The 135,589-nt window shown below is 26.0% G+C and overlaps 19 protein-coding genes and 1 long non-coding RNA gene across 22 annotated transcripts; 11 read left to right on the top strand and 9 right to left on the bottom strand.

Annotated features, from left to right (window-relative positions):
* The first annotated feature begins 39,154 nt into the window (after positions 1 to 39,154).
* LOC128952610 (uncharacterized) lies at positions 39,155 to 40,348 on the top strand. The gene is made up of 3 exons (XR_008484445.1): positions 39,155 to 39,249; positions 39,836 to 39,968; positions 40,276 to 40,348. It is a non-coding gene; the product is annotated as an uncharacterized LOC128952610 (long non-coding RNA).
* Positions 40,349 to 53,778: 13,430 nt separating this feature from the next.
* On the top strand, positions 53,779 to 55,060 carry LOC128966491 (NADPH dehydrogenase-like). The gene is made up of 2 exons (XM_054313340.1): positions 53,779 to 54,372; positions 54,443 to 55,060. Exons 1-2 carry the CDS (start codon positions 53,842 to 53,844, stop codon positions 55,058 to 55,060), a joined length of 1,149 nt encoding a protein of 382 aa, XP_054169315.1. The 5' UTR covers positions 53,779 to 53,841.
* A 7,315-nt stretch (positions 55,061 to 62,375) lies between these two features.
* LOC128966490 (uncharacterized) lies at positions 62,376 to 69,997 on the bottom strand. Its single transcript, XM_054313339.1, has 5 exons — positions 69,937 to 69,997; positions 64,600 to 64,826; positions 63,244 to 63,376; positions 62,985 to 63,060; positions 62,376 to 62,391 (listed from the first exon to the last, which is right to left on the bottom strand). The coding sequence occupies exons 1-5, from the start codon at positions 69,995 to 69,997 to the stop codon at positions 62,376 to 62,378; spliced, it is 513 nt and encodes a 170-aa protein (XP_054169314.1).
* A 4,016-nt stretch (positions 69,998 to 74,013) lies between these two features.
* On the top strand, positions 74,014 to 76,764 carry LOC128952605 (membralin-like). Its single transcript, XM_054298021.1, has 3 exons — positions 74,014 to 75,203; positions 75,276 to 75,761; positions 76,057 to 76,764. Exons 1-3 carry the CDS (start codon positions 74,369 to 74,371, stop codon positions 76,725 to 76,727), a joined length of 1,992 nt encoding a protein of 663 aa, XP_054153996.1. The 5' UTR covers positions 74,014 to 74,368; the 3' UTR covers positions 76,728 to 76,764.
* Positions 76,765 to 77,494: 730 nt separating this feature from the next.
* On the bottom strand, positions 77,495 to 79,450 carry LOC128952606 (mannosyl-oligosaccharide 1,2-alpha-mannosidase IA-like). Its single transcript, XM_054298022.1, has one exon. The coding sequence runs from the start codon at positions 79,408 to 79,410 to the stop codon at positions 77,560 to 77,562; it is 1,851 nt and encodes a 616-aa protein (XP_054153997.1). The 5' UTR covers positions 79,411 to 79,450; the 3' UTR covers positions 77,495 to 77,559.
* A 2,526-nt stretch (positions 79,451 to 81,976) lies between these two features.
* LOC128952607 (mannosyl-oligosaccharide 1,2-alpha-mannosidase IA-like) lies at positions 81,977 to 83,708 on the top strand. Its single transcript, XM_054298023.1, has one exon. The coding sequence runs from the start codon at positions 82,022 to 82,024 to the stop codon at positions 83,678 to 83,680; it is 1,659 nt and encodes a 552-aa protein (XP_054153998.1). The 5' UTR covers positions 81,977 to 82,021; the 3' UTR covers positions 83,681 to 83,708.
* Positions 83,709 to 83,838: 130 nt separating this feature from the next.
* Positions 83,839 to 85,574, bottom strand: LOC128952608 (bystin-like). Its single transcript, XM_054298025.1, has 3 exons — positions 85,258 to 85,574; positions 84,683 to 85,195; positions 83,839 to 84,616 (listed from the first exon to the last, which is right to left on the bottom strand). The coding sequence occupies exons 1-3, from the start codon at positions 85,405 to 85,407 to the stop codon at positions 83,909 to 83,911; spliced, it is 1,371 nt and encodes a 456-aa protein (XP_054154000.1). The 5' UTR covers positions 85,408 to 85,574; the 3' UTR covers positions 83,839 to 83,908.
* Positions 85,575 to 85,737: 163 nt separating this feature from the next.
* On the top strand, positions 85,738 to 86,939 carry LOC128952609 (myb-like protein Q). Its single transcript, XM_054298026.1, has 4 exons — positions 85,738 to 86,042; positions 86,115 to 86,220; positions 86,279 to 86,653; positions 86,721 to 86,939. The coding sequence occupies exons 1-4, from the start codon at positions 86,031 to 86,033 to the stop codon at positions 86,894 to 86,896; spliced, it is 669 nt and encodes a 222-aa protein (XP_054154001.1). The 5' UTR covers positions 85,738 to 86,030; the 3' UTR covers positions 86,897 to 86,939.
* Positions 86,940 to 88,153: 1,214 nt separating this feature from the next.
* On the top strand, positions 88,154 to 90,490 carry LOC128951853 (saccharopine dehydrogenase-like oxidoreductase). Of its 2 annotated transcripts, none has more exons than XM_054297138.1 (5): positions 88,154 to 88,181; positions 88,845 to 89,395; positions 89,458 to 89,600; positions 89,669 to 90,169; positions 90,237 to 90,490. In XM_054297138.1, the coding sequence occupies exons 2-5, from the start codon at positions 88,847 to 88,849 to the stop codon at positions 90,328 to 90,330; spliced, it is 1,287 nt and encodes a 428-aa protein (XP_054153113.1). In that variant the 5' UTR covers positions 88,154 to 88,181; positions 88,845 to 88,846; the 3' UTR covers positions 90,331 to 90,490. The 2 variants fall into 2 exon arrangements, with proteins under 2 accessions (XP_054153113.1, XP_054153112.1); XM_054297137.1 differs by lacking the exon at positions 88,154 to 88,181 and adding an exon at positions 88,576 to 88,650.
* Positions 90,491 to 90,834: 344 nt separating this feature from the next.
* LOC128952152 (saccharopine dehydrogenase-like oxidoreductase) lies at positions 90,835 to 92,576 on the bottom strand. The gene is made up of 4 exons (XM_054297494.1): positions 91,830 to 92,576; positions 91,617 to 91,738; positions 91,055 to 91,555; positions 90,835 to 90,981 (listed from the first exon to the last, which is right to left on the bottom strand). The coding sequence occupies exons 1-4, from the start codon at positions 92,376 to 92,378 to the stop codon at positions 90,888 to 90,890; spliced, it is 1,266 nt and encodes a 421-aa protein (XP_054153469.1). The 5' UTR covers positions 92,379 to 92,576; the 3' UTR covers positions 90,835 to 90,887.
* A 271-nt stretch (positions 92,577 to 92,847) lies between these two features.
* LOC128952341 (uncharacterized) lies at positions 92,848 to 93,946 on the top strand. Of its 2 annotated transcripts, none has more exons than XM_054297724.1 (2): positions 92,848 to 92,938; positions 93,286 to 93,946. In XM_054297724.1, exons 1-2 carry the CDS (start codon positions 92,868 to 92,870, stop codon positions 93,908 to 93,910), a joined length of 696 nt encoding a protein of 231 aa, XP_054153699.1. In that variant the 5' UTR covers positions 92,848 to 92,867; the 3' UTR covers positions 93,911 to 93,946. The 2 variants fall into 2 exon arrangements, with proteins under 2 accessions (XP_054153699.1, XP_054153700.1); XM_054297725.1 differs by lacking the exon at positions 92,848 to 92,938 and adding an exon at positions 92,942 to 92,945.
* An 804-nt stretch (positions 93,947 to 94,750) lies between these two features.
* On the top strand, positions 94,751 to 98,674 carry LOC128966489 (sucrase-isomaltase, intestinal-like). The gene is made up of 9 exons (XM_054313338.1): positions 94,751 to 94,944; positions 95,050 to 95,405; positions 95,474 to 95,772; positions 95,834 to 96,034; positions 96,115 to 96,598; positions 96,677 to 97,086; positions 97,173 to 97,383; positions 97,577 to 97,973; positions 98,068 to 98,674. Exons 1-9 carry the CDS (start codon positions 94,751 to 94,753, stop codon positions 98,672 to 98,674), a joined length of 3,159 nt encoding a protein of 1,052 aa, XP_054169313.1.
* A 369-nt stretch (positions 98,675 to 99,043) lies between these two features.
* LOC128966488 (3'-5' RNA helicase YTHDC2-like) lies at positions 99,044 to 103,326 on the bottom strand. The gene is made up of 9 exons (XM_054313337.1): positions 103,052 to 103,326; positions 102,883 to 102,973; positions 102,241 to 102,789; positions 100,993 to 102,173; positions 100,524 to 100,813; positions 100,280 to 100,445; positions 99,766 to 100,189; positions 99,214 to 99,706; positions 99,044 to 99,127 (listed from the first exon to the last, which is right to left on the bottom strand). Exons 1-9 carry the CDS (start codon positions 103,164 to 103,166, stop codon positions 99,044 to 99,046), a joined length of 3,393 nt encoding a protein of 1,130 aa, XP_054169312.1. The 5' UTR covers positions 103,167 to 103,326.
* A 377-nt stretch (positions 103,327 to 103,703) lies between these two features.
* On the bottom strand, positions 103,704 to 105,670 carry LOC128966487 (uncharacterized; the record flags this gene model as incomplete). The annotated part of the gene is made up of 6 exons (XM_054313336.1): positions 105,479 to 105,670; positions 105,285 to 105,396; positions 104,890 to 105,187; positions 104,502 to 104,818; positions 104,221 to 104,412; positions 103,704 to 104,155 (listed from the first exon to the last, which is right to left on the bottom strand). Coding segments are annotated over exons 1-6 (1,557 nt in total), but the record flags the coding sequence as incomplete, so codon positions are not given.
* A 1,464-nt stretch (positions 105,671 to 107,134) lies between these two features.
* LOC128966486 (D-beta-hydroxybutyrate dehydrogenase, mitochondrial-like) lies at positions 107,135 to 108,480 on the top strand. The gene is made up of 3 exons (XM_054313335.1): positions 107,135 to 107,351; positions 107,423 to 107,800; positions 107,855 to 108,480. The coding sequence occupies exons 1-3, from the start codon at positions 107,135 to 107,137 to the stop codon at positions 108,478 to 108,480; spliced, it is 1,221 nt and encodes a 406-aa protein (XP_054169310.1).
* A 917-nt stretch (positions 108,481 to 109,397) lies between these two features.
* Positions 109,398 to 116,410, top strand: LOC128951975 (adhesion G protein-coupled receptor E3-like). Its single transcript, XM_054297290.1, has 9 exons — positions 109,398 to 109,449; positions 113,076 to 113,318; positions 113,493 to 113,679; positions 113,732 to 113,800; positions 113,878 to 114,735; positions 114,793 to 115,177; positions 115,249 to 115,481; positions 115,563 to 115,908; positions 115,973 to 116,410. The coding sequence occupies exons 2-9, from the start codon at positions 113,105 to 113,107 to the stop codon at positions 116,303 to 116,305; spliced, it is 2,625 nt and encodes an 874-aa protein (XP_054153265.1). The 5' UTR covers positions 109,398 to 109,449; positions 113,076 to 113,104; the 3' UTR covers positions 116,306 to 116,410.
* A 1,398-nt stretch (positions 116,411 to 117,808) lies between these two features.
* On the top strand, positions 117,809 to 119,540 carry LOC128966485 (SPARC-related modular calcium-binding protein 1-like). The gene is made up of 5 exons (XM_054313333.1): positions 117,809 to 117,927; positions 117,993 to 118,082; positions 118,139 to 118,216; positions 118,277 to 118,310; positions 118,375 to 119,540. Exons 1-5 carry the CDS (start codon positions 117,844 to 117,846, stop codon positions 119,538 to 119,540), a joined length of 1,452 nt encoding a protein of 483 aa, XP_054169308.1. The 5' UTR covers positions 117,809 to 117,843.
* Positions 119,541 to 120,019: 479 nt separating this feature from the next.
* LOC128951766 (nuclear exosome regulator NRDE2-like) lies at positions 120,020 to 124,469 on the bottom strand. Its single transcript, XM_054297036.1, has 9 exons — positions 124,126 to 124,469; positions 123,790 to 124,062; positions 123,404 to 123,718; positions 122,669 to 123,330; positions 121,536 to 122,595; positions 121,115 to 121,477; positions 120,407 to 120,534; positions 120,252 to 120,323; positions 120,020 to 120,169 (listed from the first exon to the last, which is right to left on the bottom strand). Exons 1-9 carry the CDS (start codon positions 124,385 to 124,387, stop codon positions 120,038 to 120,040), a joined length of 3,267 nt encoding a protein of 1,088 aa, XP_054153011.1. The 5' UTR covers positions 124,388 to 124,469; the 3' UTR covers positions 120,020 to 120,037.
* Positions 124,470 to 124,763: 294 nt separating this feature from the next.
* Positions 124,764 to 130,858, bottom strand: LOC128966484 (luciferin 4-monooxygenase-like). Its single transcript, XM_054313332.1, has 9 exons — positions 130,706 to 130,858; positions 129,759 to 130,626; positions 129,188 to 129,694; positions 128,998 to 129,129; positions 126,450 to 126,559; positions 126,147 to 126,384; positions 125,520 to 126,044; positions 124,952 to 125,452; positions 124,764 to 124,891 (listed from the first exon to the last, which is right to left on the bottom strand). The coding sequence occupies exons 1-9, from the start codon at positions 130,823 to 130,825 to the stop codon at positions 124,764 to 124,766; spliced, it is 3,129 nt and encodes a 1,042-aa protein (XP_054169307.1). The 5' UTR covers positions 130,826 to 130,858.
* A 1,124-nt stretch (positions 130,859 to 131,982) lies between these two features.
* On the bottom strand, positions 131,983 to 133,835 carry LOC128966483 (uncharacterized). Its single transcript, XM_054313331.1, has 4 exons — positions 133,677 to 133,835; positions 132,748 to 133,612; positions 132,180 to 132,680; positions 131,983 to 132,116 (listed from the first exon to the last, which is right to left on the bottom strand). The coding sequence occupies exons 1-4, from the start codon at positions 133,791 to 133,793 to the stop codon at positions 131,983 to 131,985; spliced, it is 1,617 nt and encodes a 538-aa protein (XP_054169306.1). The 5' UTR covers positions 133,794 to 133,835.
* Positions 133,836 to 135,589: the final 1,754 nt, after the last annotated feature.

Raw genomic sequence — 135,589 nt, 5'->3', positions numbered from 1 at the left:
CAAATAAGATAATAAAATAAAAATGATAATAAAACTGGATATTCATCGCTCAATTCATTTATTATTTAAATTTTTAATTTTGTTGAAATGTACTCTTTTATTATGGTTTACAATTATATATATTATAATACATTATATGTTCAGTCATCTCTCTCTCTCTTTCTCTCTCTCTAACACTCATCCATTCACTCATTCATTCATTCATTTATTTACTTTCTTTTTATCTCTTGGTTTGTAAAACTGATGAGAAATGAGTCCTAAATTTGCCAAATGATATCAAATTAACTTTTATCTAATACTCGACTACGGAATAGTAATATCATATTATTTTTTATTATTTATAAATATACTTTAATATTATTGGTTAATTAATGTATTTCTAAGTAATTTATAAATTTAATATAATAAATAAAAATTTTGATAATTATAACGAATTTACTAAAATTTACTAACTATAAATCTATTTAAAATATTCAATTTAAGTAATTTTATAAAATTATTAAGTACAGTGCATTGCTAATTGATTAATTATATTAAATCATAATTTAATTAATAAATAATAAAAATTATTTTAAATCAATAAATACAGTATGATGTATATATTAATTATGTATAAATTTCTATTGATAATTTAATCTTTAATTCAGTATATAAAACAATTTTTATAAACATTTTTAAGTATACTGTATAGTTTTGAAAACAATATAAAATAATAAATAAATTTCTAGAAACTTTCTAAAAAAAATTCTGTCTATGGGATGACCATGTTAATTCTGTTCTATTAATATTTATCTAGTAACTAAATATTATTATTAGTATTTTAATTAATATTCAAAGTAAAAAAACACTTACCTTAATGTCTCTTAAGTACATTAAACTAAAAATATAATGAAAAGATAAATAAAATTTTACAAAAACTATAATTATAATCATATATTAATTTTATATCTCATTTGTATAGTAGAGTAGTGTACAGTATATCATGTCTTATTACATGTGCTATAAAGTATTACAATAGTTATAGTATAATACTAAAATTTTTATAAATATTTTTTTAAATATTTATTTCTGATAAATATCCTAGAAATATATTTCTAATAAATTCACTAGAAATTTTCTCATGGAAATTTATTAGAAATTTCTCATCTCTATCCCCATCCAATTCATCTCTAATAGTATATCTAAAAAGTCTTATATGACTATTATTTTATTTGTATTGATAAAAATCTGGAAAATTATTTATTATATTTTGTATTTGTAAAACTAAACAAAATTTATACCGGTATATATATATATATATATATATAAATTATTACATACAAGTGATACACAAGTGTTGTTTTTCAAATTCAAATTATAATTTGATTGTTTTGATACCATTTGTTAAAAAAAACAGTAGCGAAGGGAATAATGGATTTGTATTTCTACTTATTATAAGACTAAAGAAATTGTAGTTTTACTAAACAAAAGAGCATTTGTTGTGTCGAATCAAATCAATTCTCTATTATATATATATATATATATATATTGATATTGATATATAAATCATTGCATAGAATTATAACAACAGAATATTCTGTGTTTTATACAAAAACCAGGAAATCAGTTAAAATCTTTACAATTCTTGTATTTTCTATAATCTTATATCTTATTTCATACTATATATATAAATACTCGCTCTCTCTCTTTCTTTCTCTTTATATATTATATAAGTATAATAACATATGCTGTATCTCATAAATATTTCAATTTTATATTGTATTTATACCTGGTCTGTGTGTCTATACAAAGCCAACTTTTATTAAATATTATATAAAGTATTCAATAAATATATAAATTTTTGTGGTAAACAGTCATTTTCCATAGAAAATGTGTATATTTGCAAATGAAAATAATTTATAAAATACTATACTAATAGTTTATTACAGTAAATATACTGTACTGTGTTAGTAGACATACAATATATCTTTGATATATAGAAAATTATTTGACCGATAGATGTTATATTGACTTTAATAGAGACGACACGCTATGAAACCATTAAATGGATAGGAATTTACTAAAATGTCTACACAGAGTATATAAATACATATATAAAGTACTGTATACCTGTATTATAGATATTGTAATGAGTAGATTTTATCATTACTGTTATAACTATAATATATCCTAATTCTATACCGTTTCAATATTATTTTAATAGCATTGCCATTTATATCTGGAAAGTGTTGATTATTTAGATGTTTCATGAGAATTTTTTGGGGTGAGTTACTCGCTTCACTTTCCATGCAATGATTTCACGTAAACCACTGGAATGGCCGCCACTATTGGCACAGTACTCCTGTAGTGGTTTAGGTTGTCTTAATTGTACATTGGGCACAATATTAGCTTTTACTACACAATTATTAATACAATCTATGTCTGATTGATCGTAAATTAAGACATTACTACTTTGCGGACCAATTATATAAAAGGTATTATCTCTGGTCCTGAGATTATTCAATTCAATTTGACCTTTACTATCAAACGAAACACTATTCAATGTTAAGACAGACTCATTGTTTTGAGAGTTAAGACTCGAAGTCTGTACCACTCGGGTCTGGTCAGAAGCTCTGAGACCAGTAAAAACTATTTTACTAGTTTGGTCACTCACTACACGTGACACAACTATAGTATACTGAAGACAGGACGATACAGTGTTATCAGCATCCATACAATGGCTGGCTAGCCGCAACACTTGCGCTAAAAACAAACAAAAACCGACATTACTCAATGACAACAAATGTCTTGTCGCAATTATAAACTGGTAACTAAAACATAACGATTGACTAACTGGTCGGGCCCTACCAATAATTGCCAACGAGAGAAGCCTCAAAGCCTCCCTCTAACCAAAACATGCAACTCAATACCCAATCTACTAGTAAGACTGAGTCTAATGGTCAGTACCATCACTCGGTACTACCGTCGGTAAAACCGGCGTAGTCTATTCAAATACCCACTATAGGATAAGTAATGCTATACCCGTTGACCAACCCTGTGGCCAAACTATAAATCAGAGTCCTCTGACTCTGATGACATAACCATGGGATCGTCACAAGCAATCTCTGGGGGAATCTAACCCATCTATGTCTCTCCAGCCGTGCCTACCCGGCACTAAATAAAGGCGTTTAAACACTAGTTAAACCCTACCCGACACTCGTCGGTGAAATGTGATAACACCCGAAACCTTTGTTACGGTGACTATCACTGGACTACTAATCTGTACTGTATAACATTACAACAGACAACAAAATTACATTCAACTAACATACATAGACAAGGACTATATTAGACAAAATTGTATGTGTGGTGGCGTCAATGATAAGGCGCTCATTAACTACAGCAAGCGGTGTCGCGTACACAACCGCCGCCGCGACCGTCAACGAATGTATTGTCGGAGAGTCACCGATCACATAAATTAACATAAATCTATACAAACACATCATACACTCAAGTACGAAAAAGACAATACATGACCGAAAGATTGCCGACAGTATTACATACTTATCATAACATTTCTATTATTTCACATACTGTATTCAGTTTATTTGGTCAGACATGACTATGTCGTCTCCGGGGACAATTGACATCACCTTTAGGTTTTTGGCCGTGATATTGTAAGAACAGTGCATATGTAACAACAATAAACTATTAGGTGTCCAAATATTTATTTATACTGGGTCAGTCAATCCCGAAGGTGACTATAGACTCATAAAGTTAAGGCAAACCTTAACTATACTCTCGGATCACTATTGAGGAGCGTATGTGTACGGTCTTAAACTCAGTGTCCGTTATCGGCTATTAACACACAATCACGCGATCGGGAGACCGGAACCCTCTTGGGACCACTGGCCTGCCTAGTCAGTCGGTATCGAATAGTAACTATGCATTTCCCAACTAGGTTAGCGAAAGCACATATGTACTCGAGAAATCCACTGCTATGCATTCACACACAACATTCACTCAAACAGCCGATAATTACAACAATCAACCAAACTAGTGCTATTGTCACGAAGACAGCAACTATTGGATCACCTAGTAAATTGTATTTTAAGGTCAGACTATTAGTGTTAAATAACACTGAGAACCGACAAAACTACAACTGTTTCACTAAAACGTAGGACTATTGCCGAAAAATCGGGCAGAGCCTTCGGCGGCCTGGTACAATCTCGGGGATGTCGGAGACTTCCATATGACACATATAGTAGTCTATACCAACAATAACTAAGTATAGGTCAAAGGAGGTAAGGGATGAGGACAGCATAGCCGTACAGATCTCTCGACACGACAGATCCGTTAGCATACTATCAAAGGTAAAGGAATGACGGCAGGACCGTACGAATCCCCCGACACGGCGGATCCGATGGCCAACCATCATAGGGTATGGTTAGGTAAGGTTACATAACTGGACCGGAACCCCCGACACGGCGGTTCCGTCCATTAGCTATATACGCGGGAAGGCTCGACAACATAACCGACCAGATCCCCCGACACGGCGGACCCGATGGCCAGTCATCTTACCTTAAGACTGTAGACAAGAAGGGACCTTTACGATACTGGAGCTCCCGACGCGGGAACCCACGGATTTAGGTCGCTTAGAAAAAAGTAGGAGACAATAAATGGTAAAAACTTACATTAAATCCAAAAGGTTTTTATTTAAAAAGACATCAAAGTGGTATACATCCAAGTATACGGACCATCAATGAGAAGGGGGTCGAACCAGAAGGGGAGAGAACTGATCTGCTAACGGCTCTTAGCAGTACTAGTCTATGCCAATGACTACCAGTATCTCAATGATAAAATCATTGAGAATACACGGGGTTTTATAGTCTCGGTCGCATCAATATAAATTTTGAAGGGTGTATGGGAATATTTTAGTGATGCGTTGGTGCCAGAAATCACTACAATATTATACTATTTATACTATGTTATGTAATGATTGATGTCTAAAATTGGTAATTCTGGCACTGAATAGGGAAAATTTTATATAGATTTATTCTACAGTTAGGGAGAGGAGTTTGGATTTTTGGCACCGAACATTTGTGTATTGTAGTATATTTATGTATTAATTTAATGTTACTAAAAAAAATTCTTTTGTGAGTATTATATATATATATATATATATATATAAGGATATTATTATATAATAGATTTTATATTGACATCACTCCCTTCTCCCTGTAGATTCGACTCGAATCTCATGATATCTGTCCGCTTATAAAGATTAAAATTACAATTAAACATTAAAAACATCAATTATTAAATAGGATATAAAGTAAAATTGTTATAAATGTAATATAAATGTTATAATAAATATGTTTAAATATTCATTATATAATATTGATTAGAGTATAATATTAAGTTACACTAATAGGTGTTTATATTGGGAAATATTTATACAAATATATGAATTGGTTATTTTAGTTTTGCATGTAATGTAATGTAAGTCACAAAATATATTAATAGATTATATAATAATAGATTCATAGTTACGGTTATATAATAATATAAATTATATCAGAATAGTCTCATTAATTGTGATATTTATATATAGTAAATAGTATACTAGGACTAAAATTATTGGATAATAAGTGTATATTATATAATTATAAAAGGGTTAAATTGTGTATACAATATTCAGATTATGTAAGTATATTGATTATTATAGTATTTGGTTGCAATAATTGGTTGACTATAAAGTTTGTTTTATATAATAAAAACATTGTTTATAAGGTTAAATAAGAAAGTTTAAATTATTAATTAAGTTTATTAAATAAGTCATTGATTATATCATCGGCTGCTATGTTATCAGCTTCAGTAGGTATGGTATAAAACGAATTAAATTCACCCAGTGTTCCCATATCCGAAATCGCCTTTGTTAGTGATGAATAGACAACTGAATCCGGTGATGCTTTCTTGATGTTGCTTTTGATGATTTCTTCAATTTTCGTTACTCCAACATCATAGAAGTACCGTCTTATCCATGTCAAAGCATCGTCTGTGATGTCTTCACCATAATTAAATGTAGAGACTTCCAGATGTAGAGGTTCTTGGATATCGGTCACATGGTGTGATATCAAATGATCAATAATGATACTTAGATCATTTGCAATATAATGGTCAATAGAATGTCCATTTTTGTATTGACTAAAATGTTTCGCACGACACAACAAACACAACACTGATTTCATATTAATATGGTTATAGAAAGTGTTTAAGACATTTGATATGTCTTCACTTTTTAATATATTTAATAATTCATTACTGTCGGTTAATTTGAGACAATAAATACATAATTTATTAACACAATGATTACGTGTGAATTGTGGAAGCCATGTAGTTTCCAAAGTTTTTGCGAAACTATTTTTAAGACAAAATAGTTTGCATTCTGCGTTGCAAATTTGGTTGTTATTATGCCAGTGATCATGTGTTTCACACATTAAAATACACTTGTTGTTGCACAAATGTGTGATCTCATTCTTATTAATTTCGTCGACAATATGGTTAGTGAAGTAATATCCATTTTCATTTAATAAATTGCAGTATATACAAATATAACGTTTTGTTACACTACGTTTAAACCATTTTTTACTATTAATGGTTTCGGTTAATTTAATTGAATATTTAGGTTTTATATAATTAAAAGGTAACATATTAGTTTTATAATAATTAAGTATACATAATAGTGTATATTCAGATCTTATTTTATAAATAAGAGATCTTTTTGGGCTATGAGATGAACTAATTAAAAATATCATAGGCTCTCTGTTTTCAATAGAGGATTTTCGAGGACCAAAAATAAATTGTTGATAATAAACAACATTATTTTTGCTCACAACGACTTTAATTGTTCCAAAGTCTATGTCTCGTCTTAATATATAATTTTTGTTATATTTTCGATTATATTTCCTTATTAAATTATCATAAGGTTTGCGATTTTTGGGTAAATATCTAGGAGGATTGGGTGTTTCTGGTCTATGATCCTCATATAATGGACAGTCCTCGTCACAATTGTGACTGGTACTGGGTTGAGACATTTTTAAATAATTCTATAATTATTTAATTCTAAACAATAAAGTTTAGTTTTCTTATGTTTGACTAATCGGAGAATTTGTTTTTTAGTAAAACTATTTAAATTAAAATTGCCTACTAAGGTAATTGATGCAATTTTAGTTTTACTTATTAACTCAACCAGTCCTCTTATACCGGTATTATAATTCTTTAAAAAGGTTTCAAAAGTTCTTTTTCTTTTATTGAAATAAAACTTTTTATGATTTTTGAATAAATCACTATTAAATGAAAAACGACGGTCTTTAGTGTCAGCAAATATAAAATCTATATCTAAATATTCAATTTTAGGGCAATATTTAGTAATATAATTTAGTATAGAATAATTGAAAAACCCTGTAGAAAATTTGTTTTGATAACCGTTAAACGTAAAGTATTTAAGGTTTTTAAAGGGTTTAACAATAATTGATGGCACACAGGTTGTTTCTTCAAACCAGCCATTCAATGTAAAGTCAATTAGATTAGTTAATTTGTTTAAAGGTCTTTATAATAATACTGAGTACGTAATATTTTCTTAAAGATATCACGTATTTCGGGATTAAAAAATATAAACTCGTCAACTAAGCTGTTAACTTTGTGTGTATATTTAATAATGTCTTCGTTTGCATAAAAGATATAGGTCTGTGTGTCACCACAATATTGTTCACTATCTTTCAATAAAAATCTTATATAAATCTCTTCAAGTTTTGAGGATATTTTTAATAATTGCTTAAATTTTCTCTCAAGTTTGTCTAATAATGGTATATTATTAATCTCTGGTAATGTTTTAATTATATGAATTGTTGAAATTTGTGTACTGTAAAAACGTTGTCTACACTCGCTATGTCCTCTTTTAAGTTTTAATTCAGTTCTACTTAAAATCATTTTGGGACAAAAGTTACACAAAAAGGTCACAATTAAGTTTTATTAGCAAATTATTAAGCACTAAATCACTATTGTTTACAAGTACTTAATTAATATTCCACTAATATTTTAGTTATTAAATGGGGCAAATATTATCACTTTTTCAATATGCATTGAAGTATTACGTTGAAACACCAGTTGTTGTAAATGTAATTGGTGTTTCCAAATTTGATTTAAATCTGAAATAGTTTTACATAATAAAGTTCTTGACCAACATTTAGGTTTATGGAAATATTTTATAGTTTGTAAGATATTAATTACTAAATCTTCGAACTTTAAAATTAGCTCATTGGTCTTAATTAATGCATTTACAAGTGCTTTTATATTGTTAGTGAAACAGTTTTTGTATGCCAGTAATCTCATGTTATACAACACTAAGTGATGTCTTAGTTGCAAATGAAAGTCGAGATTTTGTAAGAATGCTTGCATATTAATCGATTTCCGGTTTACATTGAGTTAATAGAAACATTAGGAGGTCTCGATCCCAATGAAATTTTTGTTTTAATTGGCTTGTAAAATTTACATTATATGTTATTAAATAATTTTTAGTATTTTCAAATTTTAATGTAATTAACTTTAAGAAAAAGTTAATATGATCTAACATTACAACTAATACAGATTTGTTTGTGTATTTCAGAGTGAATTTATAAAGTATTTCAATTCGCTCATCTAATAAATTTTTAATTTGTTCACATAATATAATTATATTATCAATAATACTTAATTCTACTAATATGTTTTGTTCTTTCATGTGTTTGTATTCAATAATTTTGTTTCGGATATACAAAGTATAGCCGACATGTTCAATAATTTGTTTCTTAAGATTATTCATTTTTTAAATGGTTATTATAATCTTGAATAAAATAATTTTTGTAATGACATAATCTATCTAATTGCTGATTACTAAAATAAAAAGTATCAATATTATCTTCAGTAAGAAAACTAAATGATTGAAGTATTTTTGCTTTTAGATTTTTATAGTAATCAATACATTGTAAAAATCTACTTATAAATCTAATAAAATCATTTTTGATATATTGATATTCTATAAGAATAATATATCTAAGAAATAATCCTTTTAAAATAAATTTCTGTAGTCGTATTAATTCATTAAATAGATCTCTTAATGCTGTACTGAAAGCCATTAGCTTATAATTATTAGGGTCAATGTTTCTTAATTTAAACCGTTTACGATCAAGCTCATGCATAATTTTGATTTCATGTTCTAGCATGGGCCAATAGATGTGAGACTGGTCAAGTTCAGACATTTTTACTAATTAGTTTTATGAACTGTTTTTTAGGATTAATATACACTTTGCACTGTTCACAGTTAGGCCAATGTTCAGAAACATCATCACATTTGTAGATTTGTAATGGAGGTTCTAAACGGGAACATAGTTCAATAAAGTTTTCAAGTCTTTGTGAAAATCTTTTGTATTTTACAACAGGTGTGAGAAATTCTGTAGTAAATGTTAACGATTTTGCATAAAAATATGCCTGAAAAGCTTCACAACATTTTCCAATTTCACTCTTATAAAAGTTTAAATCAAGTCTTTTCAAATGTGTTAGTCTGTCTAAAATTTTGTCTCTTAACAAATCTATTGAAACAATAATTTCATGGTTTGACTGATGTATAGTTACTTTTATAAATGAATATTTATCAAAAACTTTACACATTTTTATAAAGTACTTTTTGAATTTCGTCTAATTCATTTAAAAGTTTAATTTCTTTGGCTTTCAGTGTCACAAAGCCAAGTGATGATTTGTCAATGTCATTATAATTGTTTACAACACGATTAATAGCACTTAGATTTTCTTTAAGTGATGATGAACAAGAAAACAAAGTTAGATAATCGGTTTTAGTGATATGTGATTGCAATAAATTTATTTCAACATTAAGCTGTCTGTGGGTTGCACTAATTGTTGAAATTAGATCTTTAACTTTGTTTAAATTCATAGTTTTTTATTAACAGTTAATTATCTTGATTTATTAAATCACTCTATTAAAATAAATTTGATTATTAAAATATAAATCTATTCATAAACTGATAAGGTATATTGTTTTCAGTTAGATTTATAGTTATATTCTCAAATCCAGTTTCAGTCAATGGGTTTGAAAAATTGGTTTCAATTTCTGGTATTTTATCATTATCTATTAAAAAGTCATATTTTGGACTTTGAATATTAAAATTAAGGTTATGTGCATTGGAGACATGTTCTCTAACCACTTCAAGTCTCGATGAGCGGTTTGGGTATATAAATGAGTTTAAATTACCATTGAATTTACATATTGTACAAGAAAAAGGTTTATATCCCAAATGTTCAAATAAATGATATTTACTACCCATTAAAACACTTATATCTGTTATACTAATATTGTTTACAGATTTTTCTATATGATCTTGATACAATGTCATTATTATCTCACAAACACGACAACCCATATAAAGTGTACGATTAACAAAATAACCTCTGGGTAAGATCACATTGTCTCTATTCATACATTCTGCTAGAGTTAATTGGTAGTTACATAGACTAGTTATAAGAGCATTAACATAAGGTAATTTTACAAATAACGAGTACTGGAAATGACATTCTTCTATATGCTTACGTAAATCATCAATATTATCGAAAATTTTAAAAACATCTGCACGTGTGTTAGTCATTCTAATAATATCGTTAGCTTGGTAATTATGTTCATCATCAAAAGGACAAAAATATGGCTTAAAAGGTCTCTCAATATTAAATAAGTCACTTATTTCTAAGGTAATTAATTGTGAACTCATTTTATGGTAGTTCTAATGTAATGCATGTAATTGAGAAAAGACTTTAGTTTCTCTATGGACTAAATCATGTCCATGTAAATAATTCACTGCTTTACTAGGTATAGATGTTTCTTGTTTGAGAATTAAATCCCTTAATCTTTTAATGTCCCATATCTGATTACGCAATTCACGTTGACAATTAAAAATTCTAGTTAAATATACTTTCTTTTTAATTATTTTCATGCTATATTGTCTGATATAAAATATCCATTGTTCACAACAATGTATTGATTGAGTATAGGCTGATTGCAAGAGTTCGATACGATTTTCGAAATTTAAATTAGGAAACTCTTGTAAAACTCTATCTAAGTTCATTTGATATCTTTTAATTTGTTCAATATTTAGATAAAGTTCCTGAAAAGTATATTCTTCTACTTCATCGGTAGACTCAGGTACGGCAGTGTTTTCAAAATTATCAAAGTTCATCATTTTTGCTGAATTGGATTTCTCTATTAAGAGGTAAATCTCTATACAGGTTTGATATGTTATTTCTAGGTAAAGGAGTATATAAAATACCACCCTCTAGAGTTAATTTTAATTCAACAGGTAAAGTATGTTGATTAACGTAAATTATTTGGAGTAAATCTTTGGCTGCAATATCTATATTTCTATTTACTACATACACATCTAAGTCTATATGTACAACGTAAAAGTATTTGTTTTTGTTGTTATAATAGATTTGGGGTTTATTTAATTCTAATTGAAATAAAGTCCATTTTAATCTTTCCCAAATTTTACTGATCGGTCGCCAATTAATACGACACAAGGATTTAAATTTCATAATCGAAATTTGAAAACCATTTTGCATATGTTTTAATGCAATTCTTTGGGCCTCAGATTTATTATCACCAGTACCATAAAACACTACTGTCTCGTTTTCAGTGGATAAAGTACATCGACATTGATAGAAATTATGAAATTTTCGGTAATAATAATCTGGTGTTGGCAGATGAGATCTCGATGAAATTGTGTTAATTACATCTCTGATATCGTGTTTATTAGTGTTCATGAGTTATTACACTTTCCTATAAATTATATATATACATATATACAGTTAAAAGTTAAACTAATGTTTTAAATTCTAGGTTTACTGTGACGACCAAATCTAGTCACATAAGGTACGATCACTTTTTGTTTTTTAAGGCTATTCTTTGGTCTGCCTCTTTTTGGTTTACTTAATTTAATGTTAATTTGGGATTCAATTATGGGTTCATTTGAAGGGTCAGTTGGTTCTGTATTTACATTGATTTGATCATCATTGCTAAGAAGGTTGAATTGTGGTTCTTCATCTAAAACACGCAATTCGTTTTGCAATTCTGTAATATCTAAACTGTCTAATACAGTGGGGTCTACTATAGTACCTCTATATGGTTTTAATCTTTGAATATTTACAGAAAATTCTTTTATTAATCCGCTATGAACTACGCCTTGAACTTTGTATGTAGCGTCACTATATACATGAGTAATGACCATTGGGCCATACCATTTATTTAAAAATTTAGTTGTTTTCCCAACATATCTTGTGGGAAAATATACGTAAACTAAATCGCCTTTTTGAAATTTAATTACGTTTGTTTTACGGTTATATATAATTGCCTGATTTTCTTGAGCTCTTTCTAAGCAAGCTTTTGCTATATCACGAGCTTCAGAAATAAATATAGGAATTCTTTTACCATATTTTATATTTGTATCAATATTTAGTGGAATGTCTAAACCTAATACTGGATCTCTACCATAAATTAAATAAAAAGGCGAAAAGCCAATAGAAGACTGTACAGACGAATTATATGCAAATGTAATATAAGGTAAAAAATTGTCCCATAGTGTTTGATCGGTTTGTAGGTAATGTTTTATCATTCCTACTATAGTACCAATAGTTCTCTCTGCTAAACCGTTTGCTTGTGGATGATAAGCAGTAGTAAATGACTGTTTAACTTTTAAGGTTTTTAATACTTTTTGACACAACTCAGAAATAAAAGCTTTACCTCTATCACTTGATATTGTTTTTACATAACCATGTCTTAGAATTATATTTTCTAACATAAATTTTAAGACAGATTCTGTTGTTGCACCTTTTACAGCTCTAGTTTCAAGATATCTACTAGCTATATCAACACCTACAATAATATTATCATAACCGTTTTCAGTCACAGGTAAGGGACCTAAAAAGTCAAATACTACGTGTTCAAATATTTTGCCAATTGGTAATGGCTTAAGGTCAGCTCTCAAAGGTTTAACTGGTCTTTTGGATGCATTACATTCAGGACAAGCATTAATATACTTTCTTACTATGTCAAGTAATTTTGGATAATAAAATCTATCTCTAATTTTCACATAAGTTTTATATATACCACAGTGGCCACCGGTTGGGTGATCATGGGTTTGGTACAGTATTTCGTTTTTTAGATCTTTAGGTAAAACAATTAAATTACTTTTTGAACCTTTTTTATACAACACCCCATTTATAATTATATATTTATTAGTTTTATTGGACTAAATTAATGAGTTTTTTACAGTATGAATCTTCAACCTGTAATTCGGATAAATTTTTCTCTTCAATGTTAAAAATTCTAATCTCATCATCTTTATCTAAGGGTTCCCGTGTAGCATACCGTGACAATAGGTCAGCATCGGAATGCACTCTACCTTTACGATATTCGATTTTAAAAGGTCTATACTCTTCTAATGACATATACCAACGCGCTATACGGCCATTATTACATTTACTATTCATTAACCAAACTAATGCATTATGGTCAGTAATAACTGTAAAATTTAAACCTAATAAAAATGGTCTAAATTTCTCAATTGACTTAACCATAGCTAAAGCTTCTAATTCTGTAATACTATAATTTTTCTCAGCAGGTGCTAATAATCTACTAAAATAAGCTATTGGGTGAGGTTTGTCATCAATGATTTGTACTAAGACTGATCCGATGCCATCATAGCTAGCATCGCAATGAACTCTAGTATCTCTTTTAGGGTCATAGTGTGCTAATACTGGAGCGGATGTTAAACAATCTTTTAGCTTAATAAAAGCATCATTGCATTCATTAGTCCACTCGAATCTAACATTTTTCTTAGTTAAGTTAGTCATTGGTTTTGCTAATAATGAATAATCTTTAATATGACGTCTATAAAAATTGCATATCCCTAAGAAACTCTGAACAGCTCTTAAACAGGTAGGTGGTGGTATCTTAAGTATATCAGAGATTTTATCTGGATTAACCCTCACACCTTCTGCTGATACTATATGACCTAAAAATTTTAATTCACTGTAACAAAAAGAACTTTTTTCTGGGTGTAATTTAATATTAGCTTGTTTGAATCTATCAAAAACTATTGTTAATCTCTCCATGTGTTGTTCAAAATTTGAACTATAAATAATAATATCGTCAAGGTAACATAAAGTCATTAAATAATTAAGTCCGGCTAGTAAACAATCTGCAATACGCTGAAAAGTATGTGGAGCGCCTGATAAACCAAAAGGCATTCGAGACCATTGGTATTGACCACAATGTGATATAAATGCAGTTTTTGGTTGGTCTTGCTCTTTGACCTTGACTGCATGATAACCTGATCGAGCATCAAGAGTAGTAAACATAGACATGCCCTCTAAGCTTTGTAAGATAGATTCTAATGTAGGTAGTGGCCAGTGAGGTATTTGAGTTATTTTATTTAATTTTCTATAGTCTATACACATTCGCCATTTATTTCCTTTTTTGGGTACTACAACAATAGGAAAGGCCCATGGAGACTGGCTTGGCCTTACATGTCCAGCGTCTAAATATTCTTTAATTTGGCTTTCTATAATATCTCTTTCTTTAGGGCTTGCTCTAAAAGGTTTTAAGTAAATAGGTGGGTGATCCCCTGTTTCAATGCTATGTTCAAATATCTCAGTTTCAGTGACTTCATTTTCACTAAATGCAAACTGTTTAACTCTCTCATTTAAAAACTTTTTAATAATATGTTTATGTATATCTGATAATTTAGGATTTATGTCAAAACAAACATCTGATTGCAAATTTTCTGAGTCTTGTATACTAATATTATTTAGTTCTACTTCTTCGTAATATGGTTCAAGAATAGCTATATTTGTTTTTTCATAAAGTACATGTTCATTAGCAGTGACATTAATAATAGGGATTGCCGTCTCATAATTTTCTATCGTAACTACACATTTAGGTATAAGAATTTTAGGATATTTGTCTTTATAAGTAGATGGTTCCGTTACAAAATCACCCTCTTGTAAGTCACTGATACATTTGACATATGAACAATGCATTGGTCTTAAGACAGTATTTTCTAAAACCCTTAATTTTGAAAATTTATAATTAATTGTATTTACTGATACTCTCGCACCCATTTCAGTAAATTTTATTATAGCTCCGCTTTTCCTTAGCCAATCACATCCTAACAACAAAGTGTTAGTCATGTTATCAACAACAAAAAGCTCAAGTGTTATATTTGATTGTTTGTATTTTATATTTACATTAACTATTTTGTTTAGCAATATTCTGTTCATGTTAGGTAATAAACCATATTTCGGATTATTACTATATATAATTTTTTGATTTAACTTTTCAGTAAAATCAAATCTAATCAAACTTATACCGGCTCCGCTGTCTATACAAGCTAGAGTTTCGACATTATTTACATATACATTTATGTTCACATTATTTTTTGGTAACAAATTAATGTTTACCATTTTAATTACATTAGAGTTTTTCGCCCCCAATTTTAGTTTGGAGGCCTCAGCCCGTTTGGGTGGTCTGTTAGAGGACAAGGTTCTTTCGGCATTGTGATTGGTGTTGATTTAACAACACTAGCAATTGGTACAGGACATTGTCTAATCATGTGATTTCTATCACCACAATTATAGCAACTTCTCTCTACGTTATTTGTTCTGGGATTAAATCTAGTACTTTGCTGACGATTATTATAATTTGAGACTTGGCTTGGTCTCTGATACTGATTTTGTCGAAATTTCATTACGTCTACTATTGTTTCTAATCTCATTAATGTTTTATCCAATCTATTTAAAACCTCATTATTTTGTTTTTCTATTTTATCGAATTTTTCTGGTTTAATTTGATTAATTTGAACTTCAGTACCCGTTAATGGGTTATTATATTGTAACTGATATTTTAACCCAAACTCTAGTTTGTTTAATTTTTCTTCCAATTCTAATGTATTTTTGGGATCTAACATAGTAATAGACTGTACATAATAATAGGGTAATCCTAACATTATATAAGTTATTTTACTTTCTTCCGACATATCACTATCATATTGAGAACACAATTGCAATATATCCTGTAAATAGATATTTACATTTTCATTTACACCTAATTTTCTTTCCCTTAACTTTTGTTGTATTGCCAATTTATTAGCATAATTTGGATCAAAAGTATTGATGAAACTAGTTTTAATATCATTCCAACTTTTCTCACCATTTGAGTATTTATGTGTATCCCACCAATTTAGTGCATATTTATCTAAAAATCCTAAGATCTTTGTTATCTTTATCTCATCTGTACCCCACTCATTGTGAACTGATAAAGCTTCAAATCTCTTGAGCCAACCCAATGCATTTTGTTTACCGTCACCCAAAAACACTTCAGGTTGAACCTCATGTCTTACTCTATTATGAGTAGCCATGTTATTTCTAGTATCTCTATTAAGAAATCTAGAAGAGCTTGCTATCAATCTAGATTGAGCTAAGGGAGTCGATTGATTTATATGGTTGTTAAAGAAATGATTATTAGGTAATGAGGTTTCTCTTATATTAATATTTTGGGCAGTAGAGGTATTGTTTACAAGGGGATTATCGTCCTGTAACCAAAAATTTCTTAACTCATCAATATAATCAAAAGTATCCTGATCGTATCGGGTCAGAACAGGTGGTTCCGGAGACGCATCAACAAAATTATCGTCTTCGTTTTCATTGAGGGATTCACAAATGTTCAATAAGTTTAGTGAATTGTCATCACTATTTTCATCAGTATTTTGAGAGTCTGTAATCATATGATTATTACTCTCATTATCGAAGTCATTTAGACTAGCCGTTGTGAAGAATTTTGTCTAAATAATTATTTACAAAATTTACAATTTGTTAATAATTTTAAACTGCTGTCTGATCTAACATTTCAAGACTAATTTGTCTTAAATTATTAGATCGACTTCTTTTACGTATATACATAAGTCGTACACATAAGATAAAATTAAACATTAATATTGTAATGACAATTGGTAGTATTACATATATATTTTGATCAGTAAATATTTCGTTATATTCAATTTCTAATCTTATTGACCTACACTGACTATCATATAGACATGAAATTGGTTTCATTCTATTAATATCATTTTGGTCAAGTCTTAGGTTTAGCTTTGGATGATTGATGAGCTTAGGGCTTATAATACCTTTAGCCCACAGCGCACCGATATCGCTAATAATAGAGTCAAATTCAACAAGTTTATTAGCTATAATACTCATTTCAAAATTTAGTTCAAAATCAGTTAAATTTAAGTGTTGGTCAATAAAATTTGATTTAATTTCTCTCTTGTTTATTTTAAGGTTATTCATTAGCTCTCTATGAAATATTAAAGTTTTATCGCTATCTTTACAAAACTTTTCAATGTTTTGTTTAAAGAGTTCTCTAAATTTTTTCTCACACATTTGAACTGTTTCTGGATGTGTATGAGATTTTCTTAATAGCAGACTTTCACATGGGTTTTTATATACAAAATTTATTACAATTAACTGCTTACATTCGAACTCTGGTAAAATTATAAGCAGTAAAAGCTGTGTTGTTATCAAACTACGGGTCAATTTAGGAGTAGTAGGTCTACTATGTTTTTGTTCAATTGAACAACAACTATCTGTATCTAAAGTTATTTTAGTATCAATATTAGAAACAATTGGGTTATCATTATTATCAATGTTTTTTACATCTACATCTATTCTATCTGAGCGTTTCTTAATTAAATGTACTTGCAATGACAACCAAGACAAATAAATTGTTAATACTAAAATTATGGCTACTAATCCAGATATTATAAAAACAATTAGTATATTATCAAAGTTTAGGCTATATCTGTCGGTAAGAAAACTGTTATCTATTTGTGTTATTGTTTCATTAAATTCTTTAACCAATGTATTAAAATCAAATTTGTAAAGTTCAGGCATTAAATTAAAATTTATTCGATTAGATACTGGTAAATCTACAGAAGGTCTTAAATTAAAGCGATAAAAATTAGAAGTATAATTTATAGTACCTATACTAAAGTTTGAATATAGAGGTAAAGCGATAACAAAGTCGGGACAACTTAATTGTTCATTAAATAAATTGATATTTTGTGTATAACAGAAAATTAAGATTAAGTCTTTAGTATATTTAATTTGTATAATTTCTTTAGACTGTATTTTAATTTTGGGATAACACTCATAGTTATTCCATAATTTTCTATAATCTAATTCTATAGACTGTAGTCTTTGTGTACAATTCTTTTGTAACACATTGATTAACCCGTGTTTTCTAACAAATGCAGATACTTGTATCTCTTGTATACAGTTAGTATCAGAGTCATAGATTATTTGACTTGGACCTGAATATTTTACTTTGCAGATTTCGTTCTCATTAATACCTTTGACAAATATATCAAATGGATCTGCGGTCATAATATATGAGTTTAATACCTGTTCTTTAATTGTAAATTTTAATAATATCATTCGCTTATCTTGATCTATAAGACAGGTCTCTGGATTAGCATATCTCATTTGACATCTCGGATAACACGGCAAAGAAAAATTAGCAAAGTATAATAAATTTCTAGAAACCTTATTGTCATGCCATTCATTAGATATACTTCTGATTTGGTCTCGAGTGGACAATAAATTTGCTGCTAAATTTGATACAATCATTGTAAGGTTTGGTAGATTTTCAGCTAAGTATTTAACATTTGTTATAACTTTATCTATTTTGTCGTTAAGCAATAAAGTCTGTTTCTGAAGTATTTCTATAGATTTAATAATATTAGGTTGATTTTTAATTAATTTATCCATATTAGATCTCATTATGTCAAAGCGATTTTCAAGTTTATCTATTCGACCTGATAGTTCTCTAACTTCAACTAATGCTGTTGTGCCGATACCGACTGCGGTAACAACTGCACCTAATATACCGAAACCTACTAAAAGTAATGAAGATAACCGTTTTTTCCTATAATGTTCAGTTTCATAATCTAATGATTGACTCTTACAGAAATCAGTTAAAGGTATCAAATATGATTCTCTATATAAATGTCTACACCATTCTGTTAATTTGTTAGCAGTATGCTCATCGGTAATATCATGAAATATAAAACAAGGTGATTTATATTTGATAAATAATACTACTTGATGAGTGCCATTAATAAGTGGCTCAGGCTCTTTATGCCAAATAATTGGAGAGCCTCTTTCTAATTGACAATTACAATATGTCATAATATAAAATACAATTATAATATACATTCTTACAGCTATATTATATATTGAGATCTATCAATTTGTAATTGAGTGATATAATTATTATTCCATGCAAAAATATTTGCAACTATTGGGGAAATAGTATTATTATTTAAAACAAATCTGATATACCATGTTTGATATTTTATAAGTCTATCTCTAATTTCATATGTTATCATAGAGATTAAGTGTTTTATATAATTATTGTTAGTATGCAAAAGTAAAATTTGACTATACAACTCCATTCTAACATTTATCAACTTTACTATTTCTGTACATACTAAAATACAATAATTAAATACAGATTTTTCTAAAATGTTGTATTCACGTAATTCGAAATATTGTCTCAATTTATTTTTAACATAAGATCTATTAAGTAGATCAAGAAAAGAAAAGTCTTTAAGTTTAGGTAAATATACCCAATTAGGATTCATACTACAATTATAACTTGCAATTGAAATACAGGAAATCGCTTAATTAGTTAAGACCGCTTAACTACTAAGGTTAGAATGAGCTCAAGATTTGAAAAAATAGTAATAATAATTTCAATCTACACTCTATACCGGAGCACCTCCACCATGATGTAATGAGTAGATTTTATCATTACTGTTATAACTATAATATATCCTAATTCTATACCGTTTCAATATTATTTTAATAGCATTGCCATTTATATCTGGAAAGTGTTGATTATTTAGATGTTTCATGAGAATTTTTTGGGGTGAGTTACTCGCTTCACTTTCCATGCAATGATTTCACGTAAACCACTGGAATGGCCGCCACTATTGGCACAGTACTCCTGTAGTGGTTTAGGTTGTCTTAATTGTACATTGGGCACAATATTAGCTTTTACTACACAATTATTAATACAATCTATGTCTGATTGATCGTAAATTAAGACATTACTACTTTGCGGACCAATTATATAAAAGGTATTATCTCTGGTCCTGAGATTATTCAATTCAATTTGACCTTTACTATCAAACGAAACACTATTCAATGTTAAGACAGACTCATTGTTTTGAGAGTTAAGACTCGAAGTCTGTACCACTCGGGTCTGGTCAGAAGCTCTGAGACCAGTAAAAACTATTTTACTAGTTTGGTCACTCACTACACGTGACACAACTATAGTATACTGAAGACAGGACGATACAGTGTTATCAGCATCCATACAATGGCTGGCTAGCCGCAACACTTGCGCTAAAAACAAACAAAAACCGACATTACTCAATGACAACAAATGTCTTGTCGCAATTATAAACTGGTAACTAAAACATAACGATTGACTAACTGGTCGGGCCCTACCAATAATTGCCAACGAGAGAAGCCTCAAAGCCTCCCTCTAACCAAAACATGCAACTCAATACCCAATCTACTAGTAAGACTGAGTCTAATGGTCAGTACCATCACTCGGTACTACCGTCGGTAAAACCGGCGTAGTCTATTCAAATACCCACTATAGGATAAGTAATGCTATACCCGTTGACCAACCCTGTGGCCAAACTATAAATCAGAGTCCTCTGACTCTGATGACATAACCATGGGATCGTCACAAGCAATCTCTGGGGGAATCTAACCCATCTATGTCTCTCCAGCCGTGCCTACCCGGCACTAAATAAAGGCGTTTAAACACTAGTTAAACCCTACCCGACACTCGTCGGTGAAATGTGATAACACCCGAAACCTTTGTTACGGTGACTATCACTGGACTACTAATCTGTACTGTATAACATTACAACAGACAACAAAATTACATTCAACTAACATACATAGACAAGGACTATATTAGACAAAATTGTATGTGTGGTGGCGTCAATGATAAGGCGCTCATTAACTACAGCAAGCGGTGTCGCGTACACAACCGCCGCCGCGACCGTCAACGAATGTATTGTCGGAGAGTCACCGATCACATAAATTAACATAAATCTATACAAACACATCATACACTCAAGTACGAAAAAGACAATACATGACCGAAAGATTGCCGACAGTATTACATACTTATCATAACATTTCTATTATTTCACATACTGTATTCAGTTTATTTGGTCAGACATGACTATGTCGTCTCCGGGGACAATTGACATCACCTTTAGGTTTTTGGCCGTGATATTGTAAGAACAGTGCATATGTAACAACAATAAACTATTAGGTGTCCAAATATTTATTTATACTGGGTCAGTCAATCCCGAAGGTGACTATAGACTCATAAAGTTAAGGCAAACCTTAACTATACTCTCGGATCACTATTGAGGAGCGTATGTGTACGGTCTTAAACTCAGTGTCCGTTATCGGCTATTAACACACAATCACGCGATCGGGAGACCGGAACCCTCTTGGGACCACTGGCCTGCCTAGTCAGTCGGTATCGAATAGTAACTATGCATTTCCCAACTAGGTTAGCGAAAGCACATATGTACTCGAGAAATCCACTGCTATGCATTCACACACACATTCACTCAAACAGCCGATAATTACAACAATCAACCAAACTAGTGCTATTGTCACGAAGACAGCAACTATTGGATCACCTAGTAAATTGTATTTTAAGGTCAGACTATTAGTGTTAAATAACACTGAGAACCGACAAAACTACAACTGTTTCACTAAAACGTAGGACTATTGCCGAAAAATCGGGCAGAGCCTTCGGCGGCCTGGTACAATCTCGGGGATGTCGGAGACTTCCATATGACACATATAGTAGTCTATACCAACAATAACTAAGTATAGGTCAAAGGAGGTAAGGGATGAGGACAGCATAGCCGTACAGATCTCTCGACACGACAGATCCGTTAGCATACTATCAAAGGTAAAGGAATGACGGCAGGACCGTACGAATCCCCCGACACGGCGGATCCGATGGCCAACCATCATAGGGTATGGTTAGGTAAGGTTACATAACTGGACCGGAACCCCCGACACGGCGGTTCCGTCCATTAGCTATATACGCGGGAAGGCTCGACAACATAACCGACCAGATCCCCCGACACGGCGGACCCGATGGCCAGTCATCTTACCTTAAGACTGTAGACAAGAAGGGACCTTTACGATACTGGAGCTCCCGACGCGGGAACCCACGGATTTAGGTCGCTTAGAAAAAAGTAGGAGACAATAAATGGTAAAAACTTACATTAAATCCAAAAGGTTTTTATTTAAAAAGACATCAAAGTGGTATACATCCAAGTATACGGACCATCAATGAGAAGGGGGTCGAACCAGAAGGGGAGAGAACTGATCTGCTAACGGCTCTTAGCAGTACTAGTCTATGCCAATGACTACCAGTATCTCAATGATAAAATCATTGAGAATACACGGGGTTTTATAGTCTCGGTCGCATCAATATAAATTTTGAAGGGTGTATGGGAATATTTTAGTGATGCGTTGGTGCCAGAAATCACTACAATATTATACTATTTATACTATGTTATGTAATGATTGATGTCTAAAATTGGTAATTCTGGCACTGAATAGGGAAAATTTTATATAGATTTATTCTACAGTTAGGGAGAGGAGTTTGGATTTTTGGCACCGAACATTTGTGTATTGTAGTATATTTATGTATTAATTTAATGTTACTAAAAAAAATTCTTTTGTGAGTATTATATATATATATATATATATATAAGGATATTATTATATAATAGATTTTATATTGACAATATATATGACATAATCATATTTTGTTATATCAAAAATAAAACTATTATTTTTCAGTTAATTTTCTTCATACGCTTTTATCACTTTTTTACGTATTTATTATTACAACAAAATTATTGTTATTATTATTATATCACAATATTTTATTTATGATTAAATGCATTTATATGACATTTTATATATAGGATGTAATGTATAGAATATTATTACTATTAGTTTTGTAAATTAGTTTAATATTTAATGTTTTTATATGTGTTTTAATGATTTTTCCATTTATATAAACACTGATGTGATATAATAATTTTATATAGTATATACAATATATGATAATAATATATATAAATATAATTTTCAACAACAGTCATATTGTAAATGTGTATTTTAATAAACTGGAATCAAATAATTATATGATATTTATTATAATAATAATGAAGCAACTTATTTTTTGCATAAAAATAATTTTAAAAACAAACATTAAGTACAATAACACTGTAATTACTAAATATTAAATAAATTTGAATATTAAATATGAATTTTATTTAAATTATTAGTGAAATAATGTTTTAATATAATAGCACATATAATATAAAGAGCTCTATATTAAAGATATGGTGTATAAACCATATGTTTCCAACAATGCATAACTCAAAGTCAACTTATCAATGAGTCTCTCTCTCTCTCTCTCTCTCTCTCTCTCTCTCTCTCTCTCTCTCTCAATCAGTCAACTAATTTTAAATTAATCTAAAAAAAGTTAATTTATTTTTAATATTAAAAACACTATATTTTGACATTAGAGACAACTACTGACCTTTTACTCTGTCATTCAACTTTTTTTATATAAATATTAAATAAATGTATACTTCAAAAATTATTTTCAATCTCAAGTAAAATATCATATAATTGATATATGATATATGCAATATTGTATAACAAATTGTAAATATTCTTATAAATATTAATAATAAAGTGTAGGTATTTTAAATTATAAAATATTAACTAAATGAAATACTATAAATTGATTTTATACTTTAAAAATATGTTATTTTTTAAAATGTTAAAAATCGATTCCAAAACAAAAAATATTTATTTTCTAATAAAAATACAGTACAAACAAAAAATGCTGTATTTTTTAATGTAAACCAAAACTTTTTATTTTGCCGTCGATTTAGTGAATGAAAACTGCAAACTAAACCACAAATATATAGTTTTATTTTATATTAAATATTTTTCTTTATTCTACATCTATATAAAAAATAAAATAATATATAAATAAAATAATATCAATATATAAATTTTTAAAATATAGCAAAAAAATATAAATATATAAAATAAAAGCTCAGTATATAAAAATCTCAACTATAGATTAATTTGAGTGAATGATTGCATCAAAACATATGGGAAAACGAGTTGATCCCCAAAAAAATATTATATTAATATAAGAAACGAGTATTTATAAAAATTTCATAATATTGAAATTGTAAATCCTTGTAAAATAAATATACATAAAAAACTCTTAATATAAAAATAATAAGAATATACAGTATGTGTTTTGGGTTAGTTTTGTTTTCATATTATACTTGTAAATATCACAATAATAATATATGTAATATTGAATTTTTGAACAATTCTATAAAAATTCAATTAGTTTGCATTAATAAAATTATTATATTATATATATATTGTTGGATTAATATTTTATAAATATTTGCTATTGATTGTATTATTTTTGGTAAAATAAAATATAATTCATTTTTAAATAGTTATATGAAATATATGTAATATCAATGAGTTTTTACTGTAAAAATGAATTTTTAAAACATAAATCAAAAGGTATAACAAATAGTATTATCTATTAAATACTCATTACAAATATCAAATCATAGGCTACATGTATTTAAAATGAAAGTTATAAAATTGGATCACAAAAAATAGTTAGTTTATCTATACATACTGTAAATATGTTATCATTAGATTTATAGGTCAAATGCAGATATAATGGCATTATATTAGACCTCAAATTTTCTATACAATGGGAATACAAATGGATTTTAAGTGAATGAATGGTTTCTAATCTAAAGCATCACAAGTCATACACACAAATCAAACGCAAAATATTAGTATAACAGACATATTGAAAGATTATAAGTAAGAATAGAGAGAAAAAATTTAATACATTATACAATACAGTTATATAACGTTATAAATAAATATATATATATATTATTCTTATATATAAAACTAAGCCAAAAGACAGAATGAAAAATATATATTAGTTTTGGATCGAAATCCAAATCTACTCGAAAACATTGTATGCAATATATTATATTAAGTTTAAGAGAAAAAAGCGAATCAAATATAAAACGATTGAAAAAATGAGGTTTTTTTATGTGAAACAAAAATGAATTTTTTCTTACGTTTTGCAATTGTATGATATTTATGTGTTATATATATCTATATATTTTTGTTGTTGTGTCTCATTCTTGTTGCTATTGATTTCTTAGGTTTGATATTTTAGGGACTCTTTTTATAAATCAATTGATTAAATCAAAACAGAGAGAGAGAGAGAGAGAGAGAGAGAGAGAGAGAGAGAGARAGAGAGAGAATAAATAAAGTATATTTATATACTATTATATTTCAGTGGTATATTAGTATTATTAATAATATATAATTAGATATTACTGTAAATTTTATATACAGCTATAGAAAAATAATGTACAATTAACAAAAATTGTTTAGCAATAAACAAAGCACTTATTTTTATTACAATTATTATATGTTTTGTTTTAAAATATACATGATCTGAATGAAAAACATTTGCAATACAAAAACTAAACTATATTAAAAAAAGTATTTTATTAACTATTTTTAGTTTAAATAATATTTAGTTTAAATTAGATTTTTTATGTATATAATATATATAATAACATTTATTACTGTATATTTTATTATTATTACACTATAATTAAGTTTATGTTTGAATTACATTATATTATTGTAGATTTTGTGTGAAAATGAAAGCTGTATTTGTTCTTTACTTTTAAAGAATATTCTGTGTGTTTGTATATAAAGTATATATTGTATGCAATGAATTGGAGACAATTGCTTTATTCAGTTTTTATTATTATTGTTGTTATTATAGTATAACATAATTTATTAATATCATTGTTGTCATTTAAAAAGCATCTCATTTAATGAAATTTTATTTGCTAAATGTATATCGGGTAATACAATATTGCTAAATAACAATTTTAATTTTGTTAATGTTTTTAACAAAATTGGAATAAGGCTTAATTTTAACTTTAATTAACGTAATATATATATATATATTGGCTAAATTATGTATAAATAGTATAAAAAATATTTTAAATATATTAAAATGTGCTTTTATATACTTGTAATAAAATAAAACTCAAAGTTATCAAATGTTTAATAATACAGTATATTTTTATAATAATATATACAACATATTGATTACAAATTTAAATTTTTTATAAATTTAATCTTAAGTTTAAAAAACACTAATTCTATTTATGTACAGAATTGATATTCTTACTATAAAAAAATTGTAAGAATTTTTGATTTTATAAAATTATAGTAAGAATTTTCTTTTTATTTATATTACACAATATGATATTTTTTTATTTAATATTTTATAAAAATTAATATTTAATCAATAAAATATTTTTATTAAATTATACCTATAAAGTACAATAGTTAACTTTAATAAAATACTTTTTAAGCAGTAGTTTTTCAAATAGGGAGTATGTGTTATTAATATGATATTATGAATTTTATGTATTTTAATGTATAAAAATAAGTCTAAAAACCAAAAATAAATCAACATTTTATCTGACCAAGTAATTAATATATTTATATATTAAATATTTACTACAAACTATCTATTGCTATAAAAGCAAAATTTTTTTACTTATAAACTCATTTAAAGCTTTTTATTTTCATGTCTTTGAAATACAGTATACACTGTGTATTCACTATTATTTTTTTGTTACTAACAGTTGATACGAATATTTTTCTTTAACACCGTTATAGATAGGCTACTCCTTTGAAAAAATTGTTTAAAAAATACATAAACATTTATTTTTTATAATATATATTATATTTAATATCTTAAACCTTAAAAATTGTGTAATATATACACTAAAAATTATTCAAAAGATAAGCAATAATATAAATAAATGTGAATATACAATATATAAATTTATATTTTATATATATTTTCATATCACTGCCATAAAAATGATGTGAATTGAATTAAAATTGCCCGGAGCTAACCAGCACTTAATGTTTATATAGTATATATATTTTTGAAGAGAAAATATATCTAAACTATACTAAAATGTATTTTCCACTTCATCTCAAAGTCATCTCTCTCTCTCTCTCTCTCTCTCTCTTTCTGTGCAAATCTCTTATCAAAAACATAACTACTTTTTTCTCAAATATATCTCAACAACAATTTCAAGTGTAGAATAAATGTCTTTTTTTGGTTCATTACATAAAAATTACATTTTTATTACTCTTTTTTCTTGTTTCCATATCTTTTTGTTATTTATCGTTAGCTACTTTATTGAGTATAAAAATGTATATTTATATTACTGTATAGTATACTAGCATTTTATTTAGTAATAGCGCGTAATAATAGAGTAAATTAGATTTATATATGAGTTTATGTAAAGTTTTTAAATATTTTTTTGTAGTATTTAAAGAATTATTAGTGACATTAAAAAGCAAAAACATTTTTGAAAATTGTTTTATATGTAAAATAATTACTTTTTTCTTATTTGAAAAATATAAATGTTTTATTATATTATAATAATTATAATAATATATTTGTATATGCAGTTTTATATTAAATAAATAAATTTTTCATGTTTGTTGTATTTGTTGATATATGATATWTATATTGATTTATACAAAAAAACGTTTTACTTTACAGTACTTATATTAATGTACATAATTATTTTGATTAGTTATCGTTTATATTATTTATTTACAAATAAATTTATTATTCAATAAACTAATATATACTGTATATATATATATATATATATWTTGTAGATTAATATTAAATCAAATTTTAATATAGAATTTTGTGTACTTATAAATATTTATTTTGAAATTAATTTTCTTATATAATTATATAATATAAATAAATTATGTAATGTGTTGAAACAATTTTAATACAAATTAATATCCTTTACGGTTTATTATGTTTAATTAGCAAAAAAAAACTAAGAATATTTATTAAAGAAATTCAATTAAAATCCTAATTAAAACAATATATGTATTATATTCACATATAGTATATACTGTAAATGAATATACATAAATTTGTATATACGGTATATATATATATTATACTGTTTATCTAGTTTCTCAAACTATATAATATTCTTAATTTATAATTTTTCTTTAGTTGAAAAGATAATATATTTATTATGCAAATTATGACAAAATTAATGTTTGATCTCAATAATAAGCTATTTTTTGTTTATGAGAGAGAGAGAGAGAGATTCATAATTTTTGTAACAAAATTAGCCAAAATAACGTGAAAATTGAGACTAATACTATATAAAAAACAGCTGACATTTTATTCAACAAWATATATATATATACAAAAAATAACTAATAATTCATTGAATTTTTTTCATCAACTAATTTGTTGAGAGTTAGTGAGAGTGAGGGAAAAACCATATTATGGCATACAATGAGATACTGTTATATATTTGCAGTAAAAACTTTGTTTCTCATATAATATGTGACAGAATATGATTTACAATACCATTACTTTAATCATCTCTTATATATAATATAACATATATAACACCAGAATAAATGATAATTGGGTTTAATAAACGTTATGTTTGAGTATATGTGTGCGCATACAAGTGCTTAGTCTATGTTTTCTCACAGACCTTAGCACTGGGTTATTAAAAAATGGTATGAATGCAGTGCCTATGCTTTCATTATTTTGTAAACTGTGTGCTATGGCTATGACTGGTATCTCAAAACTATCGCTATATTCATATCTCTAATAATTATCATTAATCATATTTTTTATTATATAAAAAAATTAGTTTCCCAACAAAAAAATATAACCTTTAGATAAATTAATGATAAATATAGTTATCCACAATAAACACTCATTCACCAGTTTATATATATTTTTATAAATATTAAATAATCAAATTAATATACTATTAAAATTAGTATTTGTTTTATCAAAACATGTGTTTATCAGTAATATTAATAGTATGTTATCAAAAAACTAATGTTAAAAATATTATTTTTATTTAATTATTTCCGCCAAATATATCATAAACAGTAATTATGTGTTTGTCTGTTTCATTGAACAATTGATTGTTGTTTTAAGTAAAACTAAAATACATTCACATATACATCTCATTGTACTAAAATATATTGTATATTATTGTTATGTATATAACTTACTTAAATATCAATATTAAATATACTATAGTATATAAATAGACAAAAATACATGGTTTGCAAAGTCTTAATTATTTTCTATTACAGCGCCGTAAGGAAAACCTCTATAAACAATATACCCTTTGATCAGTGTTTTAGACATATTTCAGATTTTTTTTTCATAAAAATAATGTATATATAATAATAGATATAAAAAATCAATTCATATTTTAATTAAAAATTTCATCAAAGCTTAAGGGTTTGCCAAAGTTATATACAATAATTAGCTGATACAAAAAAATATTATCTTTTACTAATTAATTAATACTACATATTTAGTATAACAAATAAATCGATATTTTTTATGTAATATCTAATAAAATACAAATTATAGATATACTGTTATACAGTAACTGTATAATACTGTACATATATAATATACGGTATATATTTTATATTAATGAATCAAATATATAAATATTGTTTGAGATTTTTCTTACTTTGTCGTCTTATGTAATATTTATTATAATTATAAAATTAGTAAAATAATAATAAAATTTATTTTTTATACTTAAATGTCATATAAAATATATTCATGTGAATGACATAATTATAAATACTAATAGTATAAAATGATTTAGCATTTATGATACAGTGTGTTAAACATAAGTTATGACAAGTCAGACAAATTTATAAATATACAGTATATATATATATAAGTTAGTCAGTCATACTGTATTACAGTATACTGTATTTATTGCTTTATTTAATGTACTCTTTTTATTTCATTTTAAAGTATGTTTATCATTATAACTATCATTACATCGTTTAAATGAAGGAAATATTTTAAAGTTATTTTATAAAGAAAATCAACAAATCATTGTTATACTATTAATATAATATAAGTTTTTATATTTAGAAATTCAATGTTAAAATAAAATTTCAATTAAAGTTTGGAAAATTATAAAACTTTAAAATTTAAATTTTTAAGTATAATATATAACTCCTATTCTACTAAATATTATATATTCAAAATTATAGTTAACTTATTAATCTTTTAATTACTATAAAATATTATTGTTTAACTGATTAACAAAATACTAATCAAAACAGTTTTGTGGAAAAATTCTAATAACTTATATTAGACTCAATAAAAAAAACTTTCAAAGATTCTTCACATAAACATAACTTGAGTTTAACTGACTTCTAGACAATCACTTCAATAAATCTATAGAATAAACATATAGTACTGTAATGTACAGTATATACCGGTATATATATATTGATAGCTAAAAGAGGGCAACAAAATTGTAATTCAATTGATGTCTGACTTTTGTAGTGACTCCACGAGTAATACTAAAAGATTGTAATAACTTTATGGATAATAGACACCAATAAACGTCTCGTCGGATGAGTTTTCATTGAGTTTAAAGACAAGAACACAAAAAATATCGCAAGAAATGAGAAGTGCTTTTGATTTATGAATTCTGTAATAAAGACCGAAACTAATGATCTCTTTTATCGTATCGTTGTATTTGAGACAAACATATCTAACCATTTATTTCATACCATTATATACTGTATATTATCTAAAAAATCCTTTCATCTGTACACTGATTAAAGCCATTTAATAAAAATTAAATCAATTTTAAATTAAATAATTTCAGGTTTTGATTTTGATCAATAAAATAGTTTTATTATTAAAAATATGGATTTTATAATCAAACTTTATATAATAGTCTTTTTCTATAATACAAATATTGTATGAATCAGATTAAAATTTGACTATAATGATTAATATTAGTATTAACTAATTTTACATTATATTTTTTAAAGATAGTTAATAATATTTAAACTATAATTTGATATAATATGTTATTATAATTGTCACAAATTATAATGTGTACAATTTATACAAATATATAACTATTACAAATATATGATAATATACTGTACATATGGTAATATATATTTTTGGTATATTTTTTGTAAAATATAATATTTGCTTATGGTATTTATGGTATTAAAGTCAATAATTTTATATATAAATTCATATTTTTATTACATAAAAAATAAAAATTTGTTTTTATGCTTTTATATAAATATTTATTTAGATATAAGGGGTAAATATTATTAGTGATCTAAAAGAACCGGTAGTCTCCATATGCTTTAGATGTGTTAGTACTAACACTAATGAACCGGAATTATTTGTATACAACAATTTGATTGTATTGTACTATACATACAATAAACAACACTACATGTCTATAGCACCTAAAGGTTCGGCAAACAATAGAGTTTTAAAGATTAATTGTTTCTTAAGTCAATTTACTGTTAAGTCATTTTATTATTATTGTTGTTATGTTGTGTTGTTATGTAATGTTGATAACAGACTCAACTGTCGGCCACAAGTGTTTCGGGTATTAGACATCTGCTAATAGAAAGGCTGAAAGAAAAGCCTAAAAATCATTTTATTGTTATTTAAGTGCCAAATGATATAGAAATATATAATGTATACAAAATTATTGTGTAAAAAGCATTGTATTAAATTAGTATAATAAATATAAAATTAGAGAACTTTAATATTCATACATTTACAACACACACACACACACACACACACACACACACACACACACACACACACACACACACACACACACATATATATATATATACACACACATACATACATACATACATACATACATACATACATACATACATACATACATACATACATACATACATACATACATACATACATACATACATACATACATACATACATACATACATACATACATACATACATACATACATACATACATACATACATACATACATATACAGTACACACATAAATACACACACATAATTAATAATAGGCAATAATAAATTATCTAATACAGTATGTATATAACTTCAATATATGTTTTGTGTGTTCATATTAATTTATACTATTATTTGATTATTATTTATGTTTATCTCTTTCTACTCTATGTTTTATTTTTTCGGAGGCAAACAGTATTTCCTTAACGGCTAAAAGATTAATAGATATTAATAGTATTTCTCTCTCTCTCTCTCTCTCTCTCTCTCTCTCTCTCTCTCTCTCTCTCTCTCTCTCTCTCACTCACTCACTCACTCACTCTCTCGTCTTAACTTTATTCATCTCTCACTCTCTCTCTCTCTAATACTGGCAATGATTTTGTTGGCAACAAAAATATAGTCTTTTATTTATTACCGAGGAATGAGAGATAATAAATTAATATCTGGAAAAATGGCAGAAAAAATGTGATTTATTAAATCATGTGTTAAAACAAATGTGTATATCTTTGGATTTTACGCACATTTTTGCACTCTTTAAATACAATATAAAACTAATATGAATTGGTTTGAAAATATACTGTATTTTTGCAAATATTTTTATTTAAAAAATGTTCAAAAATAGCGATAATAATGGGCTGTAAAAGTTATTTTCAATGATCTTAATGTGAATCCAAAACAGTTTAACTGTTTTTTTCGTAATATTTTTTTATGTAGTGATCGCTTATCTCATGTAAAACTAATGTACTGTTGATATACACATCACTTATCATTTGATGTTATTTTTTCTTCTTAAGTATAAATTGTTCATAAATTTAGTTATCGATGAAATAATATAAACATCATTTTAATAATATTTAAAGCAAACAAAAATATCAAAATAACTAAAACTACAGTATATTGAAAATTGTCAATCAATTTTTTTATATATTTATTTTCTTATAAATTATGTTCACATTTTTTAAAACATAACATGTAAAGCAATTTTACAGTTTTTATGCCTAAATAAATTTACATATTGTGTGTACATATGTACTGATAATAATAATAATATATCAAAACACGCAATATTACGATAAACGTCAACAAATACGATACTTTAGTTAAAAACAAAATTATATTTAAAACGATACGATATTTAAAAATCATTATATTTTATTATTGTTTATTGTAATAAATATATTTATTAATAGCACACAAAAATGTACTAACTTTAACAATTTAAAACGAAAAAATTGACATTAAGATATTTATTTTATTGTATTTATTGATAAATTAAATCATTTATTTTGTTTTCAAACACAACATTTGAAAAATAATTATTTACTGAATTTTTGATAAGTTTTTTCAATGTTTTCATCACTGACTTCACTGCTTTACACAACTTAGACATGAAATTTAAGTATCATTTCGTGTACAGAATTTTTACGGTATATAAAAAATTCTGTGAATTTTATTGTGAACTTAACTGAAAATACAGAAAGAGATTGAAAGGCGTGAAAACAAATACAAAATCAATACATAATTTATTAGACAATAGTCTGTAACTTAAATAAAATACAAATAAAAACTTACAAATTTAGGACTTTAAACACATACACATTTATACCATTACATATAGAGTAAACAAAAAATATATATATTTATAAGAATCTCTGATATATTTATAGAAAACAAATATATTTATGAATACAAGAAGAAAAAATAAAATATAAATAAATTTAAAATTCAATTTTAAAAATCAAATACTTAATACCGATAAAAATATAACACAAAAAAGAGTTTACATAAAGTTTGCGCTTAAGTGAAACAAATGTTAAACGCAATTATCATTAAATTTTACTCTTCAATAAATTGTTTGCCACTTTATGTTTTTATCAAAAAAATAATAATAATATTTTGCTTAAAATATTTAATAATTTTTATTATTAACAATTTGACAATAATTGCAACTTTAAATCAATCTTCATGAATATTTTACTACAATATTATGCAGTTAATACCAAAAAACATTATGCACACAAATACTGTATATCTATTTACAAATATATACAATGTGTATAATAAGCTTAAATTGTTAGAAAAACTAATGTAATTTTTGAAATATGAAATGCATACAAATATTTTAAGTAAAATATTAAATTTATATAAAAATATATTTATTTATTTATTTTTGTAATATTTAAGTGCAAATATACTTTTTTTACTACAGTTATGAATTTTTGTACATTATTTGATATTACAATATTTTTTTAGACATTTCTTAGCTATAAATTGAATGGATTATTATTATTTGTTTGTATACACTGTATGCTTATAAATGAGACAAATAAATATTGCTTTTATGATCATGTATTATGTGTCAAATATTTTTGATATAAATATCATATAAAATATTGTGATCTCTTTTTTTCTTACTTTCTATAATATATAAATATAGTGAATGTTTGCTAAAAGAAAAAGTTGTTTTGAATTTTATTGTAAAAATTTATGAACCGTTCAGACAGTAGTTATTGTTACGATTCTATTCTTAAAGCTCTCAAAATTTTTGTTTTTACTGTCATTGTTATGAAAAAGTTATTATTATATTTTGCCAAAGTTTTCTCAATCACTCCTCATTACTACTCAACGAAAATGACTGTCATTTAAGATTTGGGTATATATATTGATGGTGTGATTTAGATATTTTATACTTCAATTGCAAAGTTTTTCTAAAATTATATCCATTTATACAAAAACCAGACAAAACATTTAGATAAATAAAGTATTTTATCCGTGATATGTGATATATATAATTTTTATACACTACCAGTATATATATATATATATATGTATATACTGTATTATATAATGTAAAATATATATCTTATAAATATTTGTGTAGAAGCAAAACGACTCATATAAAGTAATCATGTTTTATATGTTTTACAATTAATTTATTAAAATTGACTAATAATTCAATTACTATAGTATTTATATTAGTAATGTTTTTTTAAAAGTAAGTTATAGTATGTATACAAAATGTTAATATGATTATAAAACGTATAGTTAGATGAAATTATAGATAAAGACAGGGAATGTTATTCTGTATTTTTAAAAAGATTTAATTCAATTTTAGATACATTTATAAAATAATAGTGAAGATAATAAACATCGCAAACAAAAAACTTCATTACAAATTGAATGGATATATACTTTATTATATATAAATAATATAAAACAAAAATATAATAATAAATTGTAGGAGAAAAGTGTTTATGAAAAATGTGGGCATCAATTATGGGTCACTTATCAAAATGAATTTATGACCACCTTTTACTTCAACCTATCAGTGCCGGCAGTATTTCATAACTGGCACTAATAAAAGCACTGGTATTTAACAATAGGCTGTAATACTATAGTAAATGTTTGTGTCTCTGCTTTTTGGTGTTCATTAAGTTTCGTTCATTTCTTTCTCCTGTAATAAAGTGTTGCCTTCAATCCTATTATAACAACAGACAGTCAACTAATACTTAATCGCACAGACCTTATGGCACAGTTAGGTGGGCTCTATATAAACAGTCTTAAATATTATGTGGTTTCAGTTGTTGTCTTGTATTGTATTTGTGTGATCTACTACTACTGCACAACAATTAATTGCAATTAAAATAACAAATAATAACAAACTCTATAAACCAATTGAACAGTTGACACACACACACAGACACACGTACACACACACAAACACACACACAAACACACACACACACACACACACACACATACATACTTACTTACATACATAGTAGTAAACTTATATTTATGGTATAAAAACAAATAAATTCAAAGGTAACCAAATATTATTTAAAATATTTTACTATTAAAAAAAATTAATATGAAAGATTTAAATGCTAGTAAATTATATTTTTATATATATAATTCAATGCTTACAATTTATCAATGTAAACAGAAATGATAAATAAAGTAATACTTATATTTTTTACTAAATACAGATCAAAATAAATATTAATTTAATCAGTTCATGTATAAGTTAATTAGTGAATAATTGTTGACTTTTTTAATTGTATTTTCAGCAATCATTAGTTTTTTATTTGAGTTTATGTGTGTATTTATGTGAGTTTATGTATATATATATATCAGGGTTAAGTAAGGGGGTAGGGGGGGGGGTAAGGCCAAAATACCCCCCCCTAAGATCGAGAAATTGGGATTTTACCCCCCCCAGACTTTTTGACCAAATGGGAAAAATTGTCGCTTAAAAACGAGGAGAAATGACCCCCCCCTAAAATTTCGGCGCCGAAGGCGCCGAAAATTTTTTTGAGATTTATAAAAATTTTAATTTTAGTTAATACTATTTTAGTAAGTGTTTTTATGTTTTTAAAATTTATATGATTCTAATTATTGATTAAAAATAAGTAAAAAAGTTAAAATAACGTTAAAACTCATCAAAAAATAACATAATTTTACTTAAAATATTAAACTAAAAAGTTAAAAAATACCAATTTGTTGAAAAGAATAATCATATTACAATATAAATAGAAGTTTGAGATAGTTTAAGAAGTTAATAAAAAAATAAATACTTATATTACAAGGTTTTTATTAATAATTTTTAAAATTTTAACTAAAAAATTTAAAATATTTTTAATTTTATAATTAGTATTCAATCAGTATTTACATAAAAATAACATTAAAAAATAAAAATATATATCTATAAACTATAAGCATTAAGTATTATTTAAAAAATTATTTTAAAAGTTAAAAATTACTAAAATACTAAAAAACTCAGTGTATCATTAATGCCTTTATCACCTATTTTTAAGTATTTAATACATTATTATTTTATTTTTTGGTAAAATTTAAGTTTTTATTAATTTTTAAAATTTTTTTTTAAAAATATTTATTTTTGTTAAAATTTAACTTTTTTTTATTTTTGTTAAAGTTTTTTTTAGTATTTTTGTAAATTTTACCTATTTTCCTGGGAATTTATACGGGAACTTATGGGAATTTTATCGAATTTACATGGGAATATTCGGGAATTTAAGGGAATATTAGGGAATTTTCTCTTGACCCCCCCCCCCCCCTTGATTTTGGATTTTTGAAAAAATTGCCGTTTAAAAATGCAATAAAAATCTTACCCCACCCAATACCCCCCCCAAGATTTTTCGAGAATTTTGTAAATTTTACCCCGGTCTACCCCCCCCTAAAATCCAAAACCTTGCTTAACCCTGATATATATATATATATATATGTGTGTGTGTGTGTGTGTGTCAGTGAAAGTAAAAATAAGCACTTTTTCTCTATTGAGAAATGGGAACAAAACATTTGACAAAAACAAAAAATAATATTAACACAAATTGAGCGCAAAAATGGACAAACATTTGTATTATCCATTGGTCACCACTTTTTTGTGTCACAAATAATTGTTGTGAATCACAATTTACTGTAACATTAGATCGGTTGCAATTGATATACAATATCCATATAATTTCACTGTTTTTTGTATTAGTTTTTTCTGGAGTTTTTTTTACTTTTTCTTTTGTTAAAGCATTTTATGTGCAACTGTTTTCCCAATTTAATGCTAAAGATGGATGCAATTAACAAAATTATTATTAGCTTACGCTCTGATAATGTTTGTCTACAAAATGATCTAGGTCATTTGTTATAATTTAAAAAAGCTTTTTGGTTAATTAGTTAATTATAATGAGTTTTACTGTTGTGTGTATACAAGTTATACTAAACATTGCAACTATTTTACATACATTTAGACATTGAATGTATGTGTTTGTGTGTGTTTTGATATCACACACTCACCACACAGACAATGTGTGTTATCATTGGGATAGATCACTTGGGCCTGACATGTGATAGGAAAGGGAGATCAATGGGAAAAGGATAGGTTGTATGTGAGCTGTGAAAGAGTGAGAGTCAGAGAAAAAAAAACAATTACTGAATGCCTATTCAACTACTAAATGACACACAAATCGATGCATTCAATTAATGTTTGTGTCATTCAATTTGTTTCGTCAGTATTTCCTACGACAGCAAAATTAAATACTATTTTCTTTGCTCTCTCTCTCTCTCAATCTTTCTATCTATCTTTACTCTTACCCACTCTTTCTCTATTCGTCTATCTTTTTACTTATTCCTATTGTCTCTCTCTTTCTCTCTCTCTCTCTCTCTCTCTCTCTCTCTTTCTCTGTCTATTTTTTCTCTCCATAATATCTATTTAATTCATTAATTTATTTTTGAGCTCTAAATAACAGACTACACACAAAACTTTGTTAATATCATAAGTCCAATGAACGGACCGACCGATAGAGATTAGACACGAATTGTTTGATTTTGTGAGAAACAACTACTGTATTACAGTGTGTATCAGTAATTTGTATGGCAATCAATGGTTTAAATGTGAAACCGATAAAACAAGAAAAAATAATAATAGAAAAATAGGAAAAAAAAAGTTTAGACAAAACAAAAAATATGTAGCAATTAATTTGTCTGCCGTTTGTTTTCATCAGTTTTGTGTCCATTGTTTTCACACAACATTTGGATTAAAGACACTGTATTTCTCATATATAGTTTATATATTGTATATATTGTGTGCAAAAACACATATAATTGTTTTTGCATTGTCTTTAAGTGGTCGATCAGAGATACAAATAGACAATTGATAATAAATTAAATATCTTTCTATTAATTAATTACATGTCATTCCTCTCTTTCATATAATTTTCTATTGTCTTATCTCATGTGACAGATATATCGTGTATCCGATTGGTGTCCCTCAATGTGCCGGCACAGGTCAAGAAGGGCAGTGAAGTGCAATTGTCGTGTTTGTATGACTTGGGAAACGCATCGCTGTATTCATTGAAATGGTTTTACAGGAGTCATAAGTATCCCGAAGAACAGGAGTTCTTTAGGTATACTCCTCGCGGAAAACCTGTCAAACAGGTCTTCCCTTTGGAAGGCATTAACGTTGACGTAAGTGTTGACAGGATTTTGACAATTTAAATGATATTTAGTTGCTATTCATTTGACACAATCAAGTTTTGTATTAATTGTCTCACGAACTTAATATTTAAAAAAAAATCAACACATCATTTGATCAACAAATTAAATAATTATTTTGAGTTTATTTTATTAATTAAATAAAATTATCATAAAGGTTATAGCATTTAATTTATAGTACTAAGCAAAATGAAATAATTTAATTATTAATAATTTGTAAGTTATTAAAGATATCATCAAAAACAAAAATAATTAACTTTATTTTTTGTGCATTCAATTATATTTAGTGTTAATTTATTATAATAATTTATAATTATAATAGGTATATTTTATGAAATAATGGGCATTTAATTTATTTTCTAAATAACTTTTTAAATAGATACTAATTTCATATTAATAAAATAAATTATAACATTTATGTTAATCGTTTAAAATTTAATTACTCTTTTTTATTTTACACATAAGTTATTAGATAACTATATTTATTTAAAAAATAATGGAAATGTCTTTATAAACACCAAAAACATTAGATGTTTAATATATGATTAATTTTTTATAGTTACATAAGTCTGAAGGCGGAACTGTATTGATTAGTAGTATTAATATGAGAACCGGCGGTAACTACAAGTGCGAGGTTAGCGTCGAGGGAACCTTTCAGACGGTGGCCGCAGAAAAGCTAATGACTGTCGACCGTATGTCTCAATATTTGTTTTATTTATTATATTTTTACTATTTTTAACTATTTTTAATGTTATCTAAAAGTTAAATATGTGATATAATAATTTTAATTATAATTTTTAAAAATATATTATATTTTTATTTTTGTCAATCTATTATATATTTAAATACAAATCCTTATTTCTAACAGTAATTCATTTATACTGTATATATATATATATAATAACTCACTTTACTATATAAATCATAAATATATATTAAAGTAAAATTATTATTATTATTATGAATATTATTAATAACATGATTTATTGGATATTATAGCTAACAGAGCCATGTCCTTAGTATCGAAGCAAATGTTGGACACAAATAAATTATTGGTAATCTTTGTGTGGATAGGGTATGCACAGCACCGTTGGCAGCAATTGGCACCAGTAGTGCATTCATCACTTTTTATTATTGCAATCATCACATTCTTTGTACAATATTTAGTACTGATATTCAAGACATCAATAATACAATTATTATTCAATGGATTATTCATTTACTTTGGCTATCAATCATTATATATTACATGAGAAATGTTTCTTCATTTTAAATATATTTATATAAATTAATTTCATAATAACATAAATAATATTCATAATTAATGTAAATTTTATTATAATAATTACAATTTGATGTATACCTAATATTTCATTTCTATAAAAATATACTTCTCATTTAATATACATAAATTTAATATTATGTAAATATATCAAATATAATTGTATGTTACTTTATATGATTTATTATACTAAAATGTTTACTTATATATATTAAATGTTTTTTTATAATTATGTGTGAAAAATTATTTATTTCTTTAATATTATTATAAATTTTAAATAATTGCCAATTAGCATCAAATTTATAAGTAATTTTCATATAGAGTAGTATTTCTAAAAAATTATAATTACAATTATCAATGATTAAACATTTTTGTGCTTTTTATTTAATGTTACTATTAAATACTGTTAATATTGTGTTTATACTGTTTTAAAGGTAAAAATTAGTACAAAACAGCATTGATTATAGTATAGCAATAATGAGAGCGATAAATATAATTATTACTACCATTTGAAAGTACTTAACAATTTCATTAATTAAATATTATCTAAAAACATATAATAAATAAAAATGGCTATACAAAAATCATAATAAATCAAAATTATTTAATATGAAAAATAAATACAGTATTATTATTTTGTAAACTCCAATATAACTTTTATTTGTGTAATTTTCTTACACAATATATAAAACAGTTTATATTATATATCTTTAAATTATATTCAATTTTTCTACATTTGTTTAAAAGATTTTGTTAAGTCCCATATGTTACTAAACTAGTTTTTGAAACAAAAATATATAAAATATATTATTTTACTTTTTTAAATTCACAATATATTAAACGAGTTTTTTATTTTACTTAAGAATTTACTTTTTTATTATTCAAAAGTTGTGATGCGATCGCAAACATATGTTTTAACGGTTTGAACACTAAATACTAATTTGATTTAATTTTTTTCTTTAAAAAAATCCCATCTATTTAATGATATACTAATATTTATTATAATAATGTTTTTTAAATATTTTTAAATAATATTTTTTTAAAAATAATATTTGTGATGTAAATTTTTTAAACATTCAGTAAAAAGTAGTAAAAAAATAGATTGTAATTTCATAATTGTAAGTTTTATGTTAATAATTTTTATGTTATTAAAGAAATAATTTTTATAATATTTCTCAAATTATATTTTTGTTGTTTCAAAATAGATGAGTAAATAGAAATTTATATACTAAATTTTTCTGAGAAAATTGCTAGTAAATTTCTATAGAAATTTAACTTTATTATTATACTATGGAATCCCCATATCTATAGCTACTGTAATACTGTTTAATATATTGATAAGACAATACATATATACAGTACATACAAATGGGATCTATATAAAAAAATTATAGTTTTGTAAAATTTTATTAATCATTTAATAATTTTTTTAATATAATAAAAAAAGTTAATTTTTTCTTTAATTACTAATTTAAAGACTAATAATAATAATATTTAACTATTATTTCTAATCAAAATGTATTATTACAAGATAAATAATATCGATAGAACAAAATTAACATGGTCATTCCAGAGATAGAAATTTATTTTAGAAACATTCTAGAAATTTCTCTATTATTTTAGGAATTTCTCTTTTTCCAAACCAAATCAATCAAATCATAACATTAATAGATTTATTAAATAGATTTTGGTATTTATTGTACATATTTAATGATAAGTACAATATTAATATTATTAATAATCTAGATTAATTATGTGAATTTTTACTATTTTAAAAAACAAAAATATTTAATAATAAAACCATAAATAATAATTACAACAACAACAACAAAAAGCAACAATATTTTGTGTTATTATTATTATTTATTATTATCATATGTTATATAATGGATTTGCAAATACCAGCAAACATATAGTGTTGTATAGAAAAGCAAACAAAATAAGCCACAAATTGACTGACATATTGAGTTTCACTTTTCATTTTTCACATATTTTTTTGAATATAGATTTTATACATATTTTTCTTTAAAAAAGCAGCAAAAATAATATGAATAAATAAATAGAGAGAAAAATTGATTTTCACTTCGCTTTTGAAAACAAGTAAATAATGTGTCAAAAGTAAAGAAGAAGAAGAAAAAAAACGAATGAATAAGTTTGTGATTTATAGCCAAACAAAAGGATCGACGAGTGATTCAAACTATTTTTTTGAATATATAATATCAACCAATATATGTGTGAAATAATAATGTTTTCAGTGATTATATCAACAACAAAAAAAAATAGAAAGAAATAAAAAAGTTTTGCCTTCAAGATTTTAATATTAAAAATTGTATACATTTTTTTAAAAAAATTATTTTATAAACTACTATATATATATATATATATATATATATATATTGATATATTCAGTATATTACAAATTTAATTTGAATATTATATACTGTACTTATATAATATGCATATAATAAAAATCAAAATAAATTGATAATAAGATTTTGTGTTGTGTGTGTAATAATTGAGAAATTTAGAAAAATATTTTAGTACTGCTTTTATGTGTTGGTAATCAACCAAACAGTTTTTTTTGGTAAGCATTTAATTTTAATAAACACTTATGTATTCAAAAGTCATTCAAACTTAAGAGTAAAGAAAAAAAAGTTTATAAAACTGTTTGTCTATTAAATAAGTGAATAAAACTGAAGAGAGAATTATTATAGTCGCGAAAAAATAGTCGTTTGCATTACAAACAAACAATTGTCCACTAAATTGGTTTCACAGAGAGAAAAATAAGTGCAAAAATGTCGTCATACGTGACATGAACTCAAATGGGCTCATGTATGGCACCTAACCGACTAACTGTACTCTCTATTTGCCACACAAGTGCTTCATGTTGTAAATGGACACAAAAAATTGGTTTACTATTAACGATACATACAAGTCATTGACTAAACATTGTTTGTATGTTTAAAGACATTGCTATCTCTTATGTAGTCTTAAGTGACACAAGAATTAACACAAGAGTACTGTTTATAATTGGCATTCATTTACAAACTAATGGCTCTTCAAAATACTTAAATCTATTTTATATGTAATAACAGATAGATTTTTAGACAAATATTAATTTAAATAAAAAATATGTAAATAATAGACAATTGACTTAATAAATAATCTAATATTTAAGATAAAATATGATAAATATATTTTTTGAGAGTATATTTAAAAAATATTCAATAGTTTTTATCTATAACTCTTTAAAATTACTATAAAACATTAAATAGAAGAAATTTATATTTTTATAACGGATATAAACTCTATTATAAATATAACGATAAAAATATGTCATATAAATGTCTAATCAATCATTTTTTTGCTGTGAATAAACTCTATTTTTATATATAATATTTCATAAAATAATAAAAATATAAACAAAAAAAAGTTACATGGTTAGGTTGACCTGAAATACCTTTAAAAGTATATAAATTGATATTTTTTTAATATCACAAAAATATATGTAATCAATATAAATTTAGCATTTAAATAAAACAATTACTAATAAATTTATTTTATTTGCTCAATTTATATGTATGATATATTTATTTATAAATAATAATCAAATACAAAATTATTAATATAAATAATAATAATAAAATGAAACAGATAAATTTTTAATTAAATATTAAAAATAAAATATTTATTAAAAATTTTAATCAACTGTAATGATACTATTTAAAAAATTTAGGTAAGCGTTTTAATTATTTTATCAAATATAAGAGAATAAATAACATTATATAATATTATACAATATTATGATAAGCTATGCCAACAATATGTTTGTTACACATCAACACAACACTGCTATTTAATAGCAAACAAAAGATTAGTTTCATTAGTGTATAATAGCATTAAGTCCTTACTAGACATCAAATTCATTGGATTATAATTTTCAGTACAAAAATAAATGAAAAAATAGAAATGTGTTTCAAAATATTTTGTGTTGGATTTAGTGCTGTTTTGTAAAGTTTTTTTGTTTTGTATCTATTATTATTATTATAATAGTAGTAGTAGTAGTAATAATAATAATAATCAGTTTTTAGTAAAGGCTTTGTGAAATAAAATTAGATTTTTTACTTTTTTTATCTAACTAATACTACATTATAATAAACAAGTTTGAAATATATTGTATACTACAATAATAATAAAATACACTAAATAGTAATAATAATAATAATAATAACAATAGTAATAATAATAATAATAGTACAAAACAAAACAAAAAAACAATAATCTTAACAGTACTTTATACAAAAACATAAATTTTAAAAAGCAGTACTTATATGTAATAAAACTTTAATAATTATTTACATTTTTAATGCCTAAATTTTTAATATAATTTTTAAAAATATTTTAATACTCTTCAAATTTTTAAATTATACTCTAAGTATTACAAATAGTAAATACATACATAACTATATTTTTTATATTTATAATCAAAAAGATTTAAACAGATTTTAAAATTTAAATATATTACAAAAATGGGTGGTTTTAATGTAGTTGACAAACAATTATTTTTGTGATAAATTATCTCATTTTTTTTGTTTTGAACAGTTTGTGTTCGTATTTTATAAAACAAATATAAATAACTGTAATGTGTTTTATTCACAAACTTCTATATATTATTTATGCTTCAATTAATTATTTTCATTTACTTTTCAAAAACATGTTTTTCAATATAATAATATTGTATTTATTATAATTTTCAATATACAAAAAATTTTGTTCTTTGATTTATGTAATAATAAAAATATTTTTAAACTTTGTTATTTAATTTATATGCATTATATAAATTTCTATACAAATTGATTACCGGTAAACGCATATTACATTAAAGCTATAAATAAATAAAAATTTATAGTATTGCCTGATTACTACTGGCAATACGGTAATGGCTTAAACAACCTGTACTATACATATACTGTAAATATGATATACATATGATATTTATCATTAAGAATCTATGATAGACTTCACATAAACGGAGTATTTATTACTTATCTCTTGCTTTATATTATTCATGTGTTTTTGGCGCTTAGATAGAGAGGCGGATATAAACAGCGAGAGCTATATATTTATGGGTAAAGAATCGTATAAATCATATGCCGGTGTATTTGCATGAGTGCTCTGAGAGTTAGCTAACCATACAGTTAGTTGCTATTGCATTAAATCATATGAGCGCTGCATAAAGCACTGGTATGTCAATGAATGCCTTTAAGCCAAAATATGCATTATATGTTTAGTATAATAAAATGATAGATTGATATCTCAAGTCTCTCTCTCTCTCTCTCTCTCTCTCTCTCTCTCTTTCCTTCACACACACACACACACACACACACACACATACACACAAACCGTTAATATTCAGATTTGTTGTATACCATGGTTTGTAAAAATAGTCACAAAAATATTTGAATATATAGTATTTTTATCATTTTTCTCACTAAAAATATGATATTATAAGCCAATGACGTCATAACCTATAATATAAACACAAAAACTATCATATATTATATATATTGACATATCTGTAAACATTGCTTTCTATTAATATAAAGATAAATAATTTTATATTTATTTGAAATTAATATATTCCTCATTTAGGTTAGAGTATATAACTTATATATTATTATAACGTACTTAACTAATAATCTATTTGTTATAAGCATTTATCACTCATTAGAAATAACTAATATTTGATTACAATTTGATTTAAATTGCAATAGAATTCAATAAAATGTTTGCAATAATAAAAAATATGACAAAAAATTCCAATTCTAACAATGTTTAGTCTTTTATTCAATTAAATATACATTTAATACTATAAATTAAAATTGAATTCATGTGTAACTAATGCTATGTCTTTGTCAAAGTCGCGATTGGATGAGTTAAAGGAGTGAAGAAAGGGAGCCATCCGATCATAAAATAGTGGTTATGCTCTTCAATGACATTCACAACATAGGAACTGACAGTCATTATTGAGAGAGAGAGAGAGAGAGAGAGAGAGAGAGAGAGAGAGAGAGAGAGAGAGAGAGAGAGAGAAAGTAACAATAACTAGCAATCAATCATTTGTCACACCATACCCTATATAGAGCTCATAAATATCGCAGAATTAGTGATTATATAAATGACTAAATAAGTAGACTATAAGACCCTATGTTAGACAGTCAGCTCTTTGGCAATAATATTAAGTAATATTAAACTTGACATATATTTGATCAAATATTTGCTGCAAACTATCATTATATGCAATGTTGACAATATTTCTATCGGGAATATAGGGTTATGAAGTGATTGAAAATTTTGTACAAAAAAATCAATTTGTGTTTTTGATTTGTTGACAATTTTCAGTAAATTTGCAAATAAATTTATAAAATTAAAACGTTGGACATCATATTTTGTTGCTATAAATTACTTTCAGTATGACTACTATTAGTATATATTTTTTATGTCACAAACACACTGTTGTTGGATGATATCATCATTTGTTGAGTATGCCATTAGCACTACTAGTATTTACACAATATTTGCATACAATAATTAAAATAAATATTTATGTAAACATATATATAGTAGTATATTCTATATATAGTACACTATATTCTAAATTTTACATATATAACATTTATGATTTATATACAAAATATTCTTATAGTTAGTTATAAACCAAACAAATGCATATATTATATGAAAAATAAAGTTAATAGTGTGTGTGTTTGTTTGTATGTATGTGTGTGTGTGTGTGTGTGTGTGTGTGTGTGTGTGTGTGTGTGTGTGTGTGTGTGTGTGTGTGTGTGTGTGTGTGTGTGTGTGTGTGTGTGTGTGTGTGTGTGTGTGTGTGTGTGTTAGAGACAGGCCTTTATTGGTATATATTTTTAGACCAAAATCATGATTGAGATTTACATATTAAATATACAGTATTATAATCGTTATATTGCTTAATACATTATATTATTCATACACTGTAAGCTAGATATTAAGTCAGATTAAAAGTTGTCATTGCATTCAATATATAGTCATATCAAATGATAAGGTGTTTCACACGTGAGTATACATAAGATTAAGTAATCGGTGTCTCATAATATGACTCTCATTTTTAGTCACAGACTTGTTTGCAATCTTACAGTCAATCTATTTTCACACATAATTTGCAATTTATATTATAATATGTTTGCGTTTTTGTTTTCAACCATCTCTTCTGTCTGATATACAGAGTATTACAGACTATCAAATATGACTTTTTTGTAGGACACACACACACACACACACACACACACACACACACACACACACACACACACACACACACACACACACACACACAAACTGTTAGACTATCATATCCATGAAATATAGCAACAAAAAATTTTTGTGCTGATATGACATAATTGACAGAAAACTACATTAATCATAAGCACAAAGTTATTAATTCAATTTTTTTATATGAAATACAATAGTCAATAAATAAAGTATTTATCACCAAAAAAAATTTAGATAAATTTCGTTTTAAATTTATTATTTTTGTTACATTAACTTGCTTAATTTAGATTAATTTAGTCTTACTATGATAAATTATACATATATTTTTAAAAAAGCATTTATAAATTGTTTTATTCATTTTTAAATCATACAAAACATTATCTAAAAATATGGGCAACAAATCTTCTTAATATTTGAGTTAATTTTAAATAAACTTAAAGTCAACTATAAAATTATAAAATTGTTATTTTAAAATATAAACTTCGAAAGCATATTATCTCAGAAACTATATATATATATTAAAAATTAAATTTTAATTAAACAAAAATTATTAAATACTTCTTTTCGAAAATTATAATTAATATGATATATTGATAGTTATAAACGTAATTTTTATTTCATTATAATATTATAACTTATAATATTATAATGAAATAAAAATTACGTTTAAAAAATTATCATGTTTGAATAATTAATTAAAAATAGTTTTCTACATAAAACTTGAGATATTAAATAAAATAATTATATAATTTTAACTATTGTATTCAATAATTAATAGTTATTGAATTTAATATGATAATTGAAAAATATCATATTTAAGATCTCAAATTCTATAATAATAAATAATAATTATATTTTATAAAAAAACTAATAAAATATCAAATAATATCAGTCATATACAAAGTAAAATGAAATTGAATGACAATAATTTGTTTTTATTTAATATGTCATATAAACAAAAAAAAATATGTGTTACTTATTTTTTTAACATATAAAAAATACATATTTATATATATATATATATATATATATATATATATATACACAGAATAAATATATTATTTTATAACAATGTACTGTATGTTAAGTAATAATACAGAAACTGAAACAATAACATTAATACTAATAGTATTAATACTAATAAAATATTATATGTTAATATGAAAATACTGTAATATACAAAATAACTACATTTCAAAGTTATTTGCATTTGAAATTCATGAGCGGATTGAAACACACATTAAATGTTAGAAAAAAATATTTTTCAACTAAATTCTGATATATTGTATGTCTTATAAGTTATGCTTTTATATTATATACGACTATAATAATGACACAAAAAGCGGGTAAATGGATGTGAAAAGAGAGAGTCAGTGAAATGAAAAAATAGTTCATTTGATGATATAAAAGACAAAAAAGCAGTTATAATAAACACAATATTGACTTTTTCCCCATATTATGACACATCGACTATAATAATAGTAATAATAATGATAATAGTAATAAAGATATGATTCTTAGTATAAATTTTATTATAACATACAAATATAGAGTATTTACGATATATTATAACTTATAGTATATACTGTATTATATATTATTGTAAAAGCATTGGTTGTTGAGACACCATCTCTATCCTCTTGTATGTCATTCAAATAATGGCTAAAAATAATGAGAAACTATATTTTGTATTAAATTTGTTCATCAGTTTCCCAAAATAATATAAATTTGATGTTTTGGGGGATTTCAAATCAATTTTAATGATTATAATTATAATTTTGATGAAATTTTGAGTTTATTACTTTATTATTATACAGTAAATGTTTTATAATATACTAAAGTATTATTTTTATTATTGAATGGCAACGGATGGATAACTGTTGATAGCATTATCTAACAAATACTAACTAATAATATGTTTTAATAGCATTGAGAGAAAAATAAAGAGTGAAACCTATGATAGCATAAGTTAAATAAGGATTTATATTATTGACAAATTGCTATTCAACTAGATTTATGATAATCTGTTATATTATTTTAGTATTATATACAATATATACAGTATGTATGTACAATGTTTGTAGTTATAGTGCAAATAAAATTTATAATACAAAATTATATAATACTTTATATTAAATATTTATTTATTTAGTTGAACATTACTTTTGTTTTTTATATATATTTATATAAATATAAAGTATATTAATATTTATTTAAGGGAAGTGAACCTTTAGAAAAGGATAGGTTGGGTTCAATTGATTGATAAAATAAAATGCCAAAAATCAATGAAACATATGGTTAGTAACTTAAATGTCATTACTTTGCTAAGTGCACACAAAAAATAGTGTCTGTGATGAGCACATGGACTCCAAGCCCTCGAGTATTAAACAGTATTTTTAGTTGTGTTATGAGGAATGGGAATCCAATGGCCGTACATATACTGTAAAATACACAATGGATTCGCTTATATATATATATATATACATTATATAATGTCTGTCTGTGTTTGTCGCCACTAATATAGAGATACCAAAGTTTGAGACAAAAATAAAAGAAAATATTATAGAAATAGTATTACAGAGAGCACATGGATAATACACTCAGAGAGAGAGAGAGAGAGAGAGAGAGAGAGAGAGAGAGAGAGAGAGAGAGAGAGAGAGAGAGAGATAATGAAGTGATTGATTGTGTTATTATATATAAGAAAATTTCAACAAAAATGAAGAGAGTCTTCATCTTATTTTTTATGACTCTTTCGATCACTTTTTGTATTCAATTTTTGTCGATTCGCTAAACCCGAAGATGTTATTGTAAAATCAATACAATAATTATCAATATTTTAGTTATATATATATAATTTTATTTATACCAAATAGAGAGTATATAAATCTAAAATAAGAAATTGATAAAATTTTTATTGTTTTTTTTTTAAAAGTTATTTAATATTTTGTAAATATTGTGAAAACATAAAACTATTAGTTTAAAATAATTATATTAAATTATTTATAATTTGTAAATGCAATCTAAAATTTTAAATTTATAATTTTATTTATAAATTTTGTATTAGTATTGTATTTTATAAGTACAATGCAATTGACCATAAGGTATGATAAAATACATATATATTTTACAGAATAATCAAAATAAAAGTTTGGAAATTTACTTTTTATTAAATTTTATTGTTTTTATAATTTTTTAGTTGATATTTATTGATACAGAGTTTCCATATGTTTCTATACCTACAAAATACTGTATGATTGAAGCAAAATAAATATCATAAAATCTATAATATATTTTTTATATAACTCACAACATATGAGACAAATTCATAAATCATTTTTTTGTCTGTTTTGTGATTTCACTAAAAAATATCTACTTTTGTTTTGTCATTTAAAAGCTGTGATGTGATCACAAACATATGTTTTAACAGTTTGAGCACTAAATACTATTTTTACGTTAAAATTGCTTTTTGTTTTAAATTTGTATTTTTTCTACACAATAAAAATTCTTAATTTACTTTATATATTAAATATATTTTTTGACTAAAAATAAGAAATTACTTAAATAATGTACATTTAAAAATTAATGCTCTTAAAATAATTTTATACAAAATAAAATAAAAATATTTTAACATATTTTAGTATATTATTAATTCTTAAACAAATAGTTTTTTTTGATGAATAAACGTTATGGTTATAATACAATAGAAACAATAAAATAATAATATAGTAAATTGAATTTACTAATCATAATCACACCAAATGTGTCCCCAAAATGAAACACAAATAAAATATTAATGATTATTATAAGTGAAATAAATGACAGTCTTTTATTAATATCTTTTATTATACGATACACTAACGAAACACTGAGAAATATTTAGTTTATATGTAAACTAAAATACCGTATAAATAAAATGTTTAAAAAATGCTTTTATTATATTAGAAATACTATAAATATTAGTTTTTGTTTATTAAATAGCTTTATTGAAATTCATATTTTGTTTAATATAATGTCTCTTTATTTTGTTTATCAATCATTTCTCAAAAAAGTAAATTCACACTTTAATGTTAACCCAATATATCTATGGTTTAAATAAGTTTCAATCAATTCCTTACGGATTATTTATTTTGACAGTTTTTTTACTAACTTTCAATCATTTGGTTTTTAGTCAAAAATGGTTTTTAATATAAATTTTATGCTTAATTTAAATTTATCATTGAAAAATATTATTTGTTTTTGTTTTTTAATAGTTAATATTGTTTAGATAATACTGTATATACAATATATTTAAAAACATTTTTAATATATATATTATACACTGTATAATATACATTATACAACGTTAGTTGCAGTGACTTCCGCATACAATACAAAATATTAAKATACATATAAAATAGTAATATAAAAWATTAATTAAATAAGTTTTTTCAATAATTTTTAAATTTTTAATCATATGCTCAATAATAATATTAAATCTTTATGTTATATATTTTAATGTTAATTCAATTGATAAAACAAATAATATAGTACAAATTGTATTTCGATTTTTTTCAAATACAGTTAATAAGCTTAATTATTATAACAAAAATAAAATATTAAAAAATAAATTTAAATTTAATAAAAACAAATACATAATAATAATAAAAAAACAAAAAACTAAAATGCAAATTATTAAAAATAATAATCGTATTTATATATTTTTAAAATTTATTAAATACTAATATGGAGATTTATAATAAATATTATTGTATTTCTATAATCGGATTTAATAAAAAAATAAAGTTTTTATTTGCTTATAGTTATAAAATACCTATTTAAAAAATTTTAAAAATATTTGTAATATTAAAGCATTAATTAATTTTTTAATATATAATAATTTATATCTTTATTGTCGTACATACTTATCAATAATTAGTTTTTTATAACAAAAATTTTGCAATCAATTTACCGTATTTATGCTTTTAATATTATAAATAATAGTAATTAAATTAAATAGATAATCATATTTGAAATGTATAATATTTTAATATTGTTTTATGTTACATAAATTATTTAGATAATATTAATAATGTCCAATTAATTAATTTTATGTATACATTTGAAATATACTGTAAATTAAATTTACTATTGTTTAAAATGTTAGCTTTAGTAGTGTCGCCTATCAGTTACTACAAAAACAATAGTTTCAAGTCATTAATTAGCARCAATTGGTTAACTAAATTATTATTATTATCATATTATATATCTTAAAATATTTTAATGCTAATAATTATTTACAAAACAATGTATTAAAATAATTATAAGAATAAGACAAATATGATTAAATAAATTTTTAAAAATTATTCATCTAAAAAAGATTTTATTCAAAAAATAGCTAAACATTTATAAAATATATAATTTTGTCAATATTGGAATATTAGTAAATACAAATTATTATTAATAATAAAGAAAATTATTAATTGATTAAAATAAATTATTGTAATATTATATTATTGATATGTCAAATAAATGAATAATCATAGTGTATAGTAGATAAAATATTTATTGTAAAAAATAATGTTACATTATAACAACAATCTTTAGCATATACTATTGCGGTTAATCAACAATAAAATTACAAAAAAAATAATTATTATTATAAACTATACTTATAAATGAAATATTTTATAGTATATATTACTATATATAGTAAATACATATATTAATTATCTGTACCTTTATATACAATATATATATTACACTTAAAGTATTCTTAGACACAATGTGTTTAATGTTATCAAATAATAATTAATATAAGCATTAAATTTAAGAACATATTTAGTGCACTTTTATTTCGATAATAATAATCACATTTTTGTTTCAAATTTTATATAAAAGAATAGAAAATTTTCAAATTATAATAAATCATTATATTTTCAATTCAGTCAATTAAAAGTAACTATTAATTAAATATTGTACTGATTTTTTTAAAAACAATGAGTCCATCAAAGAAGTCGTTACTATTCTCTCCACTAACCATAAGAGGAGTTACTTTGAAGAATCGTATAGTTGTGTCACCGATGTGTCAGTACATGTGTGAGGACGGTATGGTTAACGACTGGCATTTAGTAAATTATGGATCGTTTGCTACGGGAGGGGTCGGATTGATTGTAGTTGAAGCTACTGGTGTTGAAGCCAGGGGTCGTATAAGTCCCGGTTGTCCCGGTTTGTGGAAAGACGAACAGATTGAGCCGTGGAAACGGGTGACCTCTTTTCTGAAGACACAGGGATGTGTGGCCGGTATTCAGATAGCACACGCCGGTAGAAAGGCCAGCACTTTGCCGCCATGGATTGGCAGGGATTCAATTGACGATAAAGATGGTGGTTGGCCTACAATAGGTCCCAATGCTGTAGCGTTTGGGGATCGGGCGGATAAAGTGCCAAAAGAAGCCACAGTTGAAGATATTGAGGAAATCAAGAAATCGTTTGTCTCTGCCTGTGAACGGGCGGTCAAAGCGGGGTTTGAGGTAATTATTTAACTAATAAATAATACTTTAAGACAATTGAATCTAATTATATGTTATTTTTAATAAATAGGTTATAGAGTTTCACTTCGCACACGGATATCTTGTTAGTACATTCCTGTCCCCCATAACTAACCAAAGAACAGATAAATATGGCGGTAGTCTTGAGAATCGTATGCGTTTGGGACTTGAAATCGCCGATAGTGTCCGCAAAGCATTGCCGCAAAATATAGTTATCGGCGCAAGAGTTTCGGTCACTGATTATGTGGAAAACGGTTGGGATTTGAAACAAACGATTGAATTTTCCAAACAACTAAAGAAATTGGGTCTGGATTTTGTTGATTGCAGTTCTGGTGGTATCGTATCGACTGTTAATTACGGCCCACTGAACACCAATGAAACGCATCTGACCGCTGCGGCCGCCGTCCAAAAGGAGGTCCAAATACCGACGGCAGCCGTTGGCAAAATTATTGACCCTTTGTTTGCCGAAAAGATATTGCAAGACAACGGCGCTACTCTTATATTTATTGGTAGGGCTTTCCTCAATAACCCCCATTGGGTGTATACAGCGGCCGATGCCTTAGCCGATGAAAAATCATTCAAATATCCGAATTCGTATAACTGGTGTATCGGTTGGCAAAATGGAGGCAAATGGAGGAAAGAAATTAATACCGATAAAAATAATAACTAATCAATTAATTAATTAGTCAATTAAAAGTATAACTTTATAATATTTTAATTGATTTTTTACTTAATGTTTATTAATTTTTTAATTTAATTGTTTAATAAAGATTAAATTTATTATAAAAAATAATAGTGTATTGATTCAATTATTAAATAATAATATTGTTATATGATGTATAATATTGTGTGTAAATTAATAAATAAAGTTAACAATGATCAGTAGTAATAATTAAATGTAAAAACATATATTTTTCTAATTCCTATATAAGTGCAAAAAAATAAAACAAGAAATATACATGAATTTAATTATGAAATTAAAAAATATTATAACTTTAGGACATTTTTAATGTATTACTTTATTATCAGTATAATGTAATGTTATATATTGTTATCATACAGTACTGTCTAAAACAGCAAATAAGTATTTTATTAAATATACTGTATATTAAAGTATTGCATTAATTACTTGATAATTTTGGTTATGATAACAAAAGTTATGAAATTTATTGTATATAAAACACTTTACAATCAATACTTAAAGATAATATTTTTTAATAAATAATAATATAATATGAATCAAATTAAATCACTTAATGTAATCAATTACAATAATTAATCATTTTCAACAGTTTTGTTATTTGATGCACTTATTTTGTACGTTAATTAATGTATCAATAGATATGTAATTTTTAAATAAATAAGTAATATAAAGATCACAATTTAGTACAAGTAATTTTTTGTACAATTAAAATGTAATTTTATATAATACTATATGAGACTAAGCTTAATAATAAGTCATTTAATATTTGTGTTTATAAATGATTTATAAGTATTTACAGTTTAATATATCTAAAATTGTAAAATTTATTTAATTTATAATAATTATTAAAATTACGAATTCTTCAATAAGTTTTTAAATTAGATATTTCTGGAAAGTTTCTCATTTTTAAATATTTTTCATTTCTTCAACACTGACGCTTAATACATAATTGGACTTATTTTCAAATTAAAATAATATAATATTAGTTATAATTTTATTTAATAATAACTTTTGTATTAAATACAATAATTTACATAATAATATAATTATAAAGTTAATAACATAATTAAAATATGTTTGTTTATAATAATATGATTTTATTATTTTAAATATATTATATGCACATATAATTATAAATAATAAACATTATTTTTATGCAAAACACCACACATATTGATTAACATATAATATATTTTTATCTTTATAATATACAATAAATTGCAATATAATTTGCATTTAGTTTGCTCATGTTAATTTATCATCAATTTATTTATCATTAAGTTACTCACTTATTTGACAATTAAGTCATAATAAGCCAATTGTTTTTAATTATAATTCAAGTTTTCATATTAATTATTTTATGTAATATATTTAATAATATTATACTATACAGAATAATTCAGTGAATAATAAACTTTAAAATACTGACCAAAAATTTCGTATTTTATTTATTTTATACATAAATCAAAAAAATCTTTTATTTTTAATTAACCAAATTTTGCATTTTTATGAACTTATAATAAATATAAAATCATATAAATTACTGTAATCTTTATGATTTATTTCTATTTCACAAACATAAAAATATTATCATTAGTATTAACGAAATACATTTTATAGTCATATAATCAATAAAATTATTTTTAAAATTTATAAATAATAAATATATATATTAAAGTAAACACAATATAATTTTTACTGCAATTTAATATTATTTTTATTATATTATAAATATATAATAGAATTTTTTGATTATTTAATAATAAAAAATTTTAATATTTATTCTTTTATTTTTTCAAATAATTAATTTTTATAAAATAAATAAATTATAAATATTGTGATAAACATTGAAACATAACGTATTCATAATTGAATAATTTTTATATTTATAGATATATTAATCAACATTTTGTTTGTTTTTATGTAATGATGTATCAAAAACAATACACCATTTTTAAATATTTTAAAATATTATGTTTATAGCATTTTTATCTAAATATTTTTATTTTTATGAAAAATGTTTTTATTTTTCTTTAGTCATAAAAACATGTATTCAATGATAGTTTAACTTACATAATAAAGATATTTATTTTGTTTAGTACAACAGTTTGCATAAAGTATTGAATTTCATTATAAAAAATAATTTTTTATTTTTGAATGAGATATCAATTTTTAATCAATTTATCATTTCATATAAATTATTATTATTAAAATTTTTTGTAAATATTTTGTGTATATTTTTTCTAAAAAATTAACACATTTTTATTTATTTTTTAAACATTTAATATAAATAATAAAGGGTTTATTATTTTCACTGAATATTGTTTATCAATCGATGTCTTGAATATAAATAAAATTTTGTTTTCAGTTATGAAATAAATATAGAGTTTTTTTACTTAGGAATAAATTTCCATTTTTTTTATTTCTGAAATATTGTTTTCATCTTCTGATTATAAATAATGATTTTTTATTAAAATTGAAAACATGAATAAAATTTTAATAGTAACAAAATAGTACACAATATAACTGAGTAATACCCACAAAAAAATCTATCTGGGATTATTTTTGAAAAATTTGTAACTATAAGTTTGCTATTTTGAAATATATGTTTAACTTTATTTATATTAAAGTATATCAACAACAAAAAAGTATTGCATATAAATAAATATCAATATAAAAATCCTAAACACAAAATTTAAAAATATTGTTTTCACTTAAACTTATTTACATTGTCTATTCATAGTAAATACTTTATTTAAAATTAAAGGTTGACAATTTTTCATTATAATATATTATGTTTTTTACATATAATACACCAATTTTGTCAATACCGATATCTATACAATGAAAACATTGTAATTGTAATCTATTATGTGATAAACTGAGAATAAAGCGATAGTCATATCTTTTTAAATATAATATAAATATGTGTTTGAAATTAATTTGTGATGCAATCACTAATTTTTTTCCACAAAAAACTACCTCTTTATCCAAATACCGAACTTAACTAAAGATAACTTAGTTTTACAGTAACTGTCTTTTACTGATATATACTGTATCTATATTAGAAACAAAACAATGTCAAGATTTTAAAAATTTAGGCTATAAATAGTTATAAGATATCCACTATTTTTTAGAAATTTCATAATTTTTATTTTATTTTAAATAATTATTTACAGTAATTAATTTTATTAAAACAATTATAATTTATAACAACTTGTTTTTATTTTTTTTAATTTAAAAACTAATAAATATTAAGTTACTAAGTTTAGTGATTATTATAAAATTGTATTTAATTATTACATAGTTTATTTCATTGTCCACTATACTGGACATAAATAATATTATACATTAATGTTAGAAAAATTAATAATTATATTATTAGAAAATGATAAAAATCTTGTAATATATTTTATATATCTATTTTTATATTTGTCAAATAACATTAAGGTTTTTATCTCTCAATAATTTTTTTTGTCATTATTTTCTTATACATTTAGCGATTTGTTATATGAAAGAAATGTCAAACAAAACAACAAAATGAGTTCAAATTCCGGACTCAAAATTCTTGCGATTTCTTTGCCATCCATTGTATTGTTTGTCACAAATTTACAAACACTATAGAAGTTGACGACTAATCTTATATTAAATATTTTGCCCAAAGCTATGTCAATAAGTTTTCACACTTTTGATGTAATCGTATGACTAAGGCTTATAAAATAGTCAATATCTACGACACTATCTTTGATCTTATATTTAATTTCATTGATACGTATTATTATTATTATTATTATTTAATGTTAACATTCATATAAAATAATGTACTAAATATTAATATAAATATTTTTTCAAATTGTCATATTCACAGTATTAATATTAAAATTATCATCATTATGTTTAATAAATTAATTTATTTTTTAAATAATTAAATATCAAACATTCAATTATCATATACTTTTTTTCTTTATTTTTTCTAAAGATATACTGTATATATAAAAAGCTTATACAATATGTTATGAGTACAGTGTGTTATTGTATGATTGATTGAATGTTTGTATGCTGTAAGTCAAGTAAAAAAAGTAAGTCATGAAATATTTACCAATATTTAAGTATTTTTTGTAACCAAAATTGTTTATAATGTTTAGCGTGTAATGTAATACAATTTATATTATATTTTTCCAAATTATATTATTGTTTATATACAAGCTTTGAACCGTCAAATGTCATCACTTGCTAATAGATTAAGATTTAGTGCATTTTATTAACAATATATTCATTGTATTTATTATTATTATTATTATTACATGTAATTATTATTCAAACAAAACTCTATTTTTATTATAAATTTTTTCTCAACCACTCCTTTATAGCATAGTTTTCGTGTGTAAAACATTTGTAGTTTATTTAATTAAATTTATGGTTAAACATGTCATTACGTTAATTAATTTGGTTTAAAAATTAATCAAAATTATATTTTGTTTTTTAAAATTTTCGTCATATCAAATAAATTAGTTAATTATTATTTATTAGCATATGAGTTAACTATCTTTCAAAAAGCTTAATAAATCGTTGATTATTGTTAGCTGAAAATAAAATTATAGTAAATATTTATGATATTATTTATAGCAAATGTCAGACAATGTTGTTGTAAAATATCCAGACATATACCGGTTGTGGCATTTTTGGTCATTTTTTATGCTTTGAAAAATTGACTATTATTTTGGTCATTTATAACTAAGTAATAACTTAATTATTTAATATATTAAATTATATAAAAAACTGAATTATTTATTATTTATGTCAAAATATATATTTATTATTATCATAAATAGTAATCATAATGTTAATATCAAACTTGTGTTTTTAGCTAAACATAAAATCTACTGATTATCTCAAATAGTGGTTACATTGATCTCAAAATGTGTAGAAAAATGTTATAAATAATAACAAAACTTTTGATACTTGCAATCAAATGATCAATTTTGTTTATACATTTTATATATGTATAATAATGATAATAATAATCAATTTCAATCATAGTTTCTTATATTATTTGATTATCATGGTTATTTTATGAAAATATATTTATATTAAACTTGTTTTTAATTATTTTTTTTGTCAATATTAACTAACTTTTTTAGTATTCAATTATGACAATAAGCTATGTTATTATTAACATTATTAAATAACTGTTTAATCATTTTATGAATAATTATATTGATTACTTTATAAATTATTATTAATGTATTTATATTATATATAAATTTCAATTATTTTAAAATGAATGTATCAGGGATGACTTTTGATATTAACAAAATTATTTAATAGATTAAAATTGTTTATAACACTACTAAAATAAAAATCATGATTTAATTTTGTTAATACTTGCAAATATGTGACATTTTGCGACAGGTACTTTACAGTTTCTCAATAATAATAATAATAATATTAATGATGACATAATGTTTCATTAAGAAACAAAATTTTTGTTTTTTGTTTTAACTTAAATATAATACTTAATATTATTGATTTTCAATTTTTCATAATTTATATGTCAAAAATAATATAATAAAAAATGTTTTTAAAAAGAAAATCTGTTTTAAAATAAGAGATTAAAAGTTATATACATTATTGTAGTCCAATAGAAATATCTTTTTTATGTAAAATATTTTTTAACTTTCACTTCATATTTTAACACCTATGATGTCAACGTTTAAACTAAAAATTATTATTATTGTATGATTTTTTAGCTATTGAAAAAAATTTATAAAAATATTTAAACACATCTTTTATATGTTTGATAATAAATTTTAATCCTATTTAATGTAGTTTATAATACGATAGTATAATATAACAAAGTGCAAAGTTATTTAAAATTAACTTTTAAAAAATAAAATGTTATATATTGACTGATCTTTAGTCAAAATCTGATATCAATTTCCTATTAATTCATTCAAGCATTAAGTGAATTGAAAAACGCTAACAACATTGAAAAACACTGTTTTATAAATATCTAAAAAATAACGATAAGTATATACTCATATATATATATATATATATATACTGTATATATCTATAAACATAGCATATATTACATCTGTATAAACTATATTTGTGATGAAAAGAGAGAGAAATTTTTCATTTCCTTAAAATGTTTCCGTTTATTTTGGTTATCCCTATGTCTCTCACTTTACTCACTCACCCGCTCTCTCTCTCTCTCTCTCTCTCTCTAACTCTCATTTATCCTTTTCCTATACAAACAATAAACAATGCAAAGTAAATGTTCAATAAATAGCTGTAAGACTTTATCCATTGAATGGCATCAAAGTCTTATGGCTTTACGTTTTAAGCTTTCATTTGTCGATAAATCACTCCTTCTTTTTATTTATAAATCTCTTGTTCTGTCCTTTTGTTTCAAACAATTTACAGTCAGTATATGTCGTTGTCTTAAGATTTAACTATCGATTCATTTATAAAGACGTGTGATGTATGTGTGATATTTGCGAGATGAGAGAGAGAGAGAGAGAGAGAGAGAGAGAGAGAGAGACGACCAGACAAACCCGTTATTTAACGAAAAAGTTATATTCAATGAAAATAAAAAAACGATACAAACTGTAGGACAAAGACGACAGCATGTCTTAAACATTAAACCATTGTCTCAGTAAAGAAAAAACAGTCTAAACTGTATACACGGTATATATATATATATATATATATATATATCAATATAATACAGTTGTTGTATTCAATACACAACAATAAACATTGATATCAATTGATACAATGTTTGCTTTCGATATTTACTATACTTTTATTATATAAAATATATATAGTTGTATATACTGTACTTGTTTTTGCTGTTCACCGCAAACATACAAAACAACAAAGAATTACCAAAAGGTTGTGATTTTATCATAAATTGTATGCGATTTTGTGTACAAAGTATTATATTCATTGCACGTTAACCACAAATACTTGACTAATCCTATGGTCTTACATGTTATGGACCGCAGACCAGAATATTCTGGTCTTTAATATTAATTCTCATATGAAAACAATATTATTATTGTTGTTATTATTGTTGTCAATGCATAGCTTATTGCATACCTTGTACAGTATATAACTAATAGTGTATATATAAATATGAAATAATAATAATAATAATAAAAATAATAATAATAATAATAATAATAATAATAATAATAATAATAATAATAATAATAATAATAAATGATTATATGATTCTCATATATGATTGAATTGTAAGGATTCTCTCGTGAATTTATGTCCAGAATTTCCTAAAGTTATATAACAACATAGATATATATCTTATATCAACTTTTGCATTAAATTAATTCTAGTAATTACATAAAAATACATTTTATATCTATTATTATAATTAAGATAATTTTCAAAAAATTTTATTTTAATTTATGATAATTATTTGTATATTTTTGATAAACATTTTTATTATAAATAAACGATTTTTTAAATTGCATATACGTTAACATATAATTATATTTAATTTATTTACATAATGTTAAAAAATATGTATATTAGAATATAATAATATGTATATTTTGTAAAATTGTAAAATTAATATATGCATAAAATTGTTATTATTATAATAAAATTACATTAATTATTGAGAATTATTTATTATTTTATAGAATTAATTTATATATAAACTTATTTAATATGAAGAAACATTTCTCATGTAATATATAATGATTGATAGCCAAAGTAAATGAATAATCCATTGAATAATAATTGTATTATTGATGTCTTGAATATCAGTACTAAATATTGTACAAAGAATGTGATGATTGCAATAATAAAAAGTGATGAATGCACTACTGGTGCCAATTGCTGCCAACGGTGCTGTGCATACCCTATCCACACAAAGATTACCAATAATTTATTTGTGTCCAACATTTGCTTTGATTTCATAGATATGGCTCTGTTAGCTATTTATGAACAATAAAGAAAATATTATTAAAATTATTATTCTCATTAAAATATTTTTATTATATGTCGTAAATATTATAATATTTTTGTGTTCGTCTATATTAAAAGCATTAAAATACTGACTGCATTAGCAATAATTAGTTAATAAATAATATATTAAACAAAAAAATATTGAGACATACGGTCGACAGTCATTAGCTTTTCTGCGGCCACCGTCTGAAAGGTTCCCTCGACGCTAACCTCGCACTTGTAGTTACCGCCGGTTCTCATATTAATACTACTAATCAATACAGTTCCGCCTTCAGATTTGTTTAGCTATAGAAAAAACAAATAAATTTTTACATATGTATGTACAGTATGTGGGTCTAGTTCATAAGATCTAAACTCATTTGACCCAAACTTATTTGACCCAACTCATTTGATCAAAACTTATTTGACCCAACTCATTTGACCCAAACTTATTTGACCCAAATCACTTGACCCAAACTTATTTGACCCAACTCATTTGACCCAAATCACTTGACCCAACTCATTTGACCCAACTCATTTGACCCAAATCACTTTACCCAAATCATTTGACCCAAACTTATTTAACCCAAATATTTATTATTTTATTTTTCAAACTATATAATTATATATAAATAATACAAACTTAATAATTGGAAATATTTCTGGTTTTTTTTTTTTAAAAAATAAATATGTAATAACTTAAGATTATTAAGTTCTAAATTATTTTATAGATTAAATAGATTATTATATTATTTATATAATTAAATAAAATTATTAAGTTTTATATTATTTATATATAATTATAGTTTGAAAAAATAAAATAATAAATATTTGGGTCAAATAAGTTTGGGTTAAATGATTTAGATCAAGTGATTTGGGTCAAATGAGTTGGGTCAAATGATTTGTCTCAAATGATTTGGGTCAAGTGATTTGGGTCAAATAAGTTTGGGTCAAATAAGTTTGGGTCAAATGAGTTGGGTCAAATGAGTTTGGATCAAATGAGTTGGGTCAAGTAAGTTTGGGTCAAATGAGTTTAGATCTTATGAGTGCGACCGACAGTATGTATGTATGTATATCGTACTATTAATGTTAATAACTTTCCAATCATCAAATATTAATGATCTCATAAAATATATATCAATTTTGCTTAATATAATTATTGATAATTTGAGATAGATTTCAAATTAATATAATTTGTCTATAAATTATTACAAATGTGTAAAAATCTCTGTGGTTTTCTTTTTGGTGAATTATAACTAAAACTGATGGACACATAAATAACAATTGTTAAAATCAAACTTAAAACATATAACAGATATACTCATCAATTATTAAGCTTTGGTTTTATATGTTATTTATATTTAATAAAAGTTGACTCAAATATATATTATTTATTTTTATAGTGTAATCACTGTTACTATAAATTATATGTAATTCTCGTGCAATTAATAAATTGTTTTTTTTCGGGACTATAGATGATCTCAAAAAAGCTAATTGTCATATGGATTGAAGGCATAGAGGAAACTCACGTCAACATTGATACCGTCCAATGGAAAGACCTGTTTGACGGGTTTTCCGCGAGGCGTATACCGAAAGAATTCCTGTTCGTCTCTCTCCCGATGCGACTCACGATAAAACCATTTCAATGAATACAGCGATGCGTTTCCCAAGTCATACAAACACGACAACTCCACTTCACCGCCTTTCCGGACCCGTTGCGGAACATTGAGGGACACCAACTTAATACAGGTTATGCCTATTGACAACACATAAACATACACACAGTCAAACCAAAGTATCATTTCATTAATTAATTTTTTATGTATTTATATTATCATATATAATACACAATACTTTAAACAACTTAAAATTATATACAGCATTTTTAATTTATATAATCAATTTAGATCAACAACAAAAAATATTTTTATTGTTTTATAATTATTTTCAAATTTTAATAATAGTTAGTTAATTTAATTGTAGATTTTATTAGTAACATTTTAAAACAGTTTAAAACCACTCAATTTTAATATTACAGTATTTTATTTATTTCATATTCAAAATAATAACATTCATATTATTTTAATATAATTAATATGTCATAATTAGTTAATGTTGATTATCAATGATTATAATCTTTCTTTTATACAATCTAACATTACACTACCATTATTTTAATAAAAGCAATTTTATTTTTATATATTAATTTGATAATAGGGTTAGCTTTTCAAATCTCTTATCTATATTGTTCTTGTTTTTTGTGTAATAATCAAAATAATAAAATAACATTTGTCTATTTTTTATACATACATACATAATAATATTAATAATAAACTTTTTGAATAATTACTGTATATATGAAATAAATGAATAAGAGATAAGAAAATTTAGGCACAGATTAGTCTAATTATAGCACAAAATCTCATTGAAATAGGCGTACAAATCAATAGATAATTATTTTGTGTCTGACTTTTCCAGTGATCTTTAATTAGCAGTCATTAATGTGATGAGTGTTTTAGTCGTTATCTTATTAAAACTTATAAACCAAATACTCGAGTAAATTGTATTAAATATTTAGTAAATTATTTTTTGTTTAATTGTCATTATTGACATTTTTAATAAGTAGATTCTATAGTATAAATATTTTTATACTTATTAATTAATATTCAATAAAATAAAATAAACTTGATTTATTATTAATTATTTAGCAAATAATTGAATAAAGATAACGTTTATTACATAATTACTAAATTGTAAATATTAAATATGATGGCATATAATAAATTGTAAGTTTAGTTAATATATAACATGCCATAAATTATAAGCTTTACTGTATATCAAAAAATTAATTTATACTAAAAAATATGCTTTTAGTTAAATTTAGTAAAAATAGATTTAAAATATTTATTTAACAATACTAACAAAACAGGGAGTTTTTAATATTTAATGATTATTAATCAATAATATTAGATTGAAATTTAGTTAATTATTGATTGATACTGTAATTATTATTTGTTTTTTTTATAAAAATTATTATTAAACAAAACTTACGTTATATAAAATACTTATTAATAAATAAATAATTAATAAGCGTTTTCAATTTATACGCATATAATACATATTTTAATTTTAATTAATATTACTATTATCATTTTTTATATTTATTATTATTATTTTTAAAGGTGTACATAATTAATGTTGTTGTAAAAAATTGAATTATTAGTAATAAAATTACAATAATTTGATTGATGATAATTAGCGTTACCACCGATGGCACAGTTATGTCATTTAGTGCTCTTACTTAAACTAGTAATCATTTACAGTTTATACACTTTATATTATACAGTACAGTATGATTGTGCACACATATACAGTATAATTCAGTTATATATTTAGTATATACTGTGTATATAAATATATTATATTGTATACTGTACATTTATATACAGTATATTAATAATAATATACATTTTGTAAATATATCATTTATACAATAGTATACAACTATTATTAGTAGTGATCATTAAGTTAATGGTATTGTAAATCATATTCAACACAATGAAAGTATATTTATGGCTAAACAATAAACGGGTGAAAAATTAGCTATAAATTCACACTTTAATAAATGCAATTTGCAATGAAATAAAATTTTTCAAAAAATTTGATTCTTAATGTATTTAATATAATATTTCATTCAGTTTTGCGCTCTAATTAACTAAAGGTTTTATGCAACAAATTTGATAAATTATTGTAAAATTTATTGTTGCTATTATACTAACTAATGTTAATTACAATTTGTTATATACAGTACACAATTAATTGACAATGATGTCTAATGTTTATATTATTTATACATTAATATTAATAACATTTTTCACAAACTTTTGTACGTCTAGAGACCTGTCTTTCATTGCCAAACCTTTTATTAATTATCATATTTTAAATAATAATAATTACCAAATATGTCAATAATATAAATTATTATAAAAATGAAAAATTCAAGTAAACAAATATTTATAGAATTTTACTAGAATTTTATTATATAGAATACAAGTATATAATTTATAATTTATATCGTATAAATAATTAAATATTTTTAGGTATTTTTAAAATTACTTAATATAAACTAAAAATATATCAAATATATATTATTTAAAATAAGTACATAAATATTAAAAAATATTATATATTAGATAATAAAATTAAATGATACCTTAATTTTATAAAATAACATTTTTAACTATACATAAGTAATGCATACTTGACTTTATTTAAAATATATCCCAATTGTATATTTAGTAATCGTTTTGTATATTCATTAGAAAACAAGTTTTGATGCAAATTCAGTCTCTTTTTTGTCGAGTCAATAGTCAACTGTCCAAATGTCTAATGATTAGCAACTAATGACCGCCTCTTTGTAGTCAAAAAAGTTTTGCTCAATCAGTTGTACCAAAAAAAACTAATCTTAAAGTAGACCCTCAGTTGTTCACCTCTTTTATACTGCCATTAAAAGTAATATAACATTAAATAGCAGTAATACTCATTTCATAATATAATATATATATTTCTAAGCTTTTCGTTTAAATATCATTTGCTGTAAAAGTGAGTGAGTCTTAAGATTTCATTTGCAACACAACAGCAAATTAATTGAATGCAAATCACATTATATTACAGTTAACTGTATTTATGAGATAAGCAAATGTTTGTCAATTGACTGACTATAACATCGGCTTATTCTATGGTATAACCAATCAATCTGTATATTTAGCACAACTTATTGATCAGAAATATTTGTATATTTGAGTTATATTTTTAAAATATAACTAAACATACATTATATTTTTAAATTAAAATTTCTATTACAAATTATTTTTAATTTATAATCTGATATACTGTATAATTGTTTTTTAACTAAGTTGCAAATTTCAAATCAATAAAATATAAAATTATTATAAAACTAATTCAATAGATTGTATATATATATACAGTATTATAGAATCAAATGATCTTTTTATTCGTTTTAAAAAAGTTTACACAAATCTGAAACTTCTCTCTGTTTACCTTAACTTTCACTTATTTTTTAGCTTTTAGTATGTTTTTCATACATTTAATTCAAAAGCTTTTTATTTTTTAAATTTTAGTTTTACTATATTTTTATTATTTTACACACAGTGTTTGTTGTTATTATTTATTTCTCTGTATTGGTTCAAAACCTATAAAAGATTTATTATTAAAACCCAAAAAATAAAGGGAATAATGGAATTGAAAGTCATTTTTCAAAAAAGGAGTCAAACACTCCTACAATACAAATGTATGTACCATTGACTGAGAGACCAGTCATATATAACTGTATTTTAGTTATTACTTTTATATATACTGTATATACTTTATATATAAATAAGAGGCAAAACTAAATCATATATAAAACACAACACAAAAATAAGGTATCAGTAAAAAATAAAAGTGTATATCTTTTTGAGTGTATTTTAGTTTTTTTAGAAAAATAATAAGTTTTTTAAACTTTAATCAAAAGATTATGTTTTTTCAGTATAAATATTATTAAACTTCATAAGTATTTATATGATTTCCTAACAGTGTTTGACTGAGTTATAATGTCGTTTAGATTTTGTTCACTAAATGTTTTGTACATAAAATAAATGTATATTTGATTTCACATAACGTAAAACAATAAAAACAATTTCCAATCAAAAATAAAACTATTTAATGCGATATACTAGCGTTTAAATAGAAAATTGCCAAAAATTATGGGAAACCATATAATCATTTTTGAAATAATAAAAATATAAAAAACAATTTACTATATTTTTACGTAATATAAGCATATAGTATATGCTTACAGTATATGATATAAACTAGAAATATAAAAAATATTTTACTGATTTAATGTATGATATTCTGTATTATTTTTACTATATATACGGTGTGTTTATATTGATTTTTAACTTTATATTCATTTCAATTTAAATATTTATTTTGAAATAAATTCCTAAATATGATAAGAATTAATTTGTATTTTTTAATTATAATCATAATTTTAATAATTAAATTATATCTATACAATAAAAATTTTAATGTTCCAAAATATTTTAAATATTTTTATTACAGTATATATACTAAACTATATAGAAATAGTTATTATTAAATTCATAAGTGTATTTTCATATAATAATTATAATATGTTTATACAGTATAAACTTTATCAATAAAAATATTTTTTAAAAGTTTTTATTTTTTTTGTTTATTTAGCAAAGTTATCAGAGTCAACTAACATTTATAATCACAGATTTGGTGCAAATATTTGTTTTAAAAATAAACTGTATAAATAATTTAAAATACAGTAAATTTTATTATTATTGTTTTTAGTTACTATTTTAAATCTTTTAAACGTATTATCGTCTTTGAAATATTGTTTGGTTTTTGTAATGTTGATAAATAGAAAATTTTCAAATTATTTTTAAACAAAAATAGATTTTTTCAGTCATAACACAAAAACTTAAACATAAAGAACTTTAAGTAAAAGCTATTTTCTATAAAAGTATTGCTTATATTGGTTTAATACAATAGATATTATTTTCAATAAATACAATATACAGTACAGTACAGTGTAGTTGTATATCAATAATACAGTATAATATAATATAATAAATAAAAAAATGTATAAAAGTTAACAATGATTATTATGAATTACATATAATTTAACTACAGTATAGTACTGTACATTGCTCTACATATTATCATAGTTATGTTGTCTATTTTGTTAGTTTTTTTTAGATCAATGACAGTATAAAAGTAGTAGCGAAACAAAAAAAAACTAAATAAAAAAGTAAAAGTAAAATTAAGCTAACCTTTTATTAAGCAAATAATTGCAGTCCATTTGATGATTAGTACAATATATGAGTTCCACATAATTGACAGCTCGAAGACTATAAAAATATATTGTAATTTGAAATTTCTTGATCTTAAACATAGACTACAAACACACAGAATATTCTGTTGTTAATACAGATGTGGTGTACGTTTGTATGTATTGTATTGTATGTATGTATGTGTGTGTGTGTGTGTGTGTGTGTGTATGTGTATGTTAACTGTTACGTAAACAAAAAAGTCATTTGAATTGTTATATGTTTTTTTTGTGAGTCACTTTTTTTGTCTATTCATATACAGTTATATTATTTATATAGTAGTACACTAATATTATATTATGCCGTTTTGTTGCAACAAATAAAATGTTTGTGTATAATATTTAATGTTTGTCATACAGACTATTCCTATAATATTTTTATGAATATATATATATATATATATATATATATATATATAGTGTATAATATAATGTTAGTAACTGAGACAGTGATATATCACTTGATTTTTTCTCGTGTTATATAAAGAATCGCAAGAATTGTAATGTTTTTTTCTAATATTATTAGTAATGTTTCCAAAAAATCAGCTCAATTTTTGAATAAATTTTTATGATAACAAATGATTTTTGTGTTTTACAATGATTTTGTTTGTTTTGTTTGTTACTTTTTAGACATTTAAAATGTTTTATGCGTTTTACATATTTAGTGACAGGTGTGATCATACAAATATGCAAATATCTTTATATTTATATATATATATCAGTAATATAATTCAAAAAATAGTTTTTTTGTTGTATGATTTATAAATAATTTCATTGTACAATAGTCTAATGATATAATAATGTTGTTTAAAATATTAATATAAACTAAAGAAAAAAATAAATCTTAGATATAATAAAATTTAGATTATAATAATTTAATAGTAACTTACATTAAAATTATTTCAGACAATAAATAGACGGAAAACAATTAATTATCCGCATTGACTTTTTTTTATAAATTAAAGAAACTTTTTAAAATAAAAATTGTTATTTTCTAAAAAATTATTGATATTTTAATATGAAATAAAAGTTTTAAATATATTTGTTATAAATGAAACAAAACTTATAATTACATAAGTGATGAATGTATTGCATTATAATGTTGTTATTATTCAAAACAATGATAACAAGAGAATGAACAGAATATTAGGAATAGGATAGGAATCGGTAGGTATATTGGGATAGACATGCGCTCACATGTATTATATATACAACTAATCAAGAATTTATACGAAAAGTATTTCAAGCTTTATTTTATATAACGAGTTTGTCATCAAAATAGGCTATGATTTGTGAAACAGTAGTTTTTGAGAGACAAAACTTTTAATATAAGCATAACTTCATTACATGACCACTGGGTATACAATATCTTATATAGTTTATGACATATAAAAAATTTCTTTTTGCCATAACTTTTATGATAATATCATTATAGGATATAATGGCTTCCAATGAGATTTACAATTGAACTGAGATTTTAGCTATTTTTGGGTCAATTGATATTTTAACATAAACTATGATATACAGTACAGTAGTACAGTAGTACATGTACAGTAGTTCACTTATAATAAGTAAAATACAAAAAATAGTAAGTGTCTGTTTGGTAAATTTTTTTATAAAATCTATAGATTAGATACTTTAAAATATTATGTCTGTCTAACTATTACTTAAATCATAAAAAATTATAAAATGTAAACATAGTATAACAACAGATTAATAAAATTTTTAAAAATATAATAAAAGATTTTAAAATAAATTGTATTGTTTTTTAAGAAACTATTAACTGAGAAATATGTGTCTAATAAATTAAGTCAATATATGAAAAGCAATAATGTTTTTAATGATTGACTCAATTGAATACATAGTATTTGACAACAAGAGACTGCACTTCACTTATTTATACAATCTATCGATCATTTTATTTACACAAAGCAATCAAATATTTGTTCAATACTTTTAAAGATATCACTAGACTGTCGACATAACTGTTGTATATATGATATATAATATCATAGTTAATAAAAATCAAAATCTATTTATATTAAATATTATATAATAATTAATAAATATTTAAAGTATTTTATTAATAAATAATATATTCAATTATTAAAAAAATAATTTTAAACTCATATTTTGTTACTAAATAATTACAGTAATAATACTATAATAAATGATGGCATTAAAATTAACAAGTGTTCAAGCATTGTATAATATAATATTATTTTATACAATTAATCATGGATAAGGATAAATAAAGCTATAATTAAAAAAATTTGATAATTTTAATCTATGGCAATGAATTTATCACAATTTTATTTTTTTTCAACACTCCATAAATTATAATATAAAGTTTATATACATTAAAAATTTTCCAAAATCTTGATGACAAGTGTTAATAGTTGTTTAAAAAAAAATAATTATGTTAATAGTTGTTAAAATAATGGCACATTTTTATAAAATATATCACATTTATAAGGATGTAAATAACTAAAAATTTTGAAAAAATCAGTAATATTTAATGACAATAAAATAAATTCAATTGATGGTATCAATTGATAATAATTATAACTTTGTTGAATGTTGAATCTAATATTAGCAAGATATAATCCTATTACTTAAATTTAAATAAAGTTATATTTAATTTTATTATAAAAACCCAATTTTGAATCTAATTTATGATTTTGTCATTTATGTACATAACTTCAATAATTTTGAAAAATATCTAATGTTTTTTAATTATCAAATATTTATTTTCATTATTTTAAATTCAGTTGGTAAAAATAATAAAATAAGATTATAATATTTGCATCAAATTTGTATTATATTATTGTTAAACGTTGTTATAATAAAATTATAAATTCTGAAAATTATCTGAATTTTACAAATTTTCATTTGAATATTTTAATTAAAATAATAAATTGCACTTAATTTCACATCACTAGATTTATAATATTATATAAAAAGCAATATAATTATTTATTTATTTTAATTAAAAAAACAAACTAAAAAGTGATAATTAGTTTTTAACAACAATGTTTAGAAAATATTTAATAATACCATCAATACTACTATTGGTATTAATACCTGTATTTGTAAGTTACGGATCAATTGGATTCAATGGGTGTCTATGCTGTAACCAAACGGGTGGCCGTTATTGCGGTAATACATTGAACAATGCGGCCACCAATCTGTGCTATACATATAGTCAATGTCTACCAAATGTGATCTATTGGTGTGAATCGACAATCAACTATTCCCGTCCCATATATGACTGTAACAACAAATTTAACAATCAATGCATTCAAATTAGCAAAGGATCGGCACGTTGTGCTAAATAGTCATCAATTTTAACTTAATTATACACACTATTAGTAATTATTAATATTATTCACTATTTTTTAAATAATTAACTTCTAATTGTATTTTTAAAATTAATTTTGTTAAAACTTATAGATTTTTAGATTAATTATTTTTATATATTTATACCTATACTAATTAATACATTGTAATGTATATGACATTGTATATAATAATAATGAATGTTTTTTTGTGGATAAATTTTGATAGAAATTTGAATAAATTTAATATAATTTATGTTAATTACTAAAAATAAATAATTATAGATTTAATTTATTAAAATTATTTATTTATGAATTATAATAACGTTTCAAATAAAGCGCTAAAATATTAATATTATATAAGTTATGGATTGTTCATAAATAGCATTATATCAATTAAAATCATTTTTATTGAACAGTACTGTACAGTGATGTACAATATTTTACAAATTTATTAAAAAAATTAACACTAAATATCAACATTTAACTAATAAATATTTATCAATTTGTAAAATATTTATCATTTATGAAAATAATATTCCGATTATTTGTATTTTAAGTTTTTGAAAACTACAGTAAATTACACGAAACAGTATTATACATACAAATAGTACAGTAAATCCAATATAATGTAAATGCAATCCAATTGGAAATCATGTGATTGAGTGAATCATAGCATAACATTGAAATACAGTACATATTATAGCATTGACTGCAATACTGTGTAATACAGTGTGTATTCATTCATATGTTTAAACGTATGGTTTGTTTTGTTAACATTTTTTTGGATGACTTTTAAATGGCGTTTAATTTAACGATCAGTTGATTAACTGTTTTATTGTAATTGATTTGATTGGACACGAGTTGACATCATTAGTGGTCACACAAGACATACCACACCATTGATTGCCAATTGATTGACCAGTCATTTGTTGGATGACATTAACTGGCGATTAGTGAACCAATTGGTGATAATTTTGGATGACTTCGGGCGGTAACAGTGTATGTGTAACCAAATTAGTTGATCCGTGACCTGATATGCCACTGCCGCGACTCGTTGGTCAACACCTAATGGCCAACGCTTTTCCCCGAATTATCCGCATAGTTGTGGGCAATGGACACGACGCGGTCAATGTGGTCAACGGTCGACAGCCCAACATTGCCATCAATATCAACAATATTAACATAAATAACAATAACAACAACAACGAAGAGGCCACAGATGTATCTCTGTTGCGGATCAGGAGTCGACTGTTTCGTGTGTTGTTCTTCAAGATAGCCGTCATCTATGCTCTTGCAGTGCCACACACTGTCCGCAGACTGATAGAGTGGTCCGTACTATTGACGGCATTGCTATCACTCTTTGTTTTATGTCATCTACACGTGTCGTTTATCCGGACACCGATAAACTGTTTGGATCACATCAATAACGAGTGGCCGCGCGATGGCATACTTCGGGTTCAAATACTGAACGATCCGCACGACGACATTGTAGTCGATGATGAATCGTTGAACACTATAAACAATAATAATAATATTGTTGACAACAACGGCCCCAAAAACTCGACAATTGATCTCGAGTTGAGCATCAGTGACGATAAGTTCAAATTGAATGGTGATGTCGACAATGTTATCGATACTAAAAGATATAAAATGAAGTCATTTATCGATGTAAACACTGCAGAGTCCGACTCGGATGTAGACACGACTTCCGTTGACTCAAACGATGTCTACTATTACTCTAATATTAGTTCACTCGGTGTTAAAGATTTGATTGATTACAGCAATCATATCAACAATTATAACGAAAACAATGGCTATCCTCAACCACTCAAGGAAAAGGTATCGCACTTACAGATGATTGCACGGGCAGGTAATTAGGATTTGCATTTATATATGTTTTAGATATTTATAATTTAATTTATTTTAAATTTACCGATAAAAGTTTGGCCACACGAGAGCTACATAATAGAGTATTCATTGGAGTACGGCTTCTTACGGTTATCAGCACGTGCTCGACAAAGGCTCAAAATACCCATTAAAGTGGTCACACTTGATCCGCGCGACAACCGATGCTTTGGTGATGTACTTTCACGTACACTACTATCAAACTTTTTGGGATATGACGATATACTGATGGGTAGTCTCAAGAATTTGGCTGAAAAGGAGAACAACAAAGGATATGTGCGAAATGTCATAACCGGTGAACACTACCGGTTTGTCAACATATGGATGACCAGAGCATCATATATTGCGGCCGCATTTATTATGCTCGTCTTCACACTGTCCATATCGATGCTATTGCGGTACAGTCATCACCAGGTGTTTGTATTTGTAGCTCAGCTCATGCATACTCTCGAGTCAAATATGCATCTTTCATACCAAACCTTTCCGGCCGCTCCTCTCCTGACGGTTATTCTGGCGCTCGTCGGTAAGCAATTGATTTTCATTTTTTTAAAATTTATTTAATTAATTAGTATTTCCCTGAGTCTGTTCATGCATTTTTATTATTATAGATCTATATTACTATTAATTAAGACTAATGTATAATTAATTTGGTTTTTTAAGTATTTTTTAATGACTAATATTAAGTGATGATAAAATTAATTTATTATAATATTAGTGGTTAATTATAATATAAAGTTTATTAATTTTATATTTATCAGACAATAATAATTAACCTTAACCTTGTCTTTAATTAAAATTTGCATTATTTGTTGCTAAAGGTATGGAAGCAATTATGTCTGAGTTTTTTAATGACACGACAACCGCTTTCTATGTTATACTAATTGTTTGGTTGGCCGACCAGTTTGACGCCATGTGCTCACATACGGCACTCACACGACGACATTGGCTGAAATTCTTCTATTTATATCACTTTGCTTTTTACGCTTATGATTACCGATTCAATGGCCAATACTCAGGACTAGCACTTCTAACTTCTTGGCTCTTTATTCAACACTCAATGATTTACTTTTTCCACACCTATGAGTTGCCTCATATACTAAGTGAAGTCCAACCCATTACTATAGAGGCTACAGTCAGACAACACACACCACAACCTCCACCCGAACCACCGGCTCCTGCAGATGAAAACCAATCTGAAAGTAGTGATACTAATGACAGACAAATGTCAGCAAATTCTGATTCAAATTCAAGCAATTCTTCTGACAATATGACGACTGAGTCGACACGAAATACAAATTCAAATAATGATTTGCCTAACAATTCTGCAGTCGACAGTCCTAATGGTGTTACAGTCGATAATCACAACACCAGTGCTTTAAATGGAAACAAATGTTCTCAATTTGAATTAAAATCTAATTTATTGCATAATTATAACAATTATAATAATGATAATTGTTTTATAAGCAGCGATCGGTTGATATACACTTAATAGTCTTTTTAAATTATTTATGACTTGAATTATAAGTTATTTTTTTCATTGACATTTGATTATTTCAAATGATAATTAATTTTTTTTCAAATAGTTGTTTTGATTATTTCAAATGTTTATATTTTTAATTTATGTTATTATTTTGTATAGAAACGCAAATGAGTTTATAAATATAAAACAATGTTATGAAATGAAACATTGTTATAAGTTTATATTTCACAATAAATTTTTAATGATAAATCTTGTGATAAATTATATAAATATTTATTAATAATTGTAATTAATTAATGTAGTAATTGATTTGTTGATATAGAATATTCGATATATAAATAAATATATTCAAGAATTTTAAGTTTTTAGTAGTAATCTTTGAAATTATTACAATAAAAAAATTATGAGATCTTAAAGAAAATCGTAAATTTTTGATATCATGTCATTCAAATATAATTTTTTTACTACTATAAATCAATTTCAATATTTGCACTATTTATTTATAAACAAAAAATTATACAAAACGACTTGGTAACACAAATTAGCATAAATTAATAATCATTAATATAATGATTATTTTTTTGTGTTATAATAAGTTAAATGTTAAAAAATTATTTTTAAAAATACAAAATCATAACTTCTGACTCACACTCAAGCAGAGTATGTATATATAAAATTAAAATTATCGGTAAAATTATTTTTTTGATAAATTGTATAAAAATATTAAATTATCTGTTATAAAATAGGCAATTAGTATAAAATATAATTATTTATAAAATTTTACATTTAAATAAATCATTAATTAAAAAAATAATAACAAATTAAACTAATTTATAAATAATTATAAAACATTTTCTGTTAGATATGTTTTGTTTAGATTTAACACTGGAAAGGGATGCGCTTCTGTATTAAATACCCATTGATTTAATGGCAATAAGTCATCGCTAGAGAAAATAAGATAAAGATATTTGAGTCCTTCTGCCAACCAAAAGGTCTGCTGGACGTCATCTTTGGCTGAGTTTATATCACTTGTATTGCGAATACCGGAAAACCCGGAGTCTGTCCGACAATACTTATTAATGGCTTGAGCGGCACTCCAGGCGTAGTCGCGGAACCGTTGGTCGTGAGTGAGACGCCATAAATAAAAGTAGGACTCAATCACTTCGGGTCTCAATATATAATACTTTTCATTATTATTGAGAGCAACTGCTTCTTCATTTGGTGTAAAGAAGAAGGCTTCGGGACCGATCTGTGTTGCCGTTCGGCGATATGACTCATAACACGTGTCCGTTATATTAGCTCCCAAAGCCATATAGTATTGCTTTTTGTTGGCATCGGTTTCATATTGAGCTCCAATAGCAAACATACCGCCAGAAAAACAGGTCAAGTGCTCCATCTTATGTTCCAACCGGCCGTATGTCTGTTTCGCCAAATATGTCAAACCATTAGTTGACTTCTTTACCAAATTATTGTTAATCGCTTGAACAGCATTGTTATAAAGTCGAAGTGCCTGTTCATCGGTTCCATTGGACTGAATCCATGCTTTAATGAGGTATTCATAAAAGCTGTCGCCGAGAGCACCGATCGATATCTCGTCCTGACCCCACTGTCCGGTTTTGGGATTTATATAATTTCTATAGAGACCATTGTATGGCTTTTCTAAGTTATCGACAACACTACGGATTTTCATTACTTTGTTTTTATATTTTATATCACCCGTGGCTACACTCAGATACATGAACTCTAGATGATGGGATCCAAGTTCACTCAATATCGAGTCACCTCCCGAAGCCCAACCATAGTTGTGACTATTAGTTGTCTTTGGATTTATCAGTGCCAATGGTAGGCCCGTATCGGTATTAAAAGCCGGTAACATGTGATCCGCTACATGACGTGCTTTCTCCAGAAACATCGGGTCTTTAGTGAATGCATAACAAGTCAATAGTCCGCCAACAAAACGGATGACTGTCTCAAACACTGACATATCTGAGTCGACGGCACCGAAGTTAAGATTTTTGGAAATCCAATTTCTTCCTCTCATGAATTCATCCGTCATATTCATTATGTATAACGTGTCCAATGAGTCGACAATAGTGGCGCCTAGTTTTGAGTCACCGCCGAATATATCGCTGGTATGTGATGTACGGGTCAGTGGTTGCAACTCGTTATGACCCCACGCGTACTTCACATAGTTATCCCACGAGTGTCTCATCATATCCTTAATAAAATCTCTTTGTGCCCTAACTGTAGCGTTAGTATCATCACCTGATGGCAACATATTAACAAACGGCCTTTTCATAGAACTGTCCGTACTATCAGATCTAACGGTGTCTTTGATTTTATTGTTGTCGTCTATATTCTGTTGATTAATCAACACTCGATTATTATCATAAGTATTTACAGTTGAAGCCAATTGATCACTAGTTTGAGAAACAACTGGAAGCGATGGATTGGTTGCCATTTCTGCGTCGATGTCTTCGGACACCGTCTGTTGCATTAATGGCCAACTTTTGGGAAGAAAATCAGTTGGATTTCCAATGTTTGGCATAAATATATAGCAAAATACACTTAATGTCAATAACATAATTATAGCCGTAAACGGTAAATATTTTTTGAATATCTTTATAAACGGCACCGGCTTTTGATAATATGCGGGTAAAAGTGTTTCCTTTGATAACATATTTGTTCGCATATTTTAATTTTAATACACAAACAGTTGTATATATTGAAAATTATTAAAAATATATTATTTCAAAAATATTAATATATTATTTCAAAGGTATTAATAAATCATTTAAATTAAATTTACAGTTAACTTCACTTGTGATAAAATAAACTTAATCATCAATTTTGACAATATTTTTTTGCAGCAATTTTATTGTCGAAAATGCAATATAATAGGAAACATAAAACAAAATTTTTAAAAATATTTATCCGTTTATATTTTATATTAGATAAGATGTTTATTCATATATTTAAATGTGGATATATTATTAGATAAGCAAATATTTAATGGATATTATTGTATAATAATATAAAATATGTAGAATTAGTACTAAAAATAAAGTTCATAACCTGGAAGTTATTTGTATAAACAATATTTGTGTTGTAAATATTTTGTTAAAATATTATTTTATATACTAATACTGTATTGTTTATTAAACAAAACAAAATATTAAATTAATAAAACAATTCAACACAAATATAGTATATTAAAATGTTAAATCATATGATAGAGAGGGGGCTTATACAGTATGTGTGGGAATAAATTAAACATTGAAGTTATAAAATAAGAAAAAATGAAACGTTGGCATTGATTTTCACTGTAATTATAAAATTTAGTTGATTGCCATTCAATCATAATATTATAAACATAAGTAGTGGTGTATAATATACTGTAGTCTATCTATAATATAGACGTGTTTTGACTTTTATTCAGACTTTTTTTATCGCAACTTATTTTATTTATTTAATTGAATGCAGTAAAGCATTGAATTAACAATTTTTTGCAAACACACTATGAGAAAACACATTTAACTAACAATTGTTTATATAATAAGCAAACTTTACTGAAAATCTACTTTTATCTATATTTTTTGTTTCTATGATTTTCATTACACAATTAAAGTTGTTGACATTAACAAAATGTTATGTGTGTGTGCTTTAAGTCAATTATTTCAACAATAAGCAATTATAATTTGTGTTTATATGTGTGCAAATTAATATACTAGTAATATATATTTATTATTATTTTAAAAATCATTTTAAGTAAATGCTATAAAATTAGGTTAATATATTTCAAAGCAATCATTAAATGTTACACTAACACAACATAGTGTTATATTATATATAATTTAAGTGGGTAATTTTTTAGTTAATTGTCAAGCAACTTGATAGCTTGCGTTACCTAGATACTAATTGGACATTTTCCAATGGAAAATTTTATCATTTAAATTGTAAGTGTTTATAATGGAGAAAATTCCCTGAAATATTATAATAAAAATAAGTGATTAGAAAATATAATATTAATACAGTATTTAATACATACATGAAAAACTTGTTTATATGAATGCAAATCAATATACAGTATTATTGGGGAGTATTTGTCCGATAGATTAGATTTCACTTCAGATATTTAAATAACACAAACCAAACATTAAACAACTGACTAAATAATAAGTTATAAATTTGTTGTAAATTGTTTTTGTTTTCAACAAAATAATAATTAACATAATTGCTAATTACATAAATACTTATTTATTTTATAAAATTATTTGTAATTTTTAAATGTATAATGTCAGGGCTTTAAAAAACAATTGATAACATATTTTTTATCAAAAATATTAATTTACAATTTTAAATTGTAATTCATACACATGTAATAAATTAATTTAATAAATTTTTAACAATATTTCCTTAAAAATAATTTATATTAATCTATCCTCCTATTTGTATAATAGGATATTTAGTATAATCCTTAAGATTTTATTAACTAAAATTAATATTGAACTAAATAAGTTGTAGGAAAAAGTATAATTTTTATGACTAAATTTGGCACATATTTGAAATTGTTTTTACATTTAGCTTTAAAAAATGATTAAACAAATATCATGTTTTATTTTTAATGATTTTTTAAAAAATATAAATAGTTTGCTGATAATTTTTATATTTGTTTGATATTTTAATACAGATATAATTTATCTAGATCGAATAACTTTTTTAAAAAATAAATAATAAAAGTATTTAATTTCCTAATTCTAGATATTTAATATAAATTATATAATATAATAATAAACAACAATAATTTGAAACCAATTGAATTGATGGCATCATTACATATGAAATGAGTATATTGTTTGTCAAATAAATATATATTATATACTGTATATCGTTAAGTAAACACATGTTCTGTGAAAGTGGTTCCACAACTACAACATATATAGCCTTCAAATCATTTAAGACAAACACATTGAAAGAAAGAGAGAGARAGAGAGAGAGGTGTTTGAGATTAAAGTTTTCCTTCAAAAAAAAGTTCACTCAAACACCCAAATAATAAATACATTCAAAACACTGGCAATAATATAATACAAACTGTAAAAATGCAATTTATTATATCATAAGTTTAAAGTCACTTCCAGTGAATTGCATTTATCATCCATTAGTTATAATTATTTTATTTAATATTATGATATAAATTGTTGTTTTTTAATAATTATTATTTATGTTAATTTAAATAATTTCTGTCAATTTTTTTGTGACTTATTTTTTTTTTAAATACATCTCCGATACGACTGTCCAATGCAATGACGACCCGGACAATCAACAAACACCTGACTTTAGCTGCGATTTTCATATTTGCGTTGACATGTCTGATATCATACGGATCAATGAGTAGCGATGAGACGGTACACAAGTTATTACAATCTAAGCCCATGTCTAACAAAGAGAGTAAGGCTTTCCTCAGCAGTTCATTGCCGTCAGGAGTCGATTCCAATGTGACGGTTCGGGCACAGAGAGAGTTTGTTAAGGATATGATGAGACACTCGTGGGATAACTATGTGAAGTACGCGTGGGGTCATAACGAATTACGGCCACTGACCCGTACGTCACATACCAGCGATATATTCGGTGGTAACTCAAAACTGGGCGCTACTATTGTCGACTCATTGGACACGTTATACATAATGAATATGACAAATGAGTTTATGAGAGGAAGGGATTGGATCTCTAAAAATCTTAACTTCGATGCCGTCGACTCAGAAATGTCAGTATTTGAGACAGTCATCCGTTTTGTTGGCGGACTATTGAGTTGTTATGCATTCACTAAAGACCCGGTATTTCTGGAGAAAGCAATTCATATAACGGATCACATGTTACCGGCGTTTGAAACAAAGACAGGTTTATCACTATCACTAATAAACCCGAAGACTGGTAAGAGTCAAAATTATGGCTGGGCTTCGGGCGCTTCAATACTTTCTGAAGTCGGATCGACTCATCTCGAATTTATGTACCTGAGCTCAATCACCGGTGATATGAAATATGGAGAAAAAGTGGTCAAAATTCGCAATTTAATTGAAAATCTCGACAAAGTTTATGATGGGCTATATATTAATTATATTTATCCAAATACTGGTAAATGGGGTCCAGATTTGATATCTGTCGGTGCTTTAGGCGACAGCTTTTATGAGTATCTTATCAAGTCTTGGATTCAATCTAATGGAACCGATATACAGGCTTTTAGGATGTATAACAATGCTGTAAAAGCTATTGAGAAAAAATTGGTACAAAAATCAAAGAATGGTATGACTTATCTGGCAAAACAATTATCCGGGTATTTGGAGCATAAGATGGAGCATTTGGCCTGTTTTTCTGGCGGTATGTTTGCATTGGGTGCTCAATATCAAAATGAAGACACAAAAAAACATTATATGGAATTGGCTGCTAATATAACCGAAACATGCTATGAGTCCTATCGGCGTACGGCCACACATATCGGTCCCGAAGCCTTTCAGTTTACATCATTTCAAGAAGCGATTGCCTTTGATGACGAAAGACAATACATTTTACGACCCGAAGTCATTGAAAGTTACTTTTATATGTGGAGATTCACTCACGACCAACGATATCGCGAGTATGCCTGGAGTGCCGCTCAGGCCATCAATACTCATTGTAGGACAGACTCCGGATTTTCCGGTATTTGGAACACTAATGACACCAATTCGACCAAAGACGACGTCCAACAGAGTTTCTTTTTGGCCGAAACTTTGAAATACTTGTATCTTATCTTCTCTAGTGATGACTTATTGCCATTAAACCAATGGGTGTTCAACACTGAAGCTCATCCCTTACCATTGATCTCAATGGATTCGCTCAATATATCGATACCTTCGGGATATCGATTACTCAAACCAAATGCTATTTTACTAATTTTAGCATTTATTTTAAGAAATCTCATATTTTAACATTAATTTCATTATCTGCTTATTAAATGTTAGTCACTCATCAAATTATTTATTGATTTTTCACTCATTAATTAATATCACACATTAGATCCAATGCCATTTGAACCAATGATTTTTTCAAGTTAAAGATTTTTTTAATCATTTTATAAATATATACAATTAGTTTAATAATATTTTTAATAAATGTTATTTACTTTATTAATAATATGAAAATAATTGAAACATTAATTATTCATCAAATGTCATGCTTTCAGTGACTGATGCCGTCTCTGCAACGGATGGTTCGGCCATCTCTTCATCCCTGGCTTTTGAATTTAACAACACTTTTCTTATTTCAGGTGTTATCTGATAATGTGTTTGAACCCTAAGAAGTTCCATAAGCGCCTCCTTTTGTTCCGACGAGATGTCCTGTTTGTAGTGTTGTACAAACACAAGTAAGCACTGATGCCAGAGGACAGGTAGTTGGCGTTTTTCATTTGCAAAACGTAGAAAATGATAAACCAATGCATCAATTACTCTAAATGGTAGGGCATATTTTTTGTTGATCAGTATATGCAGAAAAACAGTGTTGGCACCGGAATACTCCATTTCGGCAATTTTAAGCATCGCTGCACACGAATGTAGAAGTGGTATGTGATGTTTGGCCATCACTGATCCAATAATGACAGCTTCTCTGAGAGTACAATTACCAGATTCACAGAGAGGAATGATTATACCTTTAAAAAAGGCACCCGTTTTGAACAGGGCTTTCCTCATTGATTGATATAAATGAAAGTTTAGCCGTTTATACTCTGCGATGTCATCTCTAAGTCGCGGCAAAAGTATTAAATTAAAGAAGCGCTGAGCCATACGTTCCTTTAGATTTGATGTAAATATACGGGTGGCCGCCAACATTGATGATGCCGTCCAACTTTCGGGTTCTGTGATTTGCAATATCTAATAAACAAAATTAAACAAATATAAAAAACAAAACAATACCAATATTTCATTAAACATATATACCTGTTCCCAATTGGCCAGTCCTGGTATAATCTTGAAAGCTTTGGGCAATTTTCCGCTTCTATAACGAGACAAAACCTGTTTGACTCCTTTGTAAAGATCGACAACTTTGTCATCTAAGTCGTGAATATTAATACCGGTTGCGTCTGACAATTGTGTCTGTATTTCGGTCTCTTTTTCTTTAATTTTTTCGGCAATAATATCGGCCAAAGTCTTACGTTTGAATTCATCTCTATTCATAAACATTTCGAGTGCTCTCTCGTCTTCGGGTGTAATCTCAATGGCTTCATAACAGTCATCACCGCTAAGTCTCGTTTCATCTCCCGATGCATACTCGTTGTCAGATTCAGTGTCACTATTTTTCTTTGAAGATAATAACGACACTTTTGTCTCTTTTCTCTGTCGACTGTCACCACCAGAAGTTCCCGATTCATGTAAACCTATTTCTTCTTCGAGTTCTGTCTGTTGTTTTCGGGCCGACTTCAGAATACGTGCCGTCAATTTCGGGTCGACGTACTGTCAGTTCGAGTAAATCTTTAAATTAATTATTGTCTTAACAACTGATTCCGTTGTCATACCTTTTGTTGTCCACTGTTTTCGTCCAAATTGTCTCTATTCTTAAATTTCTGTCTATCCTTCGGTTTGATGGCATTGTGATCATCGATCTGTTGGTCCAACGGCTGATTCCTCATAGCCTTCAAGTGCTTCAGTTTCTTAGCCTTACCCATGTCTGGTCACAAACTTCTCTCTCTTTTTTATTATTAAATTGGTGTCAAATTAAGTGATAATCAGATCCAATGTTAAATAATTTAATGCAAATTTCAAACACGTGTTTGTGTTTTGTATTGAAATGCCTTTTAATAAAATAATAACACGTTGTATGTGAACGACTCATTGCTCTACTGTACAGTTGAACACATATACAAATGGGTCACACATTTAGGTAAATGTAATGTAATATTGTATATAATTACAGTCAATGGGTACCAAAAAAACTATGATATAATCGTAACGTTGTTTGTGTTAGAGATTAGATTAAAAGTCTGTTGAAAGACACGTCTGTTTATTAAAGTCTTTGAAGAGTTTGTCTTAACATTTGTTTCAAACAATTTATGACTAAATGTTTGATTAATAAAAAAACATTTAATTATTGGTTTTATTGACTTTTATTTATAACTTTATAATAATAATCAAAACAACAGTCAATGTGTTATCAGTTGTGACAGTGATTGTCAATACAATAGCATAACAACAGCTGATATATATATTTGTGGCACAAATTGAAGTTATCATTTGATCCAAAGTTATCATCAAAGTTCTCTGTGTGCACCACTTTCTGGCCATCAGTCATATGACAAAAATGGTATTTTTTATTTATTTTTAATTATTTATTTTTCACAAAGTCTTTAATTTTGTTTTTTTGTCTTTAAAACAGAGAGAAATGTCCTTAAAGTCATCGATAGTTAATTTAATTGAAGTCTATTTAATAACCACTTTATTAATGAGTTTACAAACGATAGCACAATATCAACAACAATATGGTTTGTATTATAATTTTGATAAAACTGATTATAAATATATTAAATCTGTTGACAACAGGAATACCTCAACAACAGGGAGGACAACAGCCAATCCACTCCTATCAATCCGGACAACAGGTGCCGGTTCAGGTACAACAAGGTGTACCACAACAACAACAACACCAACATCAACAACAACATTACCAACAAGTGCCACAACAAGTGGCTCAATATCAACAGATGCCACAACAGGGATCTAATGTATTGCATGACAGCCAACGTATTCATGATAAACAACATCTGAAAGAGCACTTACACGGAGCCCTTGGATCAGAAGAGTTGAGCAAAATGTCCGAAGAAGAGCTTCAGTTTCACTATTTTAAAATGCATGACAACGACAACAACAATAAGTTGGACGGAAGTGAACTCATCAAATCACTGATCCATTGGCACGGTTTGTAATCTGTTTGAAATGCTGTTTATAACTCATTATAATAATCTAATTATTATTTTTATTTTAGTTGAAGAAAGCAAACACTTGGGCGCCAACGCACCCGCTTCGGGAACTACTAAAATATTTACAGACAAAGAGTTGGAAGAAATGATTGATCCTATACTCGAAATGGACGATAAAAATCGGGACGGATATATTGATTACCCCGAGTTTGTGGCCGCACAAAAGGCTCGAGGATTTTAAATTTTTTATTGGATTTATCGGACAATTGCCAGTTGTGTTACACCACTACTCATAACATTATGATATGATATTCTAATGATTTATGTTTTGGTTGTTTGTTTGAAAAGTGTATCACATTTGTGTTACAGAATTGAAATTATTTCATAAAAATTAGTTTTAAACATTTTCTCCTTTAATTTATATACACTTGTTTTGTAAAAATACTAATTGAAATTAGGATTATTTTCTCACGTTTAGAGTTTATTATGTTTTTTTCAGTATTGATTTATCATTATTTACTCGTTTTTTTTAAATGTTTAAATTTTTGAGAACAAATATATTTCTGAACTTTTATTTTTATAAAATGATCTGATTATTAATTATTTATTATTTGTTTTAATTATTTATAATTTTTTCAATAACTTAATTAACGATTCTGAATTCATAAAAACAAAATTTTTATATTTTATACCAAATATACAAAAATTTTATTGTACTGTATTATTATTGTTTGAAATTTCATTAAATATTAATTTTTTCAATTTATAAATATTGGTTTATCGGTAAACTTTATTGTTGTTGAAAATTACCAATTGGTGTTTCATACAATATAATTGAAAATAAATTTATTTATTTTTTTTTTTTTGAATAATATTAGTTAAAAATTTAAATGAAAGATATTTTTAAAATTAATGATTTAATTGACAAAACTTAGCATGCTACATAATTTAATAATTTAAATATCTATAAACCCTATAAATTTGAGTTTCCATGACAACAGCAGACACCCAAACAGTATTAAAATATTTATTTATAATTAGTGATGTACCGATTGCAAAATGCGCAATTGCATTTGTCGGAAATTCCGTGAAATTGCAAAAAGCTCGATTGCGAAAATCGCAATTGTAACATAGAACAATTTATAATTTTTTAAAAATTAACAAAATTTAAATGGTAAAGAATATGAATAAAAACATAAATTAATTATTTAAATTTTAATTATTTTATCATAAAATGTTGCCATCTAAAAACCATATAAAAATAATAATAAATTAGTAAATTATCTTAAGCTATACTATAGATTCTATAGTAAATGAAATTTTTAACGTTGTCAAAGTTAATTTTTATACATTCCCTCATGCACGCAATTTTCAGCAATAATTGCGGCAATCGAAAATTGAATTGCGAAAAATTACCAACACTATTTGTAATTCAATAATATTAATAAATATACAATAATTTACTGTTTTATCCAAATCTGGTTTTATGTTTAGTCTACTCAAGTAATTACGTTAAAGTAAATACTGTAAAAACATTTGCATTTTTTGTTAACATTTAATAGGATTATTAACTTTTATGAAATTTACTAATAGTTATTAATTATTGTATCTTTAAATGTCATAAATTTTATGTTTTGTGTGTTGAGTATAGAAACTATTAGTTTTATTTGTCATAAATTAATTATTAATTAATTTTTTTTCATTGAATTTGTCTAATCATTTAAGTACTATATATAACACATTTGAATATTAATATAGACTTTTAAAAAATATTTTTTCCTTCTCTCAAAACTTGTTTTGTTTATTACACTAAAGTATTATCACTATATTATCAGTTATTTTATTTAAAATATAAATTGAAATTAATAATAATAGTTAGTTTATTATATTATTATAATAGTAAATTGGTTTGAAATAAAGATTGCAATTATTATTATTATTATTATTATTATTATTCTGATTCATCAATAGTTTCTCTCAATATTATAAACTAAAGTAAATATGATATTTAATACTCATTTAGTATAGTATATGATATAATAGTCGTTATAATTTGTAGATTAAATTTATAATTAACTAATTATTGTCATCTCTCAAAAATTTTATTAATAAAATTAGTGATAAATTAAAATTATTAAATGCATTAATTTTTTTTAAAATAATAAATTTATTTTATTAATAATCACAAGTCATGTCCAGCAAAGAGAGTCGTGAATTTGATATAATAGTTTTAGGCGCCAGTGGTTTCACCGGTCAATTCATTACCGAAGAGTTGGCCAGAAGTGCACCAAAAGAGGGCATCAAATGGGCGATCAGTGGCCGTAATAGAGAAAAACTGTCGCAAGTGTTGATCACTGCCACAAAAGAGACGGGAATTGAGTTGTCAGACATTGCTATCATTGAAGCCGATGTCCAGTTGGATGAGTCGTTGCGTGCGATGACTGGGCGCACACGTCTTGTCCTCAACGCTGTCGGTCCGTATCGCTTCTTCGGGGAACAGGTGGTCAAGGCTTGTGTAGAAACGGCTACTAATCATCTGGATATTAGTGGTGAACCACAATATATGGAAAGTATTCAATTGAAATACCATAAGTTGGCTGAAGAAAAGGGTATTTACATCATAAGCGCGTGCGGTTGGGATAGTATTCCCTGTGATTTAGGCGTCCAATTCTTGAAGAAACACTTTGATGGAGAACTTAATGGCGTCGAGACTTATATGTCTTTCAAGACTGGACCACAAGTTTGTCTAAATGCAGTTATAGTTTTAATTATAGTTAATTGAATTTTTAAATGTGATTAAAGGGTGTCCACACCAACTACGGCACCTGGCAGTCAGCCATTCACGGCTTTGCCGCAATGGGTGAGCTCAAGGAATTGCGCCGACGATTGTATAGCGAAGTCTTTACCAAACAACGTCCCGATTCAAAATATAAATTGGAGAGAAAGTAATTTTTGAAATAAAATTAAGTAATTTTTTTATTAATAATTTGATGCAATAATGTTGTCCTAACAGAACTCTTCCGTTCCGTACCGAAGACGCCAATGGCTGGTGCGTACAATTTCCGGGAAGTGACCGATCAGTAGTGCAAAGAACACAACAATATCGATACGAAAAATTCAATGAAAGACCCATTCAGATCGAGACCTACTTTGTTGTCAGAGGAATGTTATATTTGATCGGTATTATGATATCGGGCGGATTGTTTGGGTTAATGGCATCCACTCGTTTTGGACGCAATCTTTTGGAGAGATATCCCGAGTTTTTCTCATTTGGTATGTTTAGTCGAGTCGGTCCCACTCGGGAACAGTTGAAAGACACGTCATTCAGCATTAAAATTGTTGGAAATGGATGGGCAGATAAGTTAGCTGAACCTACAGATGTACCACAAGTTCCACCAAATAAAAAGGCAATAGTTATGATTAAAGGAAAAGATCCGGGATATACAGCCACCAGTACTTGTCTGGTTCAGGCGGGTATCACTTTAATTAAAGAATTCGACAAACTGCCCAATAGGTAATCAATTTTAATTTGGAAATTAAATTTATATGATATTTTAATTTCTAACTATTTTTATATCAAGTGGTGGTATCCTAACTCCTGGCGCTGCATTTGATGGCACCGGTATTTTTGATCGCCTTAAAGCTCATGATTTAACCATTGAATTGGTCAGTTAGTTAGTAATCGGTGTTTATTTTTTTATCTAATTGGTTTTTGGTTTTTTACAAATAATTTTAAAGTTCTCTAAAATTTTATTCAAACAAATCTATTTTTAAAAATGTTTTTTTTATATCTTGCAATTTGTTAATATACTGTATCAATCTAAATGTATGTTGAAATCTATTATTGCCAATATATTTGTTGCTATTTTTAAATAACATTTTAAATGCTACGGTAATATTGTATAATTGAAATTGTGAATAAAGTATACCAAAAAATTAATAATTTAATTGTTACCGTACATATAGTATTGTTATTTGTTAATAATTATGCACAGATACAGTACTAGTAAATAAATTTTCAACAATTGTCCGTATTTTATTAATATAGATTTTTGTTGTAAATTATTTTTATAAATAAATGTTACAGATAAGTATAATAATAAATAAATGCTATAATAATTATATAAAAATAAAATTTAATTTATAGTATATTTAACTTAAAATACATCATTATATAGGAATGGCATATATTTTGGACTGAATTTTTCATCATAACATCCGCAACATTTCAATTATTTGATTATTTCAATAGATATACCATTAGCTTTCAAGCGATCATAGATTCCAGTATCACTGAATGCAGATCCAGGTGTTAGGACACCACCACTATTAAAAATAAATTAATAGTTTTTAGTGAAAGATACTTAAAATATTTATTATTTTATTTTTAAATTATTACTTTTTGGGCAATTTGTCGAACTCCTTGATTAAAGTAATGCCCGATTGAACCAAACAAGTACTGGTAACCGTATATCCAGGATCTTTGCCTTCAAATACGACAACAGTTGTAACATTTGGTGGTACTGATGGTTCATCACTTGGATCCACCAATTTTTCGGACCAACCTTTGCCCACAAGTGTTGTCTTACATGTGATATCCTTTAATTGTTGTCGAGTGGGACCTGTTTTAGTGTGTGTGCCAAACGAGAATATCTCGGGATAGGATTCAAGTAGTGAACGACCCCATCGACACATTGATAGTAAGGTAAATACAACGGCCAATAGCATAACACCGATAAGTATGAAAATATTAGGATAACTAAAGTAAACATCAATCTGTGTCGGTCTCTCATTAAACTTCTCATATCTGTATTGTTGTGTGCGCTGTACCACTGATTGGTCACTACCCGGGAATCGTAGACACCAGCCGTCTGTGTAATTGTCAACAAACGGTAGGTTTCTGTTAATAAGATAATGGCTTTAATTGTATTAACTAATAATCTAATAAACTATTTTTCTACTTTGATCTCAATTTAAACTTTGAATCTGTCATCTGTTTCGGTGTCGTTAATCGTTTTAACTCATCAATGACATCAAAGCCATGTATCATCGACTTCCAAGTTCCCCAATTGATAACAAATCCCTGAAAATATCACCAAAAAAAACATTTGATGGCATTAATAAATACAATGATTAAGAGATCAACAAATGTCATCAATATATTGAATGTATACTTTGTTTCCCGCATTGATTTTCATATATGATTCAACTTCGTTGATATCTCCGGGGAAGTGCTTCTTCAAGTACTGAACGCCTATATCATTGGGTATACAATCGTAACCACAAGTGCTGATCAAATAGATCCCCTTTTCTTTGGCTAAGTTATCGTATTTTGAATACAATGTTTCAATATATTTATTTTCACCGCTGATGTCCATGTGATTGGTTGCCGTCAATATGCATGCTTTGACCACTGGTTCGCCTAATAGACAATAAGGACCGACAGCGTTGAGGACAAGACGTGTGCGCCCAGTCATCGCACGCAACGACTCATCCGACTGGACATCGGCTTCAATGATAGCAATGTCTGACAACTCAATTCCCGTCTCTTTTGTGGCAGTGATCAACACTTGCGACAGTTTTTCTCTATTACGGCCACTGATCGCCCATTTGATGCCCTCTTTTGGTGCACTTCTGGCCAACTCTTCGGTAATGAATTGACCGGTGAAACCACTGGCGCCTAAAACTATTATATCAAATTCACGACTCTCTTTGCTGGACATGATTTATAATCAATAATTGTAATGAAAATTATTTGAAACAAATATTAAGTCTAATGTCAACTAAACCGACAAAATAATTGTCACTTTTTATTATTATTTAACGTAATATTACAGATGTTTTAAAAATCAATTTATTTGTAGTAATAATTGAAATAAAAAACAAAAAAAGTTGTTAACCTATTGGGGAAAAATAATTTCTCTGGAGTACAGTCTATGAGTCGTAATTGTTGACACTTATGCTTACTTTACAAGCAATATGTTTCAACACAAATAAATATATTATATTTAATACATTTATCATACAATATGTATATACAGTGTGTTTATATGTAGAGTAGTGTCGCCTAAATTGAAATGTCATTTCCAGTAATTATTGTTATTATTTCATTGAATTAATTATTAATTAAAAACACAATTTATTATTATTATTAAAATTAATTAATTAAAACATTAATAACTGAAATGCCAAAAGTCAAGAGTTGTTCATTTATGGGCTGCGACTCTACTATTTTGAATAGGAGTCTATCATTTTTCAGATACCCAACCAAACATCCTAAAAGGTCATAGGTCATAGATTTCAATTATTAATTAACATTTATAATAAATATAGCATAATTGCATATAGGATATTTGTTGAAAATAACATTATTATTAGCTAGGTTATATTAATTAATAGCTAGGTTGACCAAGGTTCCTATGTTTGTGTGTTAATATGTATATACTGTATAATACAGTATATTATTTAAAATCAAGGATCCATTATTTTTTTACATTAATTTCGTATATTATTTTTTATTGATATGATATGACATAATATAATATTAATAATATAAAAATATGTCAAACAGTGATAATTTTGTTTAATTGAAATAATTATTGAATATTTTGTATAATTTTGTGAATACAGATGCGAACAATGGGTTAAAACATCAAACAATATGACAATTATAAACACTTATTATGCAAACGACAAAAAAATTCCGGACAATGTATGGGTTTGTGAATTACATTTCAATGAACACGACATCACTGCTTATGCATCGAGAAAGATGTTATCGCCGACAGCTGTCCCACTGGTCGGTGCCATACGGACACTGTCCATACCTAAAGTGTCCGCACCCGCAAAGACATCCAACAGTATTAGAAACCCGTTTTTACCGAAAACTGTTCAACGATTTAAAAAACCGTTTATTAAACCAACAACTTTGCCAAAGTCCACAAGTTTTACAACATTTTCGGTAAAATCGCCAGAAAATACTTTAGAAATCATTGAAATCGATGAAAATTCATATCAAATTAAAAGAAAGCCAAAATTCAATAGTGAAACTAATGGCAAATGGGAAATCATTGAATTGGACACTATTACCACCAGTACTACTACTACTACTAGTAGTAATAGTAACGGTAATAGTAGTCAAAGATACCAAACCATTACACCTGAAATTTCTAATGAGTCGACGACAACTCCTAATGATAATGGCTTTCTTATGGGTCACCAATTGTTTAGTTTGAAGAAATTTGCCAACAATTAGATTGTATATATGATTTTTTTTGTAAACTAAATATTTTTTAAAATTTTATATCAAATTATTGTAACATATAGTCTATTATTTATATTTTTACATTATGTTGTTTTTATTTTTGAAAGTAAATTTTCATAATAATCTTTCTTTACATATAAGTTTATACACCAATTAATTTTGTAAATTTTATATTTATTTAATAAACACTTAAATTATTATAATATAAAGATCCGTTTGATTAACTAATATTATTGACAATTATTGATAAAAGTATTCAATAATCAAGAAATTATTTTGTCTATATTTATGTGCAATAAAAAATGTTATATATATATATATATATTATTAAAATGATAAATATATTTCATGATAATAACAATAATTATAATAATTCCGCATTTCTAAGTTATTATTATTATTATTGAGTGTCAGATAATTTTCTTATCATTTATTTTTGCTGTTTTATTATTATTATTAATAAAATAAGTTTATCTTTTAACTCAAATTATAAAGACTTTTGATGTTTTGAAGTGATCTGACAATACCTAAGAATTTGCGACAATTGGTGTAAAAATAAATGTCATAGAGTTAAGGCTTATAACAATAGTATATTAAAACATTTATATAATATTTTAGTTAAAAAATATTTTTCAGATTATTATATGATGCATTATTTTTGCCAATAATATTTTAGTAGTTAAGTGTATTAAACCAATTGCCTATTATAATGTAATAATTATTATTAAATGTGATTTTTATTTTGTTTTTTTTTTAAATTTCTACTTAGTTAAATATTTTTATAATTTACTTGATTACTTAAATTTAATAAAAATATATTTTTTTTAAATAATGAAAAATTTAAATGAAGAGCAGGAAAAACTCATCGATAATCAGATTTCTTGGGGAAATTTTTTCTATAATAAAAAATTTCAAATAATTTTAGTGATAATATTGTGTGCTCTGATTGGCATTGGATCACCTTTTCTTTGGGGAGAAATCTGGAAAAAGGGTGACCACAGGTGTGCTATTGAATCGGATCTTAGGTCAGATATATTTGAATATTTTTATTGTTATTATATTATTATAATCTATAATTCAATTTTTATTAAATTACAATTATTTTATGGACACATAATTTCAAATATTAGATACGAATGTTTGCCATTAAGTCCTAACAAAACCAAAAGTGAAGACCAATGTAGAGAAGCGGGTTGTTGTTGGGATACAACTGCCAGAGATAACCAGATTCAGTGTTTTAATGTATTAGTGACTAATAAAGATAATAAAAATACAATTCCTGCTTATACTGTCATCGACAGCAGTGATTCAAAAGCAAAACTTCGGGTTAAAAACAGTCCAATATATCTGAAAAATCAGACCGACTCTAATGGCAAACAAACCAATCAATGGTTTCTCGGCGGACCAATAGTTTATGAGACACTGGAGGTTAATATTGATTATTATAAGACTAATCATTTCAGTATTAAAATATTCCCCGAAGAAGGTTAGCATAAATTTATAGCAAACGTTAAGTTAATTGATATTAAGTTTTCCAATCATTTTATTTTTTAGATAAAAGAAATTTTAATTTTTATCTTCCGGAAGGGCTTAACAACATAAAGCCTAATAAGTCAATAACTGCTGACACCGTTAATGCAAAGATATCATTGGTGTCCAAATTGAATGACAATTTTGTTTTGACAGTCAAACGTCGGGATACAAACCAAATTATTTTCACAACCGGTGACTTCACACCATTCATATACAGTGAAGGTCTTATCGAAATTACAAACCTATTGCCCAACGATCTAATATATGGTTTGGGACAATCACCCTCCAGAGGATTCAAACATAATATGACATATCCTGAAGTAATTAATTTTTTTTAAATTCATAATGTCATATATAATTTATATTATATCAATTTTGCAGCACTGGTCCATATTTAATAAATACAATTTAAATTTAACTGCGAATCAGTCGAGTTGGTATGGGTCGCACCCGTTTTACATGGGATGGACTAATGATAACAAACCCTATGGCGTACTTTTGTTGAACTCATTTCCTATGGAAATCATAACAAATTCGCGGCCAAGCCTTACATTTAAGATAGTTGGCGGACATTTGAATTTTGTTAGTATTTTTTAACGACAAAAAACATGTTTTTGTTAATTTAAACGCAGTATTTAAAAAATATACTATTTTTTTAAAAGCACTTTTTCATTGGCGATACACCACAAGACATATACACACAATTACATACAATCATCGGTCCGCCAGCGATGCCTCCCTATTGGGCGCTGGGATTTCATATGTGTCGCACCCAATGCTATAACTTACAAACGGCTCAAAACATTAAGAATCAAATGATTGACAAAAACATTCCCTACGACTCTGACTGCGGAAACGCCGCCACTTCTATGCTTATGTTCAGAGCCAACGGCTTTGAGGAGTTGACCAAATTTTTTGATGACAACGCCAACAAAAGTATCAGCTCATGGATTGTAATGGTTCCACATAAAGCCAACTTCACCAACGATTGCGAAAAACTTAGTGATTCGGATGAATTTATTGAAGGTGTTTGTAAAAATTGGCAAAAAAATGATAATAGCATACCATGGCTTCAGATCAAGGATATCAATGGTCATAAAGATAAACATTTTGGTTCTTTCTATGATTGGTGTGCCGGCAAAATGGGTAAATCATGTTAACATATAATTTACAGACCACTTCATAAATATATTAATGTATTTAATTATTACTGTCTGATAACAGAAAGTAAAAACAGTTCAGTGAAATACCCGAGTTTTATGGAGCCCTACCGTATCGATCAAAATACTCTCGGATTAAAAGTTAACGATAAAGTAAAAGAAACCATTGATCATGACTTGAATGAAGTTATGAAATTGAAGGGCAAAATTGATGGCATATTTGCCGATTACAATACACCACTAGACCTCAAGTATACCACTACTCATAATATGAGCCAATTGTGTCCAGTATTTACACTCAACAATCAGTGGAATAAATACTATTATTCACAACTAAACCAATACTCTCCGTGTCTGGACGTCACTCACGGAGACAAATATACCATTGATTACACTACTGGCGGTAAAACTAATAATTATACATTAGATCACTTGGCTTTGCACAACCTTTATGGATATCAACATACATATGCAGTAAATAATAATTACAAAAATTAATTGTTAATATAATCTAACTTAACTATAATAATATTTATTTGTAAATTGATTTTTAATGACAGATCAAAGAGGTTTTGGCTAATGACAAGACAAAACTCCAAAGAAAATTAGTTATGAGTTTATCAACGTTTATAGGCAGCGGTAGATTAGGTGCACATATTGGCACTAATATGAAAGCCTCGTGGGATATGTTAGTCCAGTCAAACATCCAGACACTGGAGTTCAGCTTATATGGCATACCTTTAACTGGGTTTCCTGTTTGTGGTTTTAAAGGTAATGAATATATGAATCTATAGTATATAGATTCTATGTCATAGACTCTATGACATAGAGTATACTATTTACAGGGTTTTATCAAAAAGCTTTATAGAAAAATATACAATTTTAAAACAAATATACATTTGTTATTAAAACAGAAAATTATATAATATTTTCTAAAATATTGTTAATTATATGAATCCTTTAGGCGATGCACCGGATAATGAACTGTGTCTTCGATGGTATCAATTGGCAGCATTGCAGCCATTCATGATATCTCATAGAGATTTTAATGAACATCTAACTGATCCCATATCTTTGGCCAAAGATGGAAAGTCACAGATGATATTGGATGCCATCAAAAGCACAATAGTTATACGCTATAGACTATTGCCATACTTTTATACTATGTTTTACTTAAACCATATCTCTGGAGAACCAGCTGTCAGACCATTGTTTTATGAGTTTTATAACGACACCAATACATTCAAAATTGACAAACAATTTATGTGGGGAAAAGCATTGATGGTGTCACCGGTGTTGGAGTCAAAACCCAAAAATATTAGTGCATATTTTCCACAAAATAAAGACAATACAGAAGTTTGGTAATAATTATATATAAATTATATATATATATATATTAATTTTCTCACATTTTATAGTAAACAGTCTGTAATTATATATATAATCTGTTTGTAGGTATGACTACTATAATGGTAGACGAATTGTCACAAAGAAAGGTCAAACGGAAAATCTATCGGCCATTGAATATCATATTAATCTTCACGTGAGAGGCGGTCGTATAATCCCGACTCAAAAAGAGGGGCAAAACACTTATAAATCACGACAACAACCGTTCACATTGATTGTTGCGCTCAGTCTGAATGGATCGGCTGAAGGGGAACTGTATGTCGATAATGATGCCGATAAACCTGACCACTCTGGTCAACCCGACGACTATTTCATATCAAAATTTTCAGTGAAAAAACTCGACACAACTCATAATAATTCATTTATAAACTATACAATGAATATCGTGAAAACAATTACTAATCAAAAAGCGTTTACTTTTAATTATAAAGTAGAAGAAATCAAAATATTTGGTGTCATTGATCCGCTATTCCCTCTACAGTTCAATCTCTTCATTGATGGTAATCTAAAGCGTACTTATGATAACAATAAACCAAATCAAAGACACATAACTTATGATACGACTACAGGTGTACTTTCTTTCAAAAACATTACTGATATTGATATGTCAGCTAAAAGTAATTACACACTCGCCTGGAGTTTTAAAAAATATTAAATTATTAATTTTAATTTATATAACATTTTGTATATATATATACACTATTTTTCTATAAATAAATATAAATTCTTAAAAAAAATTATCTAATTTGTTGTCTAAGTTATCTAATTTAACTGATATCAACATATTATTTACGGGTAATAAAAAAATACCGGTAATATTTTTTTTTCTAATAAACGTTTTACAAAATGATAAGTAATAGGCTTTATTTAGTCAATTACAGATAAATCAATTACCTGTAACTTACGATAAATGATATTAATTTTATATGACTTATAGTAATATGTATTTATAGATATATTACATGAAATGAATATATTAAATTACATTACTGATGTTATGTACAAAATATGTTGTATCAAAAAATTAATAAAAAGTATTATTAGATTTATTACCCGAAAATTTGTTTCTCTGATGACGAAACTGTCGATCTGAATAAAATTCTCGACTCTAAAACAAAAATCAATAAATCAATTACACTAATAGCGAATAAACATAAATAATTACATAATAATTGTAATCAATTCACTAAATACCTCAAATTTATGTCTAATCGGAGGAGCGAAACGTTGTACAGTTGCTCCAAATTGTGGTCTCAGATATATGGGCTCTACTGGACTAAAGCCAGACATTTGGTCTTCAATTTCCAAAACACTAACCACTGCGTGAATAACTTTGCGATCAATTTCTGCAAATTGATTAAATGATTTGTTTCTGCCATCAATTTGTCGTACAAACACATTATGCAATTCTTGTTTAAGAAAACTAGTAATCATTTTTATTTGTCGATCGCAATCAAATTGAATCCATTCATCAATCAATATCTGTGCATCACTTTCTAAATCGTGAACAACTGTTTGATTGTCATCAACAGTTGGTTTGCCGCTAAACAGGGCCACTGTTATGGCACTGACAGCAGTCAATGTCTTAGCCAGCGATGTCCGTCCGCCAGTGTTTATCAATTCCTCATAAATATACCAACAATTTTTCGGCATAATTGCCTGCAATTTTGATGGTTTGCCAACAAATCTATAAATAAAAAATTATCGATTTAATTAAATTAGATTTTTTTGCTAAAAAAATATTACTTATTGTCAAAATTGTTTAATAGAGAAGAGCCGTGAAATTTAATCTTATTCTTTTGACACCAAAACTGTTCGGCATATTTGTCAAATCGTATTAATTTAGGATAAGCACCGGCACATAGAGCAGCCTTAATAGCCGACCATTTGTCAGCATTTATATTGTGTTCATCACTATCTCGTTTGATAAATCCAGCACTCATTAACTGTCCAAACAATTGTTTCCTAATGCCTTCAATCACTTCCATAGAAGTATTTGATATGAGATACTTTCGGCAAAATAATTGTCTCTCATTTTTTGTTTGTATTTCTAACCAACGGTTAAAAACATTTAAATATATAATATGATCACTCATTGAATTGTTTGGATAAAACTGTTTCTTAATGTCTTTTTGTGATTTCTGTTTCTCCAAAGCCGTCGGAATCATAACTAAACGTAAATATTTATAACAAAATTAATTTTGTAAAAAAATTGATATAAAAATTAATTTAGAAAAAAGATATTTTAAAATCAACGCACAGGGATCTCGATAAGCAAATGAACTGACAATAGTAACGACTGGATCGACACATTTCAATATAATTGAATAAAATATCATTTTTCCGTAATTCGGTTCAATTGGCAAATCAAGTAATCGAAGACCCAATTGTGTCAATTGTTCCATTGAATCCAATGCATCAATTGTCTTAAAATAAGTAAAATATTTAAATTAGAGTAATTACAATATACAGCATATATTACAATCAACTTAATTATGACATACTTTAAGAAGTTGTATAGATGTGCGAACACTTGTGATGGACGGAGAATCCATAGCTTGAGATAAGAATTCATGAATAGACAGTCTATTGTCGGGCATAAGTAGTTTGGTTTGCAAACAGAGTTCATGAATAGGAATTCGCAATATTTCTGGCAACTGATGACTTTGAAAGCTTTGGTAACGAGATTTGCTATACATATGATAACAAACGCCGGCACGAGTACGACCCGCTCGGCCGCGTCGTTGCTTTACACTCGACTGTGAGACCCATACAGACTTTAGTGATGAAATGCCTAAAAATTACCGATAATTAAAATTATTATAAATCAAAAATATTAAAATATAAAAAACACTAATAGATTATTTAAAGTATGAGCTATGATCTGGTTTTTATTAATCATTATAACCTAAGCTAACTTACTATATGTGAAATGCAATGTAAAACAATAATAATGATAACAAAATAACTAACCCATCAACGAATCAAATGACTTTTCTTTGACTTTACCCAAATCAATGACAAACACTACATCATCGATAGTAAGACTCGTTTCGGCGATATTTGTCGCTAATATAATTTTTCGGCAATTATTTGGCAATCGATTAAATACCCGTTTTTGATCCGATGATTGCATTTGTGAGTGAAGTATAAATATTTGGTAATTACGAGGATTAAAGCGTTTCTGTTCTAACAAAATACTGTCTCTAACGGCCAGTATGTCCTCCAAACCCGGAAGAAACATCAGTATAGCACTTGAAGAACTAGAATTACGCATAATATGCTCTAAAACGGCACAAATTAATTGACAATCTATATCGTCGTCATTGAAACAGTTGTGATAAATGTCAAGCAATTCCTTGTCCTCATCTGTTAGTACGACTCCCGTAGAGCCTCCTCTGGCATTGCCCGTAACACATGATAAATATGTAGTAATTTCTTTGTGACCAAAATAATCGGCCCATTCATAAGCTGTCATATTGTTGGGAGATCTTACCGTAACATCGGCACCGGTATATATGAGTGCTTCTACGATATCACGTTTGTTACGACCGGCCGAACATATCAAAGATGAAACTCCAGTTTCGCTGTGTTTGTAATCAATTAACTCATTATTTTTGGTTACAAAATCCAGTAGTTGTTCAAATGCTTCATCAGTTCCATCAACCCATGCATTCTTTAGCAAATTATCCATCACTTCCTTTAGTGTGATCATAGCTTCAGAACTCTTTTCTTTATATGATTCACTATTAATCACTGAATTATTAACTCGACGTTTATTTTGATCCAACTTTTGTTTATATCGAGCCATTGGAAGAGTCATATAACCGGTTGCTTTTAGAACATCCTCCAAGAAATACTCGTCTACCGGATATTGACGGCCAGGTATTTCAATGATGGGACAGTTGTCATCAAAATAATCAACAAATCTTTTTAAATTAAAAGTCGCAGACATTAGTATTAATTTAATATTTCGGTTGGTTTTTAATATTTGTTTCATAATAAGCAACAAAAAGTCACTAAAACGATCTCTTTCATGAACTTCATCTATGATAATATGAGTGACATTTCTTAATAGTTCCTCACTATTGGCCATCAATGTCCTCAATATGACACCATTTGTACAAAACGTTAAAACAGTATTATTTGAAACACTATTAAATATTGAACAGATAAATTAATATAAAATGCTAATCAAAAAAATAATTTCAGTTTAATTACCGGCTCTCAAGACGTATCTGATAGCCAACAGTATTACCAATTTCTTCGTCTCTTTCAAAGCAGATCCTGTCGGCAACACTTATAGCGGCCAAACGACGCGGTTCGCAGCATATTATACGACATGGCTGTCCAGTGGCCGTACAATTTTCAAGTAAATACTGCGGAACTTGAGTTGTTTTGCCACAACCGGTGTCGCCACTAATTATCACAACTTTGTTTCTGTCAATTGTTGTTAATATATTATCTCTAAATTGAAATATCGGTAGATCTTGTCTATAACTTCGTAAGTGATTTTTGGCAAAAGACTGTCCTCTGGGAACTTGCGGTCTAATAGTCGATAGACGGCCCGTTCGACAATAAAATTGTCTATCGGTGTATAGATTGCTAACATTGTTGCCATAGTTTGGGTCCCAATCTCTTGTTTCAGTCAAACTCTTTCGCAATTCAATGACCGCGTGCTGTGAATTGAGACTCAAATCAAAGTCCTCTTTATTTGTGACATTTGTTGTGTCCTTTTTGTAGATCACAATATGTCTGTTGGGTTCAACGCTAACCAAACATATAATCAAATCATTAATTAATTAATAACTCGAAGACGACATTACAATGACTGGTCATTGAAAATGTTTTGTTATCACAAACCCATGGCTTTTGGTCTTAAGTCCGAATTGGACGCAATAGTTGTGAATATATTTTCGCTCATTTGATGTCAAACTCGGTTCAAAAGCCAGTTCTGTTTAAAGACAAAATCAGTTATATTTTAAAAATACCAAAAACATCGACCAATTGTTCAATTCTGGTCGACACTTACCGCTGCGGTCGTCATCGTCGTTGACAAACTGATCCAATCTTTTTGTTATACTTATCTTCAAGTGTTCGGGAATTCCGGCGAACTCTTGACTCTTATATGGTATGTATCGACTCATTGCTCGGTTGTCTTAATCAATGGATGTGTTGATGAAAAATAACAGTCAATTAAAATATGTAAACAATGTTTGCAATCAATGACTCAATTGATTGAAAACATTCGCTCAAAACATACAGTGATTGTTGTCTTTCACTCACTTATCATATGTTCATTGAATTTCAATTGATTCATACATACAGTACATACTGTAGACTACAGTCTTTTATTGCCCACTGTTTCAAACATAGTATTTCAATCAAATTTAAACAAAATAAATTGTTTTCTTAAATAATAAAATAAATTTTAAAAAATAATATATATATTATATATAATTAGTTTATAAATTGCATTTTTAAAGAATTAAAATAAGTTAGAAAATTGACAAAACATTTAATTTATATTTTCTATTGAATTTTATGTCTATAATTATTAATTAATATATTATACCGATATAATCATATTATGAAATATTAGAAATAATTAAATTTGTTTATATACTGTATAATAAAATATGGTATAATTTTTTAATAATATTATATTATTTACAATAAGTTTTTTCATCAATAATATTTGATGGTTTGTTAATTGGGTTATAATGATGTCCATTATCTTTTGAATCGTATTGGAAGTACATATTGTCATCACTGATGACTTGTTCAATGATAATCCATCTCAATGTCTGACAAATGGTTTCTTTGTCTATTTTGATTTGTTTTTCATCCATAAATTTATCCAAACATTTGGTTGAAATATCTTCACTAATTCGTGCGCCATTACTATCAGCACAGTGGCATTTAGATTGACCCAGGGCGTTTTTAGAGCACTGGTATGCTTTGAAATTTCCCATAGCATCGCATTCCAGTTCATTATATTGTTGATAATCTGAACGTTGGTAAAATGTTTGTAAAGCGCACCGACACTCCATATCGGACTCAGGTCTAGTATTTCTGTCTAAATTGTATGGACCAAAAATCGTACCGTCCTTTGGATTAACACACTTACAAGTGGCTGTCAATACAAAAACATTTAATATATAATTAATATAATATGTTTGACATTTGATAATAGCATACCTGGTTTGCATTGTGTGGGTTTGTATGACCCATCAAAAGTGCAGGTTGAATCACCCATATTGTTAAGCTCTGCACCCTTTTTGAGGAACTCCAGTGAAAGTGCCTGTGTTTTAATGATATATTGTTCACAACTATTCTGATAGTTAGCGTCGGCTTCTTTTGTATTCAATTTTTTAAACTTTTGTTCGTCGTCTATATAAATGCAAAATTATTTTTTAAAAATTATTACAATTACCGATATATTTGTGTGTATAACAAAAAAAAAATAAATGTGAACCAACAACAAGGCAATGATGACAGTGCTCCATACATGGATGTCTTGGATGCTAATGGTCGACCCGTTTTTTCGTCAACACAAAAGCACGTTTGGTTAATACATTGCAAGGCCTCATAGTTGCCGGTGTGGTCGCACTTGGAGTGTATTTGTGACCAATGCTCCAAATTAGCCAGATCTACATCATATTGTTTGTTACGGCTGGGATCATAAGTAAACTTTTCATAAAAATGTTGTGCGCACTGACACGTAATGTTTTCGGCTGACGATCGCAATGATAAACCAAATGTAGGCTTTCCGTCAATTGGATTGACACAAAAACATCTGATAAGTACTTTGATTAGTAACTAATTTATAATGATATGATTGAAGACAACAATCATTGAATCACTTACTTTTCATCCCTACACTGTTTCAACTTATACTGACCGGTATTATCGTCACAATCGGGTAGTTCTATACTGTCGTAAAAAATTATCGGATAATTCAAATCATTTTTAGGATTTAAATCATTTTTAATATAAAATGTTGCCCTCAATTCCGCTGCCTTTTTCTTATTGTTATACTCTTTAAGACATAGTCTTTCCGATAATTTATTAGTGGGAACAACGCATTGTCCAGAGGATGGGTCGCAATCCAAACCATTTCTACATCTAACTGATAGTGAACTCACATCACACAGTTCCTCCTCATCTATTTTAAACAATTATTCAATAAATTATAACGTTTTTGAAAATTATATTTAATTTGATTAAAAAAAAGTGGCGATTATACTAAAAGTCTACTTCACCTAAATAAGTAACACAAGCGGGACAACATCCGTGTCCCGTTATGTTCTCCACAATAGCTTTTTTACCATTACTGGCCTCGACATCACAGTCAAAGATAGGCTCACATTGTATCTTAAAATATCAATAATATCATAATTGAAAGATAAGTTTTTTGAAAAATTTCAAAATTATTATTAATGCAAACTTGACATACAGTGCCACAAAAATCAGTGTATATATTATGACATGGATTATTTTCATCATTTTTATACAATATCCGATTTTGTAAACAATATGTATTTGACTCGTCAATTATGCTGTCCCATTCAAACTGATCCCCACACAAATAAGTTTCAACAAACACTAATCCTATCACTATATGACAAAATTGTCTGAACATTTTAAAACAATTATATACATAAATTTATATTTATAAAAATAATAAGAAATAATAAAAAATAAAATTTATATAAGTTTAACAATGATTTCAATACATATTGTTTGTATGAATTTAATTATAATGAAAACAGTTTTTACTGATTGTTTCTCAGTATTAGTTGCTTAGATATATTAAGTACTGTATACATGTATTTCTTATAATATAATAGATTAAAATGTTAAAATGTCAGACAAATCAAGAAAAAATAATATCAATAATAATAATAATGAAATTAAAGATAAGCTATTTATTTAAAGAATTTTTGTTTAATAATCAATAAATTTTTCATTATTTTATGCAATCATTATGAATCCTATTTAAAAAATAATCTGAAAACTTGCAGTAGATCCTTATTATTTTAAATATGACTTTTTTTGTAATTGATTATTTAAAATATATTATAAATTTAAATTTACAGTACTATTGTTCTCATTATTTTTAATTGACATATTTAAGTACTTATAAAAACATAGTTTTTTATTAAAAATAAAGGATAACATAATTTTGGGTTATTTGGATAAATAATTTATTAAAAAATGTATTATATTGTTAAATAAGTTTATTAAAGTTTAAACAGTAGAGATAGGCAAATAGAAATTTTCTAATAAATTTCTTTAAGATAAATTTCTGGAAAGTTTCTCAGGAATAAATTTCTATAGAAATTTTACTTTATTATTATACAATGGGATCCCCATATCTATATAGCTATTGTAATACTGATGATACATAATATACACGACAATACAGTATATTAATGGGATTCTTATTTATAAAATTAATATAATTATCTAATTATAATTAGTTTTTGTAAAAATTTATTTATAATTGATTTATATTTCTAGTAATTAAATGAATTATTTTTTACTTTGAATATTAATTAAAATACTACCGTAATAATAAAATTTAGTTAATATTTATAATTATAATGAAATTTTTAGACAATATAACAATTTGATATACTATACTATATCTTTAAAATTATTAAATATTTAAAATTAATGCAAATGATGTTGAATTAGATTTATACTTGATAACTCAATAATAATACGTAATAATACGTTGAAAATAAAATAACATTGAAAAATTACATTGAAAAGTTATAAATTTCCTCTATATATTATTTAAACATACAGTACATCACAAATACAATATATATATATATATATATATATATATATATATATATATATATATATATATATATATACATCAATTATATCCGGAGATCAATATTCCGGATACTTTTAAAATAGATTTATGTCAAGAATTTTGTTTATATTCATTAAATGACATCATATTTAAGCCAAATAATTATATTTATAAATAGTATTTAGAGTCAATCACTAGTTTAACAAATAATTCACTTTAATAATAATAGTATTAATTTTGTAAAATTTTAATATAAAAATTTTATTTATTGTTATCAATCAAATGGCTTATTTCAATATTGAAAGCTTCAAAACACAATATTTTTTAGTGTTTTCGGCGCTTAATTTGCTTCGTGTTGTTAATACATTTGATGGCGCCGTCAATATGATCGGTGGATCCATTGTTATGACAGCTCTGGCCTGGAATGTCACTAAATATATCCGAAAATATTTAAATCGCGAGTATTTGCCATCCAGTAAAAAGGCTGTCCTCATCACTGGTAAGATTTTATTAGCCGGTAATTACAAAAAAAATCAATAATTATTAACTATTTTCAATAACAAAAAATAGGAAGTGATAAAGGGTTAGGACATGATTTAGCCGTTAAACTTAACGAACAGGGCTTTAGAGTGTATGCAACTGTCATGGATATCAATAATCCGATTATTGACAAACTGATGACTGGTTCCAGATATGAGAATCTAATGAATGTCAAGAAGATGGACGTAACTAATGAAGAGGAGGTCAACAAAGTGGCAAAAGAAGTAAGCGATGAGTTGGTCGCCAATGAAGAGTCGTTGTGGGCAGTGATCAACACAGTCGAAGTACAAGAGTTCGGTCACTTTGATTGGTCACAGTTTTCGATGTATGAAAAGATTTTTGATGTCAACACCTTTGGAACTGTTCGAGTGATACGCGCTTTTCTGCCACTTCTTCGTAAATCAAAAGGTAATTAATTTGTATATTTTATAAACAGTTTACTAAAAAATAATTAAATATTAGGCCGTATTGTAAATGTTGAGAGTATTGCCGGACGACTGACTCTACCAAAACTGACGGCTTATTGTATGTCAAAACACGCAAATCAGGCCTTCAATGATGCGCTCAGACGTGAATTATATGAATGGGATATCAAAGTGTCAACCGTTGAGATGGCGTTTGACCGAAAGGCTGGCCAACTGTCCACACAAAACAAATTTTCTCGATCAGTGAACAAACAGTGGGCAATGACTCCCGATTATATTAAAGATTTTTATGGCATTAACTATTTGGATCAAATTAAAATCGAAAAACTAACACAAATTTTCCAAAACAACCTGGATGAAACTATGGATAATTTAGTGGATGCAGTTAGAAGTCCAGATCCGGCCATTAGGTACACTCCATACACGACTATCAAAGCCAAAGTATGGGCTAATTTAGCACAAATGGTACCAACAGAGTGGTTGGATAAGTATTATTACTCAACAGAAAAGGACTCTCCAAAACCTACCACTCCATCAAATTCATCGACTACTGAGACAACATCGTCAGAATCTTCGACAACTTTACCAACAAGTGATACAACAATTACAACACCAACTAATACTACCGCTACTTCTGATTTACAAAAACCTAAAACTTTATAATGTTTTTTATAACTTTATAAAACTTGATTATTATTGTTATAATTTAAATTTATTACAAATTGTTTGAAAATTACTAAATACTTTTACAAAACTAAAAAGTTTACAATTTTAAAAATAATAATCTAATTTTTAAATTGATAGCTTTAAACACTTTTAAAGATTTGTTTAATCCTTAAAAAACTAAAAAATGTATTATTAACTCAGTTGTACTATGAATTAAATTCAAAAAATAATATAATAAAAAATGTAATATCTTATTAAGTTTTAATTTAATTAAGTTTGATATAATACTGTTGATACATTTTCAAGTGTATCATACTTATGTGTCAAAATCATCTACCAAAATAGTGCAACCATGGTAATTTGATATAATTAAATTGATAAGATATTATATATATATTTATATATATACTATGCACACTGTACTGTATATATCGGATTAAAACTTTTTTCATATAATATTGTATGAATAAATCACTAGATTAATGATATAATTGAAAAGTGCAATTTAATTTTGACAACTTTAATATTAAATATCATTTCAAATTATATTTTTATTGTAATTATTGTAAATTTATTAATTATATGTTACACTTATATGTATATTAGATTTTATTAATTGATGTTTTTTAATTAATAATTTAATACTTAAATTCTAATTAAATGTATGAGTAATAAAAATATATTTATTGAAATCTTTGAACTCATTTGAAATGTTATAAAATATTTTAACACAATTCATGTGTTGACACATTATTGTAAACACTTTTTTTAAATAATATTTTGTGTTATCTTTACTTTATATAAGATTTTTTGTGTCTTATAACTTAATTAAATATATGATGACATAAATGTGTTTAAAGAGTGACATGTTTTGGAGTAGTTATTTAAATAATTTAATATTTATTATTGTTTTAACTATTAAATTTACAACAGTTTCACATTCAATTGCTGAACAAACTAATCCAGGTATTTAGATTTTTTCTTATTATATTAATAAATAATTATAAATAAATCTATGTATTAAATTTATAAATATTTAAATGCTAAATATATGTTTTAAATTTTATTACAATAGGATAATTATTAATTGTTATTTTTAGTAAAAATTATTATTAATATTACACAACACAGATATTTAATATGTAATTCTATTAAATTATTTCATATCAAAAAATGGGTATTATATAAAAAATTATTTATTATATATATATTTTTATATTAATCGGAAATGTTTGTTATATTTTAATTGCTTTTATCTACATGTGCTTATAAATAAAACAATTATTTGTTGTAAATTTTATAGCTAATTGTAAAGATACATGTTTTATTAGCAATAATAATAATAATACAAATGTAATTTATAATTAAATATATAAATAATATCTAAATCTTAAGATTACTAATCTTACGATTCAAAGTTAACTATTGTTAATATTAAAACGTCAAACAAAAATTCCTTAAAAATAATACATTATTTAATTACTTTGATGTTTGTGTAAAAATAAGTATTGATAAAATACTTGTATAAAAATTAGTTGCATCACTTAATAGCAACAATTTTTTTAAACCTATAAATTATAAATTTGACAAAAATTGATTAATAATATGATTAAATCATAAATTGTCTTTCAATAATCTTAGACAAATAAAACATTTTTTTGTGTAAAAACTTGTAACTAATTAATTTTATATAAAATTACAATTAAATAGTTTAACAAAAAATTAATTTAATTAAACACAAAACAGTTATAAACACGAAAATTTCGAATAACTATAGACTGTTTTTTATAGTGATGTTTATATCAAAATGCTAGTTATATTTATCACTAATATCTAACATTTTTTGTAAAAATAACTTTAAGTGCAATTAAGATTTATAAAGATACTGTATATAATATTTATATTGTATGATATAATAATATAATGTCATTTTATGTTTGTCATCTTATGTAATACAAATAAATAACTATAAACTATATTAAACTATTTTATTATTTAAAACATAATTATATTTTTAGATATTATTCAATTATACAATAAATTTAACAATAAATATTCAATTCAATTATAATTCAATATATAAGTTATAATTGAGAAATATAAACTATTAGTGCCTTCATAAACTGTTTTTGCTATTATTACAGTAAATAATACTTAATATTTTTTTATAAATTTAACTTCTATAATATAAATAATCTATTTAATAACTATTAATATTTAAAAAAAATTATTTTGAGTTTATAGTTTTAAAAAATAAAACATTAATTTAGATTCTTTATTTGAATTATATTCTACATTTAATATTCTTTATTTAATTAACTCAATTTATTTAGGTTATATTCATGAATATTTATTTAGCAAACAAATGATTTTTTATTATCATTTTTAAATATACGCAACAAATCTAATATTAAAACAAACAAAACTAAATTAATTTATGTCTAACATTGTTAGCTGACGTTTATATGGGTTTATTAAATAAATTATTGAATGACAAACATGTACATTGATATTAGCGTTAATTGTATAATATATGCTTTTATAGATAATAAAAATTCTAAAAATAAGAATTTTTTTTAAAAAGTTTCAGAAATAATTTTCTAATTATGAAATATTAATCTTGTGTTCTCTAAAATCTTTTATATTACATATATACTGTATATACATATTTTGTATTAATTAGTCTAAAATCAATATATTTTTGTAACATTTTTAAACATTTGGTTCAAATTTTTGTTCCAATAATTTTATATACTACTCTATATTTAATTAAATTTAATTATTTAATAATACTATAAATAATTATTTAGCTATAGTATTTCTTTATATCAAAATTTCATAATTCATAGTTTAAAATTTAAACTTTAAATACAGTTTATTGCAATAATTAAAAATATATAAGGTTTCTATAATACAGTAATAATTCAAAAAAAAATTTAAAAATTGTATATTTTTATGGAAATTTATTAGAAAATTTTATGTGTCATCGATAAATACATTATATAAACAAAGTAAACAAAGTGTTTAATATATTGTTATTTTCCATATAAACATATTACCTAATATAAACTTATAAGTGCAAACATTAACTTTATCTTTTAATTTAACATTCAATTATTACTACAAACAAATAAAATAATATTGATTTACTACCTGTATTTATACTAATAATATAAATACTGTATATTAGTAATTAAATTTTAAGTTTATTAAATTTAAGTATTATAATTCTTAATTTTTTTATCGTAATAAAATTACACAAAACATGAAATCTCAATTAATATAAAAATTGATGGAAAAATCTCTCTAAAAAATAGATTTACTATAAAAGCCGCAAATATGCTAACATTTAAATGGTATATAATTTATATCATAAACTTATAATTCTGAGATACAAACTTATAATATATGATAACTTAAATGCAAATTATAGCTAAAATAAGTATGGCTTAAGATTTTTTTTGCTCAATATTTATATTTAAATCTCTTTTATATTTGTAAATGAAAATAATGTACTTTGAATTCAATGTCTACGAATACTCTTATTGTTATTTAATATGTTTTTTACTAATTTTTATTGAGTCATTAGTTATGACAATACTTGTATTAACTAATATATACATGTATTGTATGTAATAAATTTATGTATTAATATATTATACAATATATTTTAAGATAAATCCGTGTGTCGGCTATTTTTAAGATAAACAAATTATGAAAGTTTTCAACAACAAAAATCATGAAAATTAATATCATAAGTAATTATATAAATATGATTACATGATTACTGCTTCAAGTGCTAATCAGATTTGATATTTCAATTACATTTATCAATGGGAAAAAAGTTTTCAATTAAAATATATTATTATTATTATTCTACAAAATTAAAGTGCTTACAATTTACCAATTTTTGAAATACTATTAAAAAGATTACAGTTTTGTACAAATTATAATAATAATATAAAAAAGAATTAATTAATTAAATTAAGAAATATATATTTAACTGTTAAAAAATATTTAAGAAAAATATAATTAGAGTATTTTTATAATGTCAATAAATTTTGTTAATATTACGGTAAGTTATTTAAATAATTGTTACAGTTTTAATTACTAATTTTTCATAATAATACACTACAAAATTTTGATAAATATTGTTATAAATTATGTAATCCTATATTGTATATTATTATTATAAAATATGATAATTTAGTATACAATGAATTATAAAAGTTGAAATTAGCTTTTTATATAAAAGTCATTAAAGTCATAAAAGTATTAAATGTCAAAATTTATTATATTAATATTAGTAACTTTATATATTGTAACATTAATCTGTAAACATTCATTTAATTAAAATTAATTAAACGATTCATATTAACAATTAAAATTGTAAATATAAGTAATTATAACATTTTATATAATACTACAATATATTATAGTATAATTAAATAATATTGAAATTAGTATAATAACTTATAATAACTTATTATAAATTTTGTAGTCTTAAAAATTAAAATTAAAATATATTATTATAATTTATAAAAACCATAATTAATTTTTTATATTATTAAATTTTATAAATTAATGTACAGAATGTCAACACTGGGAAACATTTTGTTCAATGGCTGAAAATGCAAAATATGCAAACTTTCAGTGTATCGATAATACAGTATTTTATTATGAAGATAATGAAAAAGAGGAATGGGATCGGAGTAGACAACTGTGTGCACAAAAATTTGGTGCCACTCCTGATGCAGATCTCGTAGAGCTTTCACAAGATTTTAATAGAGACAAAGCTGCAGAAGTTATGATGTCTTCACTGAATCTTAAATCAAGTATTAATATATACAGTATATAATTTATAATATATAATTTTAATTAATATTTAATCTAAGTTTATATAAAAAGTATATATATATAAAGAGAGAGAGAGAGAGAGAGAGAGAGAGAGAGAGAGAGAGAGAACTATAATTATTAAATAAATTATTTATTCAATTGCTATGAATTAGACGCTGAATTGGCAACAAGTGGTGTGTGTTGTATGAGAAAAATAAGTGACACAATGGTTGGTCAAAAGTGTCAGTGGCTATCGAGTGGTCGCGAAATCAAATACAATAAACCAGTTGATGATAAATCTTGTCTCGTAATTGTCACCACTTTTAATAAAGATAATAAAAAATTTGATGACGTATTTGGGTAATTAAAGTCAAAGTCAAATAAATCAATTATATATATTTTTAATTTTCAGTGTAATTAAAAAAGGCGATGACTTTAAAATGAATTATTTATGTGCTTACAACTTACCAAAGGGTTGTCCGTTAGTAAACTATTGAATTATTTTATTATTCAATCAAACAAACACACAATCAAACTAAAAGTCAATTGTAATTACAGACCGCGAACTATTCCAACAACAACAGCACCGCCGCCGCCGATATCGACCACAACAACAGACAGTACGGAAACAACACATACAACTGTTTCGATCAGTACTAGTAGTGAAACACCGAAAAGCACAGTTAGCACGCCTTCGACCACTACCATCGGTCCCGACACTGACGTACAAAAAGCTTTGGATCATTTGGAAAAACAATTACAAAAACCAGACATAACTACCACTGATATCATCAAATGTTCCGATAATCTCAATAAACTTCTTAAAAATAATTCACTCGAAACTAAACAGACTTTAAACCAAACGCTTAATATTGTGGATAAAATGCAACAAATGTTTTACTTGAAGAGTAAAAATATTAGTGAATACAAAAGTTTTACTGAAAATTTAGTGGACAGTTGTAGCAAAGTGTTGGACTGTGATAAAGCCTGGTCTGGTGTCGACCAAATTGAGATGAAAGCTAACTTAAGTGCAAATATATTGAAATACATGCAGGAGAGCTCGTTCAGGTTGGGCTGTAGGGGTGAAACTACTAATAATGATTATCCGATACAAGAGATTTCCAAAGACAACATTGTTATCCATACATTTCACATGAATTATAACAACAAAACGACATTCCGTGTCGAGAAAATGCAGTCCTCGATCACAATCCCTGAGGGTATACCCGAACCGGAACAGGAAAGGGATTGTATTCGTAATACAGCAGTCGGGACTATGTTTCATAAATTGGCTCAATATCTTAAAGAAGGGTCTAATGATAAGCGGAATGTCAATACAAATATTGTTGCTTTTAGTATAAGGAATACACATAACAGTACACGACTTCCCCATAATGTTTCACCCGTTAAAATTAGGTAATTTAAAAAAAGTCTATTTTCACATAATATTTACAACAATTTTTACAATCTTAGTGTCAAACACCACAAACAGCTGGTGTTTGGCGATAAAATGAGTTGTGTTTACTGGAACTTCCAGCAAATGAAGTGGTCATCGGAGGGCTGTTGGCTGAAAACAAGTGAATCAAACCGACAAATAACTGTTTGTGAGTGCAATCATTTGACAAATTTTGCGGCACTTATGGATGTAAGCGGACGCGAGACCAACACTAAAGTTAAGGATATTTTAACAAAAGTCTGTTGCGGTCTATCCATAGTCTGTCTAATAATAACCATCGCTTTTCTTACACTGATTCGGACGTTACGTAATAGACGTAACAATATTACCAGTAATTTATGTGTTTGTCTATTGATTGTTAATCTGTTAGTAGTGTTTGGTATGGATTTAACCGAATATAATGTAAATATAATTTTAATTTAATATATTAATAGTAAAAATATATTTCTAAATTGATGTTTATTGTGGATCAGGTATTATGCGAAACAGTGTCAACACTATTACTATATTCAATATTGGCATCATTTTCATGGATGCTTATGGAGGGCTACCATTTGTATCAGATGATAGTACTCGTGTTTAGTAATATCGGACACTTACGGCTCATTTACTTATACGCTATCGGCTATGGATCACCACTTGTAATCACTTTGTGTACAATTTTAGCCATTGGTTTTAACGAAGTCAAACAAAATGACTCTTATTTGTAAGTCTTAATGGATTTAATATATACAGTATATATATATATTTAGTAAATTATAAATTGTAATAATAAATTTTCTTGAAGTTGTTGGATATCATCACCAACACACCCCTACAGAGTATGGGCAGTGGCCGGTCCAGCACTGGTAGTCATACTGGCCAATACAGTCATTATGTATTTTGCATTACGCGAAGCGTTTTCGGCAAAAATGAAGAAAAAACAAATCCAAGAAAAAGATATCACAGTTAGCTCTGCAAACAATTCACAGATCATTAATATAAGCGAAAAATTGTCGCAAAGTTTTTCGTGGATGAAAGGCTTCGTGTCGTTAGTTATTATGTTAGGCATTACTTGGATATCATTTTTGCTTTATATACACGAATTTGGACAACACTTCTCCTATATATTCATTGTATTAAATGGTCTCCAAGTAATGGCACATAAACTGGGAGTACTGTATATAACTTTATTAACTAAATTGTCTATAACTTTAGGGTGTCTTTATATTTACTTTTCAAATACTACTTAACGAAAAGGCCAGGAATGTTGTGAGTAAGTCTTACCGCAAAAGGCAACCATCGAGATACCTGTCCTCTCTATACAAGTCAACCTCAACCAATGTATTCACGAGTATGAGATCAAAGTCGTTAAGCAGAGAAAAGTCATCCAACAGTTCAAATAACTCTTCGTCTGACACCAATTGGGCCAAACAGACCACCAAAAAGAGATTGAGTCAATCAAACAGCACGTCATCCATAGCCAGCCATAAGAGTCAAACTATTGCAATGAGTAGAGTTAGAAATGCATCCAATAGTATATTATATTAAGATTATTATTAGTTTATTTGTATTACAGTGTAACTGATAATTGAATCTTACTGTAGTATATAATTTCAATTGTCAAATGTATCAATACCTGTATTAAAACAATTTCCCAATTTAATTTATCTGTAATATATGTAATAATTTAGTTATTTTATGTTTTAATAATGACCCTAATTTTGAATTTACTGTATAATAAAAAATTTGTAACATTAACACTGGAAAAATATTAACAAAAAAAATTATAAACGTATACTAATATTTTTGTCACTACAATACTTTAAGATTAAACTAAGTTTTCAAAACTTTTCAAAAAATATAAGCGATTATTATATTTATTGTATATTATATTTTATGAAAAATAATGTAAATTAATAATAAATGATAGCATTAAATATTATATTTGATTTATAATTTTTTCATAATATGTACTCATTTATTTTTATTTTATGTATTAAATATAATAATTTTATTTTAATTATAATTTTAACCTTATTTTTATTGTCAAACGTTATTTTAATTATACTGTAGATGAAAATGTATGATTTATTATCATTAAAATACAATATATAATGTTTTGTAATTATATATTGTATATACTGTATAATAAACTGTAGTTAAAGTAATTAAAAATCAATATCATTTCTTAAAATAAACTATAAAATATATTTAAAAATTTTGTTTAATGATAACACAAAAAATGCAAACTATTTTAACTATCATATATTTGCAATTAACAACTCGTATATAAATTTATATATACTGTCTATAATTTACAGTATATATATATATATATATATATATATATATATATATATATATATATATATATATATATATTTAGTACAATTTATCGCCCAATATATCAAATGACAATCAAATGAGAAATATTTTAAATAACTTTTCACTTTTTGTTGCTTCACTAAAGTGGTTAACCCAGTAATCAAATACCAAATGAGAGGACACTCCTTACGGATAGGCATTCCTCTCAAGTGTCGTAACCACCAAAGCATTCATTTACTGTACATATTATTAATACTAAGTCATTACAGTATAATATTGTAGTGAACTCTCGATAAGTATTCAACAATTTATGATTCAAAAAGTATGTTTCAGTTAAAGTAAGTGAAAGCTATAATCTATGGGAACACACATTCAAATTGATTTCATGTGTTATAAACTGAGACTCTATTGAAATATATATATAATACATAAACACATATAAAACAAAAGTAATACACAAAACACAAGACAACAACAAAAAGAGAGACAAAACTTTTGTTTGTCTTTTCTATGTTTTGTCAAAACTTTTTTATTTGTAAATATAGTATATTTAATAAATAGTTTTTTTGAAATTAATTTTAAATATGTTTTCTAATAATGTCTATTAAATAACGATAAAAGTGTTTTTATAATAATTTAATATTAGTTAATAATTATATTATAAATGCATTTAAAATATATTTAGCGTAAAGTTTATTATAAATTTTTTGTTATCAAATTAATTGGACTTTTGATTGCAAATAAAGCAAACATTGAATGCAATGACAGATAGTTTGTGTCCATCAATGCGTTTGTCATTAATATCGCTATTAATGACACTAATTGTGATTACAAATGATTGTAATGTAAGTATTGAAATAATATTACAATTATGTTATAATACGGCCACTGATTGTCCACTATTTTTTAGGCCAACGACTGTCTCGTTAGCCGATCGGCTGCACTGACCGATGATAAGGACGTGTTTGTACCCGAATGTACCAGAGATGGACTCTTTGCGGTATTATTTGTCGATTGTATTATTGATTTTGATGCTAATTATTATGACCACAACAGTCGGTTCAATGTCACCGAAGTTCCGGGTATTGTTGGTGTGTGGATGTGATGACCGGTCGACCCAAGAGTCGAACCACTGTATGAATGACTTGATGTCCAAATGATGTGATACTTATTAACCACTTGTTTGTGTTGCAGACCCACAATGGTTTGCCAAACTGTAATAATTCAGGTAATTATTGACTGATAATCCATGACTTTTAATGTGTCAACTAATTTGCAATTTGTGTCAACAGGTCGTCGATCGGCAACTCGTGACTCTAACTCAAAGACCCGACGAAAGGACAAACGTTTGTGTAATAGCTCTCAGAGAGTCTTATTTAACACACAGTTGTTGGGCGTCTTTGTGTCGGAAAATACTCGCAAAACTGGTCATCAAAATGAGTCGTCAATATCAGCATCAATTGAATCCAAGTTCAATGAATTGGATCTCAATTTAGACGAAAAGATCTCTAAACAAGAAACCAAAGATTTGATTCAATTAATCAAAAAGTTGTTCCCATTATTCCGGGTTTGCGCGCAACAGATGTTCACATTCTGTGACCAAAACAACGACTCTTTTGTAACGAAAGCCGAATTTAAAGAATGTCTTAACTTTGACTTTAGTTTTCGCGCTTTTCTGTCTCTAAATTCAACAAATGGTGGACACAGTTCAGCTGACACACAGACATCGGCAAAGAAGGGAAATGGCTTTCAAAATCCATTTGAACTGAACCAACACTCGTCACGAAATGTCAATGAATCGCGACTCGACTGTTACATAACACGTGCCAACGCTTTAGAGTCGAAAAAAGTCAATCCAAACGGCGAACTGTTTATCCCCGAGTGTACTAAAGATGGCTATTATGTACGCGTCCAGTGCCACAAATCCAGTGCAAAACCTGTGCCTTACTGTTGGTGTGTATCACGAGTCTCAGGTCAGACCATTAAGACATTGCCGACGTCAGTGTCCATTACTAATGGAAATCAAAACAATTGTGAATCGATTAGAAAAGGTTGCGATCAGAGGCGTCGCAACAAATTTCATCAAAAACTTCGTGAATATCTTGAAAAGGATAACAATTCGTGTCAATCGGCTTTTGATCGAATGGACACTAATCGAGATATGTTTCTGGAAAACAGTGAATGGAAACAATTTCGCCAAACGTGGCGAAAGACCATTAATTCTAGACTAAGAAAATGTTTCAGAACTGAAATCAATTATTGTGACCAAAACTATGACAAAAAACTATCTAAACAGGAATGGGTTCAGTGCTGTCAACCATTAGACTCGTACTCCATGTCCTCATCATTTGGCAGCTCTTTAGCTATTTCTGACGATTTTGTTGGCCAACAACAACGGCCAATGAGGACGAATAAGAGAGGACCGAATCCTTTCAAAACTATCCTAAAATCTGAGTGACATTTATACCTAATCTTTTAGTTTTGTAAATATTTTATATATACATATTGTGCCAAATGTGTCTCATTTTAGTGCATTTTTAAAAAACATTTTAGTTTATATACAATTATAATCAAATACTCATTTGACTTACAGTACTTGTTGTAAGTTTTAATGTACAATCAAAATTCATACTTAAAAATGTTAACTATTTTTGATAAATAACTACATTTTTACAAATATTTTTTAGATCTGAATGTTGTTGTAATATATTTATTTTTACTCGTATTATATAATATTAAATTTATATATTTATTTATGTGATATTTATATAAGTAAACAAAATTAGAAAAATTGACAAAATAATATTTAAAAACTATATTTTAATCAAAATAGAAAGCTTGATTTATTTAAGTTATGTTATATTTATAAAAAAAACTAATTGTAATGACATATAATTTTATTATGAAAAAATGATAACAAAAAGAGTTTAAATTGAAATATTTATATTTATATAACTAATTCAAACTATTCATCAATAAATCGATTTCTTCTAATGGAGACCTAATTCTCAGCTCTTTTTCGGTCATAATATCGACTAATTCCTGTAATTGTGATCCAAAATATTGAATGCCATCCATATATAAAATCTAAATAAAAATATATTTTATTACAATTTATTTAAATGAATTAAAAATAATAAATTAATTAATTAATTAAATTCATACTTACTTTACTATAACTACATGTTTGCAAAGCTCTATAAAGTAAGGCTTTTGCTTTCAGTGTATTATTGCACATAAGCTGTAAATAAACCGTAAAACAATTATTTCATTTTAATAATATTAATTTAATTACTGAAAATTAAAAAAATTGCAAAATTTTACCTCAAACTTAATATATAATCGCCAAAGTATTACACTATTGTTAAGCTGATGACTAGAGATGGCCCTTTGAAACAACAGTCTAACCCTATTTATTATACCTGATTTGGTGTCATAACCGGTATATGTTTCTGAAAAAACAACCAAAATTTAATTCAATATTCAATAGACTTCATTAAAATAAAAAATTAACATTAATAAAATCATAAATTAAAAGTAACTAAAATACAAAAGCATAATTATGATTATGCCAAAACATAATATGTTATTTTGATATTTATAGTATAATGTATTTAAATAATTAGTAATTTAATTATATATAAAACTGCAAATTATTTATAAATATTGAATACATAAAATAAGACACTAAAATATTATTAATTATTGAATAATTAATTAAATAATAAAAGTCAACTTTTATTTAATGTATTCTAAGCAAACATTAATTATAAACTGTTACACAATAAAAGTTCAATGTTAAGGACAGGTAGTCATAGAGAGGCTATGCTTTTGTGCTTAAACCAAAGAGTAAGGAAAATAAGGATCTGTTTGACACCAGATTCACACTAAGCTATAATTTTTGAGGGGATAGTATGTCTAGAGTCGGGAAGTGGCTTCTTTGATAACCTCTACTTCGGGTAGGATGGGAGGCTGCACTTGGCTTTAGGCAGTCCCTAATTTAATTATAAATTTATATCTTAAAAGACATACCATTGTTTAGATTAAGTCGTTTTAATTCTGAGTGAATGGCGTAAACAATTAAATACCAGTTCTCGACACGATTTCCTTCGTTTCGTACCAATTGATAAGTTTTGTTGAAGAAGCGTCTCATTCGACAAAAAACATTTGACATGAACTCAATGTTAACAAAAAGCCCTAAAAATTGCGGATCAGTTGAATATAAACCAAGAGCTCTATTAAGCACTGAACGCAACTGTTTTAGCGATTGTCCAAAATTTTGTCGGATATTTAATAACAATAATTGTAAATAAATATTATATAAATGTTTATCATTAATCACTGTTTGTTTAACAACAAGAGTTTCTTCTATTACATCAATTGTTTGCTGAACACCTATTAGTAGGAAAACATTTAAACATTGACTTAAATAATTGCATTTTATTTTACTAACCTTTTGTAAAGTAATAAATATAAATCAAACAAAACAAATGATTATGAGATGGATTTGTGATAAGTCTTAAACTATTTATAGCCTTCAGTATAATAGTTGGCGTAGATTTGGATAACATTTGTCCGCAACTTATGGACAATAATGAGTTGAGACAAAACTCTTCGCAAACAGAATCATATTTTATAATATCTTTTGATAGATTTGAAGACATTTTGGAAAGACATGTAATGTTTAATTCGAGTTCAATGTATTTGCGAACAAATCTAAAGAGTTGTTCACTGTTTTGATTAGATTTAATCATAAACTCAATGGCCGTATGAAATAGTTTTCGCGGTTCACTCTTATTATCGGCTAATGAGTACTCAAATGAGACATAATGTGACCAAATGTTGAGATCATTTCTGAAGACATCATCTTTTAAAAAATCTTTCAAAAATTTTCTCATCTGTTTAGCACTCAATTTATTGTCACTTTTATTCATTTCGTATTCAATCCAAAGTAACACTAAATCACATTTGTATTGACCGTTAAATAAGACGACACTTGACTTTAAAATACTTTGTATAATAGCTTCACTGCCAAAAAAATTAGGCAAAAGTGGTAATTCTATGGCAAAGTTGGATATGTCTATCGGTAACTCAATGTACACATCATTTTTAATCACATTTTCACTAGTTTTTGAATCAATCGATAATAAAAATTGTAAAAACATTTTCACTAAAAGATATTTTGATTGTTGTTCACGAAATCGGACCAACATATCGATGATGTCGTCGCTGCAAACAATCCTTTCGGGATCGTCCACATCGCTATCATTACGAGCCGGCAGCCAATGAAACTTTTGTCGTAATAATTCAAACTTAATCCAAATCACACTTTTGTTGTTTTCGTTAATTATTTTATTCTCTTCTTCATCGATAAGGTTTTGAATATCATTATTCTTTGTTTGATTATTGACAACATTTTTAAGAGTCAAAACTTGTGACCAACCAATTGCTTCATTTTCACCAAACCGTGGGCACCCACTGTCCCAAAACGGTTCAAATAAAGTTTTCCAGTCCTTTAAAGTTAAACACAAAACGTTGTATTTACCGGTAAATAATTATTGCTAACAATTTAAAGAAAAAACTCACCTGAAGTGACATATCATACGTAAGAAGACTGGGTGTAAATAAATTAAATTCAATTAATGCTTGAAATGTTGAGACAGCTCTCTCTGTTTGTCCCAAATGCAGCAAAAATCGACAATAAGACGATAAAATAGATACCATCTCTTGTTCTAAATTTTCGGGAGGTTTATGACTGATGAATGTCTTTTCCGACATTTTCGACAACATTTGTATACATTTTTCATAGACTTTAATCGTTTTTGAAGCTTTAAAATGTGTTATATTTTGATGTGTAAAACACAGATATTTTCTCCACATTTGCATAGAGTTTGGATAAACAAAAGCCAAATGTTTCCATTCTTTAACCAATTTATCGAAATCCCAAATATCGGCCGCAATCTCAAGTCGACACAACAACAGATCAATTGATTTTGGATTAAAACTTAAGGCTTTTTCACAAATAATTAGTTTTTTCTCAGCTATGTATATGTCGACGGATTTGCCTTCAATTTTATCACTATTAGTGCTAATATCTACACTAATGTCGACACTTTTGTCTTGAAATGCAATAAATTCCAGCCATTTCTTCACATCTGTTTCGTTATTCTTWAGATATGAATTAAATTCTTGTGTCTTATCGTAAATATATTGTTCCTGATTTGGACATGAATTCGGACCAATAGAAACTATAAAATAAATTTTTAATTACTGTACGATAATAATTAAATAAATAAATATTATCAAAAATAATATCAATACCTTTCTTATCAGTGTTAGTGTCATTCATTGATTGAAATTTTATTGTCGTTTCTGGTAAAGGTATGTCATCAAGTGATCCCTTTCCTTCAGACCATAAGGCAGTTTTCACATCGTAAACACCTAAAGGATTTGATTGAACATTTGATATCTGTCTGTAAGCTTGGTTTTCAGTGACAGCAATAAACTCTAACGGTTCCAGAATTGGATTTATAGCTTTAGACAAATCTATCGTATCTTTTAAATTCTTCTTAAGAAGTGATCGGTTTTCTTGAGAATAATATCGCATTTTCTTACTTTTGTGTCTAATGTTTGAGTCTGAAAACAAATTACAAAACATACTATTAATAAATAACTTTTACTGTATATATAAATATCTCAATACAAACCATTATTTCTATGCCTTAATCTCGTGGTATCAATGGTTCGCTTCTTCTCATAGTTTGCACACTTCTTGTAATATAACGAATCAAACGCTAAGTTATTTTTATCTCCTTTTGTGTCAAATCTATAAGCGTTTTCCAGTGAAAGACCCGTCTCTTCAATGAAGGTCTTGTCGGACAACTGTTGCGCCAAACTGTTTGACGACCCCTTTGACCACTTCTTCACAGACAGAGATGATTCATGTCTTTCTTTAGCTGATCTCAACTTTGATGAATCGTCTGTTGACAGACAAAACAAATGTAACTTTAATTATCTCATTAATTAAGTCAATCAATACCGACCTCTTTTCGACGACTTATGCTTTCGGTGACGATTTCTTTCATCGTTTTTTGTTTGACCACCGATGACCACATCGTCGGACACAACGATCTCTTTATTCAATTCAACCACTCGTTTGTCATCAAAACTTTTTAACGAAAGCCAATTGGGTTGTTGTTGTTGTCCATCATCTGCTTTAGTCTCAATATGTCCGCTATTTATCGGTATCTGTTTATAGTCACTGTTAGTGGTCGATGTGGTGGCGTATGCGGGAAATAATGACATATTGTGGCCACCAATCGGGTTGTCGTTCAATAAGTTWTTGCAGTTTAATGTTTGTCAACAAATGTAATGCATTGTAAACATTAAGTTCATAACAATAACGTCATATATGTAACAAATGTTTTCAAACTTTTATAAATTAATTGTTTAACTAATTATTGTTTAAATTAATATCTATTTAAACCATTTTGTTTTAATTTGAAATTATATATYAGATAATATTTYAAACTTTATTTTAAATTCAAATAGATATCTAAATATTTATAACCAATAAATAATCTTTAAATAAAACAACTTTATTTATTTAAATTATTAATTATTTATTTAATAGATAAACTTTTTAATTAAAACTAAAACAATTGTTTATATGATTTTTTAATTACTTAATAATTTCATTAGCAATTAGTTTCTTGAAATATCTTCGATCGACTTTYCCAATCGTTGTTCTTGGGATGTGATCGACAAACACTACGCCAGCTCTCAAATGTTTGGCATAATTTAAGTGATCTATGAATTAGTTATAAAATAATTATTTTTTTWAATAATTTTTTTAATTATAAGACAAACCGGAAACATATTTTTTAATGTCGTCTTTAGTGACACTCATATTATCTTTGACTTTGACATAAGCTCTGATCCATTGATTCTGTGTCTCGTGTCTGATACCAACCACTGCCACTTCATCCACACATTTATGGGTCATTAAGAACTGTTCAATTTCTAAGGGCGACACCGGAATTGTCTCAAATTTGATTAATTCTTTGAGTCGATCGGTGATGAAAAGCAAATTATCTTCACTATAGTGTCCAATATCTCCTGTATGAAGCCATCCGTCACTATCGATCGCTTCATTAGTGGCTTCAATATTGTTGAGATATCCTAAAAACATTTGTCTTCCTCTGACACATATTTCTCCATCTTTTTCTGGTCCCAAACTCTTATTACTTTCTATGTCTATAATTTTAATCTCTACGTTAATAGCAGGTCTTCCCATTGATCCGGGAATATACTGTTCATTGTCTAAGTTCCACCAATCAGTTATCGGTGCAAACTCTGTCATACCGTATCCTAAAAATTTACAATTTTTGTTAAAATTATATTAATATATATATATTTTACAAATGTTAAAATATACCCTCTTTTAATAAGACATTGTATTTTTTGACAATAGCCTGTCCTATATGTGATGGTATGGGTGCTCCGGAAATTTTGACAAACTTTAAACTCGATAAGTCATACTTATCAGTAAACTGGGTGTCAACGAGTTTACTTGCAAACACTGGTGTTAAAAAAATGTCATCAATTTTATATTTTTCTATCGATCTAAATATGAGTTCCTCATTATATTGACGATATATGACAATCGACAGTCCATGAGTTAGATATCCGTATAAAAACATTGATCCCGATATACAACCAAAAGGTGTTATTTGTGCAAACGTTGTCAAACTTTTTAGTGTTTCTAATAATTTGATTTGCATTGTAAAAGCAAAGTTTGAAATCATCATTGATTTGGGAACACCTGTAGTGCCGGAACTTTGCAATAAAATGAATGTGTCTTTCTTAGGATCGACACTGAAGTACGGTATTTGAGATAACTTTTTGTTGAGACCAGAGTCTAATAAGTTGTCAAATGATTGATAACCTTCACAAACACTGTCTAATATTATAATTGATTTTATATTAAATTTTCTATTTTTATTGCTTAGCACTGTATTAATTATATCGACTTTTGTTTTGGATGTGAATATCAYGAGTGAACCCAATGTTTCCAACAGTCCGTCCAATTCATAAAAATTTGCGATCGGACTGATCGGGTATATCGTTACGCCTAAGAATATTGAGGCTAACAATGCGATCACGTGTTGGATACTATTTTCAGCAAAAGTCAAAACAATATCTGATTTCTTGATTCCCAACTCAACCAAAGCCATAGCAAGTGAATGACATTTTTCTAATAACTCTTTAGCCRTAAGTTTTGTATGACTGGTTGCGTCAATCTATATATGATATTAAAAAATAACATTTAATTTTACTTTACTTAACATAATTAGTATTKACATACAATACTAATGTGTTGTCCATCAATACGTGTCAAACCATTGAATAAATATTCGGAAACAGTATTTTCTGATGGCTTTACACACGACTTATTAGATCTAATAATATATTTATCTGACATTTTAACACAAATTATATAATATTAAATATGAAGTAAATATTCATCAATTGAATCGACACTTTTATATGATTTAATTTATAGTATATTTTAATAAATATATTACAGTTTCAGATTAATATATAGAATTGCATCACCAAGGTCATAATAAATCATATAGTTTTTATTAAGTTCAGAGATATTTAAAGTATAGTACTGTATATACTGTACTATTGATATAATGATAAAATATTGTTTATTAAAATACGTTGATATCATATGTAATGCATATTAGCATTAATTAATTAATTTCGACAAGACTTTAAAGTCTAATATATCAAATTGTGGTGATTGTACAGACATGTCAGTGGAATTGGGGGTCAGGGAGGTCTGGGCTGCAATACCTATTTCATCATATTATCTTCATACCGGTTACCAATCTAACTATTTTATAATATAAGTGGCCGGTTATTCAAATGGACAAACAGTACCTATACTATACTGTAGATRATTGCTTGTAAAATGCAATGTAAGACACAATTTATAATTTATATCAGTATCATTTATATCATTTATATCATTTATATCATTTATATCATTTATATCATATTATTTTAAGTGAATTAAATAAAAATGTAAAAAATAATTATAATAATTCTATATTTATAATGTAAACATTTGCAAAACATTTTGTCTCGCGCTGTATTTAAAAATTAAAATTAACAAAGATACAATTTATTGTTTAACTAAGAAATTAGATTACTATTTATAAACTTATGTTTAATTTTCAAATAAAAYCTTTTAATTGATTAAATGTTGGTATTTCACACAATATCATAATTATTATATTTCTAACAAATTCACAAAATTTTAGTCATATGTAAAGAAATTAATAAAATTTAAATTTTACACATCTTTACTATTAATACTTAATAATAATAATTATTGTATAATTAATTTTCGTGCAAATCTTGTTATAAAACATAAATCACTAATTGTTGAATTATTTATCAAATAAATATTATATTAACGACAATTGTTTGAATCTGTTAACTATTGTTCAATCAATACAAACATCTGGAAGAATGTTTAGTATTTGTTGGCCATTAAGTTGTTGTGGTTGGTGTCAAAGTCAGCCAAATCCTGATGTGAGTCCAGATCTGTCAAAAAACAAAGCGAAAGATTTACTCTATGAGACTCTTCATAAACCAAACATTGAGATCAATAAAAATATGTCACCGAAAAAATATAAGGTATCACCAAATGGTAAATATAAAACGTTTGCTGAAGTTATGAATGAATATGGATATGACTACGAGAATCGGGTTCAAGTGAGGGACGGAAAGTTTAGTAGAGTTTACAAAATTGAACACTTGATTCAACAATCAAAAGACAACAAAACTATAGTCAAGAGGAAATGGGTGGCCATTAAGTGTATTGATATGAAAGGTGCCGATGAAATAGACAGAACTAAATATAAATACTTTGTTAATGAAATCTCGATTATGTTATCTCTGAAAGACAAAAATGTTGTATCAATTTTAGACAATTTTATCATTAATAACATGTGTTATCTATTTATGCCATTAGCCGACAAAAGTCTTGAAGATTTTATTAATGAGACAAAATCTGGATTAACTGAAATAAAAGCTAAGAAATATTTCATCCAAATAGCAAATGGTGTCTTCTGTTTGCATAAACACAATATCGCRCACCGAGACATCAAACCGGCCAATGTGTTGATCTTTATAGAGGGCAACAAAAAAGTGATAAAATTAGCCGATTTTGGATTAAGTAAGATATTGAATGAAAGAAGTAAATTTAAAGATAGAGAAGCCAGGGGTACACTTGTCTATATGTCACCACAAATGCTTAAATTAGATCAGTTCTCCAAATTAGAGGCAAATCAATTAAGACAATTGACTAAAGCTGTCGGTAAAGTCAAAAATGTTGATCCCATTAAAGCCGACATCTGGTCACTCGCTGTCTGTCTCTATTATATGATGTCACTTAGTTATCCCTTTATGTTTGACACTAAAGAAGATCCATCTCTAAAGGATGTCATCAAAGTTGTAAAAAAACAGTATAACAGAGATTACAATGCATTGAAAGATCCTGTCTGTGATTTGAAATATTTGAATGATTTGATTGATCTAATGTTAGATCCATTTAGTAAAGATAGGATTGAAATACGAGATGTACTAAACAATAARTGGCTTAAAGGTGTTCCCAATTTTATGACAATTAATGAATAAATAGATAATCCAAAAGCGTTTATATTATACTGTAGTAGTGTTTGGTTTTAATAGATTTTTATAACAAATAACATAATGTTTTTAATTAAATTATTATTCATGTAATAAAAGCACAGTTTATATTAAATTTTAATATAAAATTAGAATTTAAATATTTACTAATTTCAGAAATAAAAAATATTATAAAACTAAATCAATTTATGTCTCTTTGATAATTTCATTAGCAATTAATTTCTTGAAATATCTTCGATCGACTTTACCGACAGTAGTCCGAGGGATGTGATCGACAAATATAACGCCAGCCCTCAAGTGTTTGGCRTCATTCATGTTATCTGTTAATTAAAGATTAATTTTTTTTAGTGAAACATATATTAAGAAATTATGACAAACCGGAAACATATTTCTTGATTTCGTCTTCAGTGACATTCATATTGTCTTTTACTTTGACATAAGCTCTGACCCATTGGTTTTGTGTTTCATGTCTGACACCAACCACTGCCACTTCAGCCACACATTTATGGGTCATTAAGAACTGTTCGACTTCTGTTGGAGAGACCTGTTTAGTGTTGTATTTAATTAGTTCTTTAAGTCGATCGGTGATAAAAAATCTTCCGCTTTGATCGTAATGTCCCACATCTCCCGTATGCAGCCATCCGTCACTATCAATGGCTTCATTAGTGGCTTCAATGTTATTGAGATAACAAGAAAACATTTGCGGTCCACGAATACAAATCTCTCCCTTAGAATTTGGTCCCAAATTATGTCCATTTTTCAGATCAATAACTTTCATCTGTGAGTTAACTATAGGTCGGCCTAAATTTCCCGGAATATATTCATCATTTTCGGGATCTATGTTAAGCCAATCGGTTAACATTCCGAATTCAGTCATACCATATCCTATTTTTTAAAAATAAATTTAATTAAATTAAATTTTTACAGATAATAATTACAATAAGCATACCTTCTTGAAATTTAATATCATGTTTTTTAATGATAGATTTAGCTACATGTGCTGAAAAAGCTGCTCCACCGGTAACCAGAAACTTGAGACTCGATAAATCATATTTATCAACGAGTGGTCCGGCAATCAATTTATGTCCAAATGCCGGCACAATAAACATAAATGTGATTTTGTAATCTTCAATTGATTTAAGTATCAACTCATCATTAAATAATCTGTAGATAACTATAGGAACCCCTAAACTTAAAAATCCAAACAAAAATCCCGCACCAGAGACACACCCGAAAGGTGTTATGTGTCCGAACACTGGTTTTTCTCCCGGTGTCCACACATTAAAATTTTGTGATATAGCGTATGCCCGGTGTGTAATAACTAGTGATTTTGGTATACCTGTAGTCCCAGAACTTTGCAACAAAATAAATGCATCTTTTTTAGGATTAACATCAAAGTACGGTATTTTTGGCAATGTTTTGCCTAAATTATCGGTAATCAAACTATCAAAATTTGTATAATTATTGTAATCTCCATTCATAAGAATAATAGACTTTATGTTAATTTTTTTGGTTTTATCGTTTAATACTTTTTCAACTACAGGAGCCAATAGTTTGGATGTGAAGATAACGAGTGAACCCAATGTTTCCAACAAAGTGTTCATTTCATAAAAGTTGGCGATCGGACTGATCGGGTATARAGTTGTTCCCAAAAATGTTGATGCAATGAATGCCACRACCAAATCAATACAATTTTCGGCAAAAGTCAATATAATATCAAATTTATTGACTCCCTGTGCGATCAAAGCCATTGCCAAAGCATTGGATTTGTCGATCAGCTCTTTGACTGTTAGTTTTGTGTTAGTCGTGGCGTCAATCTTTCAAATTAATTAATTAACAATTATTATCTATAATTRTCTAAAATTACTATTTAAAAAATAATTATACTTTACTTACAATACATGTGTTATTGCTGTTCAATGCATTTAATTTGTTTGACATCAACTCCGATACGGACAGTGTGTCCGATATCTCAAATGACTTTTGTTTAGATTTTACAATATATTTCTCATCCATTTTTTACTTAATAATAATAATTATTATTAAAATCTTTTATAATTATTAACCATAAAATTTTTATATTAAATTAAAGTTCTAAAAACACATCTATTTATATAAAATTTTTGAAGTACTGTTTAAAAATACTAACAAAAATTTACATAACAACTATTTATCAATAGTTATTGATTAAAATGTATCGTACAGTATAAACAATCAACTTAGTAAAGTCAATATAGTATAAGCAAATTAGGAATGCCCTCAAAAGTACTGCACTTATTTGCACTTAAATTAACTTTTAAAAAACCCATTACAGGTATCATTTTTAATGATTCATTATATAAATTGATGAAAATTATTATTTCTGGATAATTGAAGAGCATTTAACTGATAATTTTTGTTACAGTAATTGGATAAATAAAATATTTTGTTTACTAAGCAGACACTCATTTTATAAAAATATTTTGTTTATATAAATATAAAAATATAATATTTTAATATGGTACTTAAATATACTCAATTTTATTTAAAATATAATAAATAGATAAAATTATCAATATATTTATATTATATAATTACAGTAACATTTTAATCATTTAAAAAATATAAAGTAAATGACATAAAAAAGTTGTCCGATTATAAACCTTACCTACCCTTCCCTTGGCTTTTCAAACATTTAAAACTTGCAGTAAATATAAATAAAAATAAAGTAAAAAGTCTTTATATTACTTTGAGTGTTAATGTTAAAAATTAGGGAATTTATCAAAAAATATACATAAATACAATTTTTTTATCTATGATATTAATAGAAAACTCGTCAATCAATTATAATAGAGTTTAGATCTTAATTTTAGGTCTTAAATCTTAATTTTAATTTGTTTTATTGTATTATTAAGAAAATAATTTTTTTAAATCTTATTAATTAAGTTAATAGTGTAAGTCTTGCCATAAATTTTTGAAAATATCTGTGAAGAATAACTTCAAACAATTCATTATGAGTTAGAAAAAAGTAATAAATTTAAGATTATTTTAAATATTTTATTTTAATAATCTTTATAAATAAATATGAAGTAAATATTAATTATTGATAAGAATTAAGATTATTACACAGATTACTAATTATTGATAATAACTATCTTTTTTGTAATTTAAGTTTTAATTGATTTACAGTATAACTAATTATTTTTTATCACTTCATTGACGACTAATTTCTTGAAATATCTTCGATCGACTTTTCCAATAGTAGTTCTCGGGATGTGATCGACAAACACAACACCAGCCCTCAAGTGTTTGGCGTCATTCATATTATCTGTAATTAAAAAATTATTTAAAATTATTATTATGTAATATTTATTAAAACTTTATTACAAACCGGAAACATATTTCTTGATTTCGGCTTCAGTGACACTCATATTGTCTTTGACTTTAATATAAGCTCTGACCCATTGATTTTGTGTCTCGTGTCTGACACCAACCACTACTACTTCAGCAACACATTCATGGGTTGATAGGAACTGTTCGACTTCGACGGGAGACACCTGTATTGTCTCAAATTTGATCAGTTCTTTGAGGCGATCAGTTAAATAAAAACGTTTATCTTCATCGTAATGACCGATATCTCCCGTATGAAACCAACCGTCACTATCTATAGCTTGTTTAGTAGCCTCTGGATTGTTGAGATATCCGGAAAACAATTGCGGACCTCTTATACATATTTCTCCGTCGATGTTTGGGCCTAAACTTTGACCACTATTTATATCAATGACTTTCATTTCACTATTAAAAGCTGGTTTTCCCAGTGATCCCGGTATATACGGTTCGTCGTCTAAGTTAAAGAAATCAGTCAGTGCTCCAAACTCTGTCATTCCGTATCCTAACGTTATAAATATATTAATAACTTATTGTAATTAATCGAAAGTCTTTAATAATAATATCATTACCTTCTTTGAAAAAAACATTATGTCTTTTAATAATGGCCTGACCTATGTGTGGAGGAACGGGTGCTCCACCGGTACAGAGAAACCTTAAGCTCGATGTGTCATATTTGTCGACCAATGGTCCGGAAACGAGTTTAGTGGCAAACATCGGCGTTATGAAGATATTCTCAATTTTGTACTTTTCAATGGATCTGAATATCAAGTCTTCATTATATTCACGATGTATTACACCAGTTATTCCTTGTGAGAGATTGCCATACAATTGATGAGATCCTGATATACATCCAAACGGTACGACATGTCCGTATGGTTTTAGTAATTTAAACAATTCAAGTACACTTATTTGATACAAAAATGCAAAATGTGAAATCATCATTGATTTGGGAACACCTGTAGTGCCCGAACTTTGCAATAAAATAAATGTATCTTTTTTTGTATCGATATTAAAGTACGGTATTTTAGGTAATTTTTTGTTGAGACCAGAATTTAGTAGACTATCATATGTTTTATAGTTTGCATAAACACTGTCTAATACTATAATTGATTTTATATTAAATTTTCTATTTTTATTGCTTAGCACTGTATTAATTATATCGACTTTTGTTTTGGATGTGAATATCACGAGTGAACCCAATGTTTCCAACAGTCCGTCCAATTCATAAAAATTTGCGATCGGACTGATCGGGTATATCGTTACGCCTAAGAATATTGAGGCTAACAATGCGATCACGTGTTGGATACTATTTTCAGCAAAAGTCAAAACAATATCTGATTTCTTGATTCCCAATTCAATCAAAGCCATTGCTAATGAATGACATTTTGTGGCCATTTCTTTAGCCGTAATCATTGTATCATTTGATCCATTAATCTTTATAGCAAATATAAAAAATCGTTTATTATAATATTTATATACTTTATATAGATTTACTTACAATACAAGGATATTCATCAGTGAATTGTTTTAATCCATTGAATATATATTCACTGACGGATATATCGATTGGTTTAATCATTGGTTTATTTGATTTGATAATATATTCTTCTGACATTATTATTATTTTTTAATTATTAATTTTTAGTAATCAAACTCAATATAATTATAACAAAAAAATTGGTTATTATTCAAACTATTTTTTTAATCGTTTATTAAAAAATGTTATACTATTTATATAGAATTGAGAACTGGTAGTTATAAATTGGAAAATGGATTAAGTTTCTAGTATAAAGTATATATAATATATTTTATCATTTATTGTGACCAATAAGTTTATTTCATGATAATTGGTCTAAAATGAGTGCAATCTAAGTATATATTTACGTCGTGTTTATTAATTTATAAAAGTTTATTAGATTACAATATTTTATCAAATTATTTACTTTTTTACTTAAAATATAGTCAAATATATACATTTAATGTCCTTAGACTCTGAGCACATAATAACACGACTGTGATATCAAATTACTATTGTTGGGGGTATACTATGTGTATATTAATACCTGAAAAATGACAGATCTCGGGCCAGTCTAGATAAAGATATAACTAAAAATATATCGATAGATATTTCGTTATTACTTAACTTGTAATTTGATTGAATAGTTAATATTATTAATAATAATACTAAATATACAGTAGATTTCAAATATAGTAATTTGTAGCATTGAGATACCATATAATGAACTTTTTGATATTACATACAATATTATATGTAAATTTACTGTGATATTAATTAATCTGATAAATCAGCACAACTCAGCCAGCAATAAAGTACATGTATTTTGTAGTAAACTATAATGTAGTAAATTTTGTGGTAAATTATATCTATCATTTGAGGGACTGATATGATATATCAAATAGTGTTAATATAATTAAATTAAATGATGAAGATTAAACATTGTCAAATATCAATAGATTATTACACAATACTGTTACTGTATTAATACAATAGTAATATCTGTAATTAACAAATTATAAGTTTTTATTTAATAGATATTACAGTGAAATAATAATTTTAAATAAATAAATTAGTTTACTAATTAGTTGTGGGAAAATATACCGTATATAACATTTATCTTTACTAAAAAAGGTCTCAAATAATTTTTAATACATAAATTATATGAAATAAAAATAGATTATATTATAAGATTATAATAGTTTACATAATTGAACCCATAATTGATAGAGCATTGATAAACTTTTTAAATAAATAATATTAACTAAGATTGAGTACAACATTAATTGATAATTTTTTTGATGTTTTTTTTTGTTGTCTGTTTTGAAAACAAATAAAAAACAAATAGTATGACGTAAAATATATATTGAATTACATCATAAAAAACCACACATTTATAGTACAAAAAATTTTTAAGTACTAAGTTTATTGATACTAGTAGTTGATATATAATATTCATTAATACAATGATACGTTGAATATGGCTTTTGGCTACAATTAAAATATAATGCTTAAATATTTATTTTATTTGTAATAGTAATAATAATATAGTAATATAATTTTATAATATAGCTAAATGTTTGACATAATTGTAAGAAACCTAAAAACATTATTTATATTTATTACATGCTTAATGTTACATAAATAAATGCGTAAATCAATTAAATGTTTAAATCTTTATTAAAAAATAATTATGTTATACATTAACACTTCTATGATTTACTAAGTCGATTACAATTTGTGACTTTAGGTATATAATTGTAATAAAATTATTTTTAATTAAATTCAAATGTTATTATTTTGATAAACTGAATGATAAATATCAATAAAATTATTAACAGTAAAATAATATTCTGATATACTTTTATTACTATTATATGATAAATTATTTAAAA

The sequence above is a fragment of the Oppia nitens genome, unplaced genomic scaffold (assembly GCF_028296485.1).
Source record: "Oppia nitens isolate AA-2021 unplaced genomic scaffold, nextdenovo-longstitch-racon4-pilon3 scaffold1_pilon_pilon_pilon, whole genome shotgun sequence".
NCBI lineage: Eukaryota > Metazoa > Arthropoda > Arachnida > Sarcoptiformes > Oppiidae > Oppia > Oppia nitens.
This window is presented reverse-complemented; position numbering and strand designations above follow the sequence as displayed.

Coding starts and splice junctions, on each gene's coding strand:
- LOC128966490 (XM_054313339.1), bottom strand. CDS start 69,997: ATGTGGAACTCATATATTGTACTAATCATCAAATGGACTGCAATTATT. Junction 63,377..64,599: donor TGGACGGTATCAATGTTGAC/GTGAGTTTCCTC, acceptor TTTTTTCTATAG/CTAAACAAATCTGAAGGCGG. Junction 63,061..63,243: donor AAAGCTAATGACTGTCGACC/GTATGTCTCAAT, acceptor GTTCATAAATAG/CTAACAGAGCCATATCTATG.
- LOC128966483 (XM_054313331.1), bottom strand. CDS start 133,793: ATGTCAGAAGAATATATTATCAAATCAAATAAACCAATGATTAAACCA. Junction 133,613..133,676: donor CTGATGAATATCCTTGTATT/GTAAGTAAATCT, acceptor TTTGCTATAAAG/ATTAATGGATCAAATGATAC. Junction 132,117..132,179: donor AATCAAGAAATATGTTTCCG/GTTTGTAATAAA, acceptor TTTTAATTACAG/ATAATATGAATGACGCCAAA.
- LOC128952605 (XM_054298021.1), top strand. CDS start 74,369: ATGCCACTGCCGCGACTCGTTGGTCAACACCTAATGGCCAACGCTTTT. Junction 75,204..75,275: donor ACAGATGATTGCACGGGCAG/GTAATTAGGATT, acceptor TACCGATAAAAG/TTTGGCCACACGAGAGCTAC. Junction 75,762..76,056: donor GGTTATTCTGGCGCTCGTCG/GTAAGCAATTGA, acceptor TTGTTGCTAAAG/GTATGGAAGCAATTATGTCT.
- LOC128966489 (XM_054313338.1), top strand. CDS start 94,751: ATGAAAAATTTAAATGAAGAGCAGGAAAAACTCATCGATAATCAGATT. Junction 95,773..95,833: donor ATAATATGACATATCCTGAA/GTAATTAATTTT, acceptor TCAATTTTGCAG/CACTGGTCCATATTTAATAA. Junction 96,035..96,114: donor TTGGCGGACATTTGAATTTT/GTTAGTATTTTT, acceptor TTTTTTTAAAAG/CACTTTTTCATTGGCGATAC.
- LOC128952607 (XM_054298023.1), top strand. CDS start 82,022: ATGACGACCCGGACAATCAACAAACACCTGACTTTAGCTGCGATTTTC.
- LOC128952608 (XM_054298025.1), bottom strand. CDS start 85,407: ATGGGTAAGGCTAAGAAACTGAAGCACTTGAAGGCTATGAGGAATCAG. Junction 85,196..85,257: donor AAAACAGTGGACAACAAAAG/GTATGACAACGG, acceptor TCGAACTGACAG/TACGTCGACCCGAAATTGAC. Junction 84,617..84,682: donor GACTGGCCAATTGGGAACAG/GTATATATGTTT, acceptor TTTGTTTATTAG/ATATTGCAAATCACAGAACC.
- LOC128966488 (XM_054313337.1), bottom strand. CDS start 103,166: ATGAGTCGATACATACCATATAAGAGTCAAGAGTTCGCCGGAATTCCC. Junction 100,446..100,523: donor CATCTATACAACTTCTTAAA/GTATGTCATAAT, acceptor ACTTATTTTAAG/ACAATTGATGCATTGGATTC. Junction 99,128..99,213: donor CGATTAGACATAAATTTGAG/GTATTTAGTGAA, acceptor TTTTTGTTTTAG/AGTCGAGAATTTTATTCAGA.
- LOC128966491 (XM_054313340.1), top strand. CDS start 53,842: ATGAGTCCATCAAAGAAGTCGTTACTATTCTCTCCACTAACCATAAGA. Junction 54,373..54,442: donor CGGTCAAAGCGGGGTTTGAG/GTAATTATTTAA, acceptor TTTAATAAATAG/GTTATAGAGTTTCACTTCGC.
- LOC128951975 (XM_054297290.1), top strand. CDS start 113,105: ATGGCTGAAAATGCAAAATATGCAAACTTTCAGTGTATCGATAATACA. Junction 115,178..115,248: donor TGGATTTAACCGAATATAAT/GTAAATATAATT, acceptor ATTGTGGATCAG/GTATTATGCGAAACAGTGTC. Junction 115,482..115,562: donor AAACAAAATGACTCTTATTT/GTAAGTCTTAAT, acceptor ATTTTCTTGAAG/TTGTTGGATATCATCACCAA.
- LOC128952341 (XM_054297724.1), top strand. CDS start 92,868: ATGGGCTGCGACTCTACTATTTTGAATAGGAGTCTATCATTTTTCAGA. Junction 92,939..93,285: donor CCAACCAAACATCCTAAAAG/GTCATAGGTCAT, acceptor TTGTGAATACAG/ATGCGAACAATGGGTTAAAA.
- LOC128952609 (XM_054298026.1), top strand. Junction 86,221..86,278: donor ACAATATCAACAACAATATG/GTTTGTATTATA, acceptor TGTTGACAACAG/GAATACCTCAACAACAGGGA. Junction 86,654..86,720: donor ATCACTGATCCATTGGCACG/GTTTGTAATCTG, acceptor TTTTTATTTTAG/TTGAAGAAAGCAAACACTTG.
- LOC128966485 (XM_054313333.1), top strand. CDS start 117,844: ATGACAGATAGTTTGTGTCCATCAATGCGTTTGTCATTAATATCGCTA. Junction 118,083..118,138: donor CCAGAGATGGACTCTTTGCG/GTATTATTTGTC, acceptor TGACCACAACAG/TCGGTTCAATGTCACCGAAG. Junction 118,217..118,276: donor GACCCAAGAGTCGAACCACT/GTATGAATGACT, acceptor TTTGTGTTGCAG/ACCCACAATGGTTTGCCAAA.
- LOC128952606 (XM_054298022.1), bottom strand. CDS start 79,410: ATGCGAACAAATATGTTATCAAAGGAAACACTTTTACCCGCATATTAT.
- LOC128952152 (XM_054297494.1), bottom strand. CDS start 92,378: ATGTCCAGCAAAGAGAGTCGTGAATTTGATATAATAGTTTTAGGCGCC. Junction 91,556..91,616: donor AAGTTTAAATTGAGATCAAA/GTAGAAAAATAG, acceptor TCTTATTAACAG/AAACCTACCGTTTGTTGACA. Junction 90,982..91,054: donor TTCGACAAATTGCCCAAAAA/GTAATAATTTAA, acceptor TATTTTTAATAG/TGGTGGTGTCCTAACACCTG.
- LOC128966486 (XM_054313335.1), top strand. CDS start 107,135: ATGGCTTATTTCAATATTGAAAGCTTCAAAACACAATATTTTTTAGTG. Junction 107,352..107,422: donor AAAGGCTGTCCTCATCACTG/GTAAGATTTTAT, acceptor AACAAAAAATAG/GAAGTGATAAAGGGTTAGGA. Junction 107,801..107,854: donor ACTTCTTCGTAAATCAAAAG/GTAATTAATTTG, acceptor ATTAAATATTAG/GCCGTATTGTAAATGTTGAG.
- LOC128951853 (XM_054297138.1), top strand. CDS start 88,847: ATGTCCAGCAAAGAGAGTCGTGAATTTGATATAATAGTTTTAGGCGCC. Junction 89,396..89,457: donor CTTTCAAGACTGGACCACAA/GTTTGTCTAAAT, acceptor ATGTGATTAAAG/GGTGTCCACACCAACTACGG. Junction 89,601..89,668: donor AAATATAAATTGGAGAGAAA/GTAATTTTTGAA, acceptor TTGTCCTAACAG/AACTCTTCCGTTCCGTACCG.